Raw genomic sequence first — 112,041 nt, forward strand, 5'->3', positions numbered from 1 at the left:
AAATAGTGGGTAATTGGATTAGGAATGGGAAGCACTATACAATTAATTTGTAGAGGTGGATGATCAAGGTCAACATATCGATCTCTTATAACCACAGGTTTGTAATTAAAGAAAATAGATTAACAAAGATAACAATACAAATAAGGAATTAAGTCAGAAAAAGAGAAATTCTTATTTAAGTTCTTCCTCGGGCAGGCCGAGGAACAACTATTCTTTAGGAATGCACTTCTCTATTTTACAAGGGTCACTTTATAGCTACTTGGATTGTATCTCAGCCTTCCACTTGAAGGGCCGTTGATTTCTCTTTAGATACTTGTCCCATCATTGCCTTGCTGGTAGCGATAGGGTACGCTGCAGCCTGTGGGGCATTGTTCAGGAGTCATTTTAGAATTAATGCGGTAGGTTGAGTTGGTATAGTGCATTGAATATGGAGGTGATGTGTGTTTTATCTGGAAGTTTCCTCTTGCTCTCACTTTGTACGTCACTACGATCCTCCTCAACCATCAACTTTATGGTCTTGACGACATGTTTCTTATCTCCCGAGAAGTGTCTCTTATTCGAGCTCCTCGGGCGGGTTGTCCTCCTCAGCTTCCTTGATCTAATTGCCCTAACTAGGCTGAGCCTGATCTGATAAATAATTGGGCCCAGTTACATCTCTAGTGGATCCCACTTGATGATTCCTTATCTTTAGGCTTCCTCCTCCCACAATTATTATTTGAATACTCTAAATATATCATTTAATTAATAAAGTTTGGTGCAATTATCTATCAATCATTGCCAATTATAATTGCGTGTTACTTTTAAAGGTATATTAAAAAACAAGATGGGGTATTTGATTTGTTGGTAGACAATGCAAAACTTAATTATTAACATAGTGCATGGGACTTTACCTAAATCTTTAGACTTTTTTGTGTTGTCTTGTACGTGTGCATGAGCATATCCAGTTAAAGCTACCTTTGCTTTAAGGCCTTCCCTTGCTTGTGGAATTGAAAAACTCAATACTTTTTGATGCATTCACATAAACTCATAAAAGTACCAATGTCCCTTTCAAATAAAATGCTCCAAATCCCATTCATATTATTGTGTAAAAGTGAACTGCCAATGAAGCTTTTATTGAATTTGGTAAAAGAATATATAGAATCTGAACCACCATATACACAAAGACAATGCCAACTTTTAAAATTATGCTTTCTTTTTGGCCAAATGAGTAAGAAAATTCACAACACTAACTTAAATAATAAATAATAAAAGCCAGCTGATTGTTGTTTTAAGTGGAAGGTTTAGAATTTAGATGAGAGGCGGCTTTTCAACCTAATTTTCAATCCTTGAACTACAATTAGCTAATTTTAGTTACAATTATGTGACCGTAGCTAGATAGAATTTGTATGGTAGAACCATATTGGTTTACACAAATATTGAAACACACGATAAAAAAAAACCACTCATAATTGAGAGCATTTAAATCCATAATTAAGTTGAGAGGAAATCAGTAAACATTGATTGGAATGTAGTATTCATTGATGATATAAGGAACTAAAATGATTTCACCCAAACTTTGTCCATATAACCTTATCTTATGGTTGTTGTTGTTGATTTTTTAATTTTATTTTAAATTTCCAAAGCAAATATACAAAACAACATATTAGGTGGGAACTTCTCCAAAAAAAAAAAAAAAAAACATATTAGGTGGGAAGGAAATCTGAGATTCTGAATACCCAGGCCCATGAGAAAAAGAAGAAGTGGGCCATTTAGCAAGGTTGTGGGCTGCAATATTTGCTGAAGAAAGTAATATACATATGGTAAGGTGAATTCAATAATTTCTGTGAAGGAGTTTGCAAATTTTTTGTGTAGTTAAAGTCCAACTTGTTAATATTTGCGAAGCCAAATTATTTGTCTTAAAATTGGTTAGTTTTTTCTTGATTTTTGGTGCTCGTATTTCTCAATGGAATTGCAGGCGAATTGAATTTGGACTGGGCCTCTATTTTCAACCACTTTCATGATATCTTTAGGCCGCTTAGCCATGGTGCAGTCAGTAAAGAAATTGGGCTCGGCCTAAGTTAAGAATTAGGATCATGAAGCCCAATCATTACAAATGCTCAAAAGGGCCACACAGACTCGCAGATACAAAATAGCCCAGGGCTGATCACTATACTTGTGTAACCCCACTCCCTCCCCACAAATAAATAACTTTTTAAATGACATAATAGTTTGTACACTTAGATCAAACCATAAATATTTTCTCAAAAAAAAAAAAAAAAAAAAATCAAACCATAAAAAGGAAAAATAAAAATTCATATATATTCTAAAAAATGCTATATCCACAATATTTTCACAACAAAATCATAAGTGGCAGCAACTTGATTCTAATGAGATACAAAATCTCTTTGTTTACAATCTTGCTGCTTGCATGAATATTGTCCCTGGTCTATACAAGTTCGGTTGTAATCCTTGAAGTTTTATGGTGGATCTTTGCTTTGGTGCCATTTAGATTTAGACCAAAGTCTGGCAGTCTCAAGTAAAACTTATTTGGCTTGTTACCTAAGGAAAAAAAAAAAAAATCCGTTTTTGTTTTCCCAGTCTTTCCAACGTAGATGGCATCATTTGAAATAAAGGTATATAACAGTTGGAACTTGAACAGCCTAAAGAATATTTTAAAGCTTCAACTTGAAGATCTTTGCAACCATTAGGTACCATTGGAAGAGGACTTGCAATATTATTGCATGAAGCATGAGAGATTGACTTTTAACCTGGGTGCTGGGTCCAGACTAGCTATACTAAATCAAATAGCTATAATAACAATCTCATGATGAATTGGATTTTAATGATAAACAACTAGGAAATATAAGGGATTAGTCAGCTCAGGTAATAAGAAGCCATGATTGAACCTACTTAAAGGAGTGTATGCTACACTTTATCCCCATTTCAAATGGAGACGTAGTATATTGGTTGTTCAAATGGGTAGATACTGCTCTATGTGATTGTGGTCACAATTCATGTCCATGTCAAAATCTTCAATATTGGAATGGTCAGCCACAACACCTACCCCTTTCGGCCCTTACCCCCACAACAGTCACACACAGAGTTGTCTAGATTCTGGTTAGTGATCATCACCATTTAAAAATGGATCTATTTTAATATTTAAATTAAATATTACAAATTTAAATGGGTAATTTGGTGCCCCATGTAATATATAACTATATGGTTAAATATATGAAGTTAAATCCTAGGTTTCATTTGTTTTGTTATAAAATATTTTCTCACAAACATTTTCAACATTTTGGGGTATATGTTTTGTTGTAAAAACACACACAAATTAAACTTGTCAAATGTTTTCTGGTTTTTTTTTTATTTTTATTTTTTATAACTAAAACATTATCCAAACCATGCGCCCCCCTCCTCCTCTCCCCTCTCTACTCTCTTTCTCACACAGCCCTAGCTCTCCCCTTTCTTCTCTCGATCTTGTAGACTGCTACACTCCTTTCTCTCTTTCTCATGCATAGAGTATGCCTGTGGTTAGACAGAAGGTGAGCCGAGGTTAGTGATCTTTTTGTTGGGGTGAGAAGGTGAGGGGCGGTGATCAATCAATTTGACATTGTAAGTGCGAAGAAAAGCTTCCAATCTACTGATACTCTATTGTCAATTTGTAATTTTTTTTCTTTCTTACTTTTTTTTTGGGTTGGATGGGTGTTTTAATTTCGTTGTAATGATTTAAAATATCTTTTAGGTGTTTTCTAGTTTTGTAATGAGTTTTGGTTGTCAATACTCAATACACATGTTCTGTATATAAAGGAAAATTTCCACATTTTACATCACGTCAAACACCAATAAAATAAATTTTGAAGCATTTTAAGTACTACAACCAAACACCGAAAAATAAAATTTTTTTTCCCTAAAAATGTTTTCATCTGAATATATTTTACCCTAAAAAACATATTATAACGAAACAAACAAAGTGTTAATTCTATTCCTCTTAAATTAGTAGTCCAAAGAAAAATCTCACCAATCTCACAATGCACTCATTATCATATCATTGAATTAATTTGAATTAATTCATTGTTTCCAGCATAATCTTCATCAAAGAAGTTTTTATGATAAATGGTAGTATTTTCAACCACCACATTGTAGGTTGGAAGAAGATTCTTCCGAATCAGACTGAAGCTGAACTTTTTCTTACAATGGACAATAAATTCACATCTTACAAGGTTTTGATAGACGTGAAATTATCAATTGGAAACTACCGAAACAAAATGCTATTGGTGTTCCAGTCCAAATCTTTGGCTACATCAACAGAAACTTAGTCCACCAATCAAATTGAATTTTGAGACCCTATAGCTATCTTCCACAAAATGAATCAACACGGCTCTAATATCAAACAAGAAGGAAGTACTCGAAAATCAAAAAAGAGTTTCAGTGGAGATCTGGTAGGTCAAGCTTTGGGGATGGAGTCAACAAGAACACACATACATCCAACACATGCTTAGTATGAAAAGAAAATTAAGGCTCCAGTCAACCTAAAGGTGGTGATGGGACCCTCACCATGTTACGTAGTTTGCTAAAGTCGCAGGACTTTTATTTTGCTTAATCACTGTTATAATCACTCAAATTTCAAAGCATGAATTCTAAATAGTACATATTCTATTTTCCTTTTAAACTTTAAGAAGCTGAATACCTATGTAGATTCCTTGCCTGCCTGTCAATAAAGACTCAAATAGAAACACTAAGTACAATGCATATGATCTTTTAGTAAAAAACGGTGAAAGACAATTTCTTTTACCTAGACAAAATACTTACAGTTTATCTCTGGCCAATGTTTAAAGAGGTAACACGTGAAACCTTTTGCAGTTTGAGGAGACTTGATTGACATTAGAACAGCCACAAAGCCAAAGGCATGGAAAAATCTTTCTGTCTAATGTGAATATGAATAGCAACACGTCTTCTAGAACTTCATTTTTCATATGAAAAACATTCGAAGGATTTAGGCAACTAATAATGTAAGATTCAAAGTAGTGAACAAGAGAATCAAGTTATCTTGTTGGCAAGAAAGTGAAAGGAGATTAGCAAAAGACCAAAAGGGTATAGTTTCTAAATCTCTGATTATGATTTTCTTCTTCATGAAAAATATTTCAAAAAAGAAATTCAATAAATTTTATACGTATGACACATGTACGGTGTGAGCCTTCAAATTAAGTTAAACACAATCATGTTTACTCACATGCATATATAAAAAATTAATATCCCCCTAATGTCTAGGGCATACACATGCATCTATATGTATCTACAATGTATGTCTACGAATTTGAATCATTCTAGGTGCGTGCTAGTCAATGCCATCATCAACATCATCATCTTCATCTTATAATTATTACTAATTACCACAGATTATTTCAAGTAGATCAGGTAAAACAATGAAATACAACACAGGAAAAGTTGGAGGCACGAAATAGCAAACCCTAGCTCTACAATTAATAGACATGGCCATGGAACACAGTTCCTTATCAGTGAAATTAGGTATACGCTCTTCCAACATTATAATGATCATTATTCATGTACTCAAGAATAAGACATAGAAAAGCATTTATTACATGTCATAAGTGTGAAACACTGAATTTGTCCATAAACATGATTGCACTAACTGTATCTACAGAAAAATCCAGAGAAACCCAACACCAAAATATCTAAAAGAGAAGGAGAGAAAAAGAGAGAGATCAAGAATTTTCCTTTGGGTGATAAACAGTACACATAACCAAATGCAATTATATTGTTTCCATCAATTTTTTTTTTTTGCAAACAAAGTAAACACAAAACTAAAGGATTAGTAGGACATATTAAAGCAGCTAATATGTTTACTTAAAAGATATGAAAATGGAAATAAATCAAAAGCTTATAGAACTTATATGATTTGCTTGATCTAGCAAACAATCGGACCGAGACGCTTGATTCCCCAAGAGCAAGAGTAGTAGGATCCTTTCAAAGAGAAAAGACCCTTCACACTCATGAAAGGTACTAGGGTTTTCAGCTCAGAGAGAAGAAACCCTTGTCATCATCATCGTCTTCATCATCATCGTCATCATCTTTTTCTTCCTCTTCTTCTTCTTGGGTTGTTTGTTTTTTCGGTTTTTGTTGTAGGTGGTGATGGTGGTGAGAAGGTTGGTGGATGAAGATAAAAGAAGTGGGAGTGGTGAGGGGGTAATGATGATGGTGGTGAAGAGTGAGAGAGAAGGGCAAGGGCAAGGAGGAGGGCATGATGATTGCTGTTGGGTGATGCCGTTGAAAGGTTGAAGAAAAATCCAAAGTATTGCGTGCCATCTCTCAGAGAGAGAGAGATAGACTATAATTGAGACCCACTCTCTCTCCTGTGGAAGGAATTATCACGAAACCCATGGTGATAGCTTTTCCATGCCCCCCAGCTCTTGTTTTCACATAAAAGGAAAGAATACATTATTTTTTTCTATCAAATAAATAATAAATCAGGTGCAACAGTTTTTTGTGGCCTTGGCTGCAGTACCCAATCACATTGCTGCAAAAGGTGTCACTTGGGAAGTACCTTGCAGCTAAATTTTTTAAAGAAAGTGTGGACACAATTGGTCAGAACCTTGACATGTGTGAAGGTAAGTAATAAGATAAAAAAAAAAAAAGGAAAGTAAATACATGCAAAGATGATTATTTACCAACTACAATAGCATATATTATCAAGTAATGACAATAATTTTAAAAGAATAAATATAGGTAAATCATAAAAGTCACGTTATTTCAATTACAACATTTCATAAAATATGGTTGTTTGTGTAAATTCATTATTCTTTATATACATGTTTAGCAATATATATATATATATATATATATATATATTTATATATTCTTTATATACATATATGCTTGCTTTAGTTTTAATTGAGTAGTACAGTTAAAGGCTGTTTGTGATTGTATATGGAGTTGATGAAATGCTTGAACTTTATTGGGTTAAGGTAAAGTTGGAATTTGGCAGGGACAATGTTATAAGTTTAACTAGAATAAGAAATATAGAATGACAGAGGAATCATAGAGCAGAGAAATTAATGACAAGGTGAGAGAATCGAAAAATCATGTTTGTGTGTGTGAGTATAAGAGAAAGAGATAGAGAGAGAGGTGGTACTTTGAGGCAGAATGTGTAAACTTGTGCGTATATTGGCTGGCCTGCAAAAGCACTTCAATAAATAGAAATGGAGACAAAAAAATGTTAGTTACTGTTCCCCAAATGTGTCAATCTTTCTGTTAAAAATGAAATTATTCCTTTTTTTTTTTTTTTTGGAGCTGTTTTCTTCTTATAGTTTTGAGTTTGAAAGTAAATAATTCATTGTCTACAACGGAAAAAGGATAAGATTCCCCACATAAGCATATTTTGAAGGGATCAACTCAGTATTCTCTACCTGATCTGAAAATCTGCATTATCTAAACTCTAAAGTAATCAAACACCTGATGTGTATTCATACTGTATGTGGAAAGATAAAAAAAAAGTAGCCTTTCATTTTTTTATTTTTAATTTCTTGTCTTCCTTTACTACTTTCTGTACATCTTTTTGATCCCTTAAACACCACCTTCTCCCACTCTTAATTCAATGCAATTTCATGACTAATCTGTCCAATGTTTGGGTAATAACACTCGAAAATTTAATATAATATATAAAGATATTACTTAATTCAAAAACTTAAATCAATGGATATAAACATATGATATAATTTTAACCGCTCAATCTTGTCATTATTAATCAATGTGAGCACAGATAGACCTAGGATTTCAAGCTATAGGAGCCAGAGTATAAGCAAAATAAAAATTCCAAATAAGCATCCATATATATAATATTAATAAACTGTCAACCAAAACAAATACTTGATCATTATTTCTTAATACATTAAGATGCAATCATCTACCAACAAAGATTAAAAAAAAAGTACAAAATAATATCATTTTTTTATTACTGGGCTGGCTAGGATTTTAAAATTTTTTTAAAAAAATTGTTAAATTTTGGGTTGGGTAATTGTTAGTTGCACTGGCTGAGCTGATTGGAGGGAATGGGGGCCTAAGATTTTGGAAGAGAAGGATCCCAATTGCAAAAAATAAAAAATATAACTAGTAAAAAAAATTTCTTAGGGCTAGGGGGGCCTAGGCTCCCTTGGGTCCACCCCTAAATGTGAGACTTCATTACTTGATAAATCAACCACTTTACAATCGAATATGCTAACATACTAATGTATAGAATATAGATCTCTTTTTATTTTTTTCATCTATTTATTTACTTTTTTGACTTCTTCCATACATGTATTTTATCCCTAATACATCAACTACTCCTATCCCATCTAAGAGAGCTTGATTTCTCAAACTCTTAACTGAATGCTATTCCATCATGACAAAACTGTCCAATGTTTATTGAGCTATCAGCTATGTATTCGAATCACAACCCAAAAATCTATTTTCTTAATCATCTAATCATGCATCTTATCATTTAGGCAACTAATAATAATAATAATCTAGTAATGGAAACAGTTTTTTGATGGCTGCTTATCCTTCCTAGGATGACCCGAATGTTTTAAATTTTTATTCCATTTCAAAACATGTTTCAACACATCATGTTTCCTTTCTCCATAATTGACACCCACAAGCAACGTGATAATTGCTCTTACCATTATGCTTTGTCAAGATCGGAGAAAAAAGAGGAGAATATTATTTATCCTGTTGTACTTGTCAACATTTTCATATCGCTTTCCCCTCCTTTACAAATGTTACGCTATTATTTGAAAAACAAATGGTGGGAAGTGAAAAAGAAAATAATACATAGTGTGAGGAATTAGCTTATCGTTTAGCTGTTATATTTTCCACTAGTTTGTATTCACGTTTTTTCCGAAATTGAATATGGTTATTATTTTTTTTTAAAAGAAGGAGAAGAAAGATAAAACTTCTTGGACATAAAGTCCCAGAAACCTAACTAGTTATAAATTCTTGCATATTATATATATATTAGTTTAGTGGGTCTAAATATGGTTCAGTTCAAGGGCGGCTTCAGATATTTTTTTTAGGGTGAACTTAAATTAGACAAAATTTAATAAAAAGAAAACTTCATATATTGACGACAAAAAGCACACACACATGCAAACACATAAAGTGTTACAATTTCCTTCTATGAATTTTTTTTTATATTTTGAAATCGTTACATAATAGTCTAATAATCAATGTTACAAGTTACATCTCTTTCAAAATTTTAGTTAAATAAAATTGGCTTTTTTATTTTTATTTTTGCTAGTAATTAAGGACCTAATATGTTAAGGGGACTAAACTTTAAGGACAAAGTTTGACTACAAACTAAATTGTAACACATGGCTACAACTCTCACTAAAAAAAATTAATATTGCTACATATTTTGAAAATCTAACAGTTGAATTATATTTTATCTTTATGTTCTTAAAACACATGTCAAATTTCATATCAATCTGATGTTATTACTATTTAATCCATAAACTTATTTTTTGTGTATAATTAGACTACAAAAATTTGAAATTTAAACATTTGATTGATGACATAGCCATTGATCTTTGATCTTCTTGAAATTTTGCAAGTATGGAGGATATAAGAAGAAATTGCAATTAAATAGTGGATTTGTCAAAATTCACATCCAATAAAAAAAATATTGAATGGAGTTGTAGCCTTAGCTTAAAACCAAGTTTGTTGCCAAATTTTGTCCAAAGTTTAATTATGTTGGGCCTAAAAAATATTTAGGGTGGTCACAAAGTTTTTTTAAGGATAAAAAAATCATAAATTTTTAAAACTTATACATAATAATAATATTTTTTCCAAGTTAGGGTGGTCTTGTGACCACCCTGGACTAGATAGAGCTGCCAGTGGTTCGGTTGACATTCCTACAATGAATTTGTTGATTAAAGGAACATCTGCTGAAGATAGGTATAAACTGAAAAGTATAAGGAGACTAACGTCAGAAAGAGTGCAGTTTTGGTGTTGGCGTGTGAGTGTATTCCCTTATCTTATCCCCCTTCCCCTATATGTGTGTGTGTGTGTGTTAATTTGTTTCTAAAAAAAAAAGATACTCAGTGCTGTTAAGTTGTCCCACATTGATAAGGTGTGATATTGATAAGGGATTTATCACTTGCTCTGCAATACTAACTGCCGCATGCAATTTTGGTGTTGGCGTATGACTGTATTACCTTATCTCATCCCCCTTTCCCTATATATTTATGTGTGTGTGTGTTTGTTTGTTTCTAAAATTAAAAAAAAAAACGTCAGAAAGAGTGCGAGTTGGATGAGCAAAGGGAGAGTCTTTGGTAGAATGTCTTCGGGCGAGTTAGAGAGACCCTGAGAAAGTTAGAGAGAGTCCTCGGGCTGGTTAGAGAGAGAGAGAGAGACAGACACAGAGAGAGTCCGTCCCTAAACCAAATGGTTTTATTTTTTTATAGAGAGGTGTGGTTGTAGGTGCTCATGAAAATATGTAGTTATAAGTGTTTTTTGAGTAGGACCTCCATAATTAGCGTTTGTTTAAGACATTAACCATCGTGATCTCAGCCTGCCAAACTTCTTAACAGTCCAAACAGACCCCTTGAGGCGGGGTTAATTGCTCCTATTAGTTTCACTTAAAAAGAAATTGCTTTCATAATAGATAGTATGATAAATTTAGGGTAGTAAAACGACCCATTTAAGCCTTTGTTCAATGCTCAATGACTTTTAAGTTTGACCCTGATAAAGTCACCCACATAAGCCAGTCTTTTGCTTCACTTTTCTCCTTTATGGTGAAAATTATTGTGGCAAAACCCAAGTAGTTTGATAAAAAAAGGAAAAGTTAAGCTCTAGAAAAGTGAAAAATTTTCGGAGATTCAAGATCTTTTTAGCACCGAACAAAGTCCAAACGCAATACCCAAAAGTTCACAGGATTTCATGTCGCCCCAGTCTTTATCGCTCTCTTATTGTTCGATTCCATTCTGGCATCAAATATCAATGTATCCAAAAAGAACATGCTATATCTCACTTTATAATCTTCTATTAATCTACAGGCATATCTTTGTCCAATATGGTCAGTTGTCTTTGTTTTCTCTTTTGCTGGACATATATGAGTAGTCAAATTTGGATTGTAATGTACAATAATAATAATAATAATAATAATAATAATATTTAAGAAGGAGAGAGAGAAAGAGAAAACGAACCTCCCTACATTCTAAGGCCTACCCAAGTTCTAATACACATTTTCTCATTTTAAACAATATTACACACATTTTCACTCATTTTTTTACCCACACGTATATCAAAAGTATCCAAACAACATTACTCAAACTCCTCTTCCAAATGGGTCCTAAGACTTTGCACACTTTTAATTTTGGGGCTAAATAGAAGACTGAAAAGTTAACGTATCCCCTAATAACATTGGTTTATAAATTATTTTTGAAAAACTTTTATAGGAAAATAAAAAAATAACTATTTTTTTTTATATTTTCTATGAAAGTGATATTAAAATTTTCTTTAATTGATTTATTAACCAATATCTTAAGGACATGCATTAACAAGTTCCGTAGAAGAATTTCACTGTTAACATCTTACTTCAAAAGAATTGTAATGAAGTGATTTGAATATATTAATAAGTGAGAGGCAGCAATGATATAAATGATTAAAACAAGTTTCTACAAGTTTCTCATAAAACATAAACCACTGTCGTGGGTTTTTTTTTGTTTTTTTCCTGGTGTGAACTAAACTTCTCTTTCAATTTTCAACGAGAGACCAAGGAACTTTATAAAGTTACGCATGCACTCTTTTTTCTTTCTTTGGCTAATCAGACATAGATGCTCTCGCGTACTATATGAGTATATTCCACGTCCCCCATTTAAGACTAAGATAAACAATATTGTATTTTTTTTTTATATAAATAATTTTAATCTATAGCGTATACTCTTGATAAATGTTCTTTATTATTATACAAGATGATTTTTTATTATCAAATAAAGACATCCTAAATTTTTTATTTTATGACAAATTTTACCAGTTAAACTAACTGGAACTCACTTATATAAACAACCTTAATTGTTTTGATTCGAAAGATTGAGATAAAGAATATTTATGCAATAAGTTACCAAACCAAACGTAATAGAATCTCTTGCCATTTTTTTTTTGGTAGGAACTAGGAACCATGACATAGAAATCAAACCGCTACTAGTGAGAAGGACGGGGACCCATGCTAGCTATCTTTATGTGATTCCACCGCAAATGCACAGGGATTAGTAGCTAGGTAGTGTGGTTCCTATGACTCAACAGAGAAAAGTGCTTTTCATTTCATTAGTGCTATGACCTGTTTGGTTCCAAAAATCTGCATATCATCATTACAATATGAAAGTGGGTAGCACCAACTTAGCTTTGGAAAATATTATAAATACAAGCTCAAAAGTAACATGCAACATTCATACACTTTCTAAAGTCTAAATTCTAAAGGGTAAATTTTATAACATAAAACTGGTTTTTCCAACATGCATGGGGTGTGTAAATGGAACCTTTGCAGCAAGCCCAACTTTTAGAATCTAGCCCAAGCTAACGAGACTCTTTTTTGGTCTATAGGATTTATTTTTTTATTATTTTTTTAGTTTTTAATTTTTTGAAAGGATCTATAGGAGTTAAGAGTGTGTTTAGATGATCTTATTTTTATTAATTAGCTTTTTTGTTGTTGTTGGTTTTCTTTTTAATTAAAAGAAATTTATACCTAAATAAAAGTAGGGTTTTAACAAGTAGCACCTAATTGAATAAACAAAATAACTTAAAATATAATGTCATCCAAATAGAACCTTTAAAGATTATACAATGAGTTCTCTCTCTTTAACCCCTCTTTTCTACAAGATCCCATTTCAGATCTTTGTTATGAAGCCAAAAACATTTCTCACTACATTAGTTCGTACTTCTAAATTTCAAGCTTTTTTAATAAATGAAAATGCTAAGATTATTTTTTGAAATGAATATTCAGAAAAAATATTGTATAAAGTGAAGTAGGAGTTCTATAACTTAGTCCAATCAATACATATGTTACACACATGACGCACGGTCCATGACCTTATCTCCAATTTCACACACCATCACATTATATATTGTATAATAAAAATTGTATACTACATATTATGGTTATGTAAAATAAATACCTTACACGATCATTTCATATTTTTTCTTTATAACGCAATCTATTTATTTTACCTAATATTTTTTTTTAATACCAAATCATCAAAAGATTTTTCTCTACACAAAAAATACATTGTGTAGGGTCATTGGGTCCAGAAATATGTGTAGGATAGCCCAAAAGTATTTTTTAGGCTAAATGCCCAATCCGAGGACACTGAATGATCCGACGATGTACGAATGTCAATTCACAAAGCAATAGTAAATAGTAAAGAGGTAATGCCTAAACAAGTATGTCCAAGAAGATGGTCCGATGAGCATTATGTCCTCAGCTTTAAATAGCCGAGATTGGTAAAAGGCTGGTAAACATCCATAGGCAGGTAAACATCCATAGGCAATGTTCTAGAAAATCCTATAGGTAAGGGTAAACATGGTACACGTGGAAGATAAGAAGAAGGGCGGTGGAATATCTATTATAAAACTGTTACCACTGCCCCGCATTGAATGCTCTGCAACTGCTATTCTAGCCGCATTAGTGGAGAAGTGAGACCTAAGTATCAGAGTTTAGTCTGGCTCTTGTCTCCAAAGACTTCAGGGAAGGTGGATGGGACAAGTATCTAAACCAGCAATCTAACCCTGACATGGAGGATGAAGAGGAGAAGAAGGAAGGAATATAAAAGGAAGAAGGGACCTTCAGCAAAGGGGAGCGGAAAAAACAGAGGAAAAATACTGTATACCTCACTATCCATAACTGTATCCTATCTTGAGTAGAAATAATAGAAATCATCCTCGGCTGGTATCCGAGGAGAGGATTCTTTCTTGTAAACAGTTCCTTGTCATGTATCATTGTGATAAAAACCCATCATTTTTGTTATCTAACATCACTAGAACCTAAATTTGAAGCCCACTCTCTACAAATTTTATTGTAAAAGGCCTTTCAGGCCCATCCCTTGCAGTCTGCGGGTTCGGGCTCAAATTGTGCCCTTACAATTGGCACTGTCTGTGGAAAATTTTGTGTTCTAGGAGGTTTAGCATTATGGTAGGCTCAGGTCCATATCGTGCAAAGTCTGTAGGGTCCCAGCGTAAGAATCACTCCTTGCATCTTGAGCACGAAGAAGACCGAGAGGGTAGTGTATATACAACGCACACTAGCAGAAGTAGGAGTGATTCACGAGGAGAAAGCAGAGTTCCTCACGAGGAAAATACTAAGGCCATGCAGAAGGATATTAACTGCCTAAAAAAGAAGTTAAGTTGCAAGAGGCGAAGGCGAACCCCTTCTTTCTTCGATCCCTCTTCTGAGGGCTCTAGGGATGACAATTACAGGTAGAGGTCAAGGACTCCCCTAGATGAGTCATTCTCCTACAAGGAAGACAACCAGCATAAATGAAAGGGTAAAAATTCCTTTACCGGGGGCTTGGGGAATAATGCTATGGGTAGGGCATTGCATCAAATCTCCAAGTCACCCTTCACACGCAGGGTGGAAGAAGGGAAGCTTTCTCGGCGCTTCACACAGCCAGCTTTCACCATTTACAATGGTCGAACAGATCCTGTGAAGCATGCGAGTCATTTCAATCAGAGGATGGCGGTGCATTCTAAGAATGAAACTTTGGTGTGCAAAGTCTTCCCCTCCAGCATAGGACCTGTGGCGATGAGGTGGTTTGATGGCTTGAGAGTAGGTTCTATTAATTCTTTCTGGGAACTTACTAGAGTATTTGGTTCTCGTTTCATTACATGCAGTAGAGTTCCTCGGCCTTTAGATTCCTTATTATCCATGGCCATGAGAGAAGGAGAAACCTTGAAGACATACTCAGACAGATACTGGGAGATGTTCAATGAGATTGATGGGGACTTCGATGATGTGGCGATAAGGACCTTTAAGGTCGGCCTGCCTGCAGAGCACAACTTGAGGAAATCTTTAACAAAAAAACCTGTAAGGAGTGTACGTCGACTCATGGATTGCATCGATGAATATAAAAGGGTTGAGGAAGATCAACAGCAAGGGAAGGGAAATGCAAAGGTTATCCCTCAGAAGAGGAGGGATTTTAGGTTGGACAGATACAACAACAACAGCAGGCCCCGAAGAGATTTTGCGACGCAAACTGGCCCTACCACTCCTCAGGTGGTTAATACCATCTTTAAGGAACCAGTGCACCAAATTTTGGAGAAAATAAGGAATGAACCATACTTCAAATGGCCCAATAAGATGGCGGGGACCCCATGAGGCGCAATCAGAATCTTTAGTGCCAGTATCACTAAGAGAGGGGTCATACCATTGAGGATTGTCGGACTCTGTGGAATCATCTAGAGTAGCTGGTTAAAGAGGGAAGGTTAAAGCAATTTTTGTATCGGCCAAATGGGCAGGGAAACCACTCCGGGGCGGTATACCAAGGCAGCACTTCATCAAGGCCTCCTCTAGGTACGATCAATGTTATTTTTGCTACACTTGGAAGAACTGGCTCTCATCCTTCCAAGGTGATGTCTATGGCTCGGACGCTGGCTAAGGATTCTAGTCATGAGCCGAAGAGGATTAAGGGGAGTATCCTACCATTTTTGGGTTTCTCAGAAGAGGACAAGATCGGGACTATCCAACTACATGATGATGCTTTGGTGGTTACGTTGAGGATAGGGGCTACGATGTGAGAAGGGTAATGGTTGATTAAGGCAGTGGTGCAGATATCATGTACCCTGACTTTTCAAAAGGTTAAACTCAAGGCTTGAAGATCTGGCGGCTTATGATTCGCCATTAATAAGCTTTGAGGGGAAGGGTGTCATACCAAATGGGCAAATTAGGTTGTCTGTGCAATCAGACCCAGAAGTGGTAAACGTGGATTTCATTGTGGTAGACATCTATTCTCCCTACACGGCCATTGCGGTAAGACCTTGGTTGCATGCTCTGGGTGCCTTGTCCTCAACTCTACATGTCAAAGTCAAATTTTCGTCTGGGATTAGATAGAGGAACTGCTTGGAAGTCAATCTGTGGCTAGACAGTGCATGACAGCTGCAATTCTGCATCAGCTTGGGCCGGAGTTCTCGGCCTCGGCTGAAGGGAGGCCATAGCAATCAATGTCTCTGGCCACGACCAGGGTACCATCGGTAGAAGAATCTGTGTGTGAGGAATTGGAGAAGGTTCTTATAGATGACGACCCTGAGAAATTCTTTTAGGTGGGAGTTCAATTGCCACCTGAAAAGAAAGCGAAGCTGGTTATGTTTTTAAAGAAGAATGTGGATGTATTTGCATGGAATGCTTACGAGGCCCCCGGGGTTGATCCGAGTTTCATTTGTCATCATTTGAATGTCAATCCAGCTGTAGTACCGAGGAGGCAACCACCTCGGCACTCCTTTAAAGAGCATTCTGAGGTTGTTAAGGAAGAGGTGTTAAAACTCAAGAAGGCTGGTGCTATTAAAGAGGTGTTTTATCCTGAATGGTTGGCACATACAGCGGTGGTAAAGAAGAAGAATGGGAAGTGAAGAATATGCGTGGACTTCACAGATCTGAACAAGGCTTGTTCTAAGGATTCTTTCCCAATGCCTCAGATAGATCAGTTGGTAGATGCTACTGTCGAGCATCCTTGGATGAGTTTTTTGGACGCTTTCCAAGGTTATCATCAAATACCTTTAGCTTTAGAGGACCAAGAGAAGACTACATTTGTGACTCCTATGGGAAATTAACATTATAAGGTAATGCCTTTCAACTTGAAGAACGCTAGAGCTACCTATCAAAGGATGATGACAAGGATGTTTGAGCCACAGCTGGGAAAGACTATTAAAGTATATGTGGACGACATGGTGGTGAAAAGCAAAGCGATTTCCATGCATAAGGAAGATCTTAATGATACTTTTCAGACGCTGAGGAGGTATAAATTGCGACTTAATGCCTCTAAGTGTTCTTTTGGTGTGGGATTAGGCAAGTTTCTAGGTTACATGGTAACTCATCGGGGGATTGAGGTTAATTCTGCTCAAGTCAAGGCAATTAACAATTTACACCCACCTCGGAATCCCAATGAGGTTCAAAGGTTGACAAGGATGACAGCTGCCCTCAATCGGTTTATTTCTCGGTCCGCAAATAGGTGTAGACCTTTCTTCCAGTTGTTGAATAAGTGGAAGGGGTTTGAGTGGACTGAGAAGTGTACCTCGGCTTTTCAATAACTTAAGGAATATCTTTCACGACCACCCATTATGTCTCGGCCAGAAATTGATGAAGTTCTATTCGCATATATTGCGGTGGCTAATCATGCAGTTAGTTTGGTTCTTATACGAGATGATAATAATGTACAGAGACCAGTTTATTACGTGAGCAAGTCTTTGCATGAGGCCGAGGTGCATTATTTATCATTGGAAAAGGCAATCCTAGCAGTGGTGCATGCTACGCGTAGGCTTCCCCATTACTTCCAATCTCATACAGTTGTTGTTTTGATTCAACTCCCTCTTAAGTCTATACTTCAGAGTGCAGATTACACGGGAAAGATTGCCAAATGGGGTACCATCCTAGGGGATTTTGATATCAAATATATGCCTCGCACCTCTGTAAAGGGATAAGTCCTTGCAGATTTGATGGCAGAATTTACTGAGTCCTCATTGGAAGAAAATGTTAAGGGATTGGACATGAATGAAAAACCAGTTGGCATGATCTTGTGCAAAGAACTATTATTGTGGAAAATGTATGTTGACGGAGCAGTGAATAAAAGAGGATCTGGTATGGGGCTAGTTTTGGTGTCCCCTGAGGGAATTACTTTTGAGAAATCCTTGAGATTGGGGTTCTCGACCACCAACAATGAGGTAGAATATGAAGCTCTACTGGCCGAAATGGACATGGTTCATAAAATGGGTGGAAAAATGGTACAAATGTTCTCGGATTCACAATTGTTAGTAGGCCAAGTGGAAGGGAAGTTAGAGGCAAGAGATCCAAGAATGCAGGGATACCTAACTTAGGTCAGGTATATACAGTCCAAATTTGAGTCTTTTTCCTTATTACATATATCCAGGTGTGGGAATACCCTTGCTGATTCTTTGGCCACACTCGCGACATCCTCGGCACAAAGCTTACCTCGGGTCATCCTTGTTGAAGATCTGTGAAAACCTACTGGGACGAATAATGATGCCATCCAAATTCATCAAATTAGGGTGGGACCTAGTTGGATGGATGCAATAGTGACCTTCCTCAAAGATGATATCTTGTCCAAAGAAAAGTCTGAAGCAGATAAGGTACGCAGCAAAGCACATCGGTTCTGGTTGTCCGAGAACCAGAAATTGTACAAGCGCTCTTTTTTAGGACCATATTTGTTATGTATACACCCAGAAGCAACGGAATTACTTTTAGAAGAGTTGCATGAAGGAATTTGCGGAAGTCACACAAGAGGAAGGTCTTTAGCTCATAGAGCTTTTACTCAGAGGTATTGGTGGCCCAATATGCAGCGAGAGGTACAAGATTATGCAAAGAAGTGTGACCAGTGTCAGTGATTTGCTCCCAACATCTATCAGCTAGGGGGTGTCCTTAATCCTCTATCTAGTCCATGGCCTTTTGCTCAATGGAGCTTGGACATTGTGGGGTCTTTCCCAAACGTAGCAGGAAATAGGAGGTGGTTGCTCGTTGGAACAGATTATTTCACTAAATAGGTTGAAGCTGAGTCATTGTCGAATATCAGGGATATGGAGGCGAAGAAGTTTGTCTGGAAAAACATTGTCACTAGGTTTGGAATCCCTCATACCCTCATTTCAGGTAACGGCCTACAATTTGATAGTAAGACCTTTAGAAGATATTATTGTAATCTAGGCATCACAAATAGATATTTCACTCCAGCTTATCCTCAAGGGAATGGGCAGACCGAGACGGTCAATAAAGTGATAGTCAATGGGCTCAAGAAAAGGTTAGATGATGCTAAGGGAAGATGGGTGGAAGAATTGCCACATGTCTTGTGGACATATCGAACTACACCACGAAGGTCCACAGGAGAAAAATCATTCTCTATGACTAATGGAGCCAAGGCTGTAATACCTCTAGAAACTGAATTCCCAACACTAAGGACGAGCTCTTTCACTCCAGGCAATAATGACAATATATTGGAGAAAAGCCTAAACTTAGTTGAGGAACGGCGAGAGAATGCCATGGTTCAGCTAGCTTATTATCAACACAAACTCAAGCAGGAGTATGATTCCCATGTAAAGCTACGGCCACTTGCACCTGGAGACTTGGTACTAAGGAAAGTTTTGGGCACTACAAAGAACCCAACATGGGGAAAACTGGGGCCCAACTAGGAAAGACCTTATCGTATTACCTCAGTCGCGGGCATAGGGGCTTATAATCTTGAAGATCTAGATGAACATGTTGTACAACGTCCCTGAAATGTAAATAACCTACGAAAATACTATTATTAAATGAAAGGCACTTCTGCCATTTTATTTCTATTGACACTGTATTGCGTTGATTATCATCTTTTTAAATATCAAATTGAAACTTGGTTATGTCTGATCCTTGGACCACATACCTTGTCTAAATTGATATTTTTTTAAGTGTTGAATAGAACCTGAGTTATGCCTGGTTCTCGGATCATCTACTTTGGGGAAATTAACACTTCAATTTATTTTTCTATGTATCAAACTGAAGCTTGGTCATGCCTGATCCTCGGACCACATAACTTGTCTAAATTGATATTTTATTAAGTCTTGACCAGAACCTGAGTTATGCTTGGTCCTCGGATCATTTACTTTGGGGAAATTAACACTTCAATTCATTTTTCTATGTATCAAACTGAAGCTTGGTTATGCCTGATCCTCGGACCACATACCTTGTCTAAATTGATATTTTATTAAGTGTTGAACAGAACCTAAGTTATGCCTGGTCCTCGAATCATCTACTTTGGAGAAATTAATACTTCAATTCATTTTTCTAAGTATCAAACTGGAGCTTGGTCATGCCTGGCTCCTCGAACCACATGCCTTGTATAAATTGATGTTCTTATTAAGTGTTGAACAAAACCTTAGTTACGTTTAGTCCTCGGATCATCCTTTCTAGGGAAATTAACGCTTCTTAGTTTCCACGTATCTTAGATATGTTGATATTCTATTGAGCAATGGTTAAAATTTAATTATGATTGATCCTCGGCCTGTTTATGTTTAATGTGAATCCAGGCCTAAGTTTGCCCTTCTGCTTGCAAAACTTGAAGACTCCCAAAAATAGTGAGAACTAGATGGAAGCCCATGAGCATCACTTAAAGCATTTACAAGTATATTGAACATATTTATTGCCTAATTCATTCCAGATTGCTTCCTTAGAATTGTTAATTGATTTATGAAAGGAAACAGACTATTGTTCTAGTGTGACAAACAAACTTCAAGTAAGATGAAAAAGATAACAGGTATAAATATAAATAAGGGTAGTAAATTTGAAATCTGTAGTAGAAATAACTTACTCTTTTTCATTGATTTGAAATTCTTAAAAAGTGCATTTGCTTGCAAGTTGTCAAAATTACATTAAATAAAGATAAGGAGAAAAGCTGGAGAGAAAATGAGCAATCATGGCTTCAGCTTTAACTTTAAAGGGCCCTTAGGATCTTTTGGAAGTTGAGGTTGCACCGAAGAGTCAACAGCTATCCCTTTGCCTTTCGGATCTTCCTTCAAGGTTATTGGAATTGTCGCTAAGACAAGTTCCATTGTTTGGTCAGTTTATTTGTCCTTGGAAGATTCCTTGGGATCACTTGGAGGCTGTGTATCCTTAAGTGCCACCCCTTCTGTTGGTTCAGCATGCTCTGGAAGCTGACTTTCAATAGAGACAGGGTTTTCAGCTACATCACCTTGTTTATCTTCAGCTCCTTAAATAATAGCACCATCCTTGATTTGGGGAGGGGCAGAGGCTCGGATGGCTGGGGGGAAGTAGACATTTTCTGCCTTCCAAAGGATGGAAGAGGGATCAATCCCAGCTCGGGAAAGTGCCTCATTCCATACTTGAAGGCAGTAATGCCTACATACCTCAGGGGACTTGCGCTTTGAAAGTTTCAGTAGTCTCTGCCACGCCGACCTCTTAACCCTCTTGTTCAGCTTGGTCATTTGCCTTCTCAGCCTCCTCTTTAGCCTTGGTGGCCTCTTCTTTAGCCTTGATGACCTCCTCCTTTGCCCTCTCAGACTCCTTTAAATCTCTCTTAAGATCCTCAATCAGCTTTTTTACAGTAGCGAAGTTCTCGTCGCCTTGCCTAAGCTGTAGTCTTTGGTTCTTGGCCTGCTTCTCGACTGTTTTTAGAGCAGCATTCAAGCCAGACTTCTCACTCTATGCTTTGCTCAGATTAGCTGTGACCTCTTGTAGTTTCTTCTCTAGTAGATCAAGGATCCTCTGGGCGTTGCTACGCCTTAATTCTTCAGCCTTGAAGGACTTGTACGTACGAATGACAATCTCCTCTGCTCTGTGAGCAGACTGAATGGCCTATGCATAGAAGATAACAAAGTAATAAAGTAAGGTTAAAATTTTTAAGTGTAACATAAATGGAAGTAAACAAAGCTTGGATGAGATCCTTACCATAGCAAGTTCCTTCTTCAAAGTCATGAAGACATTCTAATCTCTCATTCTTCTAAGCTCACCCATGTCCTCGGGTAACAGTAAAGCTTGCTTCAATGCGTTTACTACGCAGGCTGCTGTTCCCTCATCAGAGTTCTTGATGGAGGTGTCAACAGTAACCACATGGTCGTCCATGGTCATCTCAGGAGCCCAGATTGGGACATGAACAGCCGCGTGAGACTCGGTCCGTCTATCTGACCTCGTCTGCACTGTGCGGGCCTGTTTTCCTCCTTTTTCGGGCTTAAGCTCCTTGGGAAGAGAGTCTTTCCCTCCCTCAATCACTTCTTTCCCTTTCGACTGATCCCTTTTTCTTTTATGGTCAGCTTGGTTAGTGCGTTGAGATTGGGTAGGAGGAAGAGGAGGAGGAGGAGGTGGGAGCTTGGATTTAGGGACTTTCACGGCACCTTTATCTTTAGCCTTGGTTTGAGGTACCTTAGGAAGCTCTTAGGTCCCTACTTGAGCTTCCAGTACATCCTTAAGACTTTGACTAGGTTTGCGTTTGATGCACATGATATCAGATGTTGGGTGGTGTCTTGTAGGGTTGAGGAGGATGTGCCGAGAGCAGAAATTTGGTGTTCAGGGGAATGAGGTTGATTGAAAATCTTGTACTCGTCCTCAGAATCAGACACTTCAACAATCTCTTCTTCTTCCTTTATACTGGGTTGAGAAGAGGTTGCTTCGCCAGATGTGTATTGAGTTTGAAAAGGGACTAGGGGAATACCGTCTGGTATAGGTTGTAGGGGTTGTATAGGTTGTGTGACCAAGGTACCTTGAGGAATAGAAGCTCCCTCAGGTAACAGAAAACCTTTAATGGCAACACTTATCCGGTGTAAGCATGGGTCCTTGGCTCTGATCACACACTTCGGCGCCTGGAAAGCTTTGGAGATGGGATCATAGCCGAGGATTAAATGAGCTGCTCAGAGTTGGCCATCTGAGTGCACAAATACTTCAGCCTGCAGTATTCTGTCTAATCTTGCGAAATCAACAAGATAAGGATGGCGATCCGCTGCGTGTGGGTCTGCAAAACCGTTGAGAAGAAAAAACAAGGTTAGAGTAAGTAAATGCTTTTATATAAATCCAAGTTTAAAAAAGAGTAACTGTGAAGTAAATCAATTGAATCTAGAACTTCACCTAGTTCCCCCTCCCTTGTCAGACAGGGAAGACCATCGTGCCAGTCCCCTAATATGATCAGGAAGTCTTTTTTTTTAAATTTTGTTGGAGTCAGGGAGGCATTGGATTAATCTAACTTCGGGATACCTAGATTTTAAGTAATATCCCTGTCCCTTTAGGTGGTGGAGGTTGTAAACCCAGTTCACATCGTGATGGGTGAGTCCCAAATTCATCTTTCATTTAAGGCATTTACGGAACCCAAAATCCTAAACATATTAGGGGCGCATTAGGTAGGAGCTAACCTAAAGGCCTTAAGGTAATCCCTCATAACTGTCCCCATGAGGATTTTCATCCCTCCCTCTATGAAGGCGATCATTGGGATTACTACCTCTCCTTCTCTCCTTCTCTCCTTTTTATGAGCCATTCCCCTTCCTTACAATATTTAAGAGACACCCTCGATGGAATTCTATACTTAACCTTAAATTGTTCTATTTTTTCATCTGAATATACTAGAGATTTAAATCTACCCATTTGTGGGAGCAGGGTGTGGGTATGGTGGAAAAACTAAGAAAATAGATGAGCCAAGGATAAAGAAACACAACGACAAAGAGGGAAGAAAAAAGGATGATGAAAAAGAGAGTCTGGGAGAACTTACTTTAGAATGACAAAGTCACCTCGGCTCGGTACATGGTAAATGTGAAGGCGCGTGTAGATCGTAAAGGGTAGCAAATACGTTGTACAAGTGTTGTAATGTATTAAAAAGGGTTTTGAATTGTTAGTGTTTATATTAACTGAGAATTATGAAATGGGAAAATTCCTGCTTATGTCCCATATTCAATCCTCTACTGTTAGATGCGCGTCACGTCGCTAAGCGTGGGGGACAAAGAGACGTCAGAATTTAATTCGAGGACGCTCTTCATGCTGAAACATCAGGAATGTGCCATGGGCAGTTTAAAAGTCATCATCCTTGTCAGCAAAGATGTGTGGTGTCCACAAGTTAACGGTAACAAATGTCGAGATCCTCCTTTCCTCCCGAGGTAGAAAAATGAGAATCTTGAGGGGCTATTGTAGGGTCATTGGGCTCAGGAATATGTGTAGGATAGCCCAAAAGTATTTTTTGGGGTAAAGGCCCAATCCGAGGATACTGAATGATCCGAGGATGTACGAATGTCAACTCACAAAACAATAGTAAATAGTAAAGAGGTAATGCCTGAACAAGTATGTCCAAGAAGATGATCCGAGGAGTATTATGTCCTCAGCTATTTAAAGTCGAGGTTGGTAAAATGCTGGTTAACATCCACAAGCAATATTCTAGAAAATCCTATAGGTAAGGGTAAACATGGTACACGTGGAAGATAAGAAGAAGGGCAGTGGAATATCTATTATAAAACTGTTACCACTGCCCCGCATTGAATGCTTTGCAACTGTTATTCTGACCGCATTAGTGGGGAAGTGAGCCTTGAGCATCAGAGTTTAGTCTAGCTCTTGTCTCCAAAGACTTCAAGGAAGGTGGATAGGACAAGTATTTAAACCAGCAATCTAACCCTGACGTGAGGATGAAGAGGAGAAGAAGGAGAGGGTATAAAGGAAGAAGGGACCTTCAGCAAAGGGGAACGGAAGAAAAAGAGGAAAAACACTATATACCTCACTATCCATAACTGTATCCTATCTTGAATAGAAATAATAGAAATCATCCTCGGCTGGTGTCCGAGGAGAGGATTCTTTCTTGTAAACAATTCCTTGTCTTGTATCATTGTGACCAAAGCCCATCATTTTTATTATTTAGCATTACTAGAACCTAGATTTGAAGCTCACTCTCTACAAATTTTATTGTAAAAGGCCTTTCAGGCCCATCCCCTCCCGTTTGTGGGTTCGGGCTCAAATTGTGTCCTTACACATTGAATTATTTAGTTAATTCTACTTTAACTAAACCTTTATTACCAGAGTTTTAATAGCTTTAAGTTACTCTTTCTATTAAAGTAAAAGTTATAGGATAAATTTATGGCAATCATTTTTTTATTAAATATTTAATTATTAATCTTTAATTTACTTTATATTCGAATTTTAGTTAACCCCTGATTTTTACATATAAATTTTAATTAGATTGTGCAAGATTTTTCTTTAAAATGCTTCTTCTTCTTTTTCTTCTTTTTTGGAGACCCTCCTTAACCCCAAATCGAAGTTGTTCTAATCTTGTTTTGCTGTGGCAAGTTGGGCTTACATGATAAATGACGCTATACTTACCAGTAACCATTTGCTTCTTGGGCCGATTTTGAAGTAGTGGTCCAAAGAAGGACGTGATTTATAGAGAAATAAAACCCATCCAAATCCCAATGATCTAAGCCTTCCGAGAGTTTGAGGTTGATGTGAGCGCAAAAAAGATGTTAGTTTGGCGTAGCATAAACACAACAGTTCCTAACAACTTTCAATTTTCTCTTGGGAATTTCATCAAATACCTTCCGTCCTCAACAATTTCCTGTCCGTACAGACTCAGCATCAAAACTCTGGTCACTACCAGTGCCCTTAGCTCCTCTTCCTATTTCGAAACCCTTACTTCCCGCCAAAAAGACCAGCTCAATCTCTACGTCCACACTCTTCTCGAATGGAACCAGGTCTCTCTGTCTCCCTCTCTCTCTCTCTCTTAATGCTCTGTTTGGTTGCTGAGAAAATGTAGATTTTATTGATTCATGGTTATAGTCTCATTGTATGCTTGTTTTTCAAATACCCATCAAAGCTTTAACGATTATTGTCTTTTGAGTTTGCAGAAATTGAAAAAAATATTCACTTTCTCATAAAAGTAGTTTCTTAGTTCTATGAGTTATTCTCAATGTGCAGAGAATGAATCTTACTGCTGTTAGGGATGTAAATGAAGTCATGGAAAGGCACATTGAGGATTCACTTTCAATACTACCACCTATAAAGAATTCTTATGTCTCTCACTGTAACAATTCAATTAATAACATTAAGCTTGTTGATGTTGGAAGTGGCGCCGGGCTTCCTGGTTTAATTTTAGCTATTGCTTGTCCAGGTGAATATATTATAGGCTACATTAATGTGGGTTGTTATTAATTTTATGCAATTTACATTAGTTTGTTATGTTGTAAAATGATTTTTTTTTTTTTGTTAACATGATTTTGGATGCAAAGATTGGAAGGTTACTCTATTAGAGTCGATGAACAAGCGGTGTGTTTTCTTGGAGCATGTGATAGGTCTTACCGGCTTGTCTAATGTCAAAGTTGTAAGAGGAAGAGCAGAGGTATTGCTTCTGTCTTCCTTCTTCTTCTCCAATGTTTTCATTTTAAAATTTGATACTTAATTAGCATGTTTGTAAAGTTCTTTTCACCCCCTGAGATAACTATTGACTATACCTCTATTCCCCTTCCAAATAATTATACTAGCTGGGGTTTTATGGAAAAAGCCAAAACCCCTTATTGGATCTAAGATGGAAACTTACACGTTACCATGGCATTACCTTACAACTGAGTTAAAAGGACCCTTTTTTCTTGAATAGGTGGTACGAGTATCCATATAATTGTTAATGAATCACAAAAATTGGCCTATTAAGCTATTTGTTGGATGTATTGTTTACAATGCACATTGGATTGTTACTTCCATTTTTCTAAGGAAGTACCTATCCACATATATTTTGATTTTCTTTCTGAAGTCTGCACCTTCAGATTGTTTATGTTGCTAACCAATTACCTTTTCCTGGCTCCAATACACATTACAAACCTTGTTATAGGACAGAATTTGGGGCAGGATCTTTGCTTCAGAGAGCAATTTGATGTAGCAGTCGCCAGGGCAGTTGCAGAAATGAGAATCTTAGGCAATCTTGAAAACTCCTTTTCTTTGATTATTCTATGTATTTTCGAGACTTCAAGTGGTTCAACATCATTGATAAAATTGTTCTGGTTTCTTCATTTTCAGCTGAGTACTGTCTTCCTCTGGTTCGTGTTGGTGGTTTGTTTGTAGCTGCAAAGGGTCATGATCCTCAGGTATGTATCTGCTGTTCACTTTTGGAACTTCCGCTACCCAATCATTGCCTTTTACTGAAGATTAATATCAATGGAGGTTGCTGGCTGCAGAAAAGTATACAAGAGATGGCCCATGGGCCTTGATTCTTAGGCTGTAATTGTTAGTGGCCAGATAAAGATCTTGGACCTGCCTAATGGTTTCTAGTCAGTTGTATCCTAGTCTCTTCCATGGTCTTGTTTTTAGTTCTAGTTACATTGTTGGTCTTTATGTGTGTTTTTCAGTAGTAAAAGGCTTAGTTCATTGGTCAAATTTTTTCTGAACTTGGAATTGCCTAGTTTTTTTTTTTTTGGATAGGTAAATACACAACCCACACTCGCATGGTATTGAACCCAAGACCTCACCTTGCACCCCTTACTTATGGGTGGGGTTGATTGCCCTGGTTCTTCTTTTCTGACGTGATTTTCAGTCTGCAATAAACTGGACCTGAAAAAAATGTCACCTACTTATAAAGTCCAAGAATCCATCCTTATGTTTCAAGCCAAAAGAATATAAGAATGCCTATATCATAAACAAAAAGAGGCAGGGCTCATGAACCAATTATCAGAAAAACATTCTTACACGTGGCATTTGAATGCCTAGTTCAGTCATCTCCAAAGGAGTCACTGCATATTGTCATTATCTCCACAAGAGCACAAGCAAAAAGTATGACTTGTTTTTCTTGAAAAAATCCTGAAAATGTTTCTATTCATACACTTCTATAAAATTCTATTAAATTCAATGAGGACAAACGTTGAGTTACTTCAGTTTCTGTGTATTATGCAATGTAATGATTCTCACAATTTAGGGTCTGCAAATGCATTCAAGGAAAAACTGCCTTGAAATGTACATGATAAATTGCCATTATTTTTTTTTTCATCAGTGTGAACTATTAACTGGCCAATGAGCTCTAGATATGGCATTCCCTCCTCCATAAAGAATGGGGTGGAGGAAGGTCATGAGTTCAAGACCCACTAGGTGTGTAACTTACCAATGAAAAAAAGCTATCAACTGATCTTTTATACTGTACATTTGGCCAGGAAGAAGTTAGGAATGCAGAAAGAGCAATCCAAATGATGGGTGCTTCCCTGTTGCAACTGTGCTCAGGTCTGTTTGTAATGTTTTCAGTTTGGCATATCATGTGCATGTTAATGATCTAGAAACACACTCATGTCTTAGATGATTGCTTTAATGAAATTGGACATTATTGCCAAGGGTTTGTTTTTCCCCAAAAAGTCTTCTTTTTGTTAACTGCCTGAAATCATGCAATGTTATCTCCTGAACTGACCATGAGGAAGATTCCTATGCATATCATTTTTTCCAATTATCTCAACAAAAGAAGGGGATTTTTTTTTTGTTATCTGTTTTGCATTTTGACTTTTTTTTAAAAGAAATTTTGTCATTGAATTCAAATGCCCCTGATCTTATTAAACCTTGCTTGAAGTTATGTACTTATGTCAAGAAAAAGGTAGGAACGTGGGAGACCATTGTCAAGAAAAGAAAAAGTGTAAAGATTGAGGAGTGAGAAGAGCTGTGGGCATGAGAGCTTTTTAAAATAAATAAAAAATGGTTGAATTTGTACTCAAATATTCTAAGAGAAGATGGCTATTAATTTTGGGCTTGCACGGTCACATGGAAAAATGTGCATGGTCATCATGAATAAACCACAATTATGTCCAAAACAAATTTGATAACACTGCCTTGACGTTAAGGTCAAGTCTTCCAAATGCCTCTGGAAAAGTGTAGCATCAAGTGTAAACTTCCACTTGTCACATGTTTGAGGGTTTTACTACCTGTGTGGAGTTGATTTAGAAAGCATGCTTGGGATTCATATTCCGTGCAATACCTAAATTTCACTCACAAATTTTTTTTTCACTTTTCACCTTTTTAACTTTCACTTTTAACTTCTTTCAATTTTTTTCTTAACTTTTTTGAATCAACGGTTGAGATTGAAATTTGCTTTTTCTCAACTATTCAAAGGAATTGCATCAGGTGCAATACCTAGGTGCAATACCCTAGGTATTGCACCTGATATGAATTCGCATGGTTGTGAACCTTGCTGATTTTCCCAGGTTTACAATCAGAACTCAGCAATTTTTGGGCTTTCTCATAATTTCATCATTTACTATTTGTTTCTGGCTGTCATATTGACTTCAGTTGTCATTTGTCAACTTAATTTGATGATCGCTCTGTGTAAACTACCTGTAGATCCACAGTCATTTCTAATTTTAGCTTTAAATCTTTAAATGTATAATAATTTTTTGCTACAATCTTTAAATGTGTAAATGACCTTGCATTAAGGATCAGTTAAATATACTTACCTTATTGAAGTGATTGTTACTTTTTATACGTGCCCAGTGGAGTCACACAGCCCATATGGACAGCGGACTGCCATCATATGTTTAAAAGATCACCCCACCCCAAGGAAGTATCCTCGTGATCCTGGCACACCGGCGAAAGAACCACTGTAAATAATTCAGATGCACATTCTGCTGTTATTTTTATTGACAGCTTCTACTTTGAGATGCCACTTCTTACAAGTGGAAATAACTATATGTAACACTAAAAGAAGCGAACTTACATTTTGATCCACCAAAGTGACCTATTGTGCTTAATGTAATATGCATTTTTTATTCATTTTTGTTTTTAGTTTCTTTTCATTTCTGCTTTTGTGTTTAATGTGCACTCTTTATTTTTAGATGCAGATTGAAGTGTTTTTGGAGATAAGCAAGTTAAATAAAGCAATAAACTTGCTTGCGCAATGATTGTAAATTATTGAATTCCTTATTGGCTTTTATGGATTGAACTCTCTGGTTATGTTCTTTTTTTTTTTTTTTTGAGAAGCTCTCTGGCTATGTTCTGAATCTTCTGATGACAAGTGAGTGTTCTGAATCATGTCTCAAGTGACCCTCCTCTGTACAAAAAGAAACAAAATTATGAAGAAAGATGTAAAATAATAGGAAAGAATAAAAAAGATTATTAAAAAAAATTGCTGCCTTTTTTTGGATTACATGAGAATGCTGTCAGCAGAAATGTAGCTTTAGGAAGTGCCAAATTCGTTATAGTGTAGGCATTGTTTGGTCTCATTTTTAAAGAGAACCAAGGTTCAAATTCTCAGTAAATTCAAATTCCCTTCTCCGCTGGTTGTGAGTTGTAATTAGTGCATTCTTAAAATTAAAAAAAAATGTAGATTTAGGAATGTCAAATGTGAATTTAAAAAATGGAATTATTAAACCGATATCATCATGAAATTTCTTGCAAATATGAATTTAAGTGGGCCAAAAGCGATGCATGTCAAAAGAGAAAGTAGTAGTATTCGTTTTTTATGCTAATTTTTTAAGACAACTTTTTAGAATTTTAAACCAAATAAAACATGTACAAATTCCATTTTACATGTTCCTAACTATGTTTTTGACTAATCAAGGAATTTACAAGGATGGAATTAAAAAATGAAAAAGGAAAGAATTTATAAGCTTTTATGCTGTTTTGCTTGATACAGGTGTTCAAAAAATACTGTGAATCTTTATGTTGTTGTAAAAAAACTTAGATTACTGATGCATGATAGAATAATCAGGTATTCCAAGCTTAACAATTAGCTAGCAGAAGTGGTAAGCAAACTTCTTAACTATTTATTTTATTTAGTTTTCTGTTTGATAAATTACTGGTGGCTAAATTAGCAATATTTTTGTCACTTATTGAATGTCATATTATAGTGTATGAAAATTATATATATCTATATATATATATATTTATTTATATATACACACACATATATCAGGAAGCAACCGTTGTCTATTTCACCATATTGTATGTCATGAATCATGGTGTGATGAGCTAAGCAACTCCTGATAGCGGTGCTTTAACATTTTGTTTTAGTTTAAACTGTCTTGTTAGATGTATAATCAATTGCTAATATTTGTCTTTAGATCTTCCAAATTCTGGTCTTATGGATAGCTTCTTGATTAGTTTTTAAGTCAGTCTCTGTGGTAACTATTAAGAACATCTCACTCTCTCTCTTGCCCCACATATTTCACATCCACTCCACATCATGGTTAAAAGATGCATATATTACTTTTATGATCCTCAATTAGCCAACAAAATCCACTCCTTAGTCATCTTCCATGACAAAGATCAGTCAACTTGGAACATCATGGCTAGTAACTTGAACATTTTAATAGTTTGCTTAGTCTTTGTTTATTAAAATTCATCAAGAATCTGATTATTTGTAGCATTGACTTGCCTAAACTAAATGTATTTATATCAAACTTAGGTTAAAAGTATTGATCAAGATAACTGCAATTTCACAGGGTTAGACACATGTACAAAAGGTTTCAGAGTTAGGGAAAGTAGGTTTATCTAGGACATAATCAAAATCATTATGTCATGTTTTTAATGGTCATCTTTGAGAGAAGTAGATTTTTGAAAACAGAGAAAAATATTAGGTTAGAATAGTGTCGCATAGTAACAATGACTGGTACCTAACACTCGCTCCACTTGTCATTAGTTAAATGGGTCAAACAATTAAATCTACTATTTATTTTCTAAAAGCATCATATAAAGGTTAAGATTTTTAGAATGATCTTCTAGGATGCCAGATTGACACGTTCATATCGTACAGAATTAATACTAAAGTATTGAAAAAGAAACATATGAGGTAAGTTAATCTTTTGGCACTTCTAAAAATCCATTTTGATGTATCAAGTTTTTTTTTCTCCAATAAAATATTGTATTTTAAAGTTTGTTGTTCAAAGGGGAGCATTTATATGTTCTTTCATGGGCCTATAAAACTTTAATCGTAAATGAAAGTTTTACTTTTTCTCTCTTTTGTTAGGCTGAGCGTGATGATAAAATAACATTTTTCTATGATGAAGAGTAGCATAATTATCTGATTTTTTTGTTCTGTTTTCCTTTTTCTTTTGATGTGCCAAGTGCCGACTACATCCTTAGACAAGTCACTTCATTTGTATATGATGTATTTGTTTTTTGGGATAATTTAAAAATGGAGGATGTGTCCAACTACCCAATTTGTAATTCACGAGATTGTATATTTTCCTTCGGGTTTATACACTGTCTCTGTCAGAGGTGGATCCCACACATTTGTGGAATCCACTTGCTTGCGAGAGAAATGGTATAAACATTCGAAATAAAATATAATTTTTCATAATTCAAGCTCTTAAATTGCCAAGTTCATTAAATTCTTAACTCTAGGTTTAGGTTTTAGATGGTGTAGGGATGATAGACTCAGTAGTATATATTAGGTCGGAGGCCCAGTTTGAGGACGTCTAGTTTTCCGAAAACGGGCAAACGTTGTTATGAAGTTCGACATTAATGAATAAAGAAAGAGATCTGGTTATGATGATCCAAGAAGGGGGTCCGAGGAGGGATGCTTCCTCGGCTAAGCAAAGCAAAGGTCAGAAGGTACGGTTTGCCATCCAGAAGCAACGTTCCAAGAGATGCTATTGATAAGAATATACATCGTGAGAGCACAGGACAAAGGAAATTTATGAAATATCTAAGAGAAAACTGCTACCACCGCATTGAATGCTCTGTAACTAATTCTCTGGCTGTATTAGTGAGAAAGTAATACATGAACAGTAGTTTTCAGCCTTACAGCTACTCCCAAAGATTTCAGAAATGTGCTGATGGGACAAGGATCAACACCAACAATTTGATCTACATGTGAAGGATAGAGATAAAAGAGGGAAGATAGTATAAAATAGAGAGAAGACCCTGAGGGAAGGGGATCGGAGAATGAAGAGAAAAACACTATAATCAATCCCAAAAGAAATAGATACAAGAATCAACTTCCTCGAATTGTGTCCGAGGACGATTTTTCTTAGATAAAATCAGTTCATCTTTATTTTATTGTCATCTTTACCCACTATGATTGTTGTCTAAACTCCCTTTCATTGTGTTGGGCTCTTTGAGTCTACTCCCTTTCTTCCTTTGGGCTTAGGTACCAAATTGCATCCCTACAGATGAGAATAAATGGGATGGGAGGGAAGAAAAGGATGGTCCATCTCTCTCTTCATTCTATACGTATGTTATATAACATCTTCTTAATTCTTTATTTTTCTTCTCATCTATGCACTTGTCGTGGTTAAACTATAGCTAACAGAATATAATTTCTTTTGTCTCTAGACCTCCATAATTTATGCACTCTTTAAGAAAGTTATTCTACCTTAGAGGGTGGTCCTCTCCTCCATTGTAGGTCCAAGCATCCATGTGCGTATGATCATAGCAATGTTATTATATATTTGGGGCTGTGAATGAGTTTAGTTTGAGCCAAGTAGTTGCTTGGCTTCATAAGTTGAATTTCAAGAAGAGATAGCCTAGAGACACACAAAAAATTTGACGTTTGTTGATGTGATAGATTACTAGTAGTAATTAAAAAAATGATTTAAGTAGTGCGTTTAAATAAGAGCTAGTGAAAGCTTATCAACTCAACAAATAAAATAAAATAAATTTTTGTCAAATTTTTTTTATACCTACATAGCATTACTCTTTCAACAAAAAACCCCTCTTCATTTTTTTTTTTCCTCATAAATTTCGAAAAATCTCATTAAAATCGGCTTATACCTGAAATATCTGAAATTGACTTGGCTCGAGCCCAACAAATTGTTTAACCAAATATTCTACGTAGCCACTTTTAGTAACCTTCTACCAATGAGATTGCTATCCCACTTTGCACGATCCTCCAGACAAATTAATCATGAGCCAAACCTAACTGCCTCTGATTATTTTATACTCCTAATAAGGCTTAACTTTAAGAGAATATCACCATTTGCTTTTCTTGAGTGAAAAGATATATAGTTATATACATGCACATATAGAAGAATCATTCTTTTACCATAGGTCTCTTTGGGTCTATAATAAGCACTATCTAAAAAAGAACTGTCAAGAATCAAGATTATTAAAATTTCTTTAACCAAAATTATCATATGGTTTTTTTTTTTTGTTGAGAAACCTATGATTTGGTAATCTGCTTTTGTTCCTTTATATCCATTATTGAGAATTAGTAAAAGTTGATATACAAATATATACTCTTTTAATTTAAAGTTGCTTAATTAACTGCCTCAAAAAATCTAGTTGATTATAATAAAATAAATAAATTCAACATTAGCCAATACCCTTGATAATTTTGTTAAAATACTTTAAATGCCCTTTAAAATTGTTTAATTTAAACTAGAGCTTTAAATAGCTTTAAACCGTGTATTTATGGTTTAGATTCTTTGATGCATTGTTCTAGTTTTTAATAGAAATAACAAATTTATAAATGCTCATTTTAAAATGACACTAATTTAAGTGAGAGAGACTAAATAATGATAATGAAAAAAAATATCATTATTATTATTAAATAAATATATATTGGTCATTAGTTGAACTGGCTGAATTTAAGTATTTAAAAAAAGAGTAATACTATTATTATGTCATATTTTGTCATTGCTCACATTTTAAACTCTTTTTCATTACCATATTTTATCATTGTTGTTTGCCAAATTCTGTTAAAACCTTTTATTGTAAAAATTCTACGGCTAATAAAGCTTTGATTCCTACCCCAAAATTACCACACATTTAGAAATTTTGCTAAAGAGCTTTAGGGGCCCTCTTAAAGTTGAAAAAATAGGTTGTGTTTAGATCAACTTCTAGCTAAAAGCTTATTTATTCAAAGTTGGCACAAGTATAATTGTACATAGAAAAAGTGCAGCTATAAAAGAGAAAATGAGACTATTCTAGCTCTTTATAGAAATTATGAATTGAAATAAATATTTCTGGAAAGAAAGAGAGGTAATAATAATAATAATAACAACAACAACGACGATGATGAAAATGAAATAATAACCACTAATCGAACTAAAAGGAATCATGAATGAAAATATAATTCACTTTTATTATGTCTCTTTTGTCATTTTTCACTCTTAAAAGCTCTTTTTTTTTTTACCAAATTGGAGTAAGGATTTCAAAACACTTCATCAATATAGTTTGCCAAGCACTCTAAACGGCAAAGCTCTTTTCAGTAGGGGTATTCATTTTGCTAATTGGCATTGACAAAATCGGCTGAAACCACACCGATCGAGCTGACTGGCTTTGGTGGTTTTTGATTAGTTCCCTTAAATCGACGTCAATAGTTCGTCTATCAACCATGGGTTTTCAAAAATGATCCATCACTGATTGCTTGACATGCATGTGTATATAAGGCAATCTTATTTTGTATCAAATTATACCACGCCATCCATATCAAAACCTAATAAATAAGAGATGTGTATAAAAATAATTACCTATTAACATATGTCTTTCATTTGTTAATGGAGTAGTTATTTTTTGCTGACATGTCTTACGCTTGTTGGATTTTGATACCGTTGACGTAGTATCATTTGATACAAAATACTTTCTCCTTCCATTGTTGATTTATTCCCATTCTTATCGATTCTTGGTTGATATCATCACCTTTGATTGTCACTCAAGGCTCAAGCCAACACCATGACTCCCATCATTATTTTCCATCACCGACTAGTGGGGATTGCCCCCGTTGTGATTGGCCAATGAACCTTCCACGATGCAGCTTAGTGTGGGGGGGGGGGGGGTGTTTATAAACTCAGTCCAAGGGGTACTCTATAGTTAAAACTTTCTCTCCTACAATAATAGCAAACCTATCTTTTATCTCATGAAAAATGCTCTATTTACAACATTTTTATAATACGTTCACAACAAATTCTATGTAGTAAATTGTTATAGATTGTTATGAGTAAGCAAAAAAGTCGTTTAAGTTGTGGATTTAAATTAGAACAGATAATAAATTATCACCTCTAATTTATTGTGCAAATATTGAGCACATAACACTTTTCTAATCTCGTTATATTTTGAGGAAAATTGTTTTTGCTTAGATGTGACTGAAAGGAAACAGTAGTCTTCTTTTGAAAATTAGTTGTTCTGTCAATTATTTTGTTTATATAGCTTATTTTAGGGCATTGATGGTAGGGATGATCTAAGAAATCCAACTTTAGGATAAAATAAATATTGGGAACGTGGACAAATTTTAGAAAATGGAAGATATTGCAGTGTGAACTTCACTGATCCAATGCAGACCTCATTGCCCCCTATCCTATCATCCAACTAATCCTTGAAAAATAAAGAACAAATGGCATAAATTCGTCAACACCATACACGGAGGTAAGGTATGGAAGTCTACGTGTGTACGCAGGCAAATAGGGTTTCAAGGTGCACCCCGTCTCCCTCTGGTTAAAGAAAGCTTCCATATTGATTTCTTAATTTTATATATATGATAAACAAATTATAGGCGTTATTGATCTAGAAAGACAAAGTGAAACAACATGTTGCTACTAATGTAACAGCTGCCCGAATTTTGAGCAACTGATTAGTAAACAATGTAAAAGCTCGTCGTAGTTTATTAGGTTTTTCCCTTAATTAAGTGTCCATTAGTTAATAAATTATTATTCACTAAAAAAAGAGGCACGTTGATAAAGAAAACTAGCTCCATCATGGGCCATTAGCTTTAAAGTTACATGTATTGTAGACCAATACAATCCATGCCATTCAAGGAAGGAAAGAGTCTGAAAATAAAACAAAGGAACAAAAAGATATGGGAAACGTAGAAGAGAAAAGAATAAGTACAACATAATCTTTTTGCACTATGTACATAACCGCGGCTAGAAGTAAAAAAATGATTTTGTCCACTAAAGACCACCAGGAGATGGCCTAATAGTAGCAAGACCTTGTAACCTATCATCTTGTGAATTCCAAATTGCTTCTCCAAGTAGTAACAAGTCACAATATTATGCGGAAAGTTACATACCATTCATGAGTAGAGTTGAAGTGAGTCAAAAACAGTAACTACACCGTATGATCTATTTTCTCATTTACCAAAAAATAAAAGGATTTGTCCGCTAAGGAACTAAAACCTGCCAAACTTTAATGTCACGGTCCAAACCACCGCTGTAAACAAGGTAAGCTGCTGTATTAGATGTGTTGCAACTATCAATTGCTGCAGTCAAGCACTTGACTGGGCCTGTATGCCCTTCCAACACTGCCACACAACTGTAGTTTCTATCAACACCTCTCCAAATCCTAACACTTCTATCAGCTGAACCACTACAAACCAAATCAGACACAACAGCCAAGCACAAAATGGAGCTAGTGTGACCTCTAAGCGCACCCATAACATCCATGTTGCCACCACCACCATCACTACTTTTCTCCCATACCACTATGGATCTATCACATGCACCAGAGTACAACAAAGACCCATCACTGCTTAGAGCCAATGCATTGACCCCAGAGTTGTGTTTGATAAGTGTGGCAATTAAACGATGTTTCTCACCTGGGTTTTTCTTCCACACCTTGATTTTCCTGTCAGCTGAGCCAGTATAAACATGTCCATCATCGGCTAATGCCAGTGCGTTTATTGCATCATCGTGTGCGTTTGTCACGGATTCTAAGCACTTAAAGTCCGATGTTCGCCAAATCTTGAGTGTCCTATCCCATGAAACGGAGTAGAGAAGTGACTCATCCTGAGACAAAGCAAGTGAAGACACAGCATCAACATGATGTACCCAAGTGCAACTCTTGTGCCTTCGAATCTGAACCTGGTTCTTAGGCATCAGGAGCTTAAAAGCACGGTCACCAAGTGTTGGAAGTGTAGCCAAGCGCGTGTACTTTTGGTGATCATCAAGTTGTTCATGGTTATTGATTTTCCATACCCGGATTTTATGGTCTTGATGAGCACTATAGAGTTTGTCAGCTTGTACCACTAGGGACTTCACGGCACCTTTCCCAGCAACTACAAAGTTGTTTGTTGAACTTTCTTGGTCTAATTGATCAGAGTCAAAAGGGTTGCGTTTCCATGACCTGATTTCTCTGTCAGAAGAGCCTGCATAGAGGAATTTTCCAGCTAGGGTGAGAGAGGATATGTAAGAGGTTTGGCCTTTGAGAGTGGTGAGGCAATAGTGGTGTGTGTTGGAAAAAAAACAGTGTTGTTGGGATTGTGAGGTGAGTGAAGGAACTGATTGGAGGCTTGGCTGAGAAAGAAGGGACTTCAACTCTAGTTGATAGTGGTTGGACTCAGATTGAGACTCATTGTTTGAGTGGTTAGACTCAGATTGTTGGCATGCCATGATTCCCATATCAAAGAGAAAGGAAATGAAGGAATTGTTAAATATATAGTAGAGAGACAGAATTGGAGGAACTTTTTTTGTTCTTTATTTTGGAGAAGGTGTAGTGAGCAAAAGATATACAGTTGAATTATGGGTTAGTGTTTGGCATAAAGTGAGATGCAAGAATGGTGAATGGCCCAGTTTCAACTTTCAATTTTCAACTATTCTAATAGTAATATAGGTAGGTGTAGGTGTAGTGTAGGAATTGGTCCTGCACAGTCAGAGGGCATCAACCTTTGCTCTTTTTTTTTTTTTTTTTTTTTTTTGTGTGTTTTTCTTTTCAATTTTTGCTTGCAGAGAGGATCAACCATTAATTCTTCCAAACTAACATGGACATGTACAGAAAACCTGACCCTTCTAGGGAATGGTGGAGGTGTGGATAAGTGGGGGAATAGGTCAGGAAAATGGAAAAAAAAAGGGTGAAAATATTTTCTGGTTCTAAAAATTTGGGTTAAGCTCTCATTTAGTTTCTGAAATTTTAAAATTCCTTTTTTTTTTTAATCTTCAAAAAATTATAAATATATCAAGACAGTTCATCCATAAGCAAAAATTATATTAACATTGCTATGTAAAATGTTTTACCAAAATTTCAAACGTAAAATATTTTACTTCTTCTTGCTTTAATTTTACAATTTGACCAAAAAATATTTTGCAATTGACCAGATTTTACATAAAAACAAACATGATAAAATGTGTAAAATATTTTTCTAAAAATATTTACTTTAAGACAAATGGAGCAAGAAGAAAATATTTTACTTTGAAGATATTTTACGTAAAATAATATCTGATGCAAATTCTGGGGGTCACCCTATACCCCCAACACACATATAATAACAATAATAAAAGGAGGGCATAGTAAACATTTTGTCTATATTTTCAAAGTAAAGTACCAGCCAAATTTTCGAGAATAGCAAGCTTGGTCCGCAACTATATTATAAAAGCAAAATATGTGACAGCTGGATGTGAAATTAACAATACAATAGAGAGTATGCATGTGCAAATAATGTATATTAACTATTCATATAAAATTTGTAAGAGCATAAAATTTAACAGCCTAGGCCCACTGGAAATAGTGAGATTGGAATTCCTAAACTCAGCCTAAATCAATAGATACTTGTATAGAGGGTGGAATGAACAAGTTTGGGCTTCGCCTAAGAACACAAATAGAGAAAGAATGACTAGAGGCCTAAGGTTTAAAGATATGAATGAATCTTTACAAGTTTGCCCGAGGTCAATGATCCTGGTTGTTACAAATATTGTTCTCTCTCTCTCTCTCTCTCTCTCTCTCTCTCACAGCTATTGTTCTATATATGATCTCTTTTTCTTAATTCTCGTTGGATCCTCCCTTTATCTAAGAGTCTATTTCCTTTATATACTTCATGGCATCTTGCATCCTAGCCCTCCATCTTTAATTTTTCCAAATCTCCTTAAGACACTTGCCCCATTAGACTTCTGGTGAAGGTGGTGGAAAGAGCTGCTGAGCTGTGGATTCACTGTTTAGGTCACTTCCTCATAAATGCAGCTGATAAAGCTGTTGCCAACTATTTAATGCAAATGAACATATGAGACTTTACAAGAAACTTCCCACAAAGATTCCATTTAACCCCTGAGGCACCTTCATTCATTATATCCCCCAAGGACGCTCTGTCACTTCCCATTCTCTCCTCGAACCACCTCACTCCTCCGGCCTTGGACGCCCCTTCAAGAGGAGCAATTGAAGACTACAACGGTACTTCCCATCTTCGGTCCTCGGGTCCCCCCAAAATCTATATAAATAAATATTCAGTAAAAAAATATAAAGAATGCTATCCACCTAAGAAATCTTATTTTATGAAAGGTTTAAATAAATATTCAAGCTTGTTCTTAGTTTATTCAATAGCACAAATCACCATTAATTTATTAGCAATTGCATTCTTTTTTAAGCATTGAATACGTAGTTCGAATCTCCTATCTCACTTTCTTATTATCAACCTATATATATATCTACACACACACCAAGGGTGGCGCCACCTTATGGCCAGGGTCGTCCCAAGACCACCCTGACCTGAAAAAAAAAATTTTACATAATAATTTAAAATTTTATATTTATCTACCTTTAAAAAAAATTTGGGAACACCTTGAATTTTTTTTATGCCAATAAAATTATATTTTGATCCATAATTTGAGCAACTTAACAATATATTAGGGTCTTTCAAGTAAAAAGAACCACATGCTTTTATATTCTTTTAAGCCTGTACTACGACTTTACTTTTAATTTTTGCTTTACCTGACACACTGTCATTGTACAACTAATTGGTCAAAGTCACGTAAATTTAATTTTTTTTCATTGTACAACTACTTTTATTTTTTCTTTTTCCGATAATTTTGACTAGAAAAAAATAGTAGTTTTAGTTAATTAAGTGAATAAACTTAAAAAGTTACTTAATTTTTATATAACATCAATTAATTCATTATATATATAATAAAATTTTTATTTTTATGATTATAATTAAACATGTGATTGTCCATTCTAAGAAAATTTGATTAAATGTACACGAAAAGTGTCACTGAATATTATGTGTTTATATTTTGCTATCATATTATTAGTAATAAACTTATTATATTTTTATTTCTATAATTTAAAATTTTATTAATTATATTATTTATGACGTCACCGGTTCGACCATCGGTCAGATCTCGGTCCAACTAAAAAACCAGTAACCAGTCCCTTTTTCGGTTATTTCACCATATTGGTTTATAAAACCATGGAAAAAATCCAAAAAAAAAAAAAGAACGAAAATCTGGAAAAAAAAATTATAATAAAACCACTAACAAGGCCCAAACCAAATGTCAATGGAAAAACCCAGTATAAGATCAATCTCATCTCAAACTAAGACAATCACTACTCCAACACCAACACGATTATGCTTTTAATTCAACAAATATTAAAAAAAATCATCACTGCCTTAGCGCCTCACGAATTTACAAGTCATTAAATAATTTAAACTAAAACTAAATCAAACCTAAAAACTAGAAAGAAATAAGAAACTCACTTACTCTCTTCAGTTATCGCCGTCTATTCCTGTTTAATAACACTAAAAACAACCACAACTAAATTCCACAAGTTTTATGTTGTAAAATTTTATGTATTTACATATTTTTTTAATTGTTGTTGTTGTCAATATATAATTTTTTTTATTAAATTATATAATTTATGCTTATTGAGAAATACTTTAAAAAAGAATTAACGAAGTAATATACTAAATACGTCCTTAAATTTATTGGTTGAAAAATTATGACAATTACTCAAGTAGTCTTGTCACCCAGTGATACAGCGCCTAACAAGAACAAAAAGTTCTGAGTTATTTTTAGTCACCCAAAATAAAACTTGTATAGTTGTACACTTGTACTAAACAAACACTGAAATTGATTAAAAAAACTCAGAGCTATATATGATTGATTCCGACGGCTTTGATTTTCGGATAAGAAGGTACAAGAAAAGGACAGCCTTGGATATCAAAAGCAAGCGGTTATAGAATTGGCACCTGGCATGAGATATTTTGTATGTAATCAAGATATATACTATGATCAAACGTAAAAAATAAAATAAAATAACTTTCCTGTTTCAACTACAATTGGACGACTTCAGCAAAAAAAAAAAAAAAACTATTATTGGACGACAAACCATGCAGCTTATCTTCGAGCATCTCTTGTACTCATATATTTTACTCATCATCCACATAAAATACCCTTTTGGGAAGATTTGATTTGAGTGACCCTTACTGATCAAACCAAGAAAAAAAAATTAAGGATTTTTTTTTAGAGATTATTAATCTATGGCGTCCGCTTCTAATAATAGCTCTTTATTATCAGACCAAAACACTAATCAGTTTTTTATGTATGCAGAAATTGAATTTTAGATCTCTTATACAACCCTAGATCTCTTTAGTGTGTCTGTCTCAAGACTTACACCATAACTAGCCTTTGCTGCATTATAAAATTCATTTGCTTTCGTTATTATACAAAAATAATACAACAATGAGAAAATATCCCCTTATACTTGTTTGCAATGTCTACATTTTGAAACGTGAAAGTGGATATAAAAAAACTAACCATTCTATGTGAAACGTTATTGTTTATGGAGAAAGTTTAAGGAGGAAAAATACAAATCAAAACATCATTATTTTGATTAAACTTAAATACCTAGTAAGCTTAATGGTTTGGGATTTTGACCTCAATTAAGTGATAATGCAGGGCTAAACACCCCCCCCCCCCCCCAAAAAAAAGAATGATGAAAAGGATATTGATCTCCATTACATAAACAAAAGGCCCCAAATTTGTGCAAAAAAGTCTTGAAAATTGTAGAATGTTAATTGACTTATTTTTCTAAAGAAAAAAATATGAATTTTTTTTTTTTCATTCTTTCCCTTTCCTCTAAGAAGGTCCTTAAAATATTAAGCCAATAGAATTGTTTCATGAAAACAAAATTATGAGTGTGTCAAATTAGATTGATCATGTCTAAAGAAGATTAAATAGATTAGTTATTATATATTTTAAAAGATATGTCAATAAAACCTAAACATAAAAATTTAATTAATAATTTTGTATCTCAAAATATTATATATATATATTTAAATAAAAAGAATATTTAATTGATTTTTAATTATTAAAAAACACTCACTTAAATGTATTGTCTTAAACTTCAAAATGTATTGAGTCTGTCGTTTCTACTTACACGGTCAGATGCACTATTTTCTCTCCCTCCCCCTTTTTTTTTTTTTTTGTGCGGATAAATCACATCATTTTATTAAAGCAAATTTGGTTTTTCTTGAAGGTACAATAATCAGGTGGCCAAAGTAGGACCCCGATTGGAACCTTTGCACCCAATTAACAATGATAATTGCTAGATTTATAGATTTAATTAGGTGATACTGGCCTTTGTGCGTAAGGCTATTGCTTACACATAGTTGGAGAGGTCTCTCCCCCTTCCTAATCAAGATCTCTTTCAATTTACTAAAATTACTTTTTAGGCAAATTTGGTTTTTCTTGAAGGTACAACAATTATCAGTTGGCAAAAGTAGGACCCTGATTGGAACCTTTGGATCCAATGGACAATGATAACTGCTTTGGAGTACTGTACGTCTCAATTGGCTTCCAACATGTTCATGATTTATTCCTTTCTGGCTACCACAATATGAAGTAGGTCTAGCTCCTATAGATACTTCTTTGAGTGTGACTTGCATTCTGACCTCAACAATAATGGCTTTTAGATGAAACTAGGTCTAGAGGTAGAGTTATCATAAGAAGAATCTGTCAAAACTATTGTCCCTTGATGCAATAGGGATGATGATTTGCCTATAGAATGCAGAATGCTTTTCAATAAATATGGTAGGCCAAAATTGAACAGATTTGAAAGCTAAAGTTGGTATTAGGGACATGTAGGCTGTACCTATGACTATGATCGAATACCTTATTTTGTATGTTTCCAGAGGTCGGCCAAATCTTATCTTGTATCCAATTTCTCCCATGTATTTGAAGATGTTAAGGAAAAAGTTTTAAAAAGAAAGCTTTGAAATCACTTTTCACAATTTCTCTCTTTTAAATTTGAAAAAGAAACATTTGTGTTAAGTTCAAGAAAAAGACTGTTATATAAGACTTCGTAGCATTGGAATTTCGTAACTTGCATGGTGCTATTTCATGCTGACATTAGTTTTCGTAAGTTTATTTTCCTCCCAATTAATTGTAGAGTCCACACCCTGCTTTTTATGAAGCTTAAACTGATTTCATTCCTTATGTCATCTCGGGTTTTCGTTTTCATACTAAACACACTGCGATTTGCAAGTCAAAAATTATTGGCTTGTTGATTTTGAGACGGATTGAGACTTTTTTAAGATTCCAAGATTCCAAATCCGGCTACCAACCACGCATGAGTAGAGACTTAGTGATCATATGTGAGAAAAGTAATAAAAAATAGGTTTAGAAAAAAAATAATGATTCATTTACATATTAGCCAAAATCACCATATCAAGTGGGATTTAGTAAAATGAACCGAAATGGATGAAATGGAGCGAAATTTGTTGGAATTTAGAATGAGAGGGAATAGAATGGTGATTCGTACCGATTAATTAATTTAAATGGAAAATTCCGACAGTTGCAGGCAGAATGAAATGAAATGAAATTCATAACTATTACAATTAGAAGAATGGGAGGATTTGAAGCTTGGTTGTTCTAATAAAGAAGATTAGAACATGTGACTCTTGAATCTTGATGGTAACACAACTTTTTTTCTCCATTTGAATTGCAAACTCAAGAATTCTAACATCCTAGCAAAAGAAAAGAAAGGTTCTTAAGGAAAATGATGTCACGGAAAACACAATGAAGAACTCATAATTAACGACATATATTTTAGAAGTGAAAATCTATGTTAGTAATGTATATTGATGTTAAAATTTATTATCACCTCTCCCCCCCTCTCATTTTTTGAAGAAGTTCCTTTCCATTATATTGGAAGTGGAGAAAGATCATTTCACGATTATGATTTAAAAAAAAAAAGAAAAAAAGCTCTAACAGTAATAGAGTGTCATTTCATCCAAATAACATGACAATGGATAAACCTTTAGATTTGTAACATTTGATGAAATAGAACCAATTCAAATGGAGAGGATCCATACACCTTTTCCCATCCCGCTTTATCGATAGGGAGGTTTTTATTTATTCAACAAAGTAGTCTATGTACAACAAAAGGCTACCTAAGGCATGGTGTCCCATAAAGCGTTATTTTTCCTTTGTATTGCGGGGGATTCAAGTGCGATAGATAACAAGTGCGTGTGAATTTTGGTAAAATATTGATTGTCCCTAGCATAATTATGTATTAATTTTTTTTTTTTGAGAAAGAATGTATTAATTTATATTAATTGTGCGAAATATATATATCTCTTCACCGACTTCATCTCTTGATTGCTCCTTTTATTTATTGCAGGCTTTTTTGCTTTTCGAACCTACCAGCAAAAGTATCTAAAATGAAAGCCAACATAATTGTCACAGGCTCAAAGCCAATTAATTAGACAAACTTTGCACAGATATCTTTATATTCACTCTTTCTTCGTTTCTTTTTACCTTTTTTTTATTTTTTTTTTGGTTGGTAATCAAAGTGGTACCCTCAAGGGAACATTATGATTCCATAAGAGGAAGGTCTTAAATTAGACGAGTACGTACGAGTGTAAGACATCCTATACTAGTATAACATATCATATGAGTCTGTATGTTGGTAGATTTTTTTTTTCCAAGTATAGTTATATTTTAACTAACTTTCAATTATTAAACATCTAACACACATTGTATATGCTTACTTAAAATAAAAACCCTTCAAGCCTCAAATCAAAAGGAGAGAAATATGAAGTTTTTCGTAAACTTTATTGCGCACAGCTTATCACACACTGTACTCTCTTAAAATCGTGTTTTAGCCTGCGTGACACAATATATAAGGGCTGTGTGCCATAAGCGATGTGCAGCTATCCGGCTTCCTAAATGTGTGCTGCCTCTGGTAGCATAGAGTACTCTTATTTAGGAAAGACTTGTAATGTTACCAACTCAAGAGAGGTGGAAGAGATCCGCAACTTATTAATTTCAATTTGATCTTGGACTTGAATCTTCACTGCAAAGAAATTGGTCCATGGACACCTACAATTGTTTCAAATGTGCCCAAATTGTCTTGAAGGTTAGAATAATCCAACTAAAAACTTGAGGTTATCATCTATAAACTTCTTACATTGTCTCACATACCTAGCTATCAAGGAATTCATGTTCACAAAAAGACTCTCTCTCTTTCTTGTTTTATGATGTATCAATCAGCTATTCGTGGCTTGAAGGGACCATTACTCTGTAGGGAAATCGAAATCTATTTCATTAATGAAAGCAAGTTGAAAGTGGACAATATCTCATAAAGCACTGTCCCTAGTTCACTATTGCATAAATAATGAAGAAAGGGGTCTTGCAAGCACTAATAAATTCACAACCAGAAATGTCTCGTCTGTGCAACTTACATTACACTATCCATCCATTGTCTGTTGGTCCCATAAATGGCAATATCAATCAACAAGACATTAATAATTTTGTGGATGCTTATGTTTACTCTTATATCTTTCACTGTTATTAGATGTGTCTTGGTGTTAAGAAAAACCATCTTATACCCTTGTATTTTAGTGTCCATTATTGAATTGCAGAAACAAAGAGTTTCACATGCCAATGGACAAAGACAATGCCCCAGTTTGCTCAATTTGGTAATCAATTATAACTCCTTCACATGATGATCAGTGTGGCCAGATTACTAGACCTTTCAATTACACTCATCACACTCCGAATTCCATCTATAAAAGGGGTAGCCTGGTAGGTATAAAGTATAAACACAGTAATATCATATCCATGTTAGTTGGCAAAAGAATATAATGGAGGCTGTCATATTCATATTCTTTTCAATTACTTTATCAGGCACTACTCTTAACTGCATGCACTATAGTTTCATTTATCATTTTTAATAAGTGAAATAATGACATAAATCCCATATTACACATTCACACAAGCATTACTTCAGCTGATGTAATTAATTCTTTAAGAATTTTAAACTTTTTAACTGCTTAGTGTGTTTTGGATAAGCATAAAATTCACCTTATTTTAATTTAATGGTGTCAGTTTATGTACCACTTTTTAAATGCTCTTTTCTAAGTAAAGTTATACTTTTTATCTTGTTTATCTTATAAGCCAAACAAGCACATGACCTGCTCTCACACATGTATAATTTACAAAAGATTATTATAAAGGGTTAATTGCCATAATTTTGGTCCCTAAAATTTGGTTTAAGTTCAATTTTGGTCCCTTAAATTTTAAAAGCTTGGATTTTGGTGCCTGAAATTTCAACAAAGGGTACAATTTGGTCCTTTATTTTATTTTCTATTTACATGACTAATGATATGCTAAGCCATCCCATTTCTAAGAGACTAAATCAAATCAACCCCATATATGTAAGAGCCAAAACCAAACTAACTCCATATTTCAATAACCAAAATTTAAAGACCGACATCGTTCCCTTTTTTCTTAATTACGGGATCAAATCTAAACTTGTTAAATTTAAATGACCAAAATTGAACTTATCTCAGATTGCAAAGACAAAAATATTGAGAAGGTATAGGAAGACAACAAAATGTCACGACACGATTATTACCTGCTCTGCTGAAACCGATGTGCATGAGTTTATAATATTAACCCCACCAATTGATTTCATGGGACATGAGGGGAACAATATGTTCACAGTGCACAGTACACCCACAAAGCCACAACTCAATATAAGAATCATGCCTTTAACTAGGCCCAAGGTTCCAAAACCCATAGACAATCCATCTGAACTCATCCCAAGGCCAGGCAAGGCTCAAGCTGACACAACAAATTAACTATTTTTGGGCCGTCCATTATAAAAAACCCATATGAAAACAATTTTAAAAAAAAAAAAAAAAGATAAGAAATAAGTAGATTGTAAACTCCTGGATTTAGTTAGAGGTTTTAATTTGTGATTATTTTATAAATTTGTCTCATTTAGTTGAAAACTAGTAAGGAGATATTTTAAGATATCTAAATTTAGAGCCCACAGCCTAAACGGCTTGAAAACAGGAAGCTCATTATATAATAGTAGAATAGATATAGATAAAAATAAAGCTTTTGTTCATTTTATTCTACTAAGTTCCAAGTCTATTCAATTAAAAGTCTTTGGGTCAACTTTAGTTAAAATATTTATTAAAAAAAATTCTAGAAAGTATTTTTTTTAATCATTAATTGGATGCTTTAATATAAAAAAACTCAAAGAGAAAAAAATAGATAATTGACTGTAATATATAACAAAAGTTAATAATGATGCATTAATTGAATAAATTCGAAATATATAAAAACCAAAGAGTTTAGAATTAGTGAACATTACAAATTTTAAAAAATTGACAATTTCATTTTCTACTTAACAATATTCTTACAAGACTTTTTAAACAGTTAAAAAAAATAAGAATGATTATTAATAATATTTAAATTATATATATAAGAATTATACTGTGCATAGTTATTAAACCCAAACCGACCCAGCTAGTTGAACCGGAAAGCCAGTGACCCGACACCTAGACTAATCCGGGTGTTTAAATGGACCGTTTATGCATATGACCCAATCAAACCCAGTCAAACCCTGCGGGTTTATGGTGACTCGAGTAACCTGGATAGGTTTATATAACCCGATTGGATTTCTAAAATTTGTAAAATTACATCTATAGGTCTACTTTATTGACTTTTTTGTTATTTAATGTGTTATATATGGTAATTTAAATTTTAAAGAAGGGAAAACCTTTAAAAAAATTATTTGTCTATCTACTACCTCCAAGACTCTAGTCTTATCAAAAGATTAGCTACTCTGTTATTGTAAAACCTTGATTTTGAATTATAATTACAAATTTAATTTAAGCATATGTTTATTTTTTATAATTTGCATATTTATGTTATGATTTCTCAAACTTTTATATATATTTGACCCTATCGTTTGTCTGGTGATCCATTAGTTAAATCAGTAACCCAATGACTCAACTCATAGACTAAGTCAATATTCGGACTGGGTTTAATAACCATTATAAAAATATGCATCTTAATGAATATCTTTTAAGTATAATTTTGATATAGTCACAGCCGGCCTTCATGCATATGAATGAGTTAGTAGCCAATTTAAAGTAAAGAATGAAAGCAAAAAAGACAGAGCACCGAAATGAATTGCGAAGAAACAGGTACAAACAGACAAAAACAAACCACCATTTCTGATACAGTCACAGCCGGCCTTCAAAATTTGTCTCAACCTTCATCATCAAAAGATTCTCTTTCTCTCTCTCTCTCTCTTCAATGATCGTCACCATGCAACATTTCTCTCTCTATATTTATAAACAACCTCCATAACCATAACAAACCTTCCTTCCTTTTTTTTTTTCTCTATCTCACTAACCATCATGGACTCTCACTTTCCCGCCATTATTTCTCTCTCTCTCATCTTCGTGCTCTTCAGCTCCTCCTTCGCTCACTCCTCGACGATCGGAGTCGAATACATCTCGCGGATTCTCGAAATCCAGGACCGCGAGCGAGCTCCTCCGGCCGTCCAAGTTGCCGCCGCTCGCGCCGTTCTCCGCCGCCTCCTTCCTTCTCACTCTTCTAGCTTCCGTTTCGAAATCGTCTCCAAGGTCTTTCATTTTACTGCAATTTCAATTTTTTGTTACTCTGTTTGGCTGCCGAGAAAATTTCAATTTTATTGCTTCGTTTAGTTGCCTAGAAAATTGAAATGAAAATACGTACATAATCAGCTGGAAACTGATTGTTGATAGTGGAACTAGAAAAAAAAAAATGCAGAATGTGACTGTTGATTAATGTTACTGTGAAAATTGTACTGTTAGACTGCTCTATAATTTTTGTTAAACAAGTATTTTGAAAAATTGCACTGTCTTGTATAATATTCTCCATTCTTGCAAAATAATTTGCAAGATGATCGACCATCAATAACTATCTTTATCATAAAATGTTTGAATTTCAAGTATTTGTATCCTTAAAATTATATGCAAAAGTATGTGAGTTTATGTCTGATAGTAAATGACATAGCTTGTTAAGAGCAAAGAGAATTTGTAGTCCAATGGTGGAGTTTTTAAATTTAATCCAATAAAAATTATGAGGTGCTGAAACATCACATAGAGTTATACTAAGCGTAATTATGGGCAAAGATTGGGTTCAGTGCACTGGACTGGTTGAGATGATGACACACATTCACTTTTGGCCATGTGTTGCCATCGCAAAGTGTCCAACGTACTAGAGGCACTAGACCGAAGTCAAGTTCATATTTATATATTTCATTTTTTATTTACAAAGAGGATCTCACTCATTTATTTCTTTTACTTTCTTAGGAGCAATGTGGTGGTGAGTCTTGCTTTATGATCAAGAACAATCCATCTTTCAGTAGAAATGGGGATCCGGAAATCTTGTACGTTGAGAATGAGATTTCTTTATTCGCTACACAAGGATTTATCTCTGTTGAATAGTTTAGTGTCATTATTGGTGTTGACTTGAGCCCTGTGTTCAAAATCTTTTGTGATGTTTTAGTTTACTTGGAAATGAAATTCCTGAATGTTTGCTTTTGTAGAGTGTAATATTTGTGATGACATATTGTACTCGCTAACACACAAATGTATAAGCACATTCAAATGTGTGGTGTATTACCCCCATTGAACATGATTAGATGGTAACCGAAATAATGTGGCTGACGCATATGAATGTGACTTTCATTTCTTGAATAGAATTATGGGGGTCACTGCAGTGGAGATTTCGGCTGGTTTGCACTGGTATCTGAAGTATTGGTGTGGTTCACATATATCTTGGGATAAAACTGGTGGAGCGCAGCTATTTTCAGTTCCTAGAGCGGGCTTGCTCCCCCGTGTTCAAGATGCTGGTATCATGGTTCAGAGACCCATTCCTTGGAACTACTACCAGAATGCTGTTTCATCTAGCTGTAAGATTCCCCTTTCAAATTGCAATTATCTTTCTAGAGTATTTGTGAAAGTGAAACTATTATAACTGCATCTCCAGTGATTATGGCCTCAAATTTCAATTGTATTCTGATAGATGTTATTACTGTTTTCTTTCATCTGCTTTTGGAAGATTCTTTTGCTTGGTGGGACTGGAAAAGATGGGAAAAGGAAATTGATTGGATGGCTCTGCAAGGCATTAATTTGCCGCTAGCATTTACAGGGCAAGAGGCTATTTGGCAAAAGGTTTTCCAGGTAATTTCCTGTGGTTGGCTTTATGCAATTTTCCATGAGTTTGAAAGAAATCTTTCAGTCTCTCGGTATAGTTTTGCTTCATTGTGTGTACTTGTTGGAAAAAATTGGTTACTAGTAACATGGATACTACAATATTTTTATGATTTTGGCTTCATGAAAAAGCTATATGTTTTTTTTAAGGTAAATTGTTTAGTCAGTTCACTATATTCAAATGACAATACTAGTTCCAGTTACTCATGAGTCATAGATAGAGTAAAAAATAATTTAGCACCTATTGATTTGTCTTTTAATGATTTATTATTAATCCTCTAGCAGAAATTTAATGTAAGCAAAACGGATTTGGACAATTTCTTCGGAGGCCCTGCGTTTCTTGCATGGTCACGTATGGGAAATTTGCATGGGTAAGTTTTTAAATTTTGATTAGTTGGTTTTCTGTTTGTAGGGCTATATTATTTTCTGACTTGTGAAACTTTTTCTTAATGACCTTCTAGTGTGTGTTTAACAACTTGACATGCCTTTTCCCCCCTAAATTTTTATGTTAAATTCTTGATTGTAACAAATTTCTTGCTGGAGTCCTTTTGATTTTGTAGGCTAATACTTTTCAGCAGGTTGAAATGCTAATTGTATCCATGCACCTCATTATTTGAAGCCTGTCACTTTGACATGCCAGTTTGGCATCTGCTGTTATCAAAATCTCTTTTCTCATGAAAACTAGTGCAACAACTAATAGCCATGAAAACGATGGCTATTAGTTGTAACTGTTTTAGTTTTAATTTTTTTTAATACTTTTTCTTCTAACTTATAATGTTTTTATCAACAGATGGGGTGGACCACTACCACAAAGTTGGTTGGATCAACAGCTGATTCTACAGAAGAAAATTCTTGCCAGAATGTATGAACTTGGGATGACTCCAGGTGTCAATGTATCTATAACATTAGTCTTGATTTCCTTACTGATTTTGGAATTTCTATGTATGGTTGCAATGGAAAATTTTATGATAGTAGTAGAACCAGTGAAAGTTTTTAAGAAAATCAAGCATTTCTTTATCTTTAAATCGACATTTCATTTTATTTGGAACTTAACATGTCATTTTATCTTATAAAAGGTGGTTGTTATCTCAGGCTGAACCTCTCATTTTGATTTAGGTCAATCTTCATTATTAACATTTTTTTTTTAATTTTGATTTATGGATTACTTCCATTTTCCCCATTGTGTGGATAATGCTCGTAATGCATGCAAAGTTTACTTTTCAGTTCTTCCTGCCTTTTCTGGAAATGTTCCTGCAGCATTGACATATATATTTCCATCAGCAAAGATAACACGTTTGGGAAATTGGTAAGTACTGCAATGTGCCAACTTAACATGTGAACCAACACTTACCTATCAAAAAAAAAAAAAAAAAAACGTGTGAACTAACACCTGATGCCTTTGGCTGATGGCTACATAATGCCACAATACAAGAATTGCTTACTTTCTTAAACTTACTAATATAGGGGATGATCACGTGTTTCAAGTGACTCTTGCCAATTGGGGTTAGTACTAGTATTTCAAGGGGAGTGGAATATGATCAAAAGGATCTATTTGAAGGCATAATCTATAATATCCCTGGCTGTGTGAATTTGGACCATGAAGGTGTTGCACGGGTGTGTACTAAGTTCCACATCAAGAATGTACTAGGTCAATCTGGATTATTAAGCAATTGCTTGGAGCTTCAATTCTAACTAGTCTTTTTGAGGTATAGCACAAATGTAGTTATTCCTCATGTTGTGACAAATTGTGGTAGATTGAACCTATAAATGTTGTGTGGCTTGGAGGCAATACAACATAATATAGGTCTTAACAAGGCCTGATGAGAATGTTAAAGATGGTGTATATTTAGTAGCACATCGATTGTGAATCTAGTCCAATATAGGCTATATAAGCAATTGTTGGGAGCTCAATTTTGACTAGTCTTTTTAGGTATAGTACTGATAAGGCTAGTATTTTCCTCAGGATTGTTACGAAAACATTTCCAACAAATACCAAAAAACTAAAAAACTTCGTAGATTTACTATTTTGTCCTTATGAACAGAAAAGGCCAGAAATTTTAATTGGGTCAGGACTTCCAAAGATATAATTGCATGCATATATGTTCCAAGTGTCATTTGTCATATACATCACGCACCTATGCATTCCACATCTTATAGAAGATGGACCAATTCCTAAACAAAATAGAACTTAAAGAGCAGTTGCAATGACTTGGGTTGCCTTATTTGTGAAGAAAATACATTGTTGGAAGAGTGGAGAGAGCCTTTCCAAGTAAAAATGAAAACAAATAGGAAATGAAGTTGGAATAAATAAAAATGTAATAATGTACAAAACTCAAAGATCTAAAACCTTCCTGGGTTAGACATGCTTGATGAAAAGAATTTTATAATGTTTCTAAAATTAATACCTTGGAGAACCATGGAAGTCCTGAAAGGCCTCAAAGCCCAACAAAAAGCTTGAAGAGCTAGGATTTAACTGTTGTACTGTTTTATTTTAGTTTCATTAACAAACTTACAGATGCCCAATCCATCTCAATTTATAATTTATATATGAGAACCTTTTATCTCTTTCAGTAAAAGCTGAAGACCTCATCTTCCTTTTCTTGATCCTGCTTCAGGTTCTCAGTTAAGAGTGACCCTAAGGTGTGCTGCACATATCTTCTTGATGCAACTGATCCCTTGTTTGTTGAAATTGGGACAGCATTCATCAAGGAACAATTGAAAGGTGCACTTATCTATATACCCATGCCTGTGCATATGAAATCAGTAGGATCTTACACGTATGCCTAAGAAAGATTAGTGTTTTCATTTTTTGATGTGCTTGGAATTGCCTTTTTGGTCAGAATATGGAAGGACTGGTCACATATACAACTGGTAAGATATTCTCTCAGTTCCTAATCTTTAAATTCATTTTAACCCTTGCTCATTTGAGTGAATATGAAATAAATGTTCAACGTATATATCATGAACCTATACAAGCACAAAGGTCAGAGGGGGGTGCCAAAGAAATGAGTGTGATCTTCAAAGTTCTCTTCTTTTTTGATCTTGAAATCAACCATAATATGTAATTAAAGGCCTGAGTTACAATTCATCTAAAAGCAATCATTACTCTGTGGATGACTAAATGCACCTGACTGTTCTTTACTTTTCAGAAGTAATTTTAAGAGGCATAAATCAAAAATGTTTCATTAAGATGTTGGAGACGTTGAAAGGGCTGATTTAGCTACCCGTCATCAGTGCATTCTTTTGAAGTGAAAAAGTTATGTACACAATTAAAATTTTATCCATTGCATGCATTAGACAGTGCATGCTTCTATATTCCTACTGCTTTCTTCAATTTTTATGTTTTTTCTTCAAATTGGAAGTATTTTTCCTTAAGATTATATTATATCATGTAATGATTTCTGAACCTACTCCAGTGATACTTTTGATGAGAACACCCCACCTGTAATGACCCGGAGTATATCTCTTCATTAGGTGCTGCAATCTTCAGGGGAATGCAAACTGGTGATGATGCTGCTGTCTGGCTAATGCAGGTGAAACTATTACTTGTGATTTTAGGTTTTCCTAGGATGCAGCCATTTTCCTTGACCTTATGATTCAATGCAGTTTTTGCACAATTTTACATGTATCTCTGTGTGTGTGTGTATTTTTTTTTTTTTTTCAATTGATATTAGCATAAAGATCCACTGTGGCCTTGACTTTCTTGTATGTTGTTAAGCTTCAGTTTTGGATCTAACATTCTCCTCCCTACCTTTTTTTTGGCAGGGGTGGCTGTTTTCATATGATCCATTTTGGAGACCTCTGCAAACAAAGGCAATATAGTAATATCTATATCATACTCTTTTTGTGATGCTTTTCTAGTTATTTATGCATGTTCATTTTTAAGCATTTCAATCTAACACATTACTTATTTCATGTAAGAATTGGTATTAAATCATCTGCAGCTCAAGCCAAACTCAATAAAGATAAGACGTTTGTTAACGTAACATTGAAGCATTTGATTGGAACTATCAACTTTGAAGTGGCCTTTTTGTATCTAAAGTTTTTGAGCGATTGGGAAAGAAGAAAACAATTTAGGGAAATTAAAGAGATAAATTTAGGGCAAAAAACCTGCAACGTTGGAAAAATCAATCATGATTTCTTGCTATATATTTTTGAGTAAATTATGCTTTAAAGGTTGATCATGATTGTGGTCTAGTTCACTTTTATGTTGCTTTTGGTTGACAGTAACCTATGCTTGTTTTCAGGCACTTTTACAGTCTGTTCCTGTGGGGAGGCTGGTCGTCCTTGATCTGTTTGCTGAAGTGAAACCCATATGGATTGCTTCAGAGCAGTTTTATGGTGTTCCTTACATATGGTAAGTCATTTCCCCATTTCTAGTTATCAAAGCTATCCAGACAAATATCTAATTGAGAATTACTGTGTTGGATACTTGTTAAATGTGGACACTCAGCGAGTCATGACCACTCATAGAATAGTTTAAATGGGCTGTAGTGTTTCGAAAGCTTCTATATAATTAGTATTCCAATTTATACTTTTTTTCCTTTTTATTTTTTCTTTTTTTTCTTCTCCCTTTTGGTGAATAAGAATCAAAATGCGTAGCTGGCATTTGCCTGAGCTTGTCCTTGAAGTATAGAATGATTCCATTTTTCCCGTATACATTAAGAATGTATATGGTAATACTGAAAATTGTTACATTGGCAATTGAAATTGGCCCAGCAGTGTTTGGTTGGTTTCCTGAGCCAACACCCTACATCGTTGTCAAAATGTGAAACTTGTGTTGGGTCTATACAGTAAGCTGTTAGAAAGTTCATTATGTGCTTATAAGAGGGTTTTTTTTTTTTTTTTGGTTCTGTTACCTTTCTATGTTCCATTTTCCTTTTGGTTTCTTAGTTAATTTCTTGGTTTACTACTCTGCAGGTGTATGTTGCACAATTTTGCAGGGAACATTGAGATGTATGGAATTTTAGATTCAGTAGCATCTGGACCAGTTGATGCTCGTAAAAGTGAAAACTCAACGATGGCAAGTTTGTCCATTGTGATTTTTGTTTTTTCCTTCAAGATATTATCAATTTTCTTGTTTATGTCATAGCGTCTTGCAGCCCCATCATGTCAATTATCTTGTGTCATTGTAGTTGTGGCTGCATATGATATCTGCTACGACATGTTAGGGTTTTTTTTTTTTTTTGGTAATATTTCAGCAAAACTATTGAAAGAAAAACCAAGTAGGCAATCAACACTCACAGACTGAGGCTGAACAGACGCACAACCCAGTACAGGGGCAACAGGAACCCTAAACCACAACACAAACATTTAAGGCAACCCTCTAAGCCAATTCACAGCCCTTTAACTTGCAGAGTTCTGACAAGAAAACAGAAAGTGGCACCCCCATTAACAACATGACACCCTTTTGAGGATAGAATTGCAATATATTGGTCTTTTATACCCTTTTGAATTTTCTTAAGAAAATATTTATGCATTAACGCTCCATTTGTTTTGATGTAAAATATTTTCCAATTTTACCGTGTTTGTTTTGCAGTAAAATATTTAGTCAAAAGTAAAATATTTTCAGTCAACTAAATCAACCTAAGCAAATTTTTGTAAAATATTTTACACTTAAAATTTTGGTAAAACATTTTCCATTTGCTCACTCCCTCGCCATCTTCACTCCTACTCACTTTACGCTTAAACTCTCCCAAATCAAATTTCTCTCCAAAAACCCAGCCACCTCCGGTCCCCTCTCCCACCAATCTCCGGCTCCAAGTCTAAGGCACCACCGGTCAACTCTAGCTTCTGCCGGTGCCCCCATCGTCAGATCTATTTCCCTTCTTTCATACCCATCTCGCATAGAAAAAGAAAGTCATGAGGAGGCTTCTTGGTGGGGAGCTGTGATGCCGGTGGTGGTCAAGGAAGCTTTCCAGCATGATTTGGATAGCTGCGATCAAAGGAAGGTGCTACAGTTGTGATCTACCATCAACGTCTGGAAGGTGCTACAGTGGCAAGCAAAGATAAAATGAAATTGTGAACTGAAATTGGTTTTTATTTCGTGGTTTTTTTTTTTTTTTTGCTTTCTTTTGGGTGGTTATGGAGTTGTTTGATCGGATTTGTGGTTTAATGCTCATTGTGGATTGTTGGTGGTTTGTGCTCAGATTTGTGGTTTAATGGTCAGATTTTTAGGTGGTGGCTGTCTTTTTCCTCTCTTCCAGATTTGGTTTTTCGGGTGGTTTAATGGTTTATGCTCATTTTGGGGTGGCTGTTGGTGGTTTTTGCTCATTTGGGGTGGCTGGTGGTGGGTTGCATTTTCGTGTGTTTTGTGGTTCCAAACACTTGAAAATATTTTACGGCAAATATTTTACAGTAAAATTTTTTACATGTAAAATATTTTACATTTGAAAATATTTTACATCGAAACAAACAGAGCGTAAATTGCATAGATCAGATACTTTTATGATGGTTGGAAGTAATAATACATCATGCAACATCGACAAATGGACCAAGATATTAATCGTTTAATTACTGATGGCTTGAAATTAGAGTGGTAAATTAAATTTTCCAAAATTCTCAGGATGAAAGATGAGACCTCAGAAAATTTTATTGAGTCTGACAAACTTAATTGTTGGCTAACTGATTAAGCAAATTCCAAATTTTTTCATGCATTTTTATATGCTAAAAATTTCATCATTTTTAGAATCATCTCTTTACTCTGAAACAATAAGGATAAATAGAAAAGTAAATGTTAATATATATTGACACAGGCATGCTTTATTTATGAGATCTAGTATATGATGTTCACACCTTGCATGTTTTATTTGGAGCCACTTTCCTTGGTCATAGCACTCCGACAATCATAACTAAGAATATTGCAATGCAGCATAACCTCTCTCTCTCTCTCTCTCTCTCTCTCTCTCTCTCTCTCTCTCTTCATACATTACAGAAGCACATGCAAATGTGAATTTTTAAAGAAAAGATATCGATTACAAAGTAACACTGATAGTCCTTTTGCACAAGTTCTTTACTATTTTATTTAGATCATGTATCTTACTTTACCTATTTACTTACCTAAAGGTTGGTGTTGGAATGTCAATGGAAGGTATAGAACAGAATCCTGTGGTTTATGACCTCATGTCTGAAATGGCATTTCAAAACAACAAAGTTGATGTCAAGGTAATGTTGAAGTTTTATCTCAATTTAAAGAATGTTGCTTATTTTATCCGTCTGTAGTTTCATTTTACAATTTCGAAGTTAATTCACAAGCAGGATATGGTAACTTAGTTTCCCAAGCCTCCCAAATGGGACAAATTTTGTCCATATGTCATTAAGTAGGTTATGATTTCATACCATGGATTGCATGATGTGTTCCTTGGAACTTGTACCTTCTGCCTGAATTGCCTTGAGCAGCAGTTGATGTCTGCTATGTATAAATATCACCCAGAAATTGTGGACATTCTTTCTTGGAATACTTTGAGAATTTCATTTCCAGACTTGAACCCATGATATCACGTACATCTTTCATTGTTTCTCGATGTTCTTGAGCTTTTGTAAATTCACCTCCCACTTACAGTGTATTTAAGTATTTGGTTTTAAATTTTCTGTAAATTTGATTCATAAGCCCCTTTAAAACTATGTTTTTGGTTTAAAAACTTTAATCAAATCTGAATTTCTTACCTTTTTCTTTTCCATCTCAGTTTTGGTGTTTGTTTGGAGGGGATATGGATTTATAGGAAAAATTGTGATTTTGAATTAACATCACCTGATCATCCTTATTTCAGTTATGGATTCATTTATATTCAAAAAGACGCTATGGCCAATCAGTTCCCTTAATACAAGATGCTTGGAATATATTATATCACACTGTCTACAACTGCACAGATGGTGCCTATGTAAGTTCCCCTAACTTGCTTCATGTATGTTTGACTGTAAAGTAATATGGCCTTTGTATCAATAATTCCTACAGTAAAAGGATTCTTGTATGTTAAATTTTCACAAATATGCATCAGTTTGACCTTTTACCCAAACAGCTTATGCGTTATAGTACTCGTAATCCTTTCATTTCCAATTTTGATGTAACAGTCTCATATTGCTTCTGCCTGGTTGTATAGAGGTTTACCCAGACTGATATAAAGAAACTACCTGTATTATTGTTGCAACATTGGTTAATTATATTTGAGTTGCTATTACCTGTACAGATATGCCTAGCACATTAATGTTTGTTTGAAACTAAACCCTTATGATATGAGAACAGGACAAAAACAGGGATATAATTGTGGCATTCCCTGATGTTGATCCTTCCTTTATTTCGGTACCGCATGAAAGGTATAATCAGCAGAGAAAATCACTATCAAGAAGATCAGCCATGGAGCAAATAACTGATTCATTTGATACACCCCATCTATGGTATTCAACTTCTGAAGTAATACACGCATTAGAACTTTTTATCTCAAGTGGAGATGAACTATCAGAAAGTAACACTTACAGGTTAGCATTTCCTGGTTTTGAAACACTATTATATGATAGGTAGTGATGTCTTTTTTTTCTAGTTATTCTTGAACTACTACCATTGGCGCACACTTTTCTATGTATTTCCTATTGTATCATGTTTTTTCCATATCAGCTCACATGTCCTCTGTGCTTAGGTATGACCTTGTCGACCTAACTAGACAAGCTTTAGCAAAATATGCAAACCAGCTATTCTTAAAGGTTATAGAAGCCTATCGGTTGAATGATATCCATGGAGTGGCCTGTCGTACCCAGAAGTTTTTGGACCTTGTGGAAGATATGGACACACTCTTAGCTTGCCATGAGGGGTTCCTTTTGGGGCCTTGGTTAGATAGTGCACAAAAGCTTGCTCAAGATGAAGAACAGAAAAAACAGGTGTGTATCCCTTTGACTTGTTACATATTTCTTCTCGAATAACATCACAAATCAGTTCATTTTAATTGATGTGATTCAAAATTACAGTTTGAATGGAATGCAAGAACTCAAATAACCATGTGGTTTGACAACACAGTGGAAGAAGCTAGTCTGCTTCGTGATTATGGTATGATAACATTTTCTGCCTTGATGTTTATATTCTCTCTACAGTTGGACCTGTAGGTATTCCCATTTGGCTCCGAAAAATTGTCCCATCAGGGTCACTAGCCTTTTTCTAAGTTGATAATTGATTATAACAGTAACCTCAGCTGCACTTTCTTTGATTCATCTGACAACTACCTCTTTGCAACCTATATGTTTGTTCTCTACATCCTACAATTGTACATTGTAGAGAGATGAAATTTTTCGCTTGATTATAGCTATACATTAATGTAATTGTTATCTTTTCCATATTTTTTAGGAAACAAGTACTGGAGTGGGCTTTTACGAGACTACTATGGCCCTCGAGCAGCTATATATTTCAAATTCTTATTAGAAAGTTTAGAGAAGGGCCATGATTTTCAGTTGAAGGATTGGAGAAGGGAATGGATAAAGCTTACAAATGATTGGCAAAGGAGTAGGAAGGCATTCCCAGTGGAAAGCACTGGAAATGCTTTGAACGTATCCCAGTGGCTTTATAACAAGTATTTGCAAAGTTCAGACACTTAAAAATTACCCAATGAAGCCGGCATTACATGGACCGTTGTACTCCTTAGAAAATGAATAATCTGTAAACTGGAGCTTAGGCGCAACAATGCCTTTTGTAGTATATCTACCTGTTCTTTCCATGCTTTACTAATCCAGTAATATTGTTCTCTCCATGATTTACTTGTCTAGTAAACTCTCTCTCTCTCTCTCTCTCTCTCTCTCTCTGACAAGGGTATTTTTAGTTTTTGGCATCATCACTCTTTAAGCATCATAATAGTGCAATTATCCGAACACCATTTCCCGCATTGGAGATTAAAATCCTTGCAACAATTCCTAAGTTCATTACTGGCTTGGCAATGCTTCTTTTTTCTTTTTCTTTTTTTTTTCAATCTACAGATTTAAGGACGAGGCAACGCAGATGAGATAGAGATAATGTTAAAGCTATGGGCTGAATTAATAATGAGTGATGGTAGGGGAGGAAAATGGAAATTAATTTTATTGTAAGTAGCTGCCTGCAATGTCTAAGATATCAATTTAGACACGAAACCATATCATGCTGACTAGCTCTTTCTTTTCTTTTCTTTTCTTTTTACTTAAACAAAACTGACATCATATTCATTTATAATAAATATCTGTTATAATAACCACACAGTCGAACCTTTCAGAAATAATGTTACTGTAATTGAAATGGTCTTAGCAGAGGTTTTGTCCAGTGTGTTTGTAACTGAGTTAGGAAAGATGCCAATTGTATTGCACATGCCCTTGCTAAATTTGGTTTTTTAGATATTAATATATTATTATACAAGCACTCTCTTCCTCTTGCTAGTGCTGAGCAATTGAGGGAAAATGTTACTCTTCTTTGTTGAATAATGAAGATTGGGTATTATACAAAATTAAAACATTTCCAAAAGTATAAACTTTTTTTTTTTTTTTTGAGAATCCGAAAGTATAGAACTTAATTTAAAATTTGTAGGTTGCAAATTACACCCCTAAATTTGGAGGTGGTCGGATTTTACTTTGAAGTTTCAAAATTTAGATTTTTTACCCTGACATTATAAAATTTAGATTTTACCCCCTAAAATTTAAGGTTGTTTAGATTTTACATCTCAAAATTTTGAACTTTTAGGATGTAAAATTCAAACACCCCTAAAATTTATGGAGTAAAATCTAAATTTTAAAACTTCAAGGTGTAAAATCCAATCACTCTAAAATTTTAGAGAGATAAAATTCAAATTCTTAAACTTCAGAATGTAAAATCCAAGCACTCTTAGACTTTAGGAGTGTAATTTGCAATTTATCCAAACTTACTTTCATATTACTTTTTGGGAAATGCTAACATATGTCCTTAGGGCCTTGATTAATAATTTATTGATTAAGAGAGAGTTTCAACCTATAGTGTTCACTCACTAGGCTAATCAGAATGGATATTGGGTCTACGGATTCAGCTAGTGTTATTATGAAGCCCATGTTGGGTAAAAGAGAACTGGGAGAAGCCATAAACGAAGAATGCAGCAGAGACACTGAACATACGTCTCATAAATGTTCCAAGGTAGATGGGGAAGCTGACAACGCTATGAAAACATCGGCGGGGGTGGTGGACCACCTTTGCCGGGAGTAATGAAACTACTGAGTTGGAGCTGCCAAGGGCTTGGGAACCCTTGGACAGTTCATAGTTTTCACAAGATAGTGAAGGACCAAGCTCCCGAAATTTGCTTCCTCATGGAAACTCGGCTCGATATCAACGGTATTAAACATTGGTGTAGTGAGCTACCTTACAAGAATAAATTTTTTGTCGAAAAACCGGGGTTGGGTGGAGGTCTTGCTATGCGATGGAAGGAAGAAATAAGGTTGGAAGTGTTTAAATTCTCAGATAACCAAATCTCTTCTTGGGTGACCAAGAGTGATGGATTTAGATGGTTGCTTACCGGTTTTTATGGTTGGCCAGAGGTAAGAGATCGCTTCAAGTCTTAGACCCTTCTCTCCCATTTATTCTCATATGTGGATGGTGCTTGGATGTGCATAGGGGACTTTAATGAGATGTTGAGTTCAACGAAAAAGCTAAGTTGCCGGCCAGCTCCACCCTAACAACTTGACGCATTCCAAGAAGCTTTGGAACTCTGTCGCCTCGCGAACCTAGGATTTGTTGGCTACCCTTACACATGGAATAATAGGAGACCCAGGACTGCCAACACTAGGGAACGCTTGGATAGGTGATGTGCATTGATAATAGCTTAATTTTGCATATTTATATCATTGTTAGAAAGCATTATCATACTTATTTTGAGGTAATTCATGCATTTTATATTTGGTTTTGGAATAATGGTGAATAATCAATTTTGTGCTTAATTGAATCTTATTACGTGAATTTATCTTTTGTAGGAGAATGGAATTAAATAAGTGGATTTGTGCAAAGAAGAAAGTTAATGGACTTTACTTTTGCAAGGGCCATGATGAATTTAAAGAAGACCAACCCAATTAAATTTAAGTCCAATTGGAGCAGGGAATCAAAGGAAACTTGCATCAAATCCAAGTTCAATTCGGATTAGGATTCCAGCCTGCACATCAGTTAGTATTTTTGTCATAACTTTCGGCTCAGATGTCCAATTGAGATGATTCAAGTTGGACTGGAAAGTTAACTTAAAGGGCTACAACTTTGTAGTTTACAAAAAGTCCGAATTCTGACGTTAAATGGGCCAAAATTATCGTTTAAGTGAAGCCTAAACATTTTGAATTTTCCCCAAACGGGAATTCAACTTGTAATAGGATTTCTTGACCTATTTAAAGTCTCTTTAGGGCAAAATTCAAGGGAGGCCAGTGCTAAGGCTGAGGGCTGAACATAGAGATTGCGGCTACTTCTTTGGTTTTCTTCCATGACAGTTAGTTTTATTTTATTTGTCTAGTTTAATGTTTAGTATTTTATTCTTGTGTTTTATTTTAATTACTATGAGTAGCTAAATTTATAATTAGGGTTGAGGATGAAACCTTATTAAGGATTATTAGTAATATTTATGTGATTTGATTTTCCCACAATAGTTGTTCTTTAATGATTTAAATTGTTCTTGCTTCATATCAATTGACTAAGATGAGATTCTAGATATGAGTTCAATCATGTTTTTCTCATGATTTAGGATTTGTCTTAATTAATTGAATGCTTGGTTTAATAATTCTTGATTATAAAATTAGATATCGCTTGTGATTTATCTGTCAATGGATACAATTTATGATTTGATTTTTAGAATTGGATATATCTTGTGATTTGTTTGGCTATAGATACAATTGATGATTTGATTTTATACTTAAGAAGCGAAGAAGAACATGCTTTTGAATTTTTAAAATAAGGATTTTAATGAGAATATTTTCCATGATAGCAAGATTGATTTCTAGATTATCATGTAGTAGTTGGAAAAAATTAATGATCATAAATATATGCTGATATGACTTACAAGGCGGATTCCAAAACCTTAATTCATTTCCCTTGATTGTTTACATCTTTTTATTGCTTTATATATTTTGCTTAGTTTAACTATATGCTTAATTTTATTATTTGCTTAGTTTATTTACTTTCAAAACAACCAATTTTTATTAAACTAGATTATGATTAATTTGGTTAAGATTTAAATAATTTTCCTACGTTCAATCAAGTCCCTGTGGGTTCAACCTCGTTCTTGTCAAACTATACTTCGGTATGGTTCATACACTTGCGAGTATTTTAAAATTTCACAAAAATAGGGCTGTGGCCAACGAAGCATGGAAGGTGAAGTTCCCTGGAATTACTGTCACGCATATTATCTCGCATGCATTGGACCATCTTCCTTTGATCCTCCAAAACCATGCAGCTCCAAGACAAAATACTAGAAGAGATTGTGGGTTTAAATTTGAAGAAGCGTGGTTGTTGTGGGACGACCGTGCCAAAGTAGTTCAAGATGCATGGGAAAACAGTGAGGTAGGTGAAACAGCATCGGAAACGGTCAGGTTGAAGATAAATGGGTGTAGCATGGATTTGAGGGCTTGGGGAGCTTCCAAAATTCGTGCTGGCACGAAAGAAATAAAGGATTTGCAAAAGCAGATTGAATGGCTGACTAGCGCCCTGTCCACTGAACAGTACCGAAGTGAATTTATTCAAGCAAGCAAGGAGTTGGATGAATGGCTAAGAAAACAGAAAGTATATTGGGCTCAAAGGTCTAGGGTAAATCAGATCAAACATGGAGATAAAAACACCAGATTCTTCCACTCAAAAGCAACTGAAAGGAGGCAGAGGAACTACATTAAAGGAATCTTGGACCCACAAGGTGGCTAGTGTGAGGAGATAGAAGAAGTGGCAGGAGTAGTTGTGGATTATTTCAATAATAAGTTTTCCACAAAGTCATGCAACCGGGTTGAGGAGTGTCTTGAAGCAGTACAACAAAAGGTGTCCCCTGAAATGCAACAAACATTGTCTAGTGAATTTACTGCAGATGAAATTAAAGCAGCTTTATTTCAAATGGAACCTACAAAAGCTCCTGAATCAGATGGTATGAATGCCATTTTTTATCAAAAATTTTGGCATATCGTTGGGGATAATGTTGTGTCTGCTGTTTTTGAATTTTTTAGTACGGGTTTTTTGCCTCCTGCCCTTAGTCATACTTATATTGTCCTCATTCCAAAAATTAAAAATCCTGTTAAGGTCTTTGATTATAGGCCTATTAGCCTTTGTAACGTTATTTACAAAATTATTGCAAAGATGCTAGCCAACAGGTTGAATCAAATCCTGCCTCAAATTATTTCTCCTACATAGAGTGCCTTTGTGTCAGGAAAATTAATTACAGATAATGTACTGGTGGCTTATGAAGCTCTACATACGATGCATGGAAGGAAGAAATGCAAAATTGGGACACTTGCCATGAAACTAGATATCAGTAAGGCTTATGATAGGGTAGAATGAGATTTTTTGAAAAATATCATGTTTAAATTGGGTTTCCCTGGCAATTGGGTGGATAGGGTTATAAGCTGTGTCACATCACCTTCTTTTTCTGTCTTAATTAATGGAAAGGCTTATGGTATGATTCATCCCACTAGAGGAATCCGTCAAGGAGATCATCTATCACCTTATCTCTTTCTTTTATGTGCAGAAGGATTTACATCTCTCTTACAAAAAGCAGAATTGGAAGGGAATATCCATGGTGTTTCCATTTGTAGGCGAGCTCCCCGCATCTCACACCTGTTGTTTGCAGATGATTCCCTTTTATTTTGCCAAGCCAGGGACAAGGAAACAAGGGCAGTAATGGAGATCTTGAAATTGTATGCAGAAGCTTTAGGCCAATGTATTAACATGGATAAATCTTTCGTGTATTTCAGCAGTAATACCTCTCCTCAACAGAGAGATGTGATCAAGGTTTTGTTGGTGTGAGGGAAATGGACAGATTTGAGTCATACTTGGGTTTACCAACCTTGGTGGGACAAAAGAAATACCATACTTTTTCTTTTTTAGAAGATAGGGTTTGGAAAAAGCTTCAAGGGTGGAAAGGGAAAATGTTGTAAATGGTAGGAAAGGAAATACTAATCAAAGTTGTGGCTCAATCAATCCCACCTACACTATGGGAGTTTTTCAACTGCCAGTCAAGTTGTGTGAAGAACTTCAAGCTTTATGTGCCCGGTTTTGGTGGGGGCAAATTGGGAATGAGAGGAAGATCCATTGGCTAAGCTGGGAAAAATTAACTAGACCAAAATTGGAAGAAGGAATGGGATTCAAGGCTTTACGATAATTCAATTTGGCGATGCTTGCTAAACAAGGTTGGAGATTGTTGCTAAACAAGGTTGGAGATTGTTGCCTCAAAGCACGGTATTTTCCTAGATGCAATTTTTTGGAGGCCACAAACTCTCCCACTAGCTCTTTTACTTGGAAGAGCATTTTGGCAGCCAAGCCAATACTTAAGAGGGGATTGTGTTGGAGGGTGGGCAACGGAGCTTCTATTTGGGTGTTAAGTGATGTGTGGATTCCTAATCATCCATCTAATAGGGTACTATACCCAATTCATAATGTAGAAGAAGATTTGATGGTTGCTGAACTTATAGACCCAGATACAAGGTGGTGGGATAGAGAATTTATCATGCAAAACTTTAACCGTGAGGATGGGGAAGCTATTCTACGTGTGCCTCTAAGCAGAAGAGTAATATCCGATTCTCTATTTTGGACCTTCACCAAGTCAGGAGAATATATAGTGAGATCAGGATATCATGTGGGTCGTCTATTGGAAAAGGAGAGGGATGGGACAGAGAGTTCTATTGGAGTTGTGGGAGGCACCGTTTGGAAGATTTTGTGGAAGCTGAAAGTGCCAAATAAAATCAAAGTATTTGGTTGGCGAATGTGTCGTAATATCCTGCCCACTCGAGTGAATTTGGCCCGAAGGAATATCATCCAGGATAATAGGTGTGAGGTGTGCAAGATTAAAGCTGAAACGGAAATCCATGCCCTGTGGAATTATGGAGTGGCGTGAGATGTATGGGCGGGCTGCTCGGCGCGATTACAGAAATGCGTTGGAGGCCAAGCTGATGTGCTTCAACTCATGGAGGAGTTGATGGACCATCTGTCCACTGATGAACTCAAGCATTTTCTTGTCCAAGCCTGAATTATTTGGAACAAACGAAATGGTATAATTCATGGGAAGAAGCTGCAACCACCTGAGGTACTAACAAAACGTGCGCAGGATCTGTTAGAGGAGTTTAGACGTGCCAATATCCAGCTTTCAATCCCACCCACAATACCAAGCCCGATAAGATGGAGACCACCCCCTTTAGCCCATTTCAAGCTTAATTTTGATGCTTCGATCTTCCAGGAAGGTGGGGCATCAAGTATTGGAGCCATTATCGGTAATGATAAAGGGGAAGTCATGGCAGCTTTGTCGAGAAAGGGTCCCCCTGTGACGTGTAGTGAAGAAGCAGAGATTCTTGCTTGTCGTCGTGTTGTGGAATTTGCGATGGAGTGTGGTTTTACAAAATTGGTTCTGGAAGGGGATAACCAAGCTCTCATGAATGCTTTGAGTTCAAGGAAAGGGCTGCTGTCTCGGTTGGGTCACATTCTCCAGGATGTGATATGCATGCTTAATGGACTAAGATGGTCGTAGGTTCTATTTGCAAAACGAAGCGCTAATACTGTTGCCCATGCTCTAGCTAGATACGCCAAGGACCTCCTAGAGGATGTTGTATGGCTTGAAGATTCTCCTCTCCCAGCTGTGGAGACTTTGTACTGTGATTCAATTTCTATTTAATAAATTGTGAGGATGATTTCCTCTTCAAAAAAAAAAAATATAGTATCCACTCCTGACAATAGTTATTTATCATTAAACTAAAATACTAATTGGTTTTCAGTGTAGGTAGAAATTAAACTCTAAATCCCTTATTTAATCATTAAATTTAAAGGTTTAACATATATATAATTTACCATTATTTAATGATATTAAGTTAATCAAAGAAAACTCCAACCATGCATGAACCACCTAAGAGCGAGTCCAAATCTTCTGTCTCACTTTTCCTGCTCCACTCTATACTCCACTAATAAAAACTTGCCACGTGTTCATCTAAGTAATTAAATACTATTATTAATTAATAACTGTAGCATTAATAAGTCAATAATGATAGTATTTAATTACTTAGATGAACAAGTGGCAAATTTTTATTGGTGGAGTATAGAGTGGAGCAGAAAAAATGAGACAGAAGATTTGGACTCCCTAAGAGCAGGCGTCATTAGCTACAATTATGGACCTTCTTAGATTAGTTGACCATAATAATACAACATTGAGAATTAGTTCTATGATCTACTATCTAGAAGCCCTATCCGCCTATACCTTTCTGTGTCTACTATTAATTTTTTTAGTTGAAGCCGCTGTACTTTGACAACGCGTATGAGATAATAATATGAAAGTTGAAGCTGGACTTCTTGGACAGGAGCCATGTGCAACATAAGGGAGTAGCTTCTAGGAAGATGGGCCAATCTCCTATATCCAGCAAATGCAGGTGGGTCACATGTGACGATGTGTGAGGGCAATTTGTCAAAAAAGTCTTCTGGATAGTTCCGGATCCTTCCTTACCCTATTATAATATTACCTCAGAAGCTCCCAGGAGTACACGCTTATATGGATTTTACAAAACGACCCTTGTGTTCCTACAATAATGAATTAATAATGACAGAAAAATGTTTAAAGAGTTAGTACTAATTTTATAGAGTTACAAAAGGGTATGATTATGAATTTAAATGTGAATAATTTTTTTATAGTTAATGACATATTTGATGATGCACCCATAATTAGTTGGCTAATTGTTTGAAGAAGAGTGTTAAAAGCAGGGGCGTAGCCTGAATTTTTAACTTGGGGGCCCGAATTACATGCTTGTACATTAATTATAACTCATATTTATGTCCATGTATGTGTAAGATAGATAGAGTTAAAAGAAATAAAGAAATGAAACTTAAAGATTAAGAATGCCACCCAAAAAAAAATCACTAGTTTAAGCAAAACAATAAACTTTTAGCGACTTTCACATTTGAATATGCACAAACATAGTGCACTTTTGTTTACTTAAAAAAATAAATAAATAGCATCTGGACAACTTTGTGAGTGTGTGTGTGTGTGTGTGTATTTGGTTTGAGTAAACATGTGTTTTGTTGGTGAAGTCCGCTTGAGAAACTAAAATATTGTAATTGTAAAAATAGTCATATTTCAAAATAAATGCTATAAAGAAATTAACATTGTATGATGTATAAGACCCACAACAAAATAAACACATGACAATTGCTCTATAGTCAATTGCTAAACCAAAGGCTAATGACTAAAAGGTAACTAATATTTTTACTTTGTTTTAGTCATTTTATATGCAATAATTTGCTAGACAACCCACTTAGCTAATTATTTTCATTACTTCTATATACCTTTTTTAATCCTAATAGTTCCATGCTCTAGATACATCCAATTGTCAGTTAATAAAATTGAGACATACTTATGGTATCAAATATTTTTTATCACTTGTGCTAGTGTGTTATTCTATGTAGTTTTGAGAGATAATTGTCTCAGCCATTTGATTTATAATACAACCACAACATATTTCAAAGGGGAAACCACTAAAACTAACATTAGACAAGATATGTGAATTTTTTTGGAGGGGCCAATTGATACATTTGCAGGGGCCAACTTGTTTTTATATAGTATTAAATAGGGGTTTCAAAAGCTTGGGGGGAGGGATGCCCCCAAGCTTATGTGTGCCTCCACCCCTGGTTAGAAGAGTTGCAAGACAAAAATCACACTATTAGAGAGCATCGAAGCAGTATCTGCTTAAGTTTTCTTAATACTTAAGTGGGGAACTCACAGATTCCCAAGAAAGTTGAAACACAATAATTGTAGAGTTTTTCACTAATATCTTAAAATGTAGATAATCTAGTGTTTATATAGGAGTTTGAACTAGTTGTCTTTCCATGATTTCCTCCATTTTTTTCAAAATGGAAGGCGTAGAATAATGGTGGTGAGATTCTCAAGGTTTGTACCCAAAACTGAAGAACATGGGTCGATGGACGGGGATCTCCTTGAGATGCACCTTCTTCATTCACCTATCATCCAATGGGTTGGACAACTGTATTTGGATGGCACAAGCTGAAGGATATATGTAATAAATGTTGGACGAACTATATTCATCATAATCTATTTATAAAATTTATATGGTAAAATTTAAAATTTAAAATTTTACAAATTTTTTTTTCTTACCTATATTATCGAATCTTAAATTGCCCGTGTTCACAAACATTCCTAAAATTTAGTCCCATATACTATACTTTTTTGTTTTTTTGTTTTTGTTTTTGTTTAGAATCAACCTTGATATTATTATCATATCAAAAAAAAAACCTTGGTATTATTAAATTAAGTTAGAAAATAAGCAACAATGACAAAAGTTTAAAATTCTGATGGACAGACTCTATCCAGACTACTTTGTTTGTTTTGATGAAAAATTTTCTATAAAGATAATTTTTCGTGTTTTCTAGTGTTTGGTAGTATATAAAAAAAATGTAAAAAAAAAACTATCTTTGGTCAACAAAAAAAATATGGCTTATTTTTAGAGATTGTTTTTTATTAATTTTTTTTGAAAAATAACTCTATCTCACAATAAGTTAAATAAGAGAAGTTAGAAGATTATTTTTCAATTCACTTAAAGTAATTACCAAACATAGAAAAATAAAATAGCTTTATAAAAAATACTTTTTAAAAAATAACTCATTTTTTAGAAAATAGTTTTGCCTAAACAAACAAAGCAAGGAAAAGAAAACTCAGCTCACCTATTTCTGTTTAATATAATTATATAATCTCCCGTTTTAAGTCCAAAATAAATGTGAAAAAAAAAAAACATAAGGACTTTCTTGTCCAGAAAAAAAAAACAAAAAACAAAAAAAAAAAAGGGTGAGATTTTTGACTTATAAATTGTCGCCTATCCTCACATGTAAAATTCCATAATGGTCCAATCTCTACAGTCGTATAAGTTTCCTCAAGGTTTGGCCACCCAGTCTATAAAACGTTTACATTGACAATATACAATTCCATTAATCTTCCAATACCAATTCCCAAGACTTTCACGACTCTCCCTCCTCTTATCATATAGTATCATACATCTTTTCCTTGTGAAAAAGGAATTCCAATCTCTGCAAACAATGGAAGGAAACAACACTTATGGTGCATCATGGGCAGATCAGTGGGACTACAGCAACCCAGACCCTATTCCTAACGCTGCAGACACAAAGAAAAATGGAGGTACTTCTGCAAAGTACAAGCAAAAGGTTGGTGAAGGGCTTGGAAAGACCAAAGCTGTGGCTTCAACTGGCATGAAGAAGGTGAAGGAAGGGACTACCTTGGGCTTTCACTGGATCAAGGACAAGTATCAAAAGACTACCCAGAAGAATAAACAGTCCTCTAATTATTAGTCCTATAGTTTAGATTGGAGATGTCTCTTCTTTTCTTTCTTTCTTCAGTTTCAGTTTCATGTTGTTCATGACTCTTTTCTGTATTCGTTTATTCATGTGTACTATATACATACACTTTTGAGATTTTCATTTATGGTTTAGATTGGAGATGTCTCTCCTTTATGTATTTCTTTCAGGACTCTTTTCTAGATTCGTTCGTTTATTCACGAGTAATATTATACACTTTTGAAATTTTCATATGTGGTTAATTTGATTGTTATGGATATTTTTCATCTTTATTTGATTATGAATCTCGTAACTTTTTCTTGATTTGATCTTTATTGTTATGGATATTGTTTTTAATGATCTTGATTTGATCAGTCTTTGCTTTTTTTTTTTTTTTTTCAATGGATGAAAACAGATTTTTCTATTAGGAAGAAAGTTATATGTAGATACGCATGTAGTGACGTTTGACGGTTTATTTTTATATGTGTATTGCCAAAAAAAAAAAAAGGAAGACGCATTCAAGTAAAAATTGGTCAAATTTTAGGTTTGATAGGAAAACTGTTTATTTATTATTACTATCAGGTTGAACGCCAGAGGATCTGCGCATGCAAAATGCAATTGTTTAGTTTTGATAAGAAAGCTGTTTCTTATTGGGTTGAATGCCCGGAGAAAATACAAGGTGTTTCAGATATATGCATCCTAATGAAAGTAGGTCATACACTTGTGGAAGAAGATTATGAAAGCTTATTAATGGCATATATTACTAGAATACTATAGAAAATAACTGCGGAATATGGGATAGAACACAGAACAAGATACAACAAACTGATAGATATTATTATGTTGAACAAGTTTTTTACAAGACTGGAAGACATAGACTGTAAAATATTACACAAGCTAGCTGACTCTCTAATTTTTCTTACTTTTATGCACTCTCTCTTTTCTGTTCTTGTTTCACTCTGCTAAACTAATGATACAAAGGGCCTTTTTATAGGCAAACATCTTACAAGAAGACGAAATAATTTACAGTAACAAAGCGTGAATTCTGAGTTCTTGCTTTACAGGTGTTGGAAACTGGCGGAGGACGCAGTACTGGCTGGCTTCTGCAAAATCTTCTTCTGACATTGGAAATCCTGGAACTGAAGTAAAGGACATAGTAATCAAACCTCAGTTGAAAAAATTAGCACAAAAACTTCCCCCTTTGCAGATTCCAGGCACAGGAAAAAGGATTTTACAGACAGATGCAAGTGATGAGTATTGGGCAGCAGCTCTCTTTGAAGAAATTAATGGAAAAAGAAGCATTTGTGGATGGGTCGGTTATTGGGTATACACATAAGGGTGGAGGAATTATTGTGTATTTTAGTCTCCTTCGTCCTTTAGTCTTTTACATTTGGTTTCGTCTCCTTTCCACTTACTTCTTCGTCCACTTCTCCCTATATGTGGTATCAGAGCCAACCTTTCACTGTGAACTAGCAGTTTTATGTTGCCTACCTTGCACTCAACATCCATATACATGCAATCTTTTCCAAAAACTGGTAAAGCCTTAACATCAGTTTCTCTCTCCTTTGATTAGTACACTTGAATTATTGTCCTGATTAGTATGCTCTGTGATTAACAGTTGCCACTTATTGTGGATCCTCTGTGATAATCACATCAGAAAACGGGATTTGATAATCAAGTAGAAAACTAAGGAGTTGTACAAAAAAGTGTCAAAGAATTATTTTTCCTGAGTAGTCTAGTGGACGAGAGCCTAGGAGTGGCGTTTTAGTCCTGTCAGATCTTAGGAAAATTGTTCTTCATTTTAGAAACAGTCATGGCCAGTTCCAGTTCATCATCCTCAGCAGTCACATCCTCAGCAGTCACTGATACCATTACCACTTCTTGTGATCTTTCCCTTAGAAAATCTACTGCAAATAGATTAGAGTATCTATATGAAATATCCCATATTCCTGAAGATAGTAAAATACCTATTACAGACTTCCCATTGTAAACCCCTATACTGTGTTTGATAAACCCCAAAAAACTTTCAAAAAATCCATAAAAAAATTTCTAGGTCCTTCCCAACCCTCTAGTGTCAAAGAGTATGTCCAAGCTTCAAAATTTGACCAATTTAGTATTCCAGCCAGTGAGAAAGAAAATTTTATCACTCTTGCTCTTCCCAGAGAGTTTGTCATTCCATGGCAAAGACAAAGTTATACTCACCTCCATTTTGGTGCAGTAAGACTTGCACTCACCTTTCATGGCAGAAAAGGACTCCCTATAGCTTCTAGAATTGCTCTCCTTGATTCTAGATTTATGGAATATCACAATGCAGTCATTGGTACCGTCCAAACTACACTAAATGCGAGACGATCTTTGTCACCTTTTTCCCAATTTCAACATGTCTCTCGAGAGATCCTCACATATGTGATGCTCTTAAAGTTCAAGTTCGGATTACAGGAGCCTCTCAAGTACCGGATACTTTCTTGCCACACTTCACTACCAACTTGCTTACGGACTCCGAGAACCATGCTTTTGATGTAGCCATACCGAGTTTGCCCACTCCAATGATGCTCTTTTGATCCAAGTTGATCCGGGCATGACGCCTACGTGCACATTTGTTCCAAGACAATTGAACAAAGACCAGATGAAAAAGCTCTTTCCCGAGTCATGGATTACAAAGTATGAGATTCTCCATCAGGTATCTCAGCCAATCCAGTCCCACACTCCTTTTTTCATCAGAAACCAGAATAGTGAAGTTGAAGTCAGATTTATGACAACCACACCAGAAAAAGAAGAAGTGACAGTCTTTCCAACAGCTATGATCCAACCAGTTTCTTATGAAGGTCTTGATGATCTTCAGATCAAAGCATTTGAAGAAATTGGAAATCGTGTCTATGTAGGAAAATCACCCACTGGCCATATATGGTGGGATGTTTGTGATTGTGAAGAATGCAGAGAAGAAGAAATATTTGAAGAAGATAAGAAAAGAAGAAAGAAGAAGTCTTCCCAGCAGATTCTCAAAGAAAGATATGAAGCAGGAGACCCAGAAGTCGACCTCCTTGGAGAACCTTCAGGAAGGTTTGATTACTATGTCCTTTACCCCAGATCCAGAAATCAAAAAATTCCATCCTTTTCCCCATGCAAAGAAAGTCATGATCAAAACCAACAAAACCAGAAACCACCTTTAATCCCATATTACCAGAAAGTCCTTCCCCAAATACAAAAATGTCATCCTAAACCTCCCAGTCAAACCCACACACAAAAACCCTTACCTTGTTATATGTTTGACCATGCATCACCCTCATACTCACAAAATTTTCCTCCCTTAGAAAGTTTTGACCACCCACAAGCCAATGTAAAACATGTTTGGAAGATAAAAAACCTTGTTGGAACCAATCCAGATGGAAGTAAAAAACAGGTCTCATCAGCCGAAGCAGCCCTTAATTGGCAGGCAGAAAATGCTGTAGCACAGAATCAAGTCCTTTCAAAAATTCTTGACAACCAACAAAAGTTGACTGAAGCGGTATCCAATACCTTTTCATCCTCAAATTCCCTCATTGAAGATTTGAAGAAGAAGATAATGTCAATTGAACAAGAATTGGAGACAATTATTTCTACAGTAAAGGATTTGTCTATATCCTTTCCCCTCATTGGGCAAAAAGAAAAAGAAAAAAAGCAGTTGTTGATGCAACTCCAGTCTTTGGACAACTCACAGAAAGCAGCTACTCAAGCTCTTCCAATGCAAGTTTACATGCCATACCAACCTCGTCAATCACTATATAAAGATCTGTCCATACCAGTACCCTCACCATTTTCCCCAGTTTCCCCATACCAAAACCTCCAACCATTAAACATGACACATCCAGCTCAAAACCCTTTTAAACCATGTGGACTCTTTCCCAACATACCAAACCCAACACTACTACCTCAACTAGAACCCAGACTTGAACCTCCAACCAAACCACAAAATGAACCTCCTCCCATAAAAAACGACAAAGAACCATTATACCAACCACCAGACCCAACCATTGGTGCTTCCTCCAAACCCCCAGATATGAACCTATTAGCCATAAACATTGACCCTCCAAACCCGATATCATCATTCCTCAGAACTTTAACTCTTCAAGAACCAACAGAACCCTTTGTTCTTCCAGTTATTGATGAAGCAGATCTAGACTTGTCTGATCTTGACTTAGATGAAGTCTTTATGACTAACCCAAAAGTGGAAGAAGAAGATGATGTCCTCCGCCCTAAACAACCTCTACCACCACCACCAATATTCCCTACACCACCTGTCATCCCTGATCATCATACAAGATTAACCTACTCATCAACCACAGATTCAAAACACCTGTTCACCCTTGATAACAGTCCTCCTTCCAAATGGCATGATGAAATTTTCAACATGTATTCATGGTGTACAGCTTCAAGCCCCAAACAATACGGTTGCCCGGATAATTGCCAAATTTGTAGCAAGACTCACGGTAGGCGAGACAATGGTGGATTAACCTTGGAGAATACAGGCAAAGACAAGCAGCCCAGAGTAACACACTCGAGGATTTTTTCACGATCCTCCATAATGAATTTCTTGGTTCATTAGCCCATTACACTGAAGTAGCCAGAGATGAGTTCCTATTGATGAAATGCTGTTCTTTTGAAAGACAAGATTTGGAGAAACACTTTGACAGAATGTCAAGCAGATATTATGCCTTTAATGGCATGGATGATGTCAATTCCAAGCACACTTTCTTGAATTCTTTTCCAAAACCACTTGGTGATGAAACTCTTCGCATGATGAATCTTCAAAAAATCACCTTGCAGCAAGCCTCTCTTGGAGAAATCTACCAACATGTCCTCATTGCTTTGGAAAAACTATGCAATCAAAGAAAGTTTCTTTCGGAGATTGACAAGATCCATAGCAAGCTCAAAGACAATTGCAAAAGAAAAGATTTGCAGATTAAGTGTTATGATAAGAATTGTTCTTGTCCAACCAAGAGAAGAGATCATTACAAAAAGTATTCTTGGAAGAAGAAGCATTCTCATCCAAAGAAGAAGTTTTTCAGAAAAAAGAAATGGAAGTTTCTCAGAAGAAAGCAATTCAAAGGAAAAAATTCAAAAGTCTGTTTTGTATGCAGAAAGCCCGGTCATTTTGCAAAAAATTGTCCAAAGAAAGCAAAAGCAGCAAAGCTTTTGGAGCAAGCCCAGATTCATGCAGATGATACCCCATTTTCGGATGTGGAATCACTCTTTTCACTTGATGATGATTATTCTCCCCAAGCCTTGGCAGCCATAGCCTATTCATCCTCAGAAGACGAACCAGATTCAAGCATTACAGATGATTTAGATCCAGAAATCCAAACCATATACATATCTCAGCCTCTTATAGCCCCAATAATTGGCCCCACACCAATAGCCCAAGTTCACATCCTCCTTGATACCTATTCCAGACCCATCCCAGTGATAGCCTTGTTTGATACAGGAGCAGCAGCAACAATCCTTCATCCTAAGATTTTACCAGAAGATTTTTGGTTACCCCATCATCAGATGTTCAGAGCAGCCAATGGAGAAACATTCCTGATCACCCAGAAAAGTAAACCCATTCACATTAGAATATTCCCAACCCTTACCATTAAACACCGAGTCTTTGGATCCCCTCTCACAGGCAGAGACCTCCTTATAGGATTTGACCTCCTTCACCAGATACCTAGCCTTAGATGGTCTTCAAAAGGCCTCTTGCATAAACAACACCTTCTCACATGGACCCAGGTACCACATTTGTTTTCACTAAACCCCTTTGATTCCTTGAAAGCTCAGATCATCAATGAATGCTGTGCAGCCACCCACTCAGAATTCCTTCTCAAAAACCCAAAACCACTATGGAAAAACCCAGCCTTTTTCATAACACTCCCCTTCAAAAAGAATGAAGATGTTAACCCTACAAAAGCTAGTCATAGAGGTATGAACCCAGAACACTTGTCCCTAGCTAAGCAGGAGTTAGCTACCCTTCTTTCAGAAAACCTCATTGAACCCACAACTTCTCCATGGGTATGTGAAGCTTTCTATGTTAACAAGCATGCAGAACAAGTTCGAGAAAAGCTCAGATTGGTAATCAATTATCAAGATCTTAATCATTTCCTTGCTGATGACAAGTTTCCACTGCCAAACAAAAGTGCTCTTTTTCATCATCTTTCCAATGCTAAAGTATTTTCAAAGTTTGATCTCAAAGCAGGATTTTGGCAACTTGGAATCCATCCAGAAGAAAAATACAAGACAACTTTTTGCATTCCGGACCACCATTATCAATGGACGGTAATGCATTTTGGCCTCAAAAATGCTCCATCCCAGTTCCAAAAAGCAATGGTAACTCTTTTCCAACCACTGTTGTCAAATGCATTGATCTATGTAGATGATGTCCTCCTATTCTCAAAAGATGCAGAATCCCATGAAAAATTGCTTACTGAATTCTACAATTTAGTAAAAGCTCAAGGGATAATGCTTTCAGAAAAGAAAATGGTCATAGGAGTATCCTCTATTGATTTTCTTGGAGTACACATTTCAGATGGAAAGTATACTCTGCAGCCTCACATAGTAGTCTCTCTCAGTGAATTTCCAGATATACTCACCAGCACCAAGCAGATCCAACAGTTTCTTGGAATTGTTAACTACATGTCAGATTTCATTCCAAAAATTTCCAGATACAGAGATTGTTTGTCCAAGTTATTGAAGAAATCTCCTCCAGCATGGAATTCGAGTTCATACGGAAGCGGTTCAACGATTGAAAAAATTAGCGAGAAAAGCTTCCCCTTTGCGAGATTCCAAGCACGGGAAAAAGGATTTTACAGATGCAAGTGATGAGTATTGGGCAGCTCTCTTTGAAGAAATTAATGGAAAAAGAAGCAATTGTGGATACAAAAGAGGTGCATTCAAGCCTTGAGAACTCCATTATCATTCCACTTTCAAAGAAATTAAAGCGATTAAACATGGTATTGAAAAGTTCCAGTTTCACCTCCTTGGTCACAATTTCCTTGTAGAAATGGATATGTCTTCCTTCCCAAAAATGCTCCAGTTCAAAAGAAAAATGCTCCCCCATCCCCAATTACTTAGATGGTCAAATTTGTTTTCACAATGGTCCTTCCAAGTCAAGCACATCAAAGGTACAGATAACCTTATCACTGACTACCTTTCTAGAAAGCCTCCAGTCTTCCATACCACAATAATTCCTCCACCCTTATGTGTATACCCAATAACCGACCCATCCTCATCCTCAGGCCCATCTTCATCCTCAGACCCTTCTACTTCATCCTCCAATGACATCATGGACATAATAGAAACCCTTCCCTCAGACATAAAAGACCAAATAAAAACCCTAACCCTTCAAGCCAGATCCAAAAGAATCATCCAAGTCCTCCATAATTACCTCACACAAAACCAGAACCATTTCCTTGCCATTTTCCTAGATATTGAGCAACCATGGAAAACCCCATTTGCATTTTGGATAACACGATGGAATGTTGTTCATTACCTTTACATGTGGTACTTACTCAATGAGTACTACTTGTGCATTCACTTTGAACCACGTTTCTACTCATACATTTTTCTTCATGATAATAAATATTTTAACAAATTCTGGCATGAACTTTTGAAAAATGATGCTCATGATGGTCAATGGTCCAAGTATCACAAAAGCATCACCCTGAGTTTGGTCAAAGAATCACTTGACATGTATAGTTGCAAAGCTAAATTCCAAAAATAATGTTCAAGCAGAAGGAATTGTCCACCCTCCAGATGTCCATTGGGTAACAAATGCCGACGGTACTATTCACAGACACACAGATGTATCATGGATATCCTGTCACTATTCACTTTCAATAGCAGAATCTCTCAACCAGGAAATCCTTCCAGAAATTGTACCCGCCGACCCAGACATTTGCAGACAGCAATGGCCTTATCAACACCATTGGGAAATGCCCAGTCCGTTTGATTTTGATGATCATTATTACCATAATCATGATCCAGATGCAGACATTGATGAAGAATGGTTTCAAGGAAGAGATGATTAGAAGAAATTATGTACAAAAAAAAAAAAAAAAAAAAAAACGAAAATTGTGGGACCTACTTTGGACCCACTTTTGTCTTGGCCTCCTTTTCCACCTTGCCGTCACACTCCTTTCAAGAATGCATGAATTATAACTAGTCCTTTACTTCAGTTCCAGGATTTCCGATGTCAGAAGAAGATTTTGCGAAGCTACCGGCATCGCGTCCTCCGCTGATTTCAACACCACAAAGCAAGAACTCAGAATTCACGCTTTGTTACTGTAAATTATTTCGTCTTCTTGTAAGATGTTTGCCTATAAAAAGGCCCTTTGTATCATTAGTTTAGCAGAGTGAAGCAAGAACAGAAAAGAGAGAGTGCATAAAAGTAAGAAAAATTAGAGAGTCAGCTAGCTTGTGTAATATTTTACAGTCTATGTCTTCCAGTCTTGTAAAAAACTTGTTCAACATAATAATATCTATCAGTTTGTTGTATCTTGTTCTGTGTTCTATCCCATATTCCGCAGTTATTTTCTATAGTATTCTAGTAATATATGCCATTAATAAGCTTCCATAATCTTCTTTCACCCTCATGTGAGTAGAGGATTGTAATTTTTAACTATTGCCACCCATACCCCCAGAACTTTAATATATACAAATAAAATAAAATCAACTTTAACAAGTGACAAGTGCAAGGTACAATTTTAATTATATACAAACGGCTTGGTAAAGGCAATATCTACTCAGTAAAAATATTCTAAAAATGATAACAGTTGAATATTGCATCAAATTCATAATTAGTTTTGGTTTAGGTTTCTTTGGTATAAAAGACAAGATTTTTCCATGTTGTAAAAGACAGTAATTCTCTTTATCATAGAAAGAAAAGTATTTCATATTGAAAAAGTAACAAGTATTCTTTATCTAACAAGGAATATGATTGAAGCATTGTTGTAAAGGGTTTAATGGCTTTTGCGGAACTCCTAGGTGGGAAGAGGTGAAAGGCTCTTAGAAGAACATGAGTGGGTTTCTTTGAAGAGCAGTTTGGTGGCTTTTGCCCAAGGCCCCTCCCATGTTGGTAGAGGTGAAAAAAATCCTAAAAGAACATGGTAGGTTTTTTCAAAGAGTAGTTGGTAGATTATTTGGAGTTAAAAAATTATCCATGATTGTGTGTTGAGAGTTGTTTGTTTGTGAGTATGAGAATTAATGGGTGTATTGGGGTTTTGGGTTTTGTGAGTTTATGTTGGTGAGGTTTGTGAGAGTTGTTTGTGTGAGTTGTGAGTGTTATTTAATGTTGTTGTAATCCATATTGTTGATAGTGGATATTTTTGTTGACATTGATTGTGGAAGTAGGCATGGAGTTGGCCGGACCATGTTAAATATTTGTTGTCTCTTGTAAATGTTTTATTTTTATTGTTCATCTTAATACACTTCCGCTAGCCTTAAATCACAATAATTGATGTTAGAGTTTCGGTTGTTGCAAAATAATAAATATCATCTTCCAATAATAAGTAATTTAATTTTGCTAATATATTGTCACAATATTTGAATTTTCACAATAAACGATATCATGTGTAATTGAAGCTCTTTATCAAATACCTGCACAATATTTGAATTTTCACAATAAAAGATATCAAATGCAATTAAAACTCTTCATCAAATACTTACAACCATCCAAAATAAAGATATTTATCTACACTTCTTTATTATCTTACATTATGCATCTAGCTATGGTATTTAGTATTAGGGATATTATACAAAGTAATAATGGAAGAATAAAGTTAACACAAAAGACAAACAGAAAATAAATAACTTGGAGGCACAATATTGTTTTCCTTATTTGCCCCCCACACTATTGTTGCTAAAGGGTTATCGTAAATTTTTCCCTAAGATACAACCAAAATGTTGGGTTCTACAGATAGAAATTCTGGAGAATGACCATATAAGCCTCTATTTATACCCATAGGGATATATTTCATCAAAAGACATGTATGAAGCGTTAAAATGTTTCATAAAACCGTTCACATGGCTTGAAATCTATTCAACCTTTTTGAATAGTCACTAGAAAATTCTACAGAAAATTCAGTTTTTTTGAGTTTCAATCAGTTGAGAGTTCCTTTCGATTGATCGAATACTCTTTTTCGATCGATCGAACAGTAATCAAATAGCGATTGAATCATTCAGAGACTCCAAGATTATTTTCTTACCATTTCGATCAATCAAGACAAAGTTTCGACCGATCGAAAATACTGAATTTCGAATTTTTAATTAGAAAATTCTAGATCTTGAATTTTCACTTTATCAACCTTATGAAACAATATTTTCCAAACTCAAACATCTTTATTACAACATATACATATATATACCTATATATACAATATCTAGCTTATTTAGTTTTTAATAAATACCCTTTTAAGCAAGAAAATAAATTTAAAAGAAGAAAAGAAAACAAGAATAAGATAACAAAAGGCATATGTGTCATTGAATTATACAATATTATAAGTTTAAAAGATTAAAACCTACCAAATTAATGTTCTCTAAATAATAAATGGAACACCTTATCATTCCAAATTTCCAAGCATGACTACCACATAAAACTCAAAAAAGGTGAAGGAAATTTTTGGGATATTAAAATTTAGTGGGAGTAGATTAGATATTACATAATATGGGGTGTTTGCTTGTTTCCAAAATATAAGGAGAGAAATTGCTCGATTTTAAAGTTTAGGAGAAAAATTGTTAACTAACTCAAACATAAATGGACAAAGTAGTTTTTTTTTTTTTTTTTTTAGTAAAACTATGTCAGTGCATAAAAAAACAAAAAAAACAAAAACAAAAGACCAACGTAAGAAAACTACGCGTGAAACAGGCTCACCAAAATTTAATAAACCAAAAATGTTTAGGGATGTAACAAAACGTCAAAATATTTTTACAGTAACTTGTGAGTCTCAGCAGATTCAGACGCAGGAGAACCTCAACCTCCTCTAATCCCTGATGACACTATCTGTCTTTCCTCCACATTTGGTTCAAGGCTTCCAATGGATATAGCTAATGGGTTTGACTTAAGTTTGTGTTTTCTAAACTTGAGTATCGAGTCAAATGATGTTGATGGGTTTGATTTGGGTTTTTCAATGGCCCATCCCTCCCTAAAAAATGGCACCATCTTCAATCCATAGCCACCATTAAAGAAACTGAGAATCTCTGAATCAAATTTTAAAGAAATATGCCCAGGTACTTTTATTCCATTGAAACTGTTTTCCTTTGAATCATCTTTGTTCAATTTCTTTTACATTGTAAAATTCTGGAGTATGTCTCCCTCTTTTTCTTTGTTTGACTTGTATCTTTGGCGGTATTTGTGATCATTCTCTTTCTCTTAATTCACAGGCTCATCCATGTGGGTACTAATTCAATTTGAGAGGACATTAATATGCAAAGAAAAACCAGAATTGATAGTCATTTGATTTGTTGTTGAATTCAATTTCTTGTAATGGTACAAGAGTTTTCAAAATTATTTTGTCTATTTAATGGACCAGTAAAGTCAAAAGGCCTACCATTTTTCAGACTTACAAAGTTCAACATCTAACTGGCCATAGTCATGAGATTACTTGTACTGATTAGAATTATTGGTCATTAGTTGAGAGTATTTGTTATGGGGTGTTGAAGGGGCTCACTGGTATTAGTTCTGGAATAGATAGCTTGAGTATATGTTGTTGGAAAGTTAAGGTTTGATTGATGGAATGGTCTTGGTGCCATTGATTTTCAGCTAGAAGACTCTGTTCAATCACAATGCATTGAAAGTTGTTTGAGAGTTGAAACAATTGTACAGAGTGGTCAGGTCTGCAGGATTTGGCAGAACTAAGCATTTAAAATCTCAGGAATAGATTTTGTCCCTTCAAAAAAAAAAGAAAAATAATGGTTTTTTTATTCTATTTGAATAGTTCAAAATTTTAGTTGTCTTAAATGCAGCTGAATTGGATGATTGTGATAAAAGACGGGTTTGAATAAGCTTGGGCAATTGAGAACTTAATACAATGATCACCTGCCTAGACCTTTGCATGGTAGAAAGCCATTTCCCTATGCTGATTTCCTTCCAGTTTGTGTGAAATGGACCAGCAGTTAATTGTATCTTGATTGTACTTCAAGAAATGGACCAGTAATTGGCTCCACTCAGATATTTACATAAGCATGCAATGATGCTTCTGCGTGGTGAGAAATGTTATGCGTGGATCAGCTTTTTTGCTAGTTGGACATGTTTTTAATACATTTCTGCTGAAGATGTTCGCCTTATAACTCATGGCTGCACCCTTTCTTTGTATTCAAACTTGCAGTCTCTGAATTAACAATTTTTTTAGTATACAATTTTGTTTCCTTTGTCTTGATGTACATTCTTTTTCTTATGCTAACCTGCTGCCCAATTTTTCTATTATAGGAATTTATATGATCTTCTCACTCTTGCCTTTAAATGTAAAAGTCCTTTGCCTTGGAAGGCTGTGGACTGGTTTATTGTCTTCTTCTATTCATTCAATACTTCTGTTTTTACTTCTTGTTGATTTGATTTTTGAGAAATTCAAAAGTTTTCAGTTTAGCATATGTATAAAGAAGTATCTAAATTACATACGAGAAGATATATGTCAGTAATTGACAGACATGAATTTCTCCAGTGTCTCCCTGTCAAAGATCTCCTGGTGTATAGGGGTATTACCAAAGATAATTCTGTGTGAATGGTGTGGAGTAGAAGCAGAGACAACCCTGCATATTTTGAGAGACTGTGAAGCAGCCAGACGGTACTGGGATCAAGTGTACAGCAGTAGATGTGATGCTGCTGAATTATGCCCCTGGCTAGAGGTAAACCTGATGAATACCAGTGATAAGATAGGACAGTTTTTGTCATGGAGTTGTTTCTTTGCCTTTAGTATTTGGGGTCTGTGGCTACACCGAAATAAAAGAATCTTCAAGCAACTTGGTGTAGGAGGGGTGATGAATGTGGATTTGGATTTGGATTATTACTTCAGTGCTGGGCGCATTAAACCAACTAAGGAGAAAATTCCAGTCCATGTCAAATGGAACAAACCAGATCTGGATTGGCTCAAGCTATATACAGATGGCTCTGCTCTTGGGAATCCAGGGCTGGCAGGAGGTGGAGGACATATCCGCCATCATAACGGCTGTTTGGTTAAAGGTTTTGAGAGAGCCATTGGAATTGCAACTAGTGTGGAAGCCGAGCTATTGGCACTAAGAGATGGCCTTCAACTGTGTGCGGAGTCAAATGTTGAGGCAATTGAAGTTGAATTAGATGCTGAAGTAGTGATGGAGTGGGTGTCTAACTGAACACAGTCTAACATTTCTCATCATGTTCTTATCTCGGATTGTAGGAAGCTATTGGAGCTGTTCCACAGGTGAAGATTAACCACTGCTTTAGTGAAAGGAATCAATGTGCTGACAGAATGGCGAGACTAGGTGCTATGCAGCAGCAAGATTTTGTCATTTTTGATGATCCTCTCACAGTCTCTGAGAGACTTTGTGCTAACTCCTGTTATTTTTCTCTAGTTCAGTAATAGTACCTCGGTTACCCCAACCACCCCCCCCCCCACAAAAAAAAAAAGAAGTTTATGTTGAGGACTAATGTATGATGGTATATGATGAAATTTGTTTTAGGGGCATCAGACTATATCAGGTCATCTGTTTGCTACACGTTTATTTATCAACCATCCTAACAAAGACAGATTCTTGAGGGAAAATTAAAACTGGAACTCTATAAATAACTACGATTACAAACTACAAAATCATACACTAGGTCCCTATCTTTGCCTACATATTGCCTACATAATTGGTTGGAGAGACAGGTCATGGTTCAGGATCCACTAGGTGCATAACATACCAATACAGCAAAGAAAAACAAACAAACAAACAAAAATGTTTTGTAGACTTCTGAATATGTTCACAATATATTTATGTTCAGTTGTGGTGGGTCCTGGTCTAATAATTTTTTTATTTTTTTATTTTGATCTATAAGCTACTAATATCTCAATAGTTGTGAAAATACGGTGACAACAACGAAACAACCATTCATTCTGTTACTTCATCCTCAAGAAATGCAAAAAGATAATAAAAATTAAATGCACTTCAATAGTGCTTGTGTATATTTGCAAAAGTATTATAGTTAAAATGCATTTTGCATAATAGATAATTTGATGTGGGTAAGTTTTGGGGTTGGTTGGGAAAATTTTGGCCCTTATGCCATTTTGGTAAGTTGATGTAAATGCTCTAAGAAACTTATTTCTTAGCAGTTGTAAAAATCTTATGACAACAACAAAATGTCACATTTCCACAACAACTTTATTTTAAGTTGTGGTACACTCTTGTATGATATTTTATTATTTTATTTTCATTTATATGCAAAACTGACACTTTAGCAATTGTAAAATATTGTGATAACATCAAACTGTCATGACATTTTCACAAGAGTTTTATTTTCGGTTGTAGTTGGTCTTGGTCTAATAGTTTATTATTTTAGTATACTTTATTTTGACTTATAAGGAACTGACACTTTAACAATTATAAAAATATTATCTCAATTTATTATGTCAGTATAACAACTCCTAGACCAAATTATACTTTAAAAAATAAAAACAGAAATCTCAAATCGAACTAGTATCAGCATTGGCTAGCACGCATGAAACGGTGAGCTTTTGCTCACCAAATTGACTAAACCAAGCACAGTAAACATCTTTGTTTTAGTCTCTCACTAAAACGTCTCCCTGAAATAATGACTTTTTCTTTTTCACAACAAAACGCACCGTTTTGGCTCACTTAAAAAGAAAAAATTTGACTAAACCAAAGTACTGTAGAAAGAGCCATTCAAACATTTTATATAGTCAGTAGAAGTAGGTGTAAGTGCACAATTGCACCTGGACCCAAGAATAGTTATGGGCTCAGACCCAATGAGCCTTAAACAATAAGAATTTGTAGAGTGTGGGCTTGAAACCCAGGTTAGAAGTGTATGGGGATGAAATGACAAACTAAAGATTCCAAGTACTTAGAGACAAAAAGGAGTAATGTAAATAGACCTCCTCGGACGTAAGCCGAAAGCTGTTCTTATATTATATCTCTCTCTTTTTCCTTCTTCTTTTTAGGTTACAAAAAGTTCCGTCCGTTTCGTTCCCGTCCCTCCTTAAATACTCCTCTTTTTAATACTTTATCCACGTGTTGCCCCCAATTCCTCCCTTAGCCTAGATATTTCTTTTCTTAGTGCCTTTGAACGAACTAGAAGTTTCCCTTCCACTGTTTAAGTGTCACTTCCTCATTAATGCGGCCAGGGTGGTAGGTGCAGGGTCTTTAATGTGGAGGTAGCAGCCTTTACCTTTAATATTCTTCCAACATCGGCGCTTCTAGGACATTCAAGGGTTCTCTCCCTTTAACCGTTGGTCTTGACCGTATCATTCCCTAATCTTTACCATGAAGTCTCAGGGTCTTTGATGTCAGTCCGAGGGGAAAACCATCCTCGGCTGGATCCTAGGATCCTCGGCGTATAGGCCGACCCATAGCACCAACAATCTCTAACCCCAGGGTTAGGTCGGCCTTCTTTAACAAGGCCCAAAAGGCCCACATTTCCACCAAGATCCTTTTGCCCCACACAATAGGTATGTTAAAAAAAATACTTCATCAAAATTAAATAATAAAATAGTCAATAAAAAATTACCGGTTGCCTAATGTGTAAAACCAAAGTTTTTTTTTTTTGGTAAATAATAAAATAATTTAAAATGAATAATAACTATTCTTTTTAAAAAAAACAAAAATTTTAGTAATAAAAATCTAATCAAAATAGTATTTTAACATTCTTGAAACTTGGAAAACAAAGTTTCACTTATGATAAAATTAGCTCAATAAAATAGCAATGATGATTTAATTATATAGTATATAACTTCATTTTATAAATTGTATTCACTTGCTGAGGTTGTTAAATATTTTGGGACATCGCTTAAAGCCCCATCTCTAGTCCCTACTAATGCTCAATTTTAGCATATTGTGTGTTTCTTCAAAAAAGAATAAACTATAAAGGCAAGGTAAGACATATCTTGCACATCTTTAATAGGGAACACACTTGAGTATTTATATTTTCATACAGGGTAATTTTGAGATTTCACACTCCTTTGAAATCGAGGTCAGATATGTCATCCAATTTCTCTCAGGATGCCTGAGATGAAGTAGGTGAACGATGACACATTGACAATGACACCTTCCTCTTCGGTTTTCCAAATTGCAAAACTAATCACATGTTAAGTCCATGAGCCCATCATGGTTTGGGCCATTGGTACTGGGGGCCCAAGTTTTCCTAAACGACAGGCCCGAGGTCTTCTTCACATGGACTGCATATATTTCATGATGTTGCACATAAAAGAGAATGATATATATTGAAAAAACATATAATAACTTATTTTCTTTTCTTTTCTTTTTTGATAAACTTCTTTTCTTTTCTTTTCTTTTTGGAGAAGAAGTAAAACACACTTTCATTCATCAATAAAAAAGAATCAGTTAAGAGTTTTGTAACTGAATTAGCAGTAAATTGTAACTATTAAAAAAAAAAATTTAAGAAAAATCAGATACTTACATCTTTTCACGTCAATGAAACAATATGTGGAATAGCTTTGTGCAATGACGGTATGTTTTAATAAAATATTTTCCTTTTGTTTTTTGAGGAATAAATATTTTCCTTTTAATTATATATATATATATATTTCCCTTTTATTTTTTTATAAGAATTTCCATTTTATTTAATTCATCATAATAAGTGTGAAATTTATAAGATCATGACCTTTTTTATGGCATGAAAAAGTGAAGTAGGCAAGTAGCCTTTCAATGTTAAAATTTTCTATAAGAAAATTAATAAATAAAAAAACAAAACAAAACAAAACAGTAGCTTCCCCTTATCATGGGGCCCAGACAGAACAAAGCTTTGTTGCTTGCCGTGATAGAAGAGGCTTTTTCCCTATTCCCCAAGCAACTTGCATTCTAGTGTAGGCCTCTTTGGTTAAGGCTAGCCTCTAAAGGCCTGGAAATATGTTCATCATCCAGTGTAACCCTTCAATAAGGAAGGTCCCATGCTTTAGGTCGTTGAATTTTAATTTTTGGGTAATCTGGCTAGGTACACAATTATTGCAAAATGAGCATAACTTTCTCCTTTTTTTTACAATTTATTAAGGGAGACGTTATATTATGGTAAGTAGATAATAAATTTTAACACCATTTTTTTATGGGTCAAAGCCAACGCAGGGGTTCAAATAAACCCTATGAACTGGCAAATACAAATTATATATAAAATTTCTTAATTTTTTGTTTTGACCTTTAAAATAAAATTTTGAATATCCTGGTTCTAAATTTTGTTTAAATCCAACTGAAATAAGTTTAAATATGATCATCTTAGTGCTACTTTCATAATATTTTCATAATAATTTTACAATAACAGTTAAGTAGCAAGTTGTAATTGGTTTTTATTTAGACCCACAACGGACACCACTTTTTTACATACTTTTAACAACTTGCCACCTAGATTTTGTTGTGAAAGTGTTGTGTCAGTAACACCACTCTTAAAATTACTCATTAGTTAAAAATAAATAAATAAACTTTCCCTTTGCAATTTGTCGTTGATAGCAAAATGAAACTATTTTTCCTAGCACTTTTATTCCTTATCAGCAAAAAATTACACCACTTTTAGCACCAAAACAAATTAAAAAAAAAATAACATCACATATATGACCAACCGATTGGTATCTACATCTTTGATTCTTTCCTCATTTTCTCTACCTTCTTTCCCCCTTTTACGATTTCTTTCTGTCTAATTAAGTAGCGTGATGAGTGCTTTACATATTTTCAATTCCAATAAGTCTTTTAGTGTTTGCTCCAATTTCAAGAGAATGACTACTTGTATGGTTAAAAAGCCATACACTTCAAAAGAAAAAACTTATATCAGCTACTATTTTTTTTTTAGTTTCACATTTATTTCCAGTCCTACTCCTATGTGTGTTATTATTCTTTCTTATCATATATTTTTATTTAATTGATATTACATGTAAATATTATTAATTATTATTAATTAGACAAAAATGTATGATTTGTTATTTAATTATATATATTTATGCATTCAATGGTTGTTGTCTTACTAATCTTTAAACTATTAATAATTTTTTGTATTGTATATTAAATTGTATTTAGAGCCTGTTTAGCATCAGCTTCAGCTTTTAGCTTTTAACTTTTAGTTTTTATGTATAACTTTTTAAAACCTCACTTCTTCCTGCATTTTCTCACTTTTTCAAAAAAATTTAAGGTACAGGTATATTTTGGCATACTTTCGACCAAAAATTTTCAGCAAAAAACTAGATAAGTTGTTCCCAAATAGACACTTAGTACTATTTTGGATTATTGTATTTGTATATAATATGAAAGTTGTATATACGATAAAAAAATTAATCATTTTATTTATTTTTACTCCCTAACAAATTCCTAGTTGGACACTAATGACCCCTTTAGAAAAATATCCTGAGTCGATCTAAGAGCACTAGCATTATGTGTGCCAAATGCCAAAACCAAACACCAAACACCAAAAACCAAAAATCCTCTCACATGAGATGTTCTAAATGCCAAAACATTTGGCACATGTGAGTTCCAAATTTGGAATGGTACAAACAAGAATGCTATATGAAAAAATTAATTTATTATTATTGTTCTCTCTCCTCTCATTATTTTAATCTCCTTTTTTTCTCACTCCTCTCACGTTTCTCTCTCTCAACCGTCTACCTCTCTTTTCTCTTAGCCATTCTCTCTCCTCCCTCTCTTCCTCTCTCATAATCCATCATAGTGATCTCTCGACCCACCTGCCTCGCCTTCGTCGCTCGCCAAGCATCTTGTCTCGCCTCTGATGCCAACACCACTCATTGCTTGCTAAGTAGCTCGCTTTGCCTCTGTCAACGCCGCTTGCCAAGCAGCCGGCCTTCGCCGAAATCAACCCGATCTCACTAAGATTCGATTCTCCCTATTTGTTTGGTTGTTTATGGTTGATTTTGGGAATTGGATTTGGTTTGAGAAATGAGATTGTAGTTTTTGTAGGTTTGGTGTTTTGAGGTAGTGGCTTTGACCAATAGTATTGTGATTTGCTGGATTTATGTTTGTTGCATGTGGATGGGCCGATTTCGGTTTTGTTTTGCATTTGGGGGGGCTTTTTTTTTTGGTAACAATGGTGGGTTGTGGGTTATGGTGATGTTTTTGTAAAAGTGGTTGGTTGTGGTGGGAGAGGCCTATGGTGGGGGTCGCGGTGAGTTGTGGTGCGGGTGGTAGTGAGTTGTTGAAATGAGTTTTTTATTTTGTATTTTTTTATATTGTTAGTTTTTTTTAATGTTATTTTAATAATTTTATATATTATTCTAATGTATAGAATTGAAAAATAGAAGATGTGATGTACGGTGAATTGTAAAATGGTGTGTTAAAATAATAATGTAGCATTTTTTGTGTGTTAAAATGACATATTTTATAAAATATCTGATGTTGATACTCTTACATTTTTTTTAATGTTCACAAATAAGACTATTAAAATTTGGATCAGTAAAAGCATTTCCATCAGCCATTGCAAAATATGTCATTTTAACACATCAAAAACCTAATTTATTATTTTACCACATCATTTTAGAATACACAATTTATCACATGTTCTATTCTTCAATTCTATATATTAAAATAATATATACAACACATTAAAATAATATTTACAACTCATCAAACACAATCAACAGCCACCACACAACTACCAACAACTAACAACCACCACCACACAACCACCACATCTTCCACAACCCAAAACACATTTCAAAACAAACCCATAGCCCACCAACACCAAATCAAAAGCCCCACCACCACCACCACCTCAACCACAAACCCCGACAAAATTGAGCTTTCGGCCATTGCCATGGGTTGGAGACAAGAACAAGAAAAAAAAATAGAAGGAGGAAACAAAATATAGAAGCAGAGAGATGGCGAACCTTAGTGGTGGTGCAAGCCTTGAAGCTTTCAGCCATGGAGCTTTTAGCCATCAATTGGAACTCACAGGCTAACCCACCAAAACCCACCCACCGCCGGCCCATCCATCGAAAGCCATAGCCTCACCCATCCGAATCCACCTACAGCCTAACCCATCCACCACCGTTGGAACCGAACCTAGCCAACACCATCTAAACCTGCACATCACCGTCTAAACCCACCCATCAAACCACAACAAAAAAAAAAAAAAAAACCATTGCTAGAGAGAGATCGGCGTTGAAGTGATGTGTCGGCGTGGAAGTGATGCGTCAGAGTGGAAGAGCAGTAAGGGTGAGAGAAGAAAGGATGAGAGGTTGAGAGAGGAGAGGATCGGGGTTTGAGAAAAAAAAAGAGAGGGAGAGACTTACAGAGAGATGAGAGAGACAAGGAATAAAAAAAAAATCATTAAAATTTTACAACTTTTGTCCATACGCTTCCATATTTGAAAGTGCACTGTTCATAAATGTCAAATATTTTGACATTTAGAACATCTCATGAGAAATGTCTTTTGGTGTTTGGTATGCCAAATGTCAAATATTTGGCATTTGGCACACCTAATTGTAATGCTCTACGATGGTATTATTCTACTAAAAAAACTATGATGAAAAATTATTGATAATGTATGTTAAAGACTTATAATATATAAAAAATGTGACTTCCATGCTTCCCAATTCACATCTATAATACCAATCACCTATTTTATAAGTTTATATTATGCATAGCACAACACAAATACTTTAAAAAAAAAAAAAAAAAGTTGTGTTAACGGGCCAACAATTTTTTTATTTATTTAAGCTTTTTTTTTTTTTTTTGCAGCTTTATATTATTTTTTTCAGGTTTATAAGCTATAGGACCAGCTTCATAAAGAGAAAATATTAAAATAAACCGGGAAGTGTGGAGCTACTTTTATGTTTTTTTTTCTTTTATTTATCTAATTTTTTTTATTAAGTGAGACCTTAGAGAAATTTTAACAGACATCGCACATCCTTGTTATCATTTTTGGTTATCATTTTTCAATAAATATTAAATCATATCTCTACATGGGGCTGATGGTCCCCTCAAGAGTTTGGACTCTAGAGTCTAGACTGATTTTGAAGATCAGATCAGGATCGTACGTAATCTTATCAATTGACATGCGAGCCACTATTTTTTTTTTTTTTGATAAAAAGATAAGCTCTTATAAATTAAGATAATCAGATTGGAATACACTCTCCAACTCAAAGGGTAGATCTTCTACCCAAACATCTAAACCTGCAGATGAAACTGCTCTTCTAGCGAGGGCATGGGCTACCTTATTCCCACCCAGCCGCACATGAGAGAAACTACAAAAATGAAACAAACCAGCTTGACGACGGGTTTCCTCAACCACATTCCCATATAACGTGTTGCAGCAACCTGAGGAATTCAGAGCCGAAACCACCCGGAGGCAATCACCTTCCATCACCACTTTAAAGAGGCTTAGTTCTTGCGCAAAAAGCAGAGCACGACGAGCAGCCAAAGCTTCAGCCATTTCCACAGAAAAAGGAAGCGGAATTCTCTGAGATAAAGTCACAATCATCTCCCCATCTGAATCTCTAATTGCCACTCCAATGCCTGCACTACCCAGATTCTTAAACCAGGCAGCGTCATAGTTCACCTTGAAGGCACCCACTGGAGGACGAGACCAGCCCACCTGGACCCCAGGACCTCTCAGCAACCTAACTGGCTTGTACAGGTCCAGGAATTCTCAAACCAAAGTGACAACCCTCTCACCCAGCTCCAGCAGCGGCCAAGTGGGTTGATTCTCCCTCAACTTGTTTCGCCTCTACCACAAACACCAAGAAATCGTCGAGAACAGAGCAATCTGAAATCCCGAAGCCTTGTCCAGAACTTCCTCCAATAAATCAAAAAAACTTCTATACTGCTTCCTGTACAACTGAGCAAAAATAAAATTAGACTTCCATACTACTTGGGCATGCTCGCACAGCCACAAACAATGAAGGACGGACTCCAAGTGCTCATCACAAGTAGGATAGACAGCTTCCACAGGCACATGGCGAAGTCAAAGGTTTTGCTTGGTAGGTAAAGAGTCACGAGCAGCTCTCCAAATGAAATGTCAGATCCGATTCGGGGTTTTAATCTTCCATATTTTCTTCCAAACCTTGCTCTGCCCATCCACTGAAGATGACCCCGGAGTGACACTTCTAACAGAAGATTCCAACATACGGTAGGCACTCCGTACGCTATAATCCCCAGTAGGAGTGAGAGGCCAGGTCAGCAAGTCATCAACGGACTCCTCACCCACTGGAATTCTGCAGATCAGATCAGCCTCCCAAGGCAGAAACAGTCGCTGCACCAAGCCCGGATCCCATACCCTACTACCTGCCTCAAACAGATCCTTCACAAGACTAACCTCCATATCAAGTCTTGGAGAGACCACCTTGCTGTTTGGGAGCTCCGGCAACCATTTATGCTCCCAAATATTAATAGATTCCCCGTCCCTCACTCTCCACACCGCCCCTTTATTGATGACATCCCTCACTTGTAAAATACTCCTCCAAGCAAAAGAACATCGTGGATGGACCGGCGCTTCCAAAATGCTACTATCGGGGAAATATTTTGCGCTAAAGACCTTATACAATAAAGACTCTTTGTGATGTATTAGCCACCAAACCTGCTTCGCAAGAAGAGCATTGTTAAAGTTCTGCAAATCTCTAAAACCCATTCCACCCACAAACTTAGACGAACAAAGATCACTCCACTTCACCCAATGGATTTTTTTTGTCTCTCCTTGTCCCCACCAAAACTTCCGGATCATTGCTTCAATGTCTTTGCATAAACCAACAGGTAATCTAAACACACTCATAGAGTAGGTAGGTATAGATTGGACAACTGTTTTTATCATAACTTCCTTTCCAGCCTGAGACAGCAGCTTCTCTTTCCACCCTTGCATTTTTGCCCAAATCCGCTCCTTTATTTGCGTAAAGCATGCTTTTTTCCCTCTACCAACAAAGGAGGGTAGCCCCAAATACTTCTCGTAGTGCTGAATGGCAGGGACACGTAAAGACATCTTTATAGACTCTATAGTCTGAGCATCAATATTCTTACTAAAAAAGAGAGTAGTTTTACTCTTGTTAATCATTTGACCCGAAGCTTCTTCGTAGAAACCCAACAGCTCTTGAATTTTTTCACACTCAGTCAATGAGGCTCTGCAAAACAAAAGACAATCGTCTGCAAAACAAAAGACAATCGTCTGCAAAAAATAGATGGGTGAGTTTTGGACCATTCCTACAAATAGAAAACCCATGAATATCTCCCTTTGCGGCTGCCTCTTTCATAATAGCATTTAAGCCTTCTGCACAAAAAAGAAACAAATAAGGCGAAAGAGGATCCTCTTGCCTTAAGCCCCTCGAAGGTCGAAAGAGACCCTTGGGCTCTCCATTGACAAGAATAGAATAGGTGTGAGCCACTACTTTACAATGAAGATATGGACCATATGGTGATGTTGGCACTCGGTATGGGAACTTACCAAAAATAGAAAGGTGCTTAATTTTATTTTTATTTTTTTTCTCGGGAAGGAATTGAAAAACACTTAAAACGCATTTCACATTTGTGCTAGGTAGAGTGTGGAAAAAGATGTGTAATTATATTGGAAAGTGGAGGAGGCAATGCTGACTAAACCCGCACTTGTTTTTCCCATAAAAATATATAAACATATCCTGATTTAGGATCCTACTTTTGTGTTAAATAATCTTTGAGTTCGGAATCTTGATCAATGAAACAAAAAGTCAAGCCACAATATAAAAAAAAGTCATGTATGTATAATAAAGTTGTTGGCCTTAAGAAAAAAATGAGCTATTATTGATGGGTCATTCTTTATTCTTTGCCCACGTGTTGTGTTAAGGAAGTTGAACAACCCTCTTGTGGTATTATTTCTTATCACCCACCTATCTCTTACATTTCATGAGCATAATGAAGAAACTTTTGTTTTTTGTTTTTTGTTTTTTTTTTTTTGAGAAAAAGCATAATGAAGAAACTTGATCTTTCATTGCCCAATTATTTTTTTATTATTGTCTATTAGAATTAATAATCCACTTGCAAGTTGATCCAAAAAAATAATAATAGTCCACTTGCAAGTTTCATGATCATAAAAATATAATATTAAATGTCAATCAAGTTATGGAGTGAAAATACAAAGTTTATTACAAATGGGAGATAATTGCATGTTTTCATGCCTTAAAGGACTAAGGTTTTGTTCAAATACAAATTTTATGTACCATTTTTTGTGTTCCACCAATCGCAACTTGTCATGTATTTATTTTGTTTTTCTTATAAAACGATTAAAGTTTAAAATGAAAAAAATAAACAAAATATGTGACAAACTATAATTAGTGGAATATAAAATGAAACACAAAAATAGCATAGAAAATTTGTGTTCATAAGTATTGGTGTTACCAACTTACCATAAGATAGGTGAAAACCTTTGGTGGATTGTGCTAAGATTTCAAATTTTATTAAAACATGAAAATTGAATGTAGTAAGACCCTTAGCCTATATATTCCAACATTAGCAATAAGAGTATAAACTAAAGTTGGAATATATGCACAAATAATAATTTATTCCTATGATTTTGTAAATAAGATTGACAAACAATATATGCACATACATACATACATATATAGTGAAATAATTTTACAATGTGCACTAATAAGTCTTTGATATTTTTAAATTCGCATTTATGATATTTTTATTAATTATTTATCTTTCTAGAGTCTAGTCACTTGAATTGACCGGAAATCTTATTCATCTATTTCCAAATTAGTGGATTGAACATTATTTTGTTATTTTCTCAACCAAAAAAAAATTTATTAATTTAAATAAATATAAAAAAGAATAATTAATATTTGTTTAAATATTAATGAAGTGACAAAATTTAATCTACTCATTTATATATTGATAGAGTTTTTAAATGTTTATTGTCTTTTTAAAAAATACATAGGATTTTTTTTTATTTCTTTTGTTCTTTTGAGTTTTACTAAATACTATAGGAGTTGAAACCTATGACATGTATGATGATTGTTATTTATAGTTCAAGATGTAGATAAGAGATTTAGTAAAAGAAAATCTATAATTAACAACTTGACATATCCTAAACAAAGATAGGCTTGGAAAATACTCTCTCTCTCTCTCTCTCTCTCTCTCTCTCTCTCTCTCTCTCTCTCTCTCTCTCTCTATATATATATATATATATATATTAATAGCTAAAGTTTAGAGAAAATCTAATTAGATTCTAAAATTGAATCTAATTTTACACCATGTGTCCTGAATTATTTATTTTTAGAGAGAGTTTTATTTTTTAATTTTGGAGTCAAATGTGGGACCACATCATAAATTTTCATCCAAGTGAGTTATTATATACAAAAATCAATAAGTTTAGAATTAATGAACCTAAAAAAAGTTTTAAAAAAATAGACAATTTACATTTTCTACCTAATAATATTCTTACAATACTTTTTTAAAGAATTAACAAAATATAAGAATGACTATCAATAATATTTAAATTATGTATGTAATAATTTTATCATACATCTTAATATATATCTTTAAGTGTATTCATACATATGCATGAAGTTATAAGCTAGTAATAATAATAATCGGTCATTCACGCACCTACAACACAATCAAATTATGGGAAAATCACATTTTTCATCCTAAACCATATCCTATTTTACACTTTGCCCCTATGAACTATCGAAATGCATGATTGACCCCATAAATAATAACTTTGTAAAACAACCTCCTGTCATCTATTTTGGGGTCAAGTCTAACAAAATTTAGTATTAAAAGATCAATTTACCTTTTTTTTTTCAAAATAAACGATAAAAAGTAAATGCTACATTCCATTAGACTTAACTAAAAAAATGATGAGAGGAGGTAAAGTGTTACACAAGTTTTAGTTTAAAGGGTTGATTGCACATTCTTGTAGTTCAAGAAATTAAGTATAAAATGCGATATGAAATTTTATAAAAAAAAAGAAAATACGGTGTGAGAAATGCTATGTCCACAATATTTTTATAATACTTTCACAATAAATCTTAAATAGTAAGTTGTTACTAATTGTTATTGGTGAGTAAAAAAATAATTTAAATAATAAGTTCAAATTAAAACTAATAACAACTACTTATAATTTGTTATAAAAATGTACGTAAAAATATAAATATTTTTTCTTAATGGTAAGTCATATACCCTTCCATTTTTGTATAAACTACATATTATTTCATTTATTGCATTGTTTATCATGAATCCTGATAAACAATCAAAATTCAAAAGTTGTTTCTTAACCAAAAAAAATGACAATCAAAAAGTCCCAGATCTTAACTTTGGTCGGCAAAAAGAAAGAAGGGATGGTCAAAATCCGACAGTAGTTATAAAAGTACCTAAAACATTAACAATAAAAACCAACTATTTATCATCAAATAACATCACACTTCTCAGTTCTCACCTCACAGTTTTACTTCCCACTTCTACTAAAAAACAGGAGCCTACTCAAATACGAAAACCTTTCCCTGACCGTCTGATACTCAAAACAGTCAAACTCTCAAAGCTAATCAAAACCCAGAAAACCATGGCGATCCCAATACCAACTCGGCAGCTATTCATAGACGGTGAATGGAGAGAACCAGTCCTGAAAAAACGCATCCCCATTATCAACCCCACCACCGAGCAAATCATCGGTCTCTTTCTCTGTTTCTATCTGTTACTGTTTGTGTGTGTTTTTCTCAGATCAAAATTGATGATGATGTGCATGATATGCAATTTTGTTTCTGGGTTTTTGATTCCTACCCGAATCTGATAAAGAAAAAAAGCTATCTGTAATCTTTATATATGCTTATATTCGTTTTCGTTTTCATTCTGGTTTCTGACTATTTGAAAGAAAAATTGGGTGAATGTGTGTGTTTTTATCAGATCAAAATTGCTGATGTCGAGCATGTTATGCAATTCTGTTTTTGGGTTTTGATTCTCACCCGAATCTGATAAAGAAAAAAGCTATCTTTAATCTTTATACATGCATATCTTCATTTTCATTTTCATTTTCATTCTGGTTTCTGACTATTAGAAAGAAAAATTGGGTGAATGTGTGTATTTTTATGAGATCAAAATTGATGATGATGTGCATGTTATGCAATCCTGTTTCTGGGTTTTGATTCTCACTCAAAGCTGATAAAGAAAAAAACTATGTTTAAGCTTTATACTTGCATAGCTTCATTTTCATTTTCATTCTGGTTTCTGACTATTTGAAAGAAAAATTGGGTGAATGTGTGTATTTTTATGAGATAAAAAATGATGATGATGTGCATGTTATGCAATTCTGTTTCTGGGCTTTGATTCTCACTGAAATCTGATAAAGAAGAATCTACGTTTAAGCTATATACTTGGATATCTTCATTTTCATTTTCATCCTGGTTTCTGACTATTTGAAAGAAAAATTGGGTGAATGTGTGTATTTTTATAAGATCAAAATTGATGATGATGTGCATGTTATGCAATTCTGTTTCTGGGCTTTGATTCTCACTCAAATCTGATAAAGAAAAAGCTATGTTTAAGCTTTATACTTGCATATCTTCATTTACATTTTCATCCTAGTTTCTGACTATTTGAAAAAAAAATTGGGTGAATGTGTGTATTTTTATCAGATCAAAATTGATGATGATGTGCATGTTATGCAATTCAGTTTCTCAGTTTTGTTCCTCACCCAAAACGGATAAAGAAAAAGCTATATTTTATCTTTATACATGCATATCTTCATTTTGGTTTCTGACTATTTGAAAGAAAAATTGGGTGAACGTTGAAAATTGAAATGTTGGGGGGTTTTTGAGCTCTGACAAAAATTGGGTTTTTGTGGGAATGTGGTTTTAGGGGATATACCGGCTGCTACTGCAGAGGATGTGGAGCTTGCAGTGGATGCTGCAAGGAAAGCCCTTGCAAGGAACAAAGGCAGAGATTGGGCCAATGCTTCCGGGGCAGTTCGTGCTAAGTACTTGCGTGCTATTGCAGCTAAGGTATTGAATTTTTGCTATCCAATTTGGATTGTGTTAGAAATTGAAGATCTTGATATGGTCTTCTGTGTTGTTATGTCTATTGTTGTGGATTGCTTAAAGTAATTTGTGAAATTGGATTTAAAGGACATTAAAACATTCCGCTTGGTTTGTTTATTGTCTAATTTTGAAGTTCTGTGAGAACTGAGAAGCATTGGGACCTGGTTGCCGATGTGAATCTCTATTGAGTTTTTTTTTTAGTAGTGCTTACTGATCATTAATCTCTTCAGTATTATGTCTAATATGCACACCACTAGCTAAATCTGTATTCAAGACGTGTGTGGACCAGTTATCTGGTTCATAGTCCGTGGAGATGATACTGAGGTTTTTTATTTCAACTCTGTCATTACCTAATGATTTGAAGATCACAGAGAATGGGGTGACTGGATGTCACTGTCAGGCTATGCTTTTGGGGAAATAATGTTGAAATATTGGGTATCGCAGAAACTTATCAAAAGAAACAAAAAATAAAAATAATAAAGGAAGAAATTCATTTAAAACCCTATAGTTTTAAAAGTAATAGATTAAATTCTGAGGTCTTAAAAAGTATCAAGTTAAACCCCAAACACAAACCACTTAAATAATTTGAGGTCTAGTTTGTTGCTTTTTGAAACCTCAGAGTTTAGTTTGTTACTTTTGAAACTATTGGGTTTAATTTATTACTTCTTGAAACTTCAAGGTTTAATTTGTTATACCCTGCCTCTAAATTACTTTTCCCAAAAAAAAAGTTTTACCCTCTAAATTATAGGGTCTAAAATATGATTTTCCCAAAAGCAAAAAAGGAGTTGTATGTGAGACTTAATGCTTTTTTTTAAATTAAAAAAAGAAAGAAAGAAAGAAAAAACACAATTGTACATTTCTCAACTTTGTTCTGGTTATATATATATGGACTTCTTTGTCTGTCTTTTTGCTCCCCCCCCCCCCCTTCCCGCAGGCGGTAGAGTGCTATTGATATGGTCATTTCATAATTTGTATTTTGAAGTTGATTGCTGTTGTTTACATGCCTTGAGCTCTTCTTGCCCTTGTTTTCATGCAGATAACAGAGAAAAAATCTGAAATAGCAAAACTGGAAGCACTTGATTGTGGAAAACCATTGGATGAAGCAGCATGGGACATTGTATGCTTGTGATACTTTGGAGTTTTATAGTTCACTATCTAGCAAATTGCCTTACATGCTTTTTAATGTGATCCAGGATGATGTTGCTGGGTGCTTTGAGTACTATGCAGACCTTGCTGAAGGATTGGATGCAAAACAAAACGCTCCTGTTTCTCTTCCTATGGAGACTTTTAAGAGTCATGTTCTTAAGGAGCCAATTGGGGTTGTTGGGTTGATTACTCCATGGTATTTCTCATTTCCATGTTGATTGTTTATGCTTTTCTTTTTTATTTGTTTACTGTTTAAAAAGTTAGATTTTCTTGCTTGGTGATTGGATGAGGATATTTATAAACTAAATAATTATCCCTATTCTTTGTTCTTTCCTCCATTTCTCTTCAATATCAATTTACAACAGGCTTGTGTTGGTATCTGCATGTTTAGTTTCTTTCTTTTCAACAATTTGTTCACATGTTTGGTTTCTTGCTTTTCAAAAATTTATTCAACATTCTTGCATGGTTTTAAAAGTGTAAAAAAATGCATCATGAACTGTCAGCTCCATCGTGTTCTTTATGTGACCTTTTATGTAGTTTGTGACGCAACTTCACAAGATGTCTTTTCCTGATTGCTTCACAGTTTGTTAGCCTTAACGGGCTAGTACACTAGTTTCATATACAATTAACAATCAATCAGTGATGTCACACATTTTTAAGAAAGCAAAAAAGCAACAAGCATATGTGCGTGTGTGTTATGACTTAGCATGTGACTGTTATTCTTTTGGCAGTTCAACTCCTTAGATTACATAATTAACCCCCCCCCCCCCCCTCTTCCAAAAAAAAGGCTTAGCTGATATCTTTCATATTGTCCTTAATTAGTCCTACCTGTACTTCTCAGGAATGTATTACTTTTTCAAATCATCCTTGCTTTTCTTACTTGAGTTACTTGCATCTGTACTCTGCTAGTGTGTGCTCTAATTTTGCGCTAGTTTTTCTTTTCCAAGCTAAGTGGAATGGCGAATCTTAATTGTTCTAAAGATTGGGTTGGTTATCCTTAGTCCTCTCAGTATTCATAGAGTGGTATTCTGATGATTTTGTGGTGGTTAGTCCTCTCGATTAACATAAAATTGCTTGTCTTTTATGTTAAAGGAACTACCCTATGTTGATGGCTACATGGAAAGTGGCTCCTGCATTGGCTGCTGGGTGTGCTGCAATACTGAAGCCGTCTGAATTGGCGTCTGTGTATGTCCTCATTAACTTATATGAACTTGTTCAGTTTTGATCTTGGTTTTTCATGTTATATGTCATTCTTTTTTGAATTTCAGGACCTGTTTGGAGCTGGCTCAAGTTTGCAGAGAGGTCGGTCTACCTCCTGGTGTCCTTAACATTCTGACTGGACTAGGCCATGAGGCTGGTGCTCCTCTGGCATCTCATCCTCATGTTGACAAGGTTCCATTTAGTTATTTTTTCCATTGGAAATTGTATGAAGTAGAATCATCTTCATATTCCACAGATTTGGTATCTGTGAAATTTTCTTTCAGCTACCTGGCTGTGATGGCTAAAATATAAGTTTGTCAACAGATTGCATTTACTGGAAGTACCGTTACTGGGAGTAAGATTATGGCAGCTGCAGCTCAAGTGGTCAAGGTAAATATAAATTTTATAGGTATTGGTCTTTTATTTCTGTGACATTTATGCACTTGATGTGATCTCTTATATGTCAACTCATGCATTTTCTCTTGGCAGCCTGTTACGCTGGAGCTTGGTGGGAAAAGTCCGATTGTAATTTTTGAGGATGTTGACCTTGATAAGGGTTAGAACCTCTAATGTTTAATATAGCTTATTTTTATTGGTTTATTTGGCTTAAAAATAAGTTAGGTAAAAGTACAGTCTTACTAAAAAAAAGTAGAGCTTTAAAAAGTTGTACATGAGCCAAATAAGCTAAATGGAAAACATGCCCTATATATTTAAATCATCTTTATTACAAGTATATTGAATATAGAGGGAAGTTTTCATCCCAGGGGGGTAGCACTAAAAGTTGGAGACCACCTCTTATGAAACAGAGGTCATTAATTTGAATCTCTCCTTCCCCCTCCCCTTGGAGGCAAAATACACTTATCAAAAAAGAATATATATATATATATAGAGAGAGAGAGAGAGAGAGAGAGAGAGAGAAAGAGAGAGAGGAAAGTTTGGAATTAACCCTATTGAATTAGAAAAACACATACTACCAATGGTTTTGTTATATTGTTAGTTATTTAATCCTTGTCTGTTATTCAAACAGCTGCTGAATGGACTGCCTTTGGTTGCTTTTGGACAAATGGTCAGATTTGCAGTGCAACATCCCGCCTTATTGTGCATGTAAGCATCATAGACAGTTATTACATTTTTATACACATATTAGACTTTCCATCCAAGGTCTCTCTGTTTCACACACACACACACACACACACACTCACTTTCTAGCTCCTATTTTCTATTGTATTTCTTCTCTGGGGTGCAAGAAAAAGAGTACAGTATCAGAATCTAGCACGCATTTATTGTGAGTTTGAATAGCCATAGAATATGACACCTATTAATTTTGTATGTGCTTTTGGGATGTTAAATTATCACTGTGGTTGTGTGAGCTTGTGATTGCGGGAAAGGCACTTGCCCCAAGAATGCTCCTCAGACCAGCTTCTTTTAAGCTTACTCTATAATGCCTTTCTGTCATATGTCCATCCCCTTAAGTTATGATGTGGTATCTTTCAGGAAAGCATTGCTGCAGAATTTCTGGATAGGCTTGTAAAATGGACCAAAAACATCAAGATTTCGGATCCCCTGGAAGAGGGTTGCAGGCTTGGTCCTGTTGTTAGTGGTGGCCAGGTAAGGTTGCCATTTTGAACTTCTGCATTTGGAAGGGGGTGGGGGGGGGGGGGGTTCGTTGTAATATCTTAGGTGACTGACAAATATAGACTCTGAATGCAGTCTGCTGAAAGGTTTTGGTTAAAGGAATATAAGGTAGTTTTGGCTTTTGGATGCTTTTTTAATGAAGGTTCTATCTTTCATAAACAGGGTGGGTGTCTAAGTCAGAGACTGTAAGCCAGTTTATCATTCCAGTTCAGTAGTTATTTAATTTTCAACTTTTAGGTTTTTTTCACTATATGATTATACCTTATAATTAAGCAGAAAACATGCTAAGAAAGATTTTCGACTGAAAAGGTGCCCCCCTCCTTCAAATAAAAGCAAAAAGGCAGTTCCTGATTGTAATTGGCTGGCATTGAATCAGTAAACCAGTTTTATTCATTATAAAAAAATAAAAAATAAAAAGTATACCAGTTTAGTGTGTGGTTCCAGTAATGGATTTTTTTCTATGGAATTTTTTTTCTTAAATTTAAATTTGGGAGCATTTTGCTAACAACATTCAAGGCAAACATCTTTTGTGGGACATTTTGAGGAAAAGATTCCTCCTTGTATGCCTTTTGTTATTTTGCCATATTTCTTTGAAGTGTAAAGTATCGCAAGACATTTTTACCTGTATATGGCATCACGGTTTCTGTTTGATAATTTTGAAACTTTTGAACAATCTTTCTTACTAATGTTGCACAGTCTTGGATTCAATTCTGGTGATGTATGTCAGAATATGTCTTGTAGATGTAGTCTACTGATACAACTTTTTATCTGTTCCGCTGGAATTAAGGTGTGATGTATAGTCTAATATTTAGCTTATCCTTTTCAGTATGAGAAGGTACTGAAGTTCATTGATACAGCCAAGAGCGAAGGTGCAAGCATTTTATGTGGTGGGGCTCGTCCTGAGGTATAATTCTTTGCTTGTACTTATAATCATCTTCACCACTCCAATTTTGTCAGGATGTTTGATTTAATTTACATATTAATGGCAGCATCTAAAGAAAGGGTTCTTCATCCAACCAACAATCATATCTGATGTAACTACCTCTATGCAAATATGGAGAGAAGAAGTTTTTGGACCTGTTCTGTGTGCTAAAACATTTAGTACTGAAGATGAAGCCATTGAATTAGCGAATGACACCCAGTGAGTTGATTATTTTGTTTCATTTATGACTATAAAGATCACCTGGAATTCTTCTTGGGTGCCTTTTCCTTTGGACATACTTTTTTTTTTTGGGGGGGGGGGGGGGGGGGGGGGGGGGGTTGGTGAGGGAGGGGGGAGGGTATTATTTTTTATTTAGTTTTGGCCAGCTTGTTTTGATTTGGGATATTTTTGTTTTGAGTCTTTTGACATCTTATTTTGATCTTTCACAGATATGGCTTAGGTGCTGCTGTAATATCTAATGATCTAGAAAGATGTGATCGTGTAAGCAAGGTGAGACTTGATTTGTGCTTGAAGGAACTAAGAAACCATTTAGAGCCCAAATAATCATGGAAGCCATCAGTTCATTGAGTTTATTTAATTTTGTGAGTGAATATTATTTCTTTGATGCTATTCTGCAGGCTTTTCAAGCAGGAATAGTTTGGATCAACTGCTCACAGCCTTGCTTCACTCAAGCTCCGTGGGGAGGCAACAAACGAAGTGGTTTTGGACGTGAATTAGGGGAATGGTATGGCCTTGACTTGTCAAGTTAGAAATGCAAAATATTGTTTAACAAAATGTTCTTAACCAAAGAGCCTGATAAAAAAAAAGGGGGAAATAGCTAGGAATTATGTAAATTGATAGAGAGAGTCCGTGGACACAACTTTTAACACAACTTTGATGTTGTCAACTGTGAGTGGTGGTGAGTTCATGTGAAAGCGATTGTTCACCAATCACAATCGACCATATTATCAAATTGTAACAAAGTATGTGGTCCTAGAAGAACTAAAATTGAAATGAGAAAGGAAAACTCTCCAGTCACATGCTTCTTGAATTTGATGTATGAAACATCTTAGAACCAGTTTGTTAAGCATTGCTTAATCCTGATTAATCAATGGGCACCTCATGATGACACTTTTTATTTGCCTTTTTACAGGGGAATTGAAAACTATCTGACCGTGAAGCAAATTACTCGGTACATATCTGATGAGCCATGGGGGTGGTACCAGTCTCCTTCAAAGCTGTGAGAGTGTCCCTGAAAATCAAAATGGAAAATAACTGATGTACTAAATTACAAGGAAATAAGATTAGAAGGGTATCATGTATTGAATTTTATATGGAAATGACTCATGAACAAATATTATAAAATATCACGAGCAGTAAACTATTTAGTTTGGTCTGAATGAGAAGTGTTTTCAGCTGGTAAAGTTGTAACCAATTTGAAGCCGACACATTGCAAGCAAGCATGAATCAGCAGTCTTGCATAGTGGGCTATAGTATATATGCATGTTAAAATGGGATTTCAACCGTAAGAGCATCAACAGCAAAAAGGATATATGCCAAATGTAAATTTATTTTATATTCAGGCCCAATAACTCTCAACAATGGAACAGCTAAACATGTAAACTTATAAAAAATTTTGCCATAGTGCTATAGTACCGTCCTAAAGGTTGGACAGCACTGTAGCACAATGGTATAAACAAAAATTGTTTTTTAATTGGTTTGGTTCTTCTCTCTCCTCTCATTATTTCATTATCTTTCTCTCTCTTTCTGCTCTCTCTTCTTCAAACCCAAAAACTCTGCGTTCCTCTCTCTCAGATCGGCATGGAGGCAACGGCGTTGAGGCTCGATCAGCTTCTGCGGTGGAGGCGTAGAGGTCGTGAGTTTGTTCATGAATTTTTGGCGTGGGTTTGTTTATAGGTTTCTGTGGGTTTGTTCATGGGTTTCCAACGTGGTTGTGGGTTTGTAAGATTCTGGGCGAGATCGGCGTGGTCAAGGATATGGTAGCTATTGTGGCGGCGAGATCGGTTTGGTTGTGGGTTTGCAAATCGGATTTGGTTGTGGGTGATGATAGGTTTACTAATCGGTTTTGGCCGTGGGTTTGGGGCTGAGTTTTGGTGGTGGATCATGGTGGGATCAGTGTGGTCATGTGGGTTTGTTTGGTGTTTCCCGTGGTGGCTCTATGATGTGGTGGTTGTTGGTTGTGTTGTTGATGGTGGATCAGTGGGTGATGGTGTTGTTGATGGTGGATCGGTGGGTGGTGATTGGAAATTTTGGGTGGATCGGTGGGTGGAAATTTTGATGGTTGGTTAAGTTTTCGTGCTGGGTTTGTTTGGGGTTTGGGCTGAGTTTCTGTGCTGGTTTTCTTTTTTGATAAACTGTGTTAGGATTTTGGGTCTTCATGGTGGTGATGAGAGAGAGAGAGAGAGAGAGAGAGAGACAAAAATTAGAGAGAGACATAAATATATTATTTTAATGTATTGTATAAGAAAATAAAAGTTAAAATGTTGAGAGTACTGTAAAATGATATGGTCTAATTGATAAAGTAATTTTTTGGGATGTAAAATAGGATGGAATGGCATAAACCATTGTAAATGCTCTAACACGTTGCATGCAACATCCCTTCCCATGAGAGTAACATGATGGTAGATTCTACACTTACTCTAGAGGATGTTGCATGCAATGTTTACGCAAAATAATAAATCCTACAACTGGGATTGGTGGACATGGATTTGACAATTGAGCCTGAAATGGATTCCAATTTGCCAACGTGATTACACAGAGGGCTCTAGAGAGGCAGTATGATAACGAAAACTTTTGCAGAGGACTCACATGGCACATTTGATAGAATAATACTATATTCAGTTGGGGTGCACTAGCACCAACTGGCGTCATGTGACCGAAAACCCCACCAAGATTTCTCAGAAAAGCTTACTCTATCACTGTCTAACCCCACTTGCACCTGGAGAATATGGCAAAGAAATCATATATTAGGACAAAAATTCAAATTACACAATTTTCAGTTTGGGTGGAATGTCATTTTTGTCCTTATAGTATAACTTTTGTCATTTTAATTTTTCACATTTTTGTCAAATAATTGGATATTTTGTGCATAGATAAAAAGTTTTCTTCCAAACCGAGTTAGATGAATCCCCTTCAGTTTATCATGCGACAGTTTACAAAATCAATCATGTGCATAAATCACATGATGCATCAAAGCATTTAATCATTTCATATGACTATAAAGTAAGTCATATGACTAAAATTATAAGTGAATAATCTTTTGAGTTACGTAACTGATGATTCATTAAATTATTTTTAATCATTTTATATAACTATTAAGTAAGTCATGTAACTAAAATTACAAGTAAATAATCTTTTAAGTTATTTAATCTGTTCAAGGAACATTCCAGGAAAAAAAAATTCATTCCTCTAAGACCATCTATAAAACTTCATCAAATCCGGTATTATGATTGTTGTAGTTTTAGAGGCTATAATGGACAAAATGACTAGCATGATAGAAATGAGAAAATTACAATGTAAATGACTTAACAAGTGTAATTTGGATTTTAGCCTAATTATAACAACTCGTAAGAATGTCATCTTGAACAAAGAATGTTGTGAGATTTCTCGTAAACATTTTTCACATTTTAACTTTTTGAATTAGTGTTGATGAATTGTATCTGAAATAAGATGGATTAGCTCTTATCATGGCTAAAAGCAGCCATGGCTTGTTCCAAAAGTAATTGACTGACAAGGTAGGGGAATAACATCATATGGTGAGGGAACAATCTCAATCTTTCCCGAATTTTGAACCTGAACCACCTTTCCTTTTTTTGACAACTTAGATTTGAAGCAAGTTTAAAAAAATACTCCGTACTTTTTGGATGAACTCCTACAAAATTCGAAGGAAAAGTATATTACAAACAAAAATAAGCAGAGTTGCTCAAACAACTGGCATACCATTTTTTTTATGGACACTGTCATACGAGTGGCTTGGCTTGAATTCTTGATGGCCAAACTCTTTCTTAACTTGTTAAGCACCTCTATGCCATGTGAACATTGAATTATTTGACATTGATTTCCAACTACATTCTTCTTCCTTAATATATCTTCATTAATACACATACAATGATAATGAAGAGAACATGAATTTATATCTAACATTCTGTACTGTTTATATATATGTATAGCCATATATGTCAAGCAAATGAATGTAACCAATTATTCATAAATTATTGATAGGGACTGAAAAATACTCCATTAATCAGTGAAGTCAAAATATGCACCAAAAAGTGAGTGGTGTGATATATTCTGATTATCTTAATTATATATGGTTGCACAATTGAAAACTCTATGGATAGGATAGGAAAGATTTAGAAAAATAGATACTTGATTATGAAGTATCTTCCTTCAATTTATTCCACCAGTAAGCATCTTTCACTACATAATTGCTTACACAATAAAACTATAAAAGTAAACACTTTCTTTTTGCATAAAGTAAACACACTTTTCAAATTAATCATATCAATTAAACAGTTTTTTTTAATCATTGTCATCTACCCTCGTCCTATTCGAACTTCCATATGACTGAGCCATTTTACTTTGATTATTGGGTAAAATGTAGGTGTAGGAAACTTTCGAAGGCAAAAGAATCAAACATATTCTTTGTAACTTTTTTTACGGGAATATTCTTTGTAACTTGACAAAATATAAAAATTTAAAAAAAATCTTTATATGTTGTTACAAATTTACAAATATAGCCTTTAGTTTCTTTTTAGTACAAACTAGTGTGTAATTCTATGTATATGCACATGTACATTTAAAACCAATCCCAATTATATATATATATATATATATATATATATATATATATATATATATATATATATATATGATTTGGAATTTAATTGGATCTAGATTCTTTAGTTTTTGCACTCAATAATTCACTTGCCATAAAAATTAAAAAATTAGATGAGGTACATGGCACAAAATTGAACTTCAATTAAAATTTAATTTAGAATCTAATTGAATTTAGACTGTTCGATTTTTGCACCTACATACTGATCTATGAGTGAATAGTGGTGTACCAGAAATATGATTGTTGCATAAGTAATGATAATGAGTCTAGACCTTTGAGTCTACAATTAACTAAGCTACAAAGTAATCAATATTATAACATGGTTCCTCAAACTCAAAATGGTATTCCAGAGACCAGCTTGAGTTTCGTGACGAGTATGAAAACAGTCTCGATGATAAGACTTGGTAAATTCTAAATACATTAGCCAACAACTCAGTAGGAGAAATATGACACATGAAACTTGTCTTGTTGCAAATAATGAGCCACAAAATTACAATTGATCTTAATATGTTTGGTGAACTCGTCAAATGTATCATTGTAGGCAATTTGAATGGCACCTTAGTTGTCACAATAGATAAACAATGTAAAATGTTAAGCACTTAAGGTGCACCAAAGTCTTGCAATAACTAGAGAAGCTTATAGGTGGTGTTAGCAAGCTCACGATAGTCGATACAAATAAGTAAAGGCAATTTCAAGATAAGATTAAAGCCGTACTTGGCTTTAGAGAGCAAGAACCCTTTAGGACTAGGTGAGTCCATAAGGCCAAGGAAATTTCCAAAGGATGTCGAGGTCCTCCATTTCAAACTACTAATTAAGGAGGGTCCGAAGCAAACGAATACCATGCTTAACATTATTAGTAATAATCATGTCATTCACATAAAATAAAAGAAGAATAATATTAATCTCATTGTGATGGATGAACAAGACAGAGTTGTATGATTTGGAGGTGAATCCCAATTGGGCAATGGTTCTACTAAACTTAGCAAACCAAGCTTGAGAGGCATGGTTGAGTCCACCGAGTGCACGACAAAGCTGACAAGCTTTAGTGAGAGGATGTGTATAGTTGAGAGGAGGCTGCATGTAAACCTCCTAAGCAAGATCATCTTTAAGGAATGCATTCTTAACAACAGTAACTAAGGAGCTAACAGTAGTTAGTGAGGTTACAAGAGCAAAGGACTTCTCAAAGTCAAGACTATATTCATGTGCAAAACATAATTCCATAAGACATGACCTGTATCGCTGAATGGATCCATCTGAATCTAACTGAGTTTTGATTTTATAAACCCATTACAGTCTTGTCGGAAGACAGATCCACCAAGTCTCATTTGTGTTTTGCTAAGAGCATTGGCTCTTCAGACATTGTTAGCTACCGAAGATGATCAGTATAAGCCTCACAAAAGGAGCAAAAAGAGATTGAATGTTAAAGATAATGGAAAAGAGAGAAGAGATTAAATATGAATTTGAGGACAACAAACAAAAAATGTTGAAGAATTCCTTTTGGCACACGCAAATCAATCAGTCTAAAGATACAACAAATTTTGCAATATTTTCGTAACAAAAATTATTTGTGATTGGTGGATAGTACCAGTAATGTCAATAGTGGTCCCATGTAAAAGTGATTTGCAATAATAAATAAGGAAAAGCCTAAGATCACAAAAATTTTCACTTCTTACCACATGATGATGCAAAGAAAATCAGTAGGCTGGATGCTCTGGACTTCAAAGAACTACTGGTTCTCTCTGCGGCCTGAAAAAGAAAGAAAAGCGAATCAAAGGCGACCGGGGCTGCCGGCCAAAAACCCTCCGATGGCAAAGTTAGTTTTTCCCTCTATGTTATCTGAGTTCCAACTTTTTTGGAGTAAAAACTGAACATACATTGGCCTTGTCTGAAACAGCCTTTATATAGTGTTCTTATAGGCGGTTATCAAAATTGGAACTTCTCCTGGATTCAAGGAGAGATAGAAATCAAACGTAACTTTCATAACCGTTTGGAAGTTATGTTTTTGTTTCACAACGGATAACTGACGGTTATGCATGGGATAAGGGATTATCACATCTTATTCGGAGATTTTCCTAAGTGTGATACCCTCGTCCTGGAGTTCCTCAGTTGCATGTGCTTTGGTACACGCGCAGGGGCTGTTTCATCTATCGGGCGAATTCCTTCAAGACGAGGCTGTCGGCACTCTGGACGAGTGCATCACTGGTGGTGCTTACCTCGTCTAGAGTTCTTCCTACCTGGACGAGGTAGCTGAAGGTAGGTCAAGAAGGGTGTTTACAATTCCAAACTGGCCATGGACGACCTTTATGGACGACTTGGAGATAGGCAAAATCAGTACCCCATCACCACACAACTGTGACGTGGTAAAGTGTGATTAGTGAAGAAAAATTGTGGGTCTATGTATGAGTGATAATTAACTACTCATAGTCTACCACATTAAAGTTGTAGCAAAAAAGTCGTTAAATAATTTGTGATCCTAGAACTACTCAATAAATAATTACAATCTACGTTTTGTTAATAAGGTGTGAAAAATTATAAAATTTTCCATGTTTATTACATTGTTGTAGACTTGTAACATAGTTATTAAATCCAGACTGGCCCATCAAAGTGGTAACCCAATGAATCATGCTTATTTTAATTCTTTAATATTTTGTATGTATATTTATTTAGTTTCTTTTCTTATATTTTGTATGATCCTATGTTTCGACTTTCCACCAATGAATTGATGTTTAGACAAGTCAACATCTTGTCCAAATTTTATAACTATGCTTGTAGGTAAATACTCACATATTACCCAAAAAAATTACTCACATATTCAAGAAATAAAATAATATATAGCTAACTAGTTATCCTGCATATTAATTTCCTGC

The 112,041-nt window shown here is 35.1% G+C and overlaps 6 protein-coding genes and 1 pseudogene across 7 annotated transcripts; 6 read left to right on the top strand and 1 right to left on the bottom strand.

The window, feature by feature from the left end:
* Positions 1-14,893: 14,893 nt before the first annotated feature.
* Positions 14,894-15,762, top strand: LOC142632918 (uncharacterized). The gene is made up of 2 exons (XM_075807230.1): positions 14,894-15,061; positions 15,484-15,762. Exons 1-2 carry the CDS (start codon positions 14,894-14,896, stop codon positions 15,760-15,762), a joined length of 447 nt encoding a protein of 148 aa, XP_075663345.1.
* Positions 15,763-25,103: 9,341 nt separating this feature from the next.
* Positions 25,104-29,422, top strand: LOC142631012 (uncharacterized). 2 transcript variants are annotated; one of them, XM_075805071.1, is made up of 7 exons: positions 25,104-25,386; positions 25,610-25,802; positions 25,921-26,030; positions 26,522-26,600; positions 26,702-26,769; positions 27,826-27,892; positions 29,144-29,422. In XM_075805071.1, exons 1-7 carry the CDS (start codon positions 25,156-25,158, stop codon positions 29,254-29,256), a joined length of 861 nt encoding a protein of 286 aa, XP_075661186.1. In that variant the 5' UTR covers positions 25,104-25,155; the 3' UTR covers positions 29,257-29,422. The 2 variants fall into 2 exon arrangements, with proteins under 2 accessions (XP_075661186.1, XP_075661187.1); XM_075805072.1 differs by lacking the exon at positions 25,921-26,030 and having other exon boundaries at positions 26,517-26,600.
* Positions 29,423-36,642: 7,220 nt separating this feature from the next.
* Positions 36,643-38,174, bottom strand: LOC142631008 (protein JINGUBANG). Its single transcript, XM_075805067.1, has one exon. The coding sequence runs from the start codon at positions 37,924-37,926 to the stop codon at positions 36,691-36,693; it is 1,236 nt and encodes a 411-aa protein (XP_075661182.1). The 5' UTR covers positions 37,927-38,174; the 3' UTR covers positions 36,643-36,690.
* A 10,566-nt stretch (positions 38,175-48,740) lies between these two features.
* Positions 48,741-60,533, top strand: LOC142630435 (alpha-N-acetylglucosaminidase-like; annotated as a pseudogene).
* Positions 60,534-61,773: 1,240 nt separating this feature from the next.
* Positions 61,774-64,650, top strand: LOC142632919 (uncharacterized). The gene is made up of 2 exons (XM_075807231.1): positions 61,774-61,967; positions 64,083-64,650. The coding sequence occupies exons 1-2, from the start codon at positions 61,774-61,776 to the stop codon at positions 64,648-64,650; spliced, it is 762 nt and encodes a 253-aa protein (XP_075663346.1).
* Positions 64,651-70,865: 6,215 nt separating this feature from the next.
* Positions 70,866-71,589, top strand: LOC142630750 (uncharacterized). Its single transcript, XM_075804791.1, has one exon. It carries the CDS (start codon positions 71,014-71,016, stop codon positions 71,281-71,283), a length of 270 nt encoding a protein of 89 aa, XP_075660906.1. The 5' UTR covers positions 70,866-71,013; the 3' UTR covers positions 71,284-71,589.
* A 26,194-nt stretch (positions 71,590-97,783) lies between these two features.
* Positions 97,784-105,716, top strand: LOC142631318 (aminoaldehyde dehydrogenase 2, peroxisomal). The gene is made up of 15 exons (XM_075805466.1): positions 97,784-98,051; positions 99,235-99,377; positions 100,450-100,530; positions 100,607-100,755; positions 101,652-101,744; positions 101,828-101,951; positions 102,084-102,149; positions 102,249-102,315; positions 102,787-102,863; positions 103,254-103,367; positions 104,221-104,298; positions 104,384-104,535; positions 104,766-104,826; positions 104,955-105,061; positions 105,470-105,716. The coding sequence occupies exons 1-15, from the start codon at positions 97,943-97,945 to the stop codon at positions 105,558-105,560; spliced, it is 1,512 nt and encodes a 503-aa protein (XP_075661581.1). The 5' UTR covers positions 97,784-97,942; the 3' UTR covers positions 105,561-105,716.
* The last annotated feature ends 6,325 nt before the right edge of the window (positions 105,717-112,041 follow it).

Source organism: Castanea sativa, chromosome 4, assembly GCF_040712315.1.
Source record: "Castanea sativa cultivar Marrone di Chiusa Pesio chromosome 4, ASM4071231v1".
NCBI lineage: Eukaryota > Viridiplantae > Streptophyta > Magnoliopsida > Fagales > Fagaceae > Castanea > Castanea sativa.

What these genes read in the sequence shown, in the direction of transcription:
- LOC142632918 (XM_075807230.1), top strand. Translation starts at nt 14,894, where the DNA reads ATGGCCATGAGAGAAGGAGAAACCTTGAAGACATACTCAGACAGATAC. An exon ending in CAAAAAAACCTGTAAGGAGT is followed by an intron (nt 15,062 to 15,483) that starts GTACGTCGACTC and finishes CCAAATGGGCAG; the next exon opens with GGAAACCACTCCGGGGCGGT.
- LOC142631012 (XM_075805071.1), top strand. Translation starts at nt 25,156, where the DNA reads ATGTTAGTTTGGCGTAGCATAAACACAACAGTTCCTAACAACTTTCAA. An exon ending in CTCTTCTCGAATGGAACCAG is followed by an intron (nt 25,387 to 25,609) that starts GTCTCTCTGTCT and finishes CTCAATGTGCAG; the next exon opens with AGAATGAATCTTACTGCTGT. An exon ending in CAAAGGGTCATGATCCTCAG is followed by an intron (nt 26,770 to 27,825) that starts GTATGTATCTGC and finishes ACATTTGGCCAG; the next exon opens with GAAGAAGTTAGGAATGCAGA.
- LOC142631008 (XM_075805067.1), bottom strand. Translation starts at nt 37,926, where the DNA reads ATGGGAATCATGGCATGCCAACAATCTGAGTCTAACCACTCAAACAAT.
- LOC142632919 (XM_075807231.1), top strand. Translation starts at nt 61,774, where the DNA reads ATGGATATTGGGTCTACGGATTCAGCTAGTGTTATTATGAAGCCCATG. An exon ending in GTGGACCACCTTTGCCGGGA is followed by an intron (nt 61,968 to 64,082) that starts GTAATGAAACTA and finishes TCACAAAAATAG; the next exon opens with GGCTGTGGCCAACGAAGCAT.
- LOC142630750 (XM_075804791.1), top strand. Translation starts at nt 71,014, where the DNA reads ATGGAAGGAAACAACACTTATGGTGCATCATGGGCAGATCAGTGGGAC.
- LOC142631318 (XM_075805466.1), top strand. Translation starts at nt 97,943, where the DNA reads ATGGCGATCCCAATACCAACTCGGCAGCTATTCATAGACGGTGAATGG. An exon ending in GTTGGGTTGATTACTCCATG is followed by an intron (nt 100,756 to 101,651) that starts GTATTTCTCATT and finishes TTTATGTTAAAG; the next exon opens with GAACTACCCTATGTTGATGG. An exon ending in CCGTCTGAATTGGCGTCTGT is followed by an intron (nt 101,745 to 101,827) that starts GTATGTCCTCAT and finishes TTTGAATTTCAG; the next exon opens with GACCTGTTTGGAGCTGGCTC.